This window comes from Mus musculus, chromosome 11 (genome assembly GCF_000001635.26).
Source record: "Mus musculus strain C57BL/6J chromosome 11, GRCm38.p6 C57BL/6J".
NCBI classification, from domain to species: domain Eukaryota; kingdom Metazoa; phylum Chordata; class Mammalia; order Rodentia; family Muridae; genus Mus; species Mus musculus.
Window position 1 is genome coordinate 102133328 of NC_000077.6, and position 134467 is coordinate 102267794.

A 134467-nucleotide genomic window follows, 5' to 3' on the forward strand; every position below is an offset into this window, starting at 1 on the left:
ACTCTGTAGACCAGGTTGGCCTTGAACTCAGAAATCTGCCTGCCTCTGCCTCCCAAGTGCTAGGATTAAAAACATGCGCCACCACCGCTTGGACAGTTTGAATTCTTATTCTATTGTCCACTGCTTAGAACCCCACCACAGGTCCCACAGGGCAGTCATTAATCAGGAAAGTGCCCCCACTGCTCTGCCTGTAAGTCAGGGAGGCATTTTCTTTATGAAGATTCTTTTTATGATTTATTTATTTTCATTCCATATACATTGGTGTTTTGCCTGCATGCTTGTCTGTGTGAGGGGGTTAGACAACCTGGAACTGGGATTGCAGACAGTTGTGAGCTGCCATGTGGGTGCTCGGAATCAAACCTGGGTCCTTTGGAAGAGTAGCCCTCTCTCCAGCCCCTAAGATTCCCTCTTAAAATATATGTCTGGCCGGGCAGTGGTGGCACACACCTTTGATCCCAGCACTTGGGAGGCAGAGGCAGGCAGATTTCTGAGTTTGAGGTCAGCCTGGTCTACAGAGTGAGTTCCAGGACAGCCAGGGCTACACAGAGAAACCCTGTCTCGAAAAAAAAATAAAATAAAATAAAAATAAAAATAAAGGGTTTGTGTGAAGTTGAACAAAAAACAAAAACAAAAACCAACCCAACAAACAAAAAACCCAATCCAAAACAACAAACAAATGAATAAACAAATCCAGCACACATCCTTAAGTGTTGAATTTACATCATCCTCTGCCTCCGACTGTTTTTTAATGCCAGCTCATCATGTGTTTGCTGCAAACTCAGCTCATTTCAATGCGTTTTGCATTTAATCCCAACACCAATCTTTCCAGGCCCATGCAGAATGGAGCTCAAAGAGGAGAAGCGACCAACCCAAGATCCCACAACACAGAGAAGGCAATACTAGCTCGGGCTAGTGTAACCCAGCCTTGCAAAGCCAGGCCACCAAGAGGAAACCAGATGCCAGCACATCCCGCAGCCTTTGTCAGTGTGGGTCCTCTGGTGGTCAGCACAGAAATGGGTGGTCTGGCTGGCCCAGAGCCAGATCTCCAATGGACAATATTCCTGGATGGTAAAGTATGCACGGCTCTCACCTTTATCTTTTAATCACACCCAGAGTCCCCTGAGAGGAGCTTCCCCACCCCACTCCTCCTTTAATTACTCCTGGCTGTAATGAATGCCTGAGCCCCTGAGACCCAAGCTTCATCCTGAGCCTGTCTCCAGTCCTCCCCTCTCTTCTCCTTCCCTCCCTTCTCTCCCCTCCCCTCTCCCCTCCCCAGACTGGTTTATTTGGGTCCCATGCCTGCCCCTGTTCCTAAACCAGCTGCAGATTTCTGCCACAATGAACACCCTTGGGGAAATGAGGGGTGGGGGCATGGGGGCGGGGCGTGGGAGGGATGCAGGCTGAGACCAGATCGGAGAAGGCTTGGCCCAGCCCCAAGTTGTGTATCCAAGTCTCTATCCACCCTGGGGGATTGAGCAGGTCACTCTCAAGGACAGCTGCTCCTGCCTCAAACTGACTGAAACTCTTTTCCTCTCCCTAGGTGACTCAGATATAGGCCGGATTAGACCAGATTGAAAGTAGATAAAGGCCGTTTTATTAGGAGGTGCCTCTGGGGTGGGTTTACTGATCTCACGGGTGGAAGTAGGCAAGGTCACCCATCCAGGGTAAAGCAGGAGGGTTTTACAGAGCTTGTGCCAGCTAGGAGCTCGGATTGTGTCCATACATTGTCAAAAACTGAGCCCCTGGGCGGGCACTCTTGGGTGGGTTGCTGGAAATGGGGAGATGAGGATGAGGGAGATGGGGCATGAGCAGTGATGACGTGTTAGCCGGGAGTTTTCCCTGAGAGGTGCGGGAGTTTCTTCTGTGGAGGAGGATTGAGAGGAAGGCAGTCCCCCTTCCCCAAGCTTGTGAGGAGTTGAGGAGTAAGCAGGAGTTCCAGCCTAACACTGGCCAGACTTAGGTTCATGAGAAATCAACACAGACCACCCCCTCCCCACTGACTGCACTCAGCAGTCCCCATCAACATAGGCCACCTGTGTGCCCATCCCTGCTCCAGGACCTGTCACAAGACACTGTGTGCCCCCAGAGCCCACACAAGCAAACAACGCAATTTGATTTTTGTTGTTATGTTTTCGGTTTTTTATTCTTCAATTTATTTTGCAACTGGATCTCACTAAGTAGCCCAGCTAGCCTTCAATGTCTGATTCCCCTGCCTCAGCCTCCTGAATCCTGGAATTCGTACTGAGTAGCACCACCTGTAGTTGGAATTTTATTCTTCTGTGGATGAGTGTTTTTGCCTGCACGTGTGTCTGTGTGCCACGTGCCTGTCTGGTCTCTGACGAGATCAGAAAAAGCATCAGATCCCCTGGAATTGGAGTTGCAGATGTTTGTGAGACACCTGGTGGGTGCAGGGGAACCAAACTCAGGTCCTCTGCAAGAGCAGTGAGCGGTAAATACTCTTAACTTCTGAGCCATCTCCCCATCCCCATCCCCCGCCCCTCTACCTCCACTCTCCCTTTTACACTGCTGCCCCTGCCCCACTGCACCCCAACCCTTACACACAGATGCCTGTAGTTTAAATGGAGAGAGTGGATCTGAGAGAGAGTAACAGCTGGAGCTGTGGGGCATGGAAAAGGGGAAATGATTCATCTTCCTCTATCCCATGCTACTAAGGTCTTACAGCCGTGTGGTGTGTGTGTGTGTGTGAGAGAGAGACAGAGAGACAGAGACAGAGACAGAGAGACAGAGAGAGAGGGAGACAGAGAGACAGAGAGAGAGGGAGGGAGAGAGACAGAGAGACACAAAGAGAGAGAGAGGGAGGGAGAGAGACAGAGAGAGAGAGAGACAGAGAGACAGAGAAGGACAGAGAGAGATAGAGACAGAGAGAGAAAGAGAGAGACAAAGTCAGAGAGAGACAGAGAAAGAGAGAGACAAAGTCAGAGAGAGAGAGACAGAGACAGAGAGAGACAGAGAGAGAGACAGAGACGGAGAGAGCTTACAGCTTGTAGGAGTCAGTTTACCTTCCACTAGGCAGGCCCTGGAGGTCACTCTCAGGCTGCCAGGCTCAGCAACAGTCTTTACCCACTGAGCCATGTCACTAGCTCCAAGTAGTCAACTTTGAATCCTTCATGCTTCAAAGCCAATGCATTATTATTGGATCATCCATGCAATGACCTGCCCATCACCTAAAACAGTCCCAGGAAAGAGACAGGGTAAGGAGTGGGTACCCTACACCCCGCTCCTACATCAGTCAGGAGAGATGGGGCAGGATGATGACGAGCAGGCACTGTCCAAAACGGCCAGCCCTACTAATTCAGGTAGATTAAACGCCAGCTTGGTACCCAGCATGCCTGGAGACCCAGGTAGATTAGAGTCAGATGTGGGGCAGGACGGCTCAGCTGGTAAACACACAAGATGCCATGCCTGAGGACCTGAGTTTGATCCGCAAGATCCACTTGGAGGAAAGAGAGAGCTGACAAGCAAAGTTGTCTTCTGACTGCACAAGTTCTGTGGCATGCACGTGTGTGTGTGTGTGTGTGTGTGTGTGTGTGTGTGTGTGTGTGTGTGTGTAGAGGAAATTAATAGATGTAACAAAGTCTACTTTAACAGTTAAATGGAAAAATAAGTCAAACCATGGAAAAATAATAAGAAAAAAAATCCAGCTGTTTTGGGAAGAGATCTTGACAAGAGTCACAGGAGAAACCACAGAGAGAGGCTGAGGGCCTGGTGCACTAGAGGAAGAGCTGGAATTTGCTGCTGTCAGCCAGGCACGCCGAGCCTCTACTGATTCAGTTGTTCATGACCCTGAAAAAAAAAAGATGAAGATAATATCTGTTCATTTGTAGACAGAATCTCATGTAGTCCAGGCTAGCTCAAATTCAATACATAGTAAAGGGTGACCTTGAACTCCTGACCCTTCAGGTTTTACCGCCAAAAGCTCAGATTACATGGTTAGACCATAAAGCCCACCTAGTAAGACTCTTTTTCCTCTCATCCTTTGTTTTCAAGTTGTTTTTTAATTTGTTTATTTTTTTTCCTTCTTTCTTTTTTTCTTTTTGATTTTTTGTTTGTTTGTTTGTTTTGTTTTCCAGACAGGGTTTCTCTGTGTAGCCCTGGCTGTCCTAGAACTCATTCTGTAGACCAGGCTGGCCTGGAACTCACAGAGATCTGCATGACTCTGCTGTGGGATTAAAGGTGTGTAACACCATGCCTGGCCCTTATTTTTACTTTTTTTTTTTAAGGATTTATTTATTATTATAAATAAGTACACTGTAGCTGTTTTCAGATGCACCAGAAGAGGGCGTCAGATCTCATTATGGGTGGTTGTGAACCACCCTGTGGTTGCTGGGATTTGAACTCAGGTCCTTTGGAAGAGCAGTCAGTGCTCTTACCCATTGAGCCATCTCACCATCCCCTTTATTTTTACTTTTAATTACATTATCTATTTGTGTGCATCAGTGTATGCGCACGTCACAGAGTCCCTGTGGAGGTCAGAGAACATTTTGAGGAAGTCGGCTCTTTGCTTCCACTGTGCGTATTCTGGTCAGCCATTTGGCAGCAAGGGCTTCTACCCACTGAGCCATCTCACTGGCTTGAGATGATGTGGGGATTTTTGTTGCTCGTTGCTTGCTTGGTTTTAAAGTGCAGAAGAAGAAACTGAAGAGCGTTGCCAGGATGTGGCCAGCCCAAGCTACAGAGCAAGACCCTGTTTCAATTTTTAAGAAATTTCATGAAATAAAAAGAAGAACGTCGAAGGAAACAGATCAAATGCAATACATTTGTAGACTGTAAGTTTTGTTTAACCAAGTTTCAAGTTTTCCAGGAATTTTCCTAAATTACTTTTATAACAAAAATGTATTTTATTTTTAAAAAGTAAGTAACCCTATTGTAACCACCCCAGCGGCCCACCTTGGGTTTCTACACCATCTGCTCTCAAGCGCCAACTTCCCAAACTCCTGCAGTGGTTCTCCAAGTTGCTTTCAGGGCGCCCCATCCCCTGGCCACCACACCATACCCCACCGCAGCCCACTCCACACAAGTCATCACTCAGGTCCCCTTCTGGGCTAAGATCTGACATGGTGCCCAGAAAAATAATAAGGAGGGCTCCATCTTCTAGGCTCTGACTCCTAATACAGGCGGGGTGGCAAGCTCGAGCACTAGTGGCCCGGGGTCCCGCCAGCCCCCCTTGAGGGTTCCCTCCGCGGATTCAGCACTGCGCTCCTGAACGAGAAAGCGCCACGTCCTCGGACGGAGCTGCGAGTCGGCGTCCCCCTCTGGTGGCCACTACTTGTAACTACATGTAATACATTTAGTGCGTTCTCAAGTAGCAGACACTGAATATTCATTTTAAGGACATGGTCATAAACCCTGACACTCCGCAGGCCTTCCCTTCACACGTTCATTTCCCACAGAAACTTCCGAAACACCCACTAATTGACCATCTGTAACATTGTAACACAGAGACATACATGAATTTACCCACAGGAGCTAACTGTGTTGAACAAGAGACATTGTCTCAAAAATAAGGTAGAAGGTGAGAACCAATATCCAAGGTTATCCTGACCCCACACAAATGCCACAGCACTAATGTGCCCAAACTCGTACATATAACACACACAGCCAAACACACCCCACATTTCAGCCATGACTTATAGCTTCTTTAGGAGTTCCAAGCCTACGGTTGTTCGAGGCCCTTCCCCTATCCTGGCTCTCTGGCTTCCCCGGCCCTCTGGAAGTCACTAGTGGGTGAATTCAAGGGCTCTTCTCAGTCACTGGGGTATTCACACTGTGGACTGTTCCTGCTTGAGATGTTCCAACCATGAATTCTGAGTGATCCTGGGGTAACTCTGGCATACTTCCAACTCCTGGTCTACCACGGGCTCATGTTTCTACAGTCCCTCGTGGCAGCTGATACCCACTCTAGGGACACATTAAATGTGTATCCTCTGTTACATGAAGTGAGCTTCAACTGTCAAACCCCAGGGACCTTTCCAGATAGATCCGCTCTCTTAAATGGCAGGCCTCATTTCCGACCACCTTCTAGAAAACACCTCACCAACATGTGTCTGAATCCAGCCTCCTAGGGACTCTTTAATGATAATGCCTGCTTCAAGGAATCAGTGGGAAGACTGGTATTGCACAGGACTGAATTGATACTGTGCTTGCCCAGCAAACCTGAAATACTGTGGCCCTCGTCCCTAGTACCCCATGCTGAAGCTAGGTGCAATACACTTTACAACCTTTTTTATTTTTTATTTTTTGGTAGGGCGTGTTCAAGACAGGGTTTCGGGGGGAAGGGGGTGCTGGAGAGATGGCTCAGCGGTTAAGACCACTGGCTGCTCTTCCAGAGGTCCTGAGTTCGATTCCCAGAAACCACATGGTGGCTCACAACCACCTGTAATGTGATCTAATGCCCACTTCTGGTGTGTCTGAAGACAGAGTTCTCATATAAATAAAATAAGTCTTTAATTAAACAGGGTTTCTCTGTGTAGCCCTGGCTATCTTGGAACTCACTGGGTAGACCAGGCTGGCCTCATACTCATTGAGAGCCGCCTGCCTCTGCCTCATAAGTTCGGGGATTAAAGGCTTGTGCCACCAATGCTCAGCACACCGAGTCTTAGCCTTTGGCAGGTGAAGGCAGGAGGTAAGAAGTAAGATGGTTCAGTGACTAAAGGCACTCACCACCAAGCTAAAGACCTGAGTTGGAGCCCCAGGATTAGCAGGGTAGAAGGAGCTGACTCCAGGCTGGGCTTGTGTGTGCACAACCTGACTGTGTGTGCTATGGTACTCATGGGCATGCATGCACAAACACATAACAAGTACAGAAATATAAAAGAAGCAAACATGGCTACACTGGATTCCATGAGACTCTGTCAAATAAAAGAAGCAAAGGGAATGCCGGGCGCGGTGGCGCACGCCTTTAATCCCAGCACTTGGGAGGCAGGGGCAGGTGGATTTCTGAGTTCGAGGCCAGCCTGGTCTACAGAGTGAGTTCCAGGACAGCCAGGGCTACACAGAGGAAAACAAAAAATAAAAAACAAAAAGCAAAACAAAACAGAAGCAAAGGGAAAAAGAAAGAAACAAAACAAATAAGAAACGAAAAGAAAGCAAACACCTGGCAAATGTTTCAAATAGTGCCCAGGGGAGTTCCCTACTGTTTTCCAGACAACAGATTTTTCTTAAGTTCCCAGATCCTCAGATTCTCTCCTTCCTCTTTCCACCCCCATCCTCATCTTTCTCATCTTCTTCTTCCCACCCTCCTTCTAACCATCAAAAAGTCTCAAAACTGAAGGTCAGTGCCACTTCTGATAATCTATCATTCCACAAAACCCCAGGGTAATAGGGGAAAACAACGCATTTAGCACCCCCTGCTGGAATACAGCGGTAGAACACTTGGAAGTGAAATTGATTAAACCGTTCTTTGCATGTGTGTATGAGAGGCCTTGAGGAAGTTTATGTGTGCCTTGGACATGCAGAAGCCTGCACAGTATGCGCTTTTAGCGGCTGTCCTGTCTCTCCAGTCCCCTGGCACTGGCATTCTTTTTTTTTTTTAGATTTATTTTTTATTTGTTTACTTTTGTGTATGAGTGCTCAGCTACATGCACAGAAGAGGGCATCAGATCCCATTACAGATGATTGTGAGCCACCATGTGGTTGCTGGGAATTGAACTCAGGACCTCTGGAAGAACAGCCAGTGCTCTTAACCACTGAGCCGTTTCTCCAACCCCCGAAACTGAAATTCTTAAGTCCAAAAGCTCATTTGGTTTTTCACTGCTCATGTGTTAGGTATTTGCGTTCAGAATTTACATGAATATTTTACCAGCACTTGTGAAGCTTAAGCAGGAGTATCAAACACCTCAAAACAAGCAAACAAACAAACAAGCAAACACTTCAAAACAGCCTGGGATACACATCAACACCCTGCCTCCAAAAAAATGTTTTTTATATATTTATGGCTTGGAGGAAAACTACACTTAGAAAAAAAATGAAACCTGTGTGTATCAGTGTCTCCATCCATAATATACACAAAAGCGTTTGTTTTGTTTTGTTTCGTTTTTTTCTAATTTGAAAGTATGCCAGGAGCTAGAGAGATGGCTCGCTGGTAAAGAGCACTGGCTGCTCTTCCAGAGGACCCGGGTTCAATTCAGCACCTACGTGGCAGCTCACAGCTGTCTGTGACTCCAGTTTCAGGGGATCTGACGCTCTCACACAGACATGCATGCAGGCAAAACACCAATGCACATTTAAAGATTTATTTATTTATTTATTTATTTATTTATTTAAGGTATATGAGTACACTGTAGCTGTACAGATGGTTGTAAGCCTTCATGCGGTTGTTGGGAATTGTATTTAAGACCTCTGCTCACTCTGGTTGGCCCCGCTCGCTCAAGCCCAAAGATTTACTTATTATTATAAATAAGCACACTGTTGCTGTCTTCAGAAAAACCAGAAGAGGGCATCAGATCTCATTATGGGTGGTTGTGAGCCACCATGTGGTTGCTGGGATTTGAACTCAGGACCTTCGGTAGAGTAGTCAGTGCTCTTATCAGTTGAGCCATCTAGCCAGTCCCCCAATGTACATTTAAAGATTTATTTATTTATTTATGTATTTATTTATTTATTTATTATATGTAAGTACACTGTAGCTGTCTTCAGACACTCCAGAAGAGGGCATCAGATCTTGTTACAGATGGTTGTGAGCCACCATGTGGTTGCTGGGATTTGAACTCTGGACCTTCAGAAGAGGAATCGGGTGCTCTTACCAACTGAGCCATCTCACCAGCCCCCCAATGTACATTTTAAAAAGAAATTAAGATACAGAAGCTCTTTAGAGATGGCTCAGTTAGCAAAATGCTTGTTGCAGTATTAAGGGAATCTGAGTTTGGAACACGGTGGAGGTGCATGCCTAAAATCCCAGCATGGGGGTAGGGGTGAAGACACTAAGATCCTAGGATGGGGGGGGTGGGGGGATGGGGGGAATGGCACTGAGACTGTGTCTCAGAAACAATCAAAATAATAGGAAAGGATAAGGAGTGGGGAGAGAAGGAGAGCCGCCACTCTTAGGGCTGAGGAGTCCGCCATGGGAGGCTTTTGCTTTGTTGGAAGGTCAAGTCGCTGTTCATATATATTGTATTCATGTAGAGGCTGGCCTTCCGTAAGTAGGAAGCAGCTGGGACCCAGTGGCCCCAGGTCCATGAGCTTGGTGTTAATCATTCACTCGGGTATACCTGGGTCCCATTGGCTGCCTGGGGACACAGCCCTCTAGGTGGGAGCCCAGCCAGTATCTGTCAGGGATAATGGGGTTACATTGATGACACTTCCTGAACTGAACGGGTAGGTGGACACTCAGGAATCCCCTAGTCCGAGGAAGGGGGCAGCAGCCCTGTCTCCAGGGACCTCCAGTCTGGGACAAAGATGAAGGGCACTAGATCAGGAAGAGGAAGAGATGTTTGGAAGGGAGAGCTCTCAGATGCAGAACAGCCAGGAGGGAAGGGCAGCTTATTGAAGGCTGGAGACCCTGAAGTCAGGGAGGAGTTTTAGGGTGAAAGTTATAGCTCAAGGGATAGGCCCAGCTCCTCCGGGGACCTTGAGAAGTGTATGTGACAGGGGCGCAGTGGCTGGGTGTACAGAGGAAAGAGAAAAACGGCTCTAGGGGGTCCACATCATGAATGTGTGCATGCATGCTGCATGCCTGTGTGTGTGTGTGTGTGTGTGTGTGTGTGTGTGTGTGTGTGTGTGTGTGTGAACACAGGTGCCAGTGCCACACACAGACCTGACCAGCCTTACAGCACTGCCTGTCTAGTTTTCTAAGTTGGAGAATGGAAATACCAATGAGGAAAGACCCAAAGGTCAGACTCTCCTCCCACTCCAGACTCCCGGGCCAGTATGTGTGGGTGTGTTGAAGGGACAGTTTCCAGGAAAGGGTCAACACACTCACCCAGCAGCCTCTGGATTTTTTTTTCCTTCATGGCTACGACCCAGAATCTCTCACATATACCACAGGACTGCACCCCCAGTCCAGCATCCTGGAAATAATACAGAATTCTCAGGTGGCCACTGTGCCTCTTTTAGGTGGTACCCTGGGGGGCCTGGCCTGAGGGGTCGGGGGGGGGGGATCCACACTAAGAGGTAGGTGTGGTGACACATGCCTGTACTCCCTGAACTCAAGATGCTGAGGTGAGTTCCAAGACAGCCTGGTCTATAAAGCAAGGCACCTTTTCAAAACAGGCAGAAGATCAGCGAGACAACAAAACCATTAGGGAAGATATGATACAATGGCTGGTGTCTGAGCTGTGTGACCTTGGCTGAGTCACCTTCCCGTTACAATGACAGAATCCCATTTCCTCCTCTATAACAACAGGGGCCTGGACTGGATAGAGGGTATCCAGGGCAGGACAGGATTAACAGGGAGCAGATGGGGGGAGGTTCACAGGCACACGCCGCCCTGAGCATCCCTGCTGATGAACCAAGGATCCTCTGCTCCTATCTAGTTCTGGGTCTCAAGATCCTGGGCTGCAAATGGGGTGATTGGTACAACACCTCCCCTGGGGTCACCTTGAGGATGACGGAAAGGGGTTTCACAGAGCCCAGCATTCTATCTGGGACATGTCACCTAGTATCCTCCATCTGGAATGTAATAGGTTTGTTTTTGTTCTCTTCTTATTCTTAAGCATTTTTTTTTTCTGTCTCTGGCAAGTAACAGAAGCCTTCAATCACAAGCCTCATAGGCATAGATTTTAGCTTTAAACAGCCTAAAGCATTAACAGGAACAGAGGAGCATTTGAGGCTGTGACAGTGCTTCCTCAGGGTGGCTCCAGTGTTCTGCAGGTGACAAACCCTGACTGACCTGATCATGAACTCAGACAAGATTTTCTTTTCTTCTTCTTCTTCTTTTTAAAAGATTTATTTATTTATTTTATGTATATAAACATCTACATACTGTAGCTGTACAGATGGTTGTGAGCCTTCATGTAGTTGTTGGGAATTGAATTTAGATGGCTCCGGTCAACTCTGCTTGCTCAGTCCCTGACTCACTCTGGCCCAAAGATTTATTTATTATTATAAATAAGTACACTGCAGCTGTATTTAGACACACCAGAATGATGGCATCAGATCTCACTATGGGTGGTTGTGAGCTACCATGTGGTTGCTGGGATTTGAACTCAGGACCTTCGGGAGAGCAGTCAGTACTCTTACCCGCTGAGCCATCTCACCAGCCCAAATGAGATTTTCTTAAGACAGGGTTTAGGCCAGGCAGTGGTGGCGCATGCCTTCAATCTCAGCACTTGGAGGCAAAGGCAGGCAGATCTCTGAGTTCAAGGCCAGCCCAGTCTACAGAGTGAGTTCTAAGACAGCCAGGGCTACACAGAGAAACCCTGTTCCTTAAAAGAAAAAGAGCAGGGTTCCTTAGCTTAGGCTGGCCTTGAATTGCTTATAAAGTCAAGGATGACCTTGAGCCTGATCCTTCTGATTCCTCCATGTGGAGGACATTCCCAAATGTGGCCATCACCGCCCCCCCCCCCGTTCATTTTGTTTTGTTTTGTGTTTTTGTCTATTTTTTTAGGTTTATTGTTGTTGTTGTTGTGTTTCTTGTTTTTTGAAGTGGGATCATCTCTCTATAATATGTAGCCCCTTGGCTGTCCTGGAACTCTCAAAGTAGACCAGACTGACCTTGAACTCGTGGATACAGGCCTGCCTCTGCCTCAGGAGTTCTGGGTTTTATCTTTTGAGACAAGGCTCCCCCGCTATGTAGCCTATGTTCTCCTCCTGCCCGGACCTCCAAGGAACTGAGAGTACAAATATGTCACACCAAGTCCTGCTTGACAACAGGACTTTGTATCCATATGCTGCAGTGAGGACCACACCCCCTGTGTTCAACTTTCCCAGACTCCTTCCAACTCAAATCACTTGCATGACCCTGCAAATTCGCACGCACACCTAGGACATCTGAGCGCTTTCTAAATCCAGCATTTTGGTAGCAGATCAAAGAGCTCCACCACTCTAAATCTGACCTTCGTGACCCTCACTAACGGTTCCGTACCCCCATACACAAGGGGCGGAGAAGTCTAGAGGCGCCACCCTCTGGTCTGTGACTTGCCACACCTCAAACGCACCCAGAAGCCACTCCGGGCCTCCTATCCCATCCCGCCCCGAGTCTGATCCAGCCCAGATCAGCGGCAAGTTAAGAACCCCTAGTGCTGTGCGCTCCAGAGCGACCGTCACCTGTGGGTGGGGGGGACGAGTGGGTTTGGTTGTCGTCATGGCGACGGCGTGGGTGGCCACAGCCCTGCGGTCTGCTGCAGCGGCCAGAAGGTTGCGCAGCCCGGGAGGTCCTGGGGGCTCACGGAGACTGAGTGGCAGCGCGCGGCGGCGCGGGGCAAAGAGCGCCAGCCCGGGACGCCGGCTCAGCACCGCCAGGGCTCACGCAGAGGACGCCGAGGGCGCTAAGGGTCGTGTCCAGTCTCCTGCGGTCGAGGAGCCGTCGTGGACACCGCTTCCAACGCCCCTCGAATCCCCTGCGCCTCCCGCCGGCAGATCACTGGTGCAGCGGGACATCCAGGCCTTCCTGAACCAGTGTGGTGCCAGCCCGGGGGAAGCACGCCACTGGCTCACGCAATTCCAGACCTGCTACCATTCGGTGGACAAGCCCTTCGCCGTCATGGAGGTAAGCCGATCCCGGTGTCGTCGTGTCACTGTCATGAGATGGTGACTGTTCAATAGTACGTCGTAGGTCTCAGCATGCCTAACTGTGAATCTGGAGAGCAGAGGCGTTGAGTTAGTGCTGGGGATGGAGAAAGCCATAAGGCTACGAAAACCGCCCTTGGCGCTAAGGAGAAGGCTGGGAAGCCCGGGCCTCCAGAAGTGATGTCTGACAAAGGCCTCTCACCGTGGAAGCAGTTAGGGGTTCAGTCGGCTGAGCTGTCGCACTACCCCTCCCCCCAAGGTGTCCCAGAGTCCAAGGCCGCTGGGAGGAGCTGAGGGAGGAACATTAGTGCTAGATAAGGGGGTGGCTAAGACCCAACGGGCAAAGGGCGGAGCAGTCGGCCAAAAGTGGGGCCCAATGGCTCCTAAGTAGAATGTGGTCACTGAGGGTCCTAAAGCCCGATTAGGAACAGGCGGCTTAGAGTCAGTGTCGCGTCCCTGAACGTCCACTTCTGTACAGGTCGATGAGGAGGTGATCCGGTGCCCGCAGGCGGTATCCCGCCTGGCTTTCGCCCTGGCCTTCTTGCAACGCATGGACATGAAGCCACTGGTGGTTCTGGGGCTGCCTACCCCCACGGCACCTTCTGGCTGTCTTTCCTTCTGGGAAGCTAAGGCGCAGCTTGCTCAGAGCTGCAAGGTGCTGGTGGATGAACTAAGGCACAACGCGGCTACTGCTGTGCCCTTTTTTGGCGGCGGATCAGTACTGAGCGCTGCGGAGCCAGCTCCCCATGCCAGGTTAGTGTCAACCCAACCTGCCCCGGCATCCTCAGAGAGGGCGGACCACTCTGCTGGCCCTGCCCTGGTCCCGCTCAAGCACCACATCTGGCCCACAGCTACGGTGGCATCGTCGCGGTGGAGACAGACCTGTTGCAGTGGTGTCTGGAATCCAACAGCATCCCCATCCTGTGCCCCATTGGGGAAACGGCTGCGCGCCGTTCCGTGCTCCTTGACTCGCTGGAGGTGACTGCATCTCTAGCCAAGGCTTTGCAGCCCACCAAAATCATCTTCCTCAATAATTCAGGCGGCCTGCGGAATAACAGTCAGAAGGTGCGCCCCTCTCCTGTGCCACGTCATAACACTAAGCAAGACTGAGTCCCCGGCCCTGTGACCCCTACGTAAACCCATAACAGGCTACAGTCACTCTCAAGCCAATAGAGTAGGAAGACCTAACAGAAGATCGGGGGGGGGGGGGGTGGTGTTCCTCGGTTCCCAGATCTGAGCGCTTCCCAGCAGAGAAGATAAAAGTTAAGTGGTCACGGAGAGGTCCACAGGGCTAGGCTCAGTTTGGTATGGGTGTGAATCTGCTAGAGGTTCATCTTCTTCCTGGGACTTAGATCCTGAGCAACGTGAACCTGCCCGCTGACCTTGACCTTGTTACCAACGCTGAGTGGCTGAGCATCAAAGAGCGGCAGCAGATTCGGCTCATCGTGGACGTGCTGAGCCGCCTGCCGCACTACTCCTCCGCAGTCATTACAGCCGCTAGCACGCTGCTCACGGAACTCTTTAGTAACAAGGGTGAGATATGTGAGAAGGTGGGCTGGGCTGAGTCCCAAAGGTGACCACTGGGCAGTGCCCAGCTGAGGGACAGCAGGAGTGCCCCGCCCACTCATCCCCCCGCCCCCACCTCGGCTGAAAGCTGTCGGGAGACCTGAGAGAGGCAAGAGAACTCAGACAGTGGAAACTGGAATAAAGAACTTGAGAACTAGGGAGATGGGCAGAAAGCGCACCTAGCGGTGGACCTGACTCTGGCCCAACCTACGCGCTCTTTCCAATCTCCCAGGCTGTGGCACCCTGTTTAAAAATGCTGAGCGGATGCTGCGAGTGCGCAACCTGGACAGCCTGGACCAGGGCCGCCTAGTGAACCTAGTCAACGCCAGCTTCGGCAAGAAGCTCCGAGAAGACTATCTGGAGTCACTGCGCCCTCGGTTGCACTCGATCTATGTCTCTGAGGGGTGAGCCTCCGGGGCCCCAGAGGGCAGGACCCAAGGTCCTGAGCCAGGGTGGGGAGGCAGCTTTAGGAGGACAGGAGAGGTCCTAACCTGCCGCTCTCCCGCTGTGCCAGGTACAACGCGGCAGCCATTCTGACAGTGGAACCTGTACTAGGGGGCACCCCATATCTGGACAAATTTGTGGTGAGCTCCAGCCGCCAGGGCCAAGGTTCTGGACAGATGCTGTGGGAATGCCTTCGGAGAGACCTGCAAACGTTGTTCTGGCGCTCAAGGGTCACCAATCCCATCAATCCCTGGTAAGCCCAACCAGCCATGCCCCGGGGTTCACCAGCAGCGTAGCTGGGCATTCCCTCCTTTCACTGTCAGAGAAAAGCGCTCAGGAGGCAGAGACAGGTGGATCTCTGTGAGATCAAGGCCGAGGCTCCTCTAGAGTCAAGGTCACCTAGTGACATTCTTCAACCCCACATTTCTGCAAAGCCAGTGGCACGCTATTAGGATTCTGATAAGCTTTGACCCAGCTCTTCTCAGGCTTTGTTGCCAAGCTCCTAACTCCTGGTCTGTGTCTCTAAGGAACACCCACCCCTTCCATTCAGCAACCACACCCTCAGCGTCCACTCACTAGAGGGTGACAAAGGACCACAGCTCCTTTGCTACACTAGGCAGGGAGTGGGGGGTGGGGGATAGGCAGGAATGTCCCTAATCTCACCTTCCTAGCTGTGAGATCCTGGCAAATTACCTAACTTGCCTGAACCTGGGCTGCTGTTTGGGGGAAATGGCAATATAGGCTTCATGAGCCACTCTTTCTGTTCCTGCTAAGATAAAAGAACAGGCATCTGGTCCTGGTGGGGCATCCTGGAGTAGGCAACTATCCTGAAAACCCAGAGTGAGCAGTGAGCACCAGCCTCATTCCAAAGCTGACCCCTTTGCCTCCACGCCCAGGTACTTCAAGCACAGTGACGGTAGCTTCTCCAACAAGCAGTGGATCTTCTTCTGGTTCGGCCTGGCCGACATCCGAGACTCCTACGAACTAGTCAATCATGCCAAGGGGCTGCCGGACTCTTTCTGCAAACCAGCTTCTGACCCAGGCAGCTGACCCACCATCGCGGGCCCTGTAAACCCTGGGACAGCCAGGATGGACCAAAAGCCATGCCTGCTGGGGGTGACCCCAGGCAGCTGAGGGGAAGAAGCTGCAGCAGCATAGCAGCATCGTCTGCTCAGGGGCCCCGGAGCAGAACAAACACGGAAGTGAAGCCAGCTAAGGACTCGGCTCCAAAGTCAAACCAGACGGCCTTCAATGTCCAGCCTGGGAAACGGGGCTGGGATTGCCTTCAGAGCTCTACCTAAGGTAACCTTAAGGGCAGGCCAGTTTCCATGGCCTCTGGGCTGTCTTGAGGCTCCATTGTCTTACATAGCATCTAAGCCTGCCTGGTCTGCCACTCATTTGGGTCTCAAAATTCTTCAGGAGGCCTTGATTAAACCGCAAATGCTTGTCTGAGTCACACTTGTCTCAAAAACCATCTAAGAAAAGTTTAATTACAGCAAGGACTTCAGGGCATGGGGTGATCTTTTTTCAATACCAGATATAGCACCTAGGGCCTGGGCCTTTCTAGGCAAGTGCTCTACTGCTGAGCTAAACCCCCAGTTGATGTTTTAAGACTCCTTTTAAAGATAGTAATCCTCTGGGAACAAGTGCTTAAGGACCAGGGACCAGAGGATTCCTGGATGGAAGGACCTGAGGGTAAGCACTCCTACTGCCTCCTCACGTGGGGATCAGCAACCCCTAGAGGGGCTCTTCTACTCCTAGGTCAGGAGTCCTCCTCTACAAAGTATATGGTTGCCTGTCACTGTACACACACACACACACACACACACACACACACACACACACACACTGCCCATAAGGATGAAAATCCCAGCTAACAGCAATGGCATATTTACCTGTTTACACAGAGAAGGGGCTGGAGAAATGGCTTAGCAGCTCTTCCACAGGACCTGAGCTCAATTCCCAGCCACCACATGGTGGCTCACAACCATCTGTAACGGGATCTGATGTGTCTGAAAACAGTGACAGTGTACTCACATACATAAAAATTTTAAAAAAGAAAAAGAAAAAAAGAACTCAAGAGAAATCACAGGATGACCTTGGCTTGTTAGCCCAGACTTAACCATTCTCCCACTATAGGATTCTATGTCATCTTTATGAGACTGATTCACCTCAGCAATGCCTTTTTGTTTGTTTGTTTTGTTTTTCGAGACAGGGTTTCTCTGTATAGCCTTGGCTGTCCTGGCTGTCACTTTGTAGACCAGGCTGTCCTCAAACTCAGAAATCCGCCTGCCTCTGCCTCCTGGGTGCTGGGATTAAAGGCATGCTTTTTGAGTAATTTTTTTTTTCAAATGATTTTTTTGTATGTGTGTGTGTGTGCATGGGTACCCACAAAGAACCTAAGATCCTCTGGAGCTGGAGTTACAGTGGTTGTGAGCCACCTGACATGGACATTGGGCACCAAACTATGGGTTGGTGTTGTTTTTTTAAAGATTTATTTCTTTATTTTATGTATATGAGTACACCATTGCTCTCTTCAGACACACCAAAAGAGGGCATCAGACCCCATTGCAGTTGGTTGTGAGCCGTCATGTGGTTGCTGGAAATTGAACTCAGAACCTCTGGAAGAGCAGTCAGTGCTGTTAACTGCTGAGCCATCTCTCCAGCCCCAAACCATGATTCTTTAAAGGACAGCCAGGACTAGCCTCTTGTGAGAGGATAGTCACTGAGCCCTAAACATTTTCTTGATTTTTTTATGGGAGATAGTCAAATGGTCCAGTGGTTAAAAGTATTGGTTACTCCGCCATAGCATCCAGATTTTAGTCCCGGTATCCACGTGGTGGCTCACAATTGTCCCTAACTCCTGCTCCATGGGATCTGATGCCCTTTCCTGACCTTAATGGGTACCAGGCATGAACATGGTGCAAAGATGTACATGCAGGCAAAATACCCTCACACATTTAAAAACATGTTATATGTGCGTGTGAGAGTCCATGCAAAAGCACGAATGAAAGGCAAAGGAGTATTCGATCTCTTGGAGCAGGAATTACAGGCATTCGTGAGTCACCTGCTGGGATTTGAACTCTAGTCCTCATGACTGAACAAGTGCCCTTCACCACTCATCTCTCCAGCTCCTCTCTCTCTCTCTCTCTCTCTCTCTCTCTCTCTCTCTCTCTCTCTCTCACACACACACACACACACACACACACACACACACATACCACACACACACATACAATCTTTGATGTAGTGTGGCCCAGGCTGGCTTGAAATTCACTAAATAGCTGATGACCTTGGATTTATCTTCCTTCCTTTGCTTCCCGAAGTGCTGAGATTACAAGCGTGTGCCTTCATGCCAGATTAATTCCCACTGGATGGGGACTGAACTCAGGGCTACCAACTAAGCTACATCTCCAGCCCTTCAACACTTTTCAAACAATGTTTGATATACTAGATGCCTTTATAAAACCATCATGGCACACTAGGGACTGTGACAGGCCCAGGAGCAACCTGACTTCCCTAGGGATTATGTGTATCAAGGATACATCTGGGTTTGGACATTCAATAGACCTGACTAGACAGCTAGTTCTAGCTAGGTTTGGTCTGTGGTTTGAGGCAAGTTGCTTACCTTCTCTGAGTCTCCCATTTCCTTATATGTAATATGACATCAGTTCTCGCTCCAGCTGCCCTTGCCAAAGATTTCTTCAAAAGACCTGCCCCCCAAACAGGCAGAGAGGGAAAAAATGGGCCATAAGAGGGATGGAGGGAGAAACCAAAAACATACACTAAGTGGGACATAGAGACATGCCTGTAACCTCGGCATCCAGGAAGTGGGGGCGGGGAAATGGGAGTTTAAGAGCAGGCTAGATTACAGTGAGATGCTGCCTCAAAAACCCGGGATGAATGCTGGGTGTGGTGGCACGCACCATTAATCTCAGCACTTGTAAACAGGCAGATGAATCTCCAAGTTCCAGGTCTCCAGAGTGAATTCCACAACAGCCAGGGCTACACAGAGAAACCCTGACTCAAAAAACAAAACAAACCCTAAGAAAACCTAACGTATAGTAAGGATTTGGGATGTGACAGATCTCTCTTCAATGCTATCAATGGAACCTAGGGCCTGGGGCTTCTAGGCCTGTGCTCAACCACGCCAACTCTAGCTGATGTTTTAAGATTTTTTTTTAAATTTAATTACTTATTATTTGGGAAAGAGGTTAAGACAGGGTTTCTCTATGTAGTCCTAGTTGTCCTGGATCTCACTCTGTAGTCCAGGCTGGCCTCAAACTCACAGAGATGTCTATCTCCCAAGTGCTGGGATTAATGACGTCTGACAGGAAGTGTGTGGGTTTTTTTTTTTTTTCTTTTAAGATAGTTGAAGAACTGTGGGAACTCTTAGAACTGGGGTGGTGGTGGAACCATAGGGGACCAGAATGGGGTATAACCCAAGATGATCTTTCAAGAGCCCCCAAATCAACCTCAGCCAATGGCCAAGTGCCCACGGGGAAGACAGAAGCAAAGACACAATGTCTGTATAAAATGTTTATTTTCGGAGGACAGTGTGGTCTGGTGTTTGGGTGGGTGCTCCACTCAGCCAGCCAACCAAGAAGCTGAGAACAGATGCAGCAGCAGGCTGACTGACAGGCCTGCTCCACCTTGCACATCCCAGAGCACACCAGGCCCTGCCTGTTCTCAACTCTAGAGCGAGAGTCAGAGAACTGGGATTATTCCTGCCCCAGCAGACAGACCCCCAAAGAGCCCATGTGACGTCTGTAGCACCAGCCACTCTGCCCCTCCTTACAGGGCTACTTCTATACATGTGAAGACACACATGTGTGAACACACACACACACACACACTAGTCTGAAAAGCACTGTTTAGTTTAGCTGCATCTGTCAGGTTCCAAAAGGAATTTTCACATTTGCTTACTTCCAGATCTTCCTCTGTCCCCAACTTCTACCTGCACCCCAGCTCTGCCTTACTCCTTTCTCAGGGACTCCTCCCTCCCTGGCCACTTGGGGGAGGGGCAGCTGGCCTCAGCTCTCCCCTAAAACAGGCAAGAAAACAACAACAAAACCCTATGAAGCTTTAGCGCAAGGGCTCCCATCTTCCCCCCCAAAAATGTAACTATTAAAATAAAAAAAAACAAGAAAGTAAACAAACAAACCAAGAAGCATAAATAAACAACAACTGGGCCAGCAAGGAGGAAGGTAAGGTGGCCTTCGGCGGTGGCCTCCTGTGCCCAAACCAGGCTCTCCCCGTGGAACTCAGCCATCAGTAGCCAAGATGACGGCAGCCCCAAAGATGCCCACACTCTCGCCGAGTAGCTTCATCTGGTTCCAGAACTCGACGCGTCGTGTGTTGTGCCAATAGGAGACGTTGCCGTCGATAAGCAGCATGACAGGAGGTAACAACACGGCCAGGATCTGGGCGGCCAGCGTCACATAGTAACCCGACAAGAAGGCCAGGGCCAGGACCCCATAAAGCACGAAGAACAGCTGGACCATCAGCTCCCCTCCTGGAAGATGGTTCAGGTACGCCAGCCGGTCCTCCTTGCTGTGCTGCAGCGAGTAGGCCTAGAGACACACAGCATCCTTTTAAGACTGTAGCAGATAGGGCTGGAGAGATGGCTCAGTGGTTAAGAACACTGACTGCTCTTCCAGAGGTCCTGAGTTCAAGTCCCAGCAACCACATGGTGGCTCACAACCATCTTTAATGAAATCTGATGCCCTGCTCTGGTGTGTGAAGATGAAGACAGTGACAGTGTACTTACATAAAACAAATAAATAAATCTTACAAATAAATAAATCTTAAAAAGACTGCAGCAGATGAGTGTCTACCTAAGGTGGTACCCACAAGGTAGCCCCTGTCAAATGGGCTTCCAAGTCCTTTCTCTGGATGGGGACTCTCGGCCCTGAGAGATAAGGCTGACCCCTACCCTCCTGGAAGCCTCTGAAGAAAGGACGTGCGTCTCCATAGTCAGATGGAGACTCAGACTTGTGAATATGCACACCACGGAAGCCTACACAGAACTCTGCACATAGGATGTCATTCCTGGTTCCTAGGAGGAGGTCAAGAGCCTGAAGCCTATCTTTGCCCTCATCTACAGCGGCCTTCTAAAGCACCAGGAAGATCTCCCTGACTATCCTACATAACCCCCATCAACTCTAGGTGGCAGAACTACAACTAGAGCTGATCTGCACCATGCCTCTTTTTTGTCCCCTCTCTCAGTCCTCTCGAGGCTGAAGCAATGAGAAAATCACCTAATCTTTGCTGGGTTCTCAACATTGGGACTGAATGGTCAGTTCAACTTCTTATCTAGCTGGTAGCAATAATGTTGAAATGAGGGACCCTCAGCCAGGTATTGAGTACTTGAAGCACCCTTCAGAAGGAACCAGCAGCTGTCCAGGGCAATCTCTTGGAGTCACCTTGTGAAATTACTCACAAGGCCTTGCTCTGCCCAGTGGCCAGGATTCTGCCAGGCCTAAGCTCATGCCACTCCCATACAGTGCCTCCAATCAAGAGAACCCCAACGTACCACACAAATGAGGTAGATGCCCAGGAACACTTGGCCAGTGGACTGCAGGGAACGGCTTCGGGGCTTTCGACGGTACAGCTCTCCAGCCCCACTGGCCAGCACCAGAAAGCCGCCAATGATGGCAACTGTGCGAGAATACATACGGACCTAAGGCCAGGGAGAAAGGAACCCCAGTCAAGAACTGCCATCATGTCTCTTGGTTGTCAAGAACATAGAACTGCCCACTTCTACACGTCCTGTTCTATCTGATGAACCCTCTTGCCTATTCCAAGTGTAGTCTGCAGAGAGAGCGAATTCTCTACACAAGGCAGAAACTGAGGGCTGAGAGGGGTAAAGAAACTGTCCATGGTCCTACAGAAAGTGGCAGAACCCAGCTGCCACAGATCGCCATCTCCTCCACCCCTAGCCTGAAACATAATGGCAGGGTTCTTCCCACTATGTAGTATAGACTCTATAGCAACTAAAACAAGAACAGCCAGCCAGGCAGTGGTGGTGGTGGTGGCGGCGGTGAATGCCTTTAATACCAGCACTTGGGAGACAGAGGCAGATGTATGTGTGTGTTTGAGCCATCCTGGTCTACAGAGAAACCCTGTCTAGAAACAAAACAATGCAAAACAAATAGGCCCACTATCCCATAGCTGTTCACACCTGCCTCCCCTACTAGACTGACAGTCTGATCCTTTCGGACCCTGCCTCCAAGCTACCTCACCTCTAGGCTACCAGTAGCCGGTATAAGCATCTGCATTTGAAGGCACAAATTCTGCACTAGTATTAATCACATTTCATAAAACCTGATGGGTAGACCAGATATTCTCCAAGGCCTCTTTTGTTTTACAAGTCTGACACCAATAAAGTAATGGTTTAAAAGATTCTGAGAATCAGATAACTCTGGGTTACCGATCCCTTCCATACACTGTGGCATGATTTTGGGAGAGTCCATTTTCCATCTCTGGACCTCCCTTTTCACAGTCTACAAGGGAGGTCGGTGTGGTCTCTATGGGTCTGACACGTCTGTGGTCTGTAATGATTGCCACAAAACTGCTGCAAACCTAGTACCTCAGTTTTCCCGGGCTTCAAGTTCAGGAGTACCATACATGCCCACCACATACATCAGGAACCTTCAGCTCCTTCCCATAGCTAAATCTCGTCTAGAGTCCCCGTGCTCACCTTTAGCCAGTCCCCGTAGTGGACATAGCCCCCGATGTAAGCGGTGTAGGTGCTGATGGCTAGCTGCAGCGCGGCGCCCAACGCAAACCAACGCCGCTTCACTCCGAAGGACATGAAGCTAGCACACAACACAGCTGCCCCCATGTCGAAATATAGATAAGGCACTGGGATGTCGGGCTTCCTGTGGATCGAGTGTAGGGAACAAGGAGGACAGAATGAATAGAGAGTAAGTATCTGGGGACCTCTGTAAGTTCCTGCAATCGCCACTGCCCCCCAAAAACCCGAGATCCTTCTCACTGCCGGAGCCGCCGCCACATCAGTAATGGCCGTACAATCGAAAGAGAGCATCTTCCAACCTGTTTGAGTACCAATTCCTCCCAGTCTAAGTATCCCGACTTCTGGGCCCCAACATCACCGCACCCCAGTTCCTGGGACAGGTCGGACCGCCCCCCACCGCATTCGACGACTTCGTGGGCGCGCTCACCGGCGCGCCTCGGCCCTTTCAGCGTACAACATAAGTTGGCTGAAGCAGCCCCAAAAGGGGCAGCGCGTGAGCAGCACGGAACCCAGCTGCATGATCAGCTGCAGCATCCAGCGTCTCGATCCAATCTTCGAAGCCATCTTGGGAAAGGGCAGTCCGCTACGGCCTCAGCCGGGTCCGGGAGACCAGCAGCGGGGAATGATACAGGCAACTTCCGGTCCCTGACTGTTTTTCTTTTCGTCGGGAAACAAAGCTCTTGCTCCCTAGTTCCGGGTGGGAAAAATGTGTTCTAGAAGGAGGAGTCAGCCTTTCTGAACGCTCCCCATGAAGAGAACTCAGAGCTTCAATTTGCCCTTTCTTTCCCTTTAAAAAGAAAAGATTTGTTTAGGGGCTGGTGAGATGTTTCAGCGGTTAAGGACACTGCTGCTCTTCCAGAGCTCCTGAGTTCAATTCCCAGCAACCACAAGGTGGTTTACAACCGTCTTTAAAGGGATCTGATGCCCTCTTCTGGCATACCGGTGTACGTGAAAACAGAACACTCATACATTAAAAACAAAATATAGACCACTTGTTTATTTTTTTAAGAATTTTTATTTATTTTATTTATGAGTGTACTGTCGCTGTCTTCTGACACACCATCAGGGCATCAGATCTCATTACAGTTGGTTGTATACCATCATGTGGTTGCTGAGAATTCAACTCAGGACCTCTGGAAGTCAGTGCTCTTAAGTGCTGAGCCATCTCTCCAGCTCTGATTTGTTTATTTATGTATATGAATATTCTATTTACATGTATGCCTGCATGACAGAAAGGGGCATCAGATCCTATCATAGATGGTTGTGAGCCACTAAGGTTGCTGGGGACTGAAGTCAGGATCTCTGAAACAAAAGCCGGTGTTCTTTGTACTCTCAAAATGGGACAGGAGCAAGGAGCATGGGGTTGAAACATCAGAAATCCTGGAACACAGCTTGATGTATGGAAGCAACCGACTCTGGACATAACCAGACCTGGACTCCAAGCTGAAAACCGATCCTGTGTCATCTAAATGGAGACTCAAGTGTGAGATGGGGATAATGGCTTTCCACCTCATCACTGCTGGGAGACTTAAATGTAGCAAAGGTGGTTTGGCAGATAATAAGGGTCCCATAAAAGGGTGTGATACAGACCCCAGAGAGAATTCTCTGTCTTTGCTGTCTTTGGCCGAACTTTTAAAGTAAGGAGTCCTCTTGTCTCTAAGTCACCTCTCTTTTGGTCTTGCTGCTTTTGTCTCCTAAGAAAAGAGGAGAGACCTACGTATCCATACAACACAGATGGGAGTTGCTCCCAAGAACCTTTCTAAACATGTCCACCTCCCCCATATCCTTTCTTTCCCTAACTCTGGTGGGTGGTTGGCTAAAAGGGAGGTTAAAGCATTTAAGAACCATCATTAAATATTAAACCTACAGCTCTGCCTGCCTGTGCCTCCTGAGTGCTAGAATTAAAGTCACCATGCTCATCTCACATTCCTCCTCCTCCTCCTCCTCCTCCTCCTCCTCCTCCTCTTTCTTTAAACAAAGACTAAGTATATCAAAGAACTGGGAAATAGGACTGTGTAGATACAAATTGGGCATGGATAATAGACAAGGGGAATGAAAAAAGGCCCGGGTTAGAGGCTATTTTGTCTGCCTCTATCTATCCGTCCTATGCCATAAGACAAGTCCACAGAACAGAATCACTTTCCAAGGAGTTATACTTTATCAGTCTCTTCAGCTACCACGGACTCATGCAGTGCTCTGATGCCTAGCGCTGAGGGGCTAGAAGGAACCAAACTTTGATTATTTTTCTCCTTTCTTTCTTTCTTTCTTTCTTTCTTTCTTTCTTTCTTTCTTTCTTTCTTTCTTTCTCTTTCTTTCTTTCTTTCTTTCTCTCTCTCTCTCTCTTTCTTTCTTTCTTTCTTTCTTTTCTTTCAGTTTTTTTAAAAAAGATTTATTTATGTATGTTATGTATATCAGTACACTTTTGATGTCTTCAGACACACCACAAGAGGGCATCGAATCTCATTACAGATGGTCCTGAGCCACCATGTGGTTGCTGGGAATTGAACTCAGGACTTTTGCAAGAGCAGCCAGTGCTCTTAGCCACTGAGCCATCTCTCCAGCCCCTTCTTTCAGTTTTTCAAGACAGGGTTTCTCTGTGTAGTTGGGGTTGTTCTAGAATTCCCTCTGTGGATCAGGCTCGCCTGGAACTCAAGAGATTTGCCTGCCTCTGCCTCCTAAACACTGGGATTAAAGACTTGCACCATTCACTACCACATGGCTGGATTTTATTTATTTATTTATTTATTTATTTTGGTTTTGTTTTGTTTTGTTTTGTTTTGTTTTGTTTTTTGAGACAGTGTTTCTCTGTGTAGCCCTGGCTGTCCTGGAACTCACTCTGTAGACCAGGTTGACCTCAAATTCATAGAGATCCACCTGCCCCTGCCTCCCAAATGCTGGGATTATTTGTGTCCATAAGAGTCCCTACAATGGGGCTGGTGAGGTGGCTCAGTGGGTAAGAGCACCCGACTGCTCTTCCGAAGGTCCGAAGTTCAAATCCCAGCAACCACATGGTGGCTCACAACCACCCGTAATGAGATCTGATGCCCTCTTCTGGTGTGTCTGAAGACAGCTACAGTGTACTTACATATAATAATAAATAAATCTTAAAAAAAAAAAAAAGAGTCCCTACAAGCCTACTTGGCAGTTGTCTACCTTCCCATCATAACCTTAGCAATCAATTTCAACAGTCTCCCTCAGCCATCAATATGTGTGAGGGGAAAATTCTGGGAACCCAGAAGCTTTTCTGATACACATTCCACTCTGCCCTTTTTCCCTATAGACTAACCCTAGTCTGGGGCTGGGGGCAGGTGTTATCATACTACTAGGTCAAGGGAAGGGGATAAATGGATTTCGAGTGTCTTGAGAAATCAGCACAGCATCGACCCATTTTTTAGCTCCATCCTGACAGTAGAGCCTCACGGACATCCAAAGAACTTCTTTTTTTTTCTCCCACATCTCCCTTAAACTTCCACAGGCTCCCTCACCTCACCAGAGGCTCTCCAGCTCTTCCCTGGCTCCACCAAGGAAAAAAACTGTATTTAACCAGGACCTTAACCATTGTCACAGAGGCCAGTGTGGTACCTTTGATGGCCAGCATAGTCTCTGTCTTAGTCAGGCAGAGCAATGCCTCCACACTGCTTGGCACACCCTGAAGGCCCAGTGCACGTCAAATTGCCCAGGACGGACAGGTGCAAGCACCTCAGCTTTCCAAAGACCCACTGCAGGTGACAGTAGAGGGGAACTGGCCAGCAGAAAGCATGTATCTGTCCCTTTTATATTTGAGGTGTTGTAGCCAATTAACCACAAGAGACAAATTACTGCTCACAAGGCCACAAAGGCCTTGGCTTCCAGTATGCTGTTGTTACTCCTCCCAGCCAGAGACTACTTTCAGGCCTGATGTTACAGCCAGGGTAGTTCCTCTGAGAACCAGCAGAGTCCAATTTGGGCAACTGGTTGTGACTCTGGCTAAGCTGCCTAAGCTCTCCCAGTGCTACTGGCTGCAAAGGTCCAGGTGGTGAGCAGTTGTGGAAAAGATCCATAGTAGAAATCCCAGAGCAGCTGAAAAAAATCTAAGGCAGGAGACCCAGTCGGTTGTTTAGAGAGATCTAGCAGCTCCAGGAAACTTGGGTTGCGCAAAACCCCATTAGCCAGACTCCACAGGATACTGTAAAAAGGTGGCAGCCCTCAGAGCCCCCAGGGTCACTGGAAATGCCAAGTGGCAGGTGGCTAAGATTACTGTGGCTTGGCTCCAGGACCCAGACTCACAGCACGGAAGGGAAGCAGAACAGGTTGAGGCTCCCACAGTCCACGCTACTGCTTGGCAAGTGCACGCTGCTGTCAAACTCCAAAGAAAGGTTAATCCCACTATTATGGTGTGGTCATTGTGAACAAGGAGTGGCTGCACCTTGGCCCATTCCTGTCCAGTGAGAGATTCATCTGAAGATGGCATTGGAGAATTGAGGATAGGGAGACCGTCAGGCTTCAATTTCTCCTGGCAAGACTAATTTTATTTATTTATTTATTTATTTAGAGACAGGGTTTCTCTGTGTAGCTCTGACTGTCCTGGAACTCACTTTGTAGACCAGGCTGGCCTCGAACTCAGAAATCAGGCTTCAATTTCTCCTGGCAAGACTAATTTTTTATTTATTTATTTATTTATTTATTTAGAGACAGGGTTTCTCTGTGTAGCTCTGACTGTCCTGGAACTCTGTAGACCAGGCTGGCCTCGAACTCAGAAATCCGCCTGCCTCTGCCTCCCAAGTGCTGGGATTAAAGGCACACACCACCATGCCCGGCTTGGCAAAACTAATTTTAAGCAGAATACAGTGGGCCACGCCTATCATCATCCTAGCACCGGGAGCCTGAAAGACAATCTCCATGAGTTCAAAGCTAGTCTAGGCTATAGATCGTGACCCTTTCACACAACCAGTTGCGAAGATGACTGCCTAGCAGGCACAAGACCCTGAGTTCAAACCCCAGTACCACATAAATGAGGCATGGCTGCACAGGCCTGTAATCCTGGCCCTGGAGATGTAGAGGCAAGGAAAAGATCAGAGGGTCAAGGTTATTCTCCCATACATGGTGAGTTTAAGACCATGCACAAACCTGAGACATATGAGGTCCTGCATTTAAAAAAGTCCATCTCCAATGGGGGTGCTGCTGTCCTGATCCCCACAGCTGTTTACCTTTCCCTTAGCAACATCAGGGTGAAAGGCAGTGCAGAGGAGGGAGGGCACTGAAAAGACAGCTCAGTGGTTAAGAGCACTTGTTGCTCTTACAGAGACTTTGGTTCCCAGAATCACATTAGGTAGGTCAAAATGCCTCTGAGTGCACCTGTATGGAATATCACATGGGTTCTGTGTTCTGGATGTCCAAACTCAGCTCCACCTCACACTTGAACAACATGCACTTTAGAGATGGCTAAATCTCCAAAGCCCCAATTTTCTTTTATGATAAGGTCACTAAATTATTAAAGAGTTTGTCAGCTGGGCAGTGGTGGCTCACGCCTGTAATCCCAGCTCTTGGGAGGCAGAGGCAGGTGGATTTCTGAGTTCAAGGCCAGCCTGGTCTACAAAGTGAGTTCCAGGACAGCCAGGGCTACAAAAAGAAACCCTGTCTTGAAAAACCAAAAAAGAACATCTAGACATTTATGCCAATTCTAGATGAGTATTTTCCATGTTCAGAGTTGGCAAAAGTCTTGGGTAGGTGATATGTCTCTCCAATTACAAAGAACAGAAGAGTAAGGAGTTGATTCTAACTGCACACTTCTAAATCTTTCTCCTATGCCTCCCTAGCCATATGATGCCCACTCTGGGATGGGGGCTTAAAAGTTCTCTCCTTTTAGAAACTAAGGAGCACCAGTTGACACTTCTTTCAGGCACAAACCTATAGGCTAAAGAAGACCAAGACATGGTCAAGCCTCTACTAATCCCTTTTTGGGTCGGTTTTCTATTTTGAGAGACAGGACTCCCTATATAGCCCAGGCTAGCCTGTAACTCACTATACATACAACCTGAGTGGCCTTGAGCTTTCAATCCTGCTTTCTCAGCCACGTGAGCGCTGAAATTACAGGTTTCACGCAACCATGTCCAAATACCTTTAACTGTGTTTCTTGGGCTCTCTGGATCTAACATGGTCTCTTCCCTAAGGTCTAAGTTTCTGTGCGAATGAAATCAAAGGCTGTCCTGTGAATATGGCCAACAGCAAGTGAGGCATAGGTTCTCTTTTCAGCTGCTCAATAAATCGACCTACCGTGGAGCTCTATGAAATCAATCTCTCTCTCTCTCTCTCTCTCTCTCTCTCTCTCTCTCTCTCTCTCTCTCTATCACACACACACACACACACACACACACACACACACACACACACACACACACAGAGAAACCCTGGGTCCTTCCCCCTTTAAAACTTATGTGTTCATAATCATGCACATTGCAGTCTGTATGTGGAGTTGGGTCTCCTCCCTTATGTGTGTCCCAAGATTCACACCGGGGTAAGCAGGCTTGTGCACCCATCGCTCTGACCCTAGCTGCTCTTTATAACACACCTTACCCAGCACCTCTGAATGACTTCTTGGGGGTAAGAAGAGTGGGGAAAAAGAAAAGCAGGCAATATACAGACAAAGGCTGAGCTCAGCAGACACACCCCATCCCTCTACATTTCAGACCCCTCATTTGGGGTGCTAAAGTACGCACCGCACAAACCTGAGACATCAGTGATGGTTAAAAAAATTTGGGTTTTATTGTTTTTGCTAAACAATACTTAAAAAAAAAGTTTTTTTCCATTTTGAAGGCAGGGCTTGAATTATTTAATTTTGATCCATTTATTTAATTAAAAAAAAAAAAAGGAAGGGAAAAGAGATCATGGCCAAAAAAAAAAAAAAAAAAAAGAAAAAAAAAAGAAAAAAAAATTAGCCCCACCCTACTCCCAAAGCTCTAGCCAGTCACATGAGCATCACCCATGTCCCACTCAGTGCCTGATACTCAGGTGGTGGCACTCTGCCCCAGGAGACTACCCTGGAGGTGCAGGGGCAACAAGTACCAGTTTCGGCTCTCAGCAGGTTAGTCAAACCAGACAAACTGGTGGGCTAAAGTCCAGAAATTCTTTCCAGGTTTTCTGCCCATTGGCTGAGCACATACAAACTGTCATCAGCTTGTAAGATTTCAGGGGTAGGGGGGGCAGAAGAGCAGGAGGACGGCAGAAGAGAAACTAGAAGTTATTCAAGCTTTTTCCTGGGCTAGAGGCTCTGGACATAGACTTAAGAAAGACTGGGGTAGATGGAGTCCAGGTTCTTAGAAGAGAAAATCAGCCCGGAGGAGGAGGAGCTGAGATGTGCCATGCAAGCAAGTTCTTCCTGCAGAGGCACAGGGGAGGGGCGGCTGACTCCCGGGTGGAGAGTGCTGAGAGTTCGTCTAGTACCGTGAAGACAAAGGCAGAGGGAGTCCTGAGGCTGGGACTGAATGGGAGACAGGTACATATAGTTAAAGACCAGAAAGCCATCAGGACCCTCAAGGCCAAATCCCGTCTGCACACTGGCTCTGCAGGGCTGCAGGAGATCCTCGCTGTGAACTAAGTCAAGTTAATCGTCGGGTTCTGGGTGGTAGAAAGGACAACACATTTTTGTTTTCAGAGGAATGAGGTGGGAAGAGTGGCCATGATCTAGTAAAAAGAGACCTGCAAGAAGCAGAAAATACTTAGAGAACATTTTAATATATATTTCCATATATATATTTAAAGTTAAGAAAAATAAAACTAATTCAAGCCATGCCCTGTGCAAAAAAAAAGAAAGAAAAAAAAAAGAAAAAAAATGAAAAATTCAAAGTGAGACCTCTTTCTTCTGCTCTGGTCTCAACATCAGAATCACAGTCAGCTTGTTACTTTTATTTTGGAAGAAAAGATGTAAAAGTTTCTTTCAATCATTCAGAAGGCAAGTATATCCACTTATAAAATCAGGATGGCAGACACAGACTAGGGAAGGAAAGTCACAGGTGGAGGAGGGCAGAGTGAAAAGGAATTTGCAAAAATAAAACTAACAAGATGACTGTTCAGAGGACTGAGAAGGGCATGGTGGGCCGAAGTCTGTTAGTCAAGTAATGATTCAACTTTTAAATTATTCTCTTGCTCTTTTTTTGTTGGGTGTTTGTTCAAGTCTAGGTTTTTTTTTTTGAAACACTGACCCTAATAAGAGTCAGCAGGAAATATAGGATCCCTTCCCTCCCCCGGCCGGCCTCCACTGAAGCCACCACCACCATCGCTGTGGCTGGATGCTGGAAGAGTCCTCCCTGTTTGTGGACTCAGGATGACAGAGCAGCCTCCTTCTGTGGTTGTTGGGCTTGTGAACGCTGCAGTATCTTTTGGCTTTCCACGTCTCTAAAATGTTTTTCAACCTGCAAGAGACCAAGCAGCCAAGTCAGAAATGGAGACAAGGTCTCCTCTCCTCTACAATATGAGCCAAGCTTCCCAGGCCTGGCTGCCTGGCTTGCTGCTCTCCAATGCTCCCTGCACCCACCCCAACTGCAAGAAAGGCAGGAGAAACCTCTTATTTCAGCCACATGTGTGGCAGCTAAGCTAAGACTGGCTTAATAGGGTAGCTACAAACTACAACGTAATAAAATGGAGTAATTATTACCACCAAAATTCCTCCCTCCTTTATAACAATGAATTGCATTATCTTATTTTTACTTATGCATAGTTATGTATGTGCAGGTGTCAGAAGCCTTGGGTCCACTGGAGTTTAGAATGCAGAGTTGTGAGCTGCCTTACATAAATTCGGAGGACAGAATTCAGGTCTTCTTGATGAGCAGCAAGTGCTCTTAACTGCTGAGCCATCTATCTCTTCAAGCCCCTTCTTCCTATCTGACATGAATACAGAAGGAAAAGCTAATGGGTAGGAAGATCAGCCCTTCTGTACTTCCTAAATCCACAACAGTGCAGGCCTGAGAGGTGGGCTTGGCGCTTAGGAGCACTCGTTCTTGTAGAGGGCCTGACTCCATTCCCAGCACCCAAGTGATAGCTCACAGCCAGCTAAAGCTCCAGTGTCCTAGAATCCCAATGCCCGCTTCTGACCTCCCTGGGCAGCAGACACATACACGGTGTACAGACTCCCATGCACGGGTGGGTGGTTGGATGGATACATATACAAAACACACCCAGGAAGTAAACTGAAAAACATAAAACAAAACCTACCAAAGAGCTGTAACAGTGGCCTTTAAACCATCAGATATTAAAAGTTGGTTTTCTACAACTGTTACACTCTAAAGCAGAACCTACGGTTCTTGACCTACAGTTAAGAAACCACCTGGTTCAGAGCCTATATTATTAAATGTGCTGTAATTCTGCAATTATGTGGTGTAAGACACAGGGCTGACTGCTCATCCTATCCCATACCACCAAGGTTTCTACTCCCAAATTTCCAAGACATAGCTGCAGAGCCTAGTGAGCAGGGGCATCAAGCAGCACTGCTAGGAGACATCACGACTGCAGGAGCACAGTGTCCTGCTCTGACAAGGGAGGACCAAGGCCAAGGGATACACACACACCCACACACACCCACCCAAACTCCACGGCTGCTTTACTTACTATTTTGCGTACATGGCTCAGTGCACTCCCCTCTTTGCCTTTACAATTTTCCACTTGATATGGGGGTGTAATAACAACTTCTTCCATGACTACAATGTTTTTTTCTTGCCATTTACAGTCTTTAATGCTGAAAGGAGAAGAACGCAGGTAATTGTGACATCCTGGGGACACCCCATTAGTTCATCTAATGAAGAACTAACTTCAGAGGCAGGCGCTGTGGCCCACAACTTTAATCCCAGCACTTGGGAGGCAGAAGCAGGTGGACATGAATTTAAAGCTAGACCAGGCTACAGACAAAGTTCTAGTTCAGCCAGGGCTACACAGAGAAACCCTGTCTAGAAAAGAAGAGAAAGTCAGAGATGGGTAGATTTCTGAGTTTGAGGCCAGCCTGGTCTACAGGGTAGGCTACACAGAGAAACCCTGTCTCGAAAAAAAAGGAGAAGAAGAAGAGGAGGAGGAAGAAGAGGAGGAGGAGGGGGAGGAGGAAACAATACCACTAGACTAGTAGGCTGACCCCAAGTTCTCAGCTCACTACTGAGCCAGAGCAGAGGAGACAACAAACATTCCCCAGGCATCTGTGGACAGGACAGCAACATCACTAATGCACATTATCTTAGGGAGAGGCCAGAACCGATAGTGTGAAGCACCAGGGCCTGGAGAATCATAAAACATTTGGTGGCTGGTGGCAGTCTCAGAAGCTCAAACCAAGTTACAAATGAACAACCAGACCTAACCCACTAGAACCGACAACTTAAAGGTCTAGAGCAGAGGCTGCCAACTGCTTTCTAGATGGTGTCAGGTCACAAGCAGCTACAGAAACCTGCCAACAGATGACACATATACAAGGGGCAGATCTGTCTTGCCGGCATAATCTGTTCACCCTTGACCTAGGGAAAAAAATAGCACTTCTAGAAATAATGATCTGTACTTTGCTTCCACCCAGCCTCTGCCCTCAGCCATGTAAGCTGCACTCCAACTGGCCCCACTCAATTACCATAGGTAAACACCTGCCAGACCAGGAAGATCCATTTGAGTTCACACATGGGGAATCCCAGGGCAGCTGATGCTACTGTGAGAATTCCTTCACATACCTGGAAATGCTCAGATACACCCGGCCCCAGACAGTTTTACAGCCAGCTGCCATCTGTGCATCAGACCCTGGGTGGTTAAACAGGGTAACAGAAGGCAGTGTGTGGGGGAAGGGGGGTTGAGGAGGGTGTCAAATGTTCCAGCTTTTCAGCACGTAGGAAGCTAGTAGAGAGTCAATGACTTCTGCTGTGACAACATGTGTTTTAGAAGGAGGTAAGACGGTTGCCTTCTGTTCTTCCCAACTCCCTGTGTTTGTCCCAAGGCAAAGTAGGGAAAGTGATAGAACTTCCCTTAATAAAACCACAAGCTATCTTAGAGGCAAGGATGGCAGTAACAACAACAAGAAGCTAATCGTGAGCTCTAAATTATGGATTACTATTACCAGAGAGCCTTACAAAATAATGCAATCCCAAATACGTTTTCACAAACAGAAAGATTGCAATGACTGATTTAGGATCACAGTATTCTGTGCAAAGGGAGCTCCAAGCACCACATCTCTGGATGCCAATAAGCTGCCAACAGCTACCCTCGCTGCCCTGGTACACTTTCAGCAAGACAACCACCCAGAAGCCTTTTGTCCAACAGCCAACCTGACAGTATCAGCTCTAGAAATAGGAACCCATGCTCCCCCAACTCACGTCTTGTGAATGGTCTGGAAGAGCTGTTGGCCCTCCAGGGAGACACCAGCGCTGATTGCATAGGCCTGGCTCAGCTTCTCCTCCTTCTCCGTCCGTGCTTTGCTGGCAAGCTAGGGTGAGGGAGAGAAAAAAAGACTCAGAAAAGTGTTTTCCTTCATTCTTTCCAAGTCAGAGGAAGCAGGTCAGCAAAGATTGGTCTAGAGTCAGCATGACTAGAGAGCCAATGAAACAAACAACACCCCCCCCCCCCAACGAATACAGCATCTAGTTACTGCATGCAGTTCCTGGCCATCACCCCTCTTTTCTATTCTTCCCGGGGGGGGGGGGGCTTCCTATGTGCCAAACATGTACTGTGCTACGTTAGAGATTCATCCCAAAGAGAGCGTGAAAACACAAGGCAACTCCAGTGAAAAAGAACAGGAAAATGAGCATGGGGACATGCAGTGTGATAGGGTCGGGGTGGCTCTGGGAAGTGATAGCCATGGAGAAATACTATCACACACTTCTACTTAAAGAAGAGAGAGTACAGGTCACCCACTACTCCGCTAAACTCAGGTTTAGAAACCAATGTGCACTTTAACAGACAAGAGCTGAGACCCAGCTCTTGGCAATCAACGCTCAGCTTCTCCAGCACCATATGCTCATCTAATAGCCCGGGACTGAGCAACCCTAACCCACTTTCACCTGAGCTGGGGGCAGCTATGCCCCATTCTGCTCTGCACAAAAAAGAATGGTGTGAATTCTACCTTGTGCCTGCTGCTTCACTACCCCCGGTGGATCAATCTCAAACTGAACAAAGGAAATTCTAGTAAAATCTGGTAGTCTACTAAAATGTCAGACTCCTTCTGGCAAGGGTGGGTACCCTGTCAACCTATATTGTCCCACCTTACACTATTACTTGCTAGAAAAACTTTCAGTGTAAGACAAAACAAACGTGTTATACAAGGCAGTTAAGAAAAACAGGCACAGCCAGGCGTGGTGGCGCACACCTTTAATCCCAGTACTCAGGAGGCAGAGGCAGGTGGATCTCTGAGTTTGAGACCAGCCTGGTCTACAGAGCAAGTTCCAGGTCAGCCAGGACTAGAGAAACCCTGTCTCAAAAAAACCACAAAACAAAAACCAAACCAACAACAAAAGAAAAACAGCAAATAATGCACCTGAAAGCCAGGAGCGTGATCTACAGATGCTTCAGTCATCAACACAGCCCATACGTACAATATAAACGTAAGAAAGCTGCAGCACACCACGTACACACAGTAACGGTAAACACTTATGTCATCACAGAGGGCTCGCTCACACATGCTCTCATTTTTAGCCTCTCCAGGTAAAAGCAGAAACATGACAAACCTCTCCTGTGATTTGAAGCCAGAGATCACCTGGTCTCCAGATATAGACAGATACAAATATGAAGCAGTGTAGTAATTAATTTTCAGGCTTGGCTGCTGTTCTGACCCATCAGACTACAACTTCACAGAGGAATCAATGTACTCTGAGCAAGTCAATTCCAACTGAAGTGAGAAAGCCTGGAGCTTGGAAACAGAGTTTCTATGGAAAGAGAACTGCTGGTGTGTATTTTAAGCAACAATCAACGGCTTTTCAGGAACCAAGAAAACCCTGGTAACAAACCACGAGGGGTTTCCTTGAGTCTCACTTTTCAAACAATGTCTCAGAAAATGAAGTCTCCAAGGAAAGGAGAATAAACCAGAGGGCAGTGGCCCCTTCCTGAGCCCCTGAGGGCCACAGCTCCTTCCCTGAGCTATGCTTCGCCTCCTGGACAATGGACTCAACTACTCTATGATGCAATACCTGCAATTAGGCTGCCGAGCCCTCCACTTACTGCAGAGCCTGTCACCTTCAGCCAGCAGTTTACCTGCGTTTCCTGGCAATGTGAAAAGGCCTTTAACTCTCATCTTCACTGGAGAGTTGTACAATGAGGTCAGCTTCTCTCAAGATGCCCCAACAAGGCTGAGGCTGCATCTTAGTTGATACAGCAATGGCCCGGTAAGTTGAAGCACTAGGTTTGATCCCTAGCACTGAAGAAACCAGGGTAAGGTGACAAAGGCTAGGATCAGAAGTTCCAGGTCATTCTCAGCTATATAGCAACTTCCAGGGGCTGGGATCTATCTGTGAGATCCTGTCTCAAAAAGACCCAATCAGGCATAGAGATTATTCCTACAAGAAACAATCAACCTTCGTGTCCTCTCCTCAAAATTATGAGTCGGGGGTGGGGTTGGAGGAAGACATCATCACGATCTTGCTCCTCAAACATCAGGAAGGAACTCACAGAGATTACAGAGGAGTCCTCTGTAGAGAAAATGGACACCATCCTTTTACCTTTGTTTACAAATAAATCTATACATGCCTACACTGTTATAAACCGATATGTTCCAGGTATTCCAAATTAGCAAACTTATGGCTCATGACTAAAGAGAGTCCTAATCTTCAGTAGCAACGGTGCCCAGTGACAATCTGGAGCTAGATAAGGTTTTTAGTACATTTTTAAATGTTCATTTGAGTACCACCTACCCTATGCTTATTATTATCAGTGCTAGCTGCTGGCTTTGCTACCAACCAAAACAAGAGCCGGTCAGCACCTCAAAAAAATAAGAAAGCACCATGTTTAAGAGCACACCAGGCTCAGGCAAATCCAAAGCATAAACCACAAGTACTTGTCACTAGTAGTGTGTGGCTTAATTGAAGTGATGTACCTGTCAACCTCAATGTGCCCCCCACCTCACTGTGTATTAGTCCCACGGAAAACAAAGTAACTTCTATAAACCAGAGCTTCCTTCTGATGCCACTTCATAATAAATAGCATCTTGATGTGGGCAAAGGAAAAAAACCACATGAACGTGATGCCAAAACAAAGAACATCAGTATTAAGTGGCTCTGGCCTGGTGAGACGGTTCAGTGGGTAAAAGCGTTTGCTGCTAACCCCACTGACCTGAGTCCAATAACCAGAATCCATAGGGTGGAAGGAGAACCAGCTCCTGCAAACTGTCCTGACTGCCACATCATGCATATGTACCCACACACATACAAAACATGTAAAAGATTAAAATACATACTAAGTAGCTCCTAACGTGGGATTTTAATGAACACCAGGATGCTCACAGAACCTTCTGTATACCCTGTGGTGATATGTAGGGGAAAAGGAAGACTCACAACAAGAAAATCCAAGCAATGTGTACTTCATATTGCTGCTAGCTGAGCTTTCTTTACTCGTGCACCCAACAAAGCACAGGCGCTGTGGAGACCCCAGAGGGCTTCTTACTGTAATCATGAACAGACTGAGACAGCTGGCAGGACAAGAGAAGCAGAGGCCAGGGAGAAACCTGCTGCTGTGACCTCCTGACTTCACTGCACAGTGGTCAGGCACCTGCAATGGCTGGTGCTGCCTGCAAGCCTGGGAGGAAGAAGGGCAGACCAGAGTAGCTAAAAACCTCACTCCTGGATGCTTCAGATGGGAGTCAGTCATAGGACCCCCTCCTCCTTTCAATGACTTTTTATGTGTATGGATGTTTTGCATGCACGTATATTTTGTGCACAAGAAGCATGCCTAGTGTTCAGAGGCCAGAAGAGGGTGTCAGATCATTTGAGATTTAAGTTAGAAGCCGGGCGGTGGTGGCGCACACCTTTAATCCCAGCACTCGGTAGGCAGAAGAAGCAGGTGGATTTCTGAGTTCAAGGCCAGCCTGGTCTACAAAGTGAGTTCCAGGACAGCCAAGGCTACACAGAGAAACCTTGTTTGGAAAAAAAAAAAGAGAGAGAGAGAGACTGAAGTTAGAGACAGGTGTAAGCTGCCATGTAGGTGCTAGGAATTGAACCTGGGTCCTCTGGAAGACCAGCCAATGTTCTTAACAGCTGAGCCATCTTTTCTCCACCCTAGCCCCACCCCCCCAAACCCTTTTGATGCAGGGTTTCACTACTTGTAGCTCAGGGTGGCCCAGAGCTTGCAATCCTCTTGCTTGCTTCTGCTTCCAAGTGGTGGGATTACAGACTTGTGCTACTACAGCTGCTGGAAAATCCTCATTCTTCGCTAGCAACAAACATGCTCTCAAAATCACTATTCCCAGGCCTCACTTTCCTAGCTGAGAGCTCCAGTAAACCAGTGCTCTGGGCCAGGTACCTGTGGACCCAGCTTCTTGGGAGGAAGGCTCAAGTGGCATCACTAAGCAATATGGCAAGGCCCAGTCTATTTAAACATTGCAAGCTAAAGACAGACAAACAGACAAAGGGGGAGGGGAAAGAGAGGGAGGAAGGGGGGAGAGAGGGAGGGAGGGAGGGAGGGAGGGAGGGAGGGAGGGAGAGAGAGAGAGAGAGAGAGAGAGAGAGAGAGAGAGCGCTCTTTACAATCTTGGACAGCTGGAAAATAAAAGCTGCAGCCCTCCACGTGAAGCCGTGTCCTAGAATATAATATAATGCTGAATTAGAGGGCGCTGACCCCACAGCAAGTGTTCTTGACCACTAGACTCTATCTCCCAGTTTCACCAACAAGAGTTAACTCTATGCCTAGTGAGACAAATGGCTGCATGGGTAAAATAAAAAGTCCTTGTCACCAAGCCTGATGACCTGAGTGGAAGAAGGGAGGGACTCCCTTGAGTTGTCCTCCGACTTCCATAAGTACTGTGGCACGTGGATGCCCCAATACAAATAAATAAACACAATTACATTTATCTTTAACAAGAAAAGTGAAATCTAGCCTAATTTTAAAACAGAAAAAGGAAAACAAAGAAAAAAAGTTAAATCTAACCACACTTGCAATCCCAGCACTTGGGAGCTAAAGCAGGAGTGTTCTGCATTCCAAGCCGGCTTGGCTACAGAGTAAAATCCTGTCTCAAAAACAAACGAAACAAGAGAGTGAAGTCTAAGGCTGGCTAGAGTTTCAATCTGTAGGACTAACATGGTGGGAACAAAAAACCAACTCCGTTCACCTCCACAAAGAGTACTCACACATCCTGAAAATAAATTCTTAAAATGTATTATTTTTTTCCTTAAGTCTAAATCACTGTTGGAAATGGTTATAAATTTGGATACATAAGATATCTGGAATCCAGCAAGATGGCTGAGAGAGCAACAGTGCTTGCTCTAAAAGCCTGATGACCCGAGGCTGATCCCTGGAACCCACAATGGAAAAAAATGCCCCCAAAACTGTGCTCTGATCTCTACACCTACAATCTCACACGCAAGTATCATGCACACAACAGTAGTAAAATAAAAAGTCCATATACTGCTATTCATCCCAGGGAACCAGAGCCCAGTCGGTCAATATATATTACAGGCAAAATTCTATCTTTAATCGGTTTAAAACACAAACATGTGACAGCAAAGCCACAGGTTCTGCCAACATCATTGGCAGTTACAGAAACCACTTCAGCTCTTAAGTACTAATGACAATGATTTCCCAGTCTTTGGGGGGTTTTTTTTGTTTGGTTGGTTTTGGTTTTGGTTTTTCAAGACAGGGTTTCTCTGTGTAGCCCTGGCTGTCTTGGAACTCACTCTATAGACCAGCCTGGCCTTGGAACTCAGAAATCCACCTGCCTCTGCCTCCCGAGTGCTGGGATTAAAGGCCTGAGTCACCACTCCCAGCTTTGATTTCCCAGTCTTAAGGTTCTGAAATCAAGGTTTGTTGTCAAACTTACCCTGTCTCTTGTCAGAGAGAAACCCAAGTGGAAAGCACGCTGAAAGTGACCTCAACAACTTCTCGCAGAGAATAGATGCTCAACACAGAGCCATTAAAGCTCTGTGAGGAAGCTGAGATAGCTCCAGGTGAACTATAACGCACTCACAGATATTAGATATTGTTTTAACATTATGGGTACAGAAAAGGCAGCTTATGGGTTGTTTTAAAAACAACAATAACAAAAATATAATCCAATCCTTCCTGGAGCCAATGAGCTCACTGCTTCTTCCCCCTTTTCATATAAATTTTATTATATGTTTGAGGTATACAATATGTTTTAAAAAACAGATAGTAAAAAAGGATCACTATTAGTGGTTAACTAAGTTCCCATATCCAAACCAGACTTACTAGTACACAGCTATAATCTTGGCCCTTAGAAGGTGAAAGCAGGGTAATTATGAGTTCCAAGCCAGCCTGGGCTAAACAGCAAAATCATCCCAAAACATTACCCACCATGTGGCCATCACTCTATTAGAAACCCGTCTTATACTTGCTAAAAGAACTGCTAAAGAGGACTCAAGCCTATAATCCCAGCACTCAGGAAGTAGAGGCAGGAGGATCAAGAGTTCAAGGCCAGTGTTGGCTCCAAAGTGACTGGGGCATGTGTGAAGGAGGGTATGACCCATAGCTGCCCATGCTGACCTTGAACTCTTAAGTCTTCCTGCCTTAGCCTGAGTAGCTGGAATCACAGATCTACACCAGGCTGGATTTTAATAAAATTTTATCCCTATTTTTGTTCACTAATGTATCTTCTAAAAAAAAAAAAAAACCCTAAATATTGTATAGTAAACAGAAGATGACCAAAATTATCTGAGTTAAAAAACAAATAAGGCACCAGGCGTGGTGGCCCACGCCATTAATCCCAGCACTCAGGTGGCAAAGGCAGGCAGATTTCTGAGTTTGAGGCCAGCCTGGTCTACAAAGTGAGTTCCAGGACAGCCAGGGCTATACAGAGAAACCATGTCTCGAAAAACCAAAGCAAACAAACAAACAAAAAGTTCTATCTCTGGGACCCACATGGTAGAGAGAACTGACTCCCCTAAGTTGCTCTCTGAATTCCACAGGCATGCAAGGGAACATAATGTTACATTATTACTTATTGTGTATGTGTTATATACCCAATAAATAATAATGTAACAACAAAAAGCTACCAGGTGAGGTAGCATACACATGTAATCTCAGTGACCCGGATGAAGGATGCACAAGAATCTTGAGTTCAAGGCCAGCCTTAGCTACACAATGGAACATCTCACTAACAATACCAACAGCACCACCAAGTCAGGAAACTGGCAACAAGTAAAGGCCACCAAGCCTGATGACCTGAGTGTAGGTTCCAGGACTCCATGGCAGAATGAGAACTGTCCATCATAGCTGTCATCTTCACACACACACACACATGCTCACATAGCTTGTACCCACAGAAATGCACACAAATTACAAGTAAGCAAGCACACGATGCACACTCTAAGAGTGCACTGACTCTTGTCCAGTGTGGCAGTGCTGGGTTGCAGACAGAGCTCAGCAGTACAGCACTTGCGTAGCATGCATGAAGCCCTACATCCCCTCCAGTACCACAGTGTTCTGTGCTTCTTCCCAAAGCTTTTACCAGTTTCTTCTCCAACACTTCCAATTTAGCTCAGTGACAGAAAAGACAGACAAGCGAAGTAATGCCACTGACTTTCCAAGGTCACACATGGAAAGCCTTCACTTAAGCTCGGTATGCCAAGGGTCGATGAACCACAACTAGGAGCCAAATCCAGCCAACTACCCGCTTGAGATAGACTTTACTGGAGCACAATCATAGCTTTTTGGCTATACATAGTCTACAAAGGCAACACTGACTAGTTTTGTCTATTACAGGATGGTTACAAGGCCTGCCTGACTCTTTACAGGAAAAGGATCATTGCCTCCTTTCCTATGCTGTTATAACCATAGATCTGTACCTACAAGGGACAGTGCACTTAGCATGCACAAAAGTCTGGATTCAATTACCAGAATACATCTCGAAAATGCTGCCATCCCTCAATACTCCCAACCAATGTGAGATTCCTTGGGGAAAGGACATTTCCCAGTACCTAGAAAGGAGGGAGAACAAAAGAGAAGGTAGACACAACCAATCAAAGCTAATAGTTCCCAGCAGTTACATGACTTATATGGTCACACAATTCCTTACAAGTCCTTCCAGAGCATGGTGCACACATCTGAGCCCAGCACTAGGAGACTGAGGAAGCAAGACAAGTTGGAAGATGGCTTGGGCTTTATATTCATATTTGAGACTCATATTCCTCATTCTACCACACCATACTTTTGGTACAGTGTGTAGATCCTTCACTGTTCATCTCCAAGGCAATGGTCAGCATTTCCCTAAGCTAGCCTACAGCTCCCACTGCTAGTTGTCCTTAGCCAGAAAACTAAGCCAATTAGACCATCCTCTTAACACTGAAAGCAATACCACCACTGGACCCACCATAAAACCCATACTGTCAACTGTCACCTCTGGGTCAAAGAGGTGACATAAAATTTTATGGCCCAATTCTGTCAATTACACTGGCTTGCAATCTTCTACCAGGGCTCTGTCAGGTTGACCCTCAAGTCTCAATGATAGGGAAACTGACCTTCAAAGAACCAGTCCTTCTTAAATACCAGCCCATCGCTGCCTGTCTGGCACTATTCACTTGGCATAACCCTTGCCATCCAGCAGCTTGGAGCTCTTCCTCTCCACTCCTCAACTGCATCTCACAACTCGTGCATGACAGCGTCTGCCCACAGCCAGGTACCCACCCTACTGGCAGACTAAATTACAGCCTAAGATTAGGAGCCAGAAAAGTTATAGCCAACAGAAAACTTTTCCTTAGTTAGGGGAAAGCAAATGCTAGGCATATATGAAAGACCCTAGCTCAATGCCCAGCACTCAAAGCAGGGAAAACGATTTATTGCTCAAAACCTGTGGCTTTTTCACATCCTTCATTTATATACCTTCCCCCATTTACCAAATACACATACCAAAGAGATGAGGGTGCAGTGAGTGCATAGTATATGTAAGGCCCATGGTTTTGATCCCTAATACTGTGGAATAAAATTATAAACTCATAACTAACTGGAAGGTGATCAGGGATGCTTCTGATCCTACTTGATATTGACTCCATACCTTAAAATATCACTGTCAAAACGTTGTGGGGGAGGGGTGGCTCAGTGATTAAGAGCATCAGCTGCTCTTCCAGAGGACCCGGGCCCAATTCCCAGCACCCTAGGTGGCAGCTCACAACTGTTTGCAACTCTAGTTCCAGGGCTTGAGACACCCTCACACAGACATACATGCAGACAAACACCAATGAACATAAAATAAAAACAAATTATATGTTTAAAAAAAAGATACAATAAAGGGAACTGCTTGCTAATGGGTTAGGCTCACAAACAGACCACAATCTAATAATCATCAACTACCCAGTAATGTATTCAAATTTGCGAGTTTAATCATCAAATCACCAGAAAATTACAAGGTTATGTTGATTCTTAGCTATGTAGCTAGTAAAATTCAAATAACAATTAAGTCAGTATGTCCTTCACTGTTATACCACACTTAAAAAGTGAACATAGGGCCGGGTGTGGTGGTGGTACGCCTTTAATCCCAGCACTTGGGAGGCAGAGGCAGGCGGATTTCTGAGTTTGAGGCCAGCCTGGTCTACACAGTGAGTTCCAGGACAGCCAGGGCTACACAGAGAAACCCTGTCTCGAAAAACAAAAACAAAACAAAACAAAAAAAGTGAACATAGTTTTTTTATATATATATAAAAAGAAATCTGGGCTGAGCAGAAGCAGGGGGATCTAAGTTTGATACCAGCCTTGTCTTCAAGTTTTAGAACAGCCAAGACAATAAAGAAAAACTGTCTCAAAACAAAACAGAAATAAGAAAGAAAGAAAGAAAGAAAGAAAGAAAGAAAGAAAGAAGAGAAGAGAAGAGAAGAGAAGAGAAGAGAAGAGAAGAGAAACGAAACCAACCAATCTGACTTTCACTGACTTCTCTAGATTTATTCCTTCACCATTACTGCCAGGGGCCAATATGCAATCTGCATGGCTCTGTTCCGATTTGGTCACTAACTGATTACTAGTTATGGAAAATAGGTCAGAAATAGATCTGAAAAAGCTAACAAAACAGTCAAGGGTTTGGGAAGGGAAGTGAATCCGTAACTTCTTTATTAGCCGTGCATTTCCATTTTCTCTCTAACACACAAAGATGGTTAAGAGATTTATATCACACATATGCCCTCATTTTCCAGGCATGTTCAGTGTTCAGCGCATGGGCTACATGTCTTCCAGAACAACTATGAATTGGGCCCAATACATAGGGAGATAATGTCATATCACATTGTCAAAAGGTTGGACACCTGACAAAATGTGTGTTGGCTTTGGCTGGGTCAAGTCTCTTAGGAACCCCACAGGCTTTTGGAAAAGCATAGCCACCCAGGTTCTGTGATCTCACTCTGTTCTTCAGTACTCAGGCAGATGTTTGATAAATCTCGCCAAGGAAGAACATTGTCCTAGAAATCCCAGTTAGTTCTAGTTACCAAAGACAAATGTCTCCATCATTTATACGCTATTTGTGGTAGCTAGTACAGACTTGTTACTCATCAATCTTGAACTGGCAAACCCCAGTTTCCAGCTGAATGACAAAGACACCATTGCTCTCAGCTGTCGTCCCTTTGCTACTCTGTTCCCTTTCCAAGCTTGGTCCCAAAAATTAATCCAAGAAATAATCAAGGGTGGAAGATGAGACTAGGAATGGAAGCATGCTCAAAGCTCTAGATTTGATTCTCCATTATTCCTAAATCAGGCATTTTGGCACATACCTGAAATCCCTGGAAAGCAGAGACAAGAGGATCAAAAGTTTTAGAGTCATCCTCAACAATATAGTGAGTTGGAGACCAGTCAAGATTTACCTAAGACCCTGACTCAAAAAAAAAAAAAAAAAAAAAAAAAAAAAAAAAAAAAAGAGCCAGGCATGGTGGCGCACGCCTTTAATCCCAGCACTGGGGAGGCAAAGGCAGGCGAATTTCTGAGATCGAGGCCAGCCTGGTCTACAGAGTGAGTTCCAGGACAGCCAGGGCTATACAGAGAAACCCTGTCTTGAAAAACCAAAAAAAAAAGAAAAGAAAAAAAAAAGAGAGAGAATGCGCTATAGTCCAAATAATGATTAGCTTGTATATGTTCTTGTTCTTTTCCTTGAAAGAGTCTATCAGGAAACGCTGAACACTGTAACAGGGTTCGTTACCATAGAGAAGATAACAAGGAGGACTCACTCAGCAGTTCAGCACTTGCCCAGCATTCTCTGGGCCCTAAATTCAAACTCCATCCAGCCTGGCGCCCAAAGACATTCAAGACTTCTTTCTACAATTCCACTGTCACCTCCATACTACTGCTAGGGTTGGACGTAAGACTTCTTCGTCTAGAAACCTGTTGATCTAAAGCAAATTGGCTCATTTCCAGGTCACTAGTTAATACCTTCTCTAGGTGAGCTATTATGTCCTTTCAAAGCTCATCTCTTCCATTTCTTGCCAGACTGATGCTAACAGCTATCTGGTTTGTATCAACAGGCTTACTTAAGTAGAGAGCACTTACTTAGGTAGAGTGCTATGTCAGGAAGATGAACCAGCATACATGTATCTCCCACTAAAGTCGTTAAATGTAAAATAGCACCTGCTTCCCAGACTATAAATCCCTGACCCCCTGCACTGTATCAGCTTTCTTCCAGGCCCCCCAGAGAATATTACTTCCCTCCCACATGCTTAAACACCCTTTAACATTGGGAAACTCCAAACCTGTGTTCTTAGACATGAGACAAGCTGGGCAGTAGTGGCACACACATCTTTAATCCCAGTAAATGGGAGGCAGAGGCAAGAGGATGAGTTCAAGGCCAGCTTCGTCTGTTTAGCAAGCTCCAACACAGCCACACAATAGAGTAAGAGACCCTGTCTTAAAAACAAACGAATAGCAGCGCCTTGTACATGGTAGGTAAGCACACTACCACTGAGCTCCATGCTCAGTCTCACAGCTTTTCATGTTACTCAAGCAATGTGTAACAGCCACTCAGATCATGTTCAGTAAGAGCCCAGCAGGCAATCCATCTGAATCCGTTTCCAAGGAAGAATGGGAAAGTATCCTGAAAGGCCGGTCTGGAAGGAGAGCAGACAGCTTACTCATAAACACCTCTGCATATGAAGAATGACATGAAGCCAGAGACAACCAAACCCCTCAACCCAACTTTTGGTTCCTCACTTCTCGTCCCAGTAAATCTTTTCCAGAATAGGCAAATGAGCTGTACAGGTATAAGAAAAAATAGAGTTCTGGTGTTCCCCAAAGCTAGTAAGTGCTTTTGCTGCTTTTTAAAAATAAAAGTCGGTAATCAACCAGTTTACAACAACGTTAATAAATAATTAAGAGTAATCAGCAAAGCCAAGTAGTGGTGCGTGCCTTTGGAGGTTAAAGCTCAGAAGTTCAAGGTCACCTGAGCTAGAGTGGGTTTGAGGCCAACCTGGGATCCATGAAAACTTGCCTCAAAAAATCAAAATAACTTAAAACAAAAACAAACCAACAACACTAAATAGCACCAAGCCTGCACTGAAAGCAAAGGTGATCCACAAACAAACCTGAGTGAGAGCTGCTACGCTCTGAGGTTAAATATCAAGACTTCCTCTGTAATGATGCATGTGTTTACGAGCTCGAAGACTTACTTCTCGGTATCCACAGAACAGCACCACACACACACCATCCAACCCTTCTAAATGGTGGTACTTGGTCTTAAGGACAGGAATCTCTTATTATTTTTCATTATCTTTTGAGAAAATCATCCTCTTTCCGATAATCATTACTATTCAGTAAGGTCCAGGGAAGAGACTTTTCATACAGAGGGTAACAGCCTGCAGTTCTAACACCCTGGGAATAAATCACTTCATTCAAATCATTTAAAATTTCATGAGCTGTAACGGAGGCCACCCAAAGAGCTCCAATATCCTAGTAGGAGGCATCTAACTGAGCCAAGGCTTTAAACATCTACAAGCATAAAAATCTGGGACAGCCAGAATATAACTACCCTTGAGATGAAACCAAAGACCCTTCCAAATCTATCCTTAGCCATGACTAAAAAAAGAATGAAAGAAGGAAAGAAAGACAGAAAGAAAGACAGCAAGCAAAGCAAAGCCAAGCATGTGGCACCTCCCTGGAATCTCTACTCCCTGGCCTCTATCTACTGCTGCAGCTCCCTAAGTGTTCCCTTGCTTTGCTCAACTGCAGCAAACACACCACATTCCCCAGAGAGGCCAGAGAGCATACATTATTACAAGACTCCTCTACAGGGAACAACTTCAGGCAGGCCAAGCTAATCCCAGACAGCTGCTACTAAACTGAAGGCCTAACACACAATCCAACAAGTTGTCCATTAAGCACCTACTCTGTGCAATATACTCAAAAGTGAACCTAGGGGTGTGCTCAATGCTGGAGTGCTTGCCGAACATACACAAGGCCCCAGTACTAAAATAAACACCAGTATTGTATCAGGAGGGAAAAAAAGTGAGCCTAACAGTTATGATTGCATTAAGTTTGACAAGACAGACATTAGACAGATAAACGAACAACATGTAATTACAAAAAGCTATACAGAAGTTAACTATGGGACACAGTTTAGCCAGGACACATTACTCTACTGTTGTCCACATATAAAATAAAAGCATGTCCTTAACTCTCAAAACCTGCCCCAATTGTGCTAAAAGTTATCAGATAGGAAAGACACCCCTATCCCAAGAATAATCATGGCTACAGATTACTTTAGGCCAATTGAGCAGAGTTCTTCCAAGAAGTGCTGTTTATTGAGTCCTGGTAGTTAAAATTTCCAGCTATTTTAGAAGATCATTCCTAGCAGGAGACAGGTCAGGCTCTGGCAAGGCTAGGTTGTGGGTATCACTACTGATCAACATTTTGTTTGACTAATTGAACTGAAGAGTCAAAAGATGTGACTTGGAGTTCCCATAAACCAACTTGGACGTGCAAGATGAAAATGATTAAAATATCCCAAATATTTGATACAAAATTTCTCCTTGTAGCCTTGGCTGCCCTGAAACTTACTATGTAGACCAAGCTGACCTTGAACTCAAAAGAGATCTACCTGACTGGCTCCTGAATACTGGGACTAAAGGCATGAGCCATCACATATGGGTTATAGCTTTCAAAGGTTTTATATCACAAATCTCCTAATGTATGAAACACTCTGAATTTTCACCCATTATATACAAATACCCACATCACATAACTACAGGTCAACAGGCAACACCCCTTACTAGCCATGCCACCAAAAATTAACAGAGTCTGGGTTTAAAAGGGGGGTGAATTGGTTGAAGTGCTCGCCACACAAACAGGAGGCCACAACTCCTAGGACCTATGTAAAAGGCTGGGTGTGGTGGTTGCTCTGAGGAAGAGACAAACAGAACTCTGGAGTTTTCTGGCCAGCCAGTCTAGTGATCACCAGGTTCAATAAGCTGTCTCAAAAACTAAAATGAAAGTAAAAAAGGAAGACATTCTATGTCAACCTCTAGCCTCCAAATGTATCTACACAGGTGTTCTTTATAAAGGACAAAAGCTAGCTCTACACTTTGAGAATAGATTAGGCTGGGTAGAGGCTGGTGGTGAGATGGTTTAGTGGCTAAGAGCATTTGATGCTCTTCAGAGGATCTGAGCATCAGGTGGCTCACAGCTGCCTATCAGTCCAACTCCAAAGGATCTGACGCCCTCTTCTGGCCTCCGGCACTTGAACACATACACATAGGGTATACACAGGTTGGGTATGATGACACATGCCTTTAATCCAAACACTTGAGAGGCAGGTCACTCTCCATGAGTTCAGGGACAGGTTGGTCTATATTAGCAAGTTTTGAGCCAATAAGCAATACACAGTAAGACCCTGTCTCAAAATAATGACTTAAAAAAAATCACACACAAATGAATAAGTTATTATTATTATTACTAGTACTATTATTTGTATACTGTACCAATCTAGAGTCTGCTACGTAAACCAGACTAGCCTTGAATTTTCAGCAATCCTCTTACCTCTGCATCCTGCATGCTGGGACTACAAACATGTACCACTATGCCCAACTTTCAAGATACTTGTATTTTTCCCCCTTTGTCAGGTCTCACATATTCCAAACTGGCCTCAAACTCATTCTGCAGCTGAGGATTACTAACTAAACCTCTGAACTTCCTGTGTCTGTCAAGGGCTGAGACTGCAGGCTTGTACCACCATTTTTCTCTTCTCTTTTCTTTCCTTTCCTATTCTTTTCTCTTCTTTCTTCCTTCCTTTTTTTCAAGTTCTTTTCAAGACAGGGTTTCTCTGTGTAACAGAGCCCAGGCTGTCCTTGAACTGCATTTCTCAGCCTCCCAAGTGCTGGGATTAAAGGTGTGTACCACCACGCCTGGTTCGAAGGTATCTCTTAAGGTGCAACAAAAATGTTCAGAAATAAAGGGGTGTGAAGGAGTTACACAAATATACTTTAGAAAAGATACCAAACCAGGTATAGTAGCACTCACTTGTAATTTTACCATTTAGGAGATGTAGTCAGGGAGATCTCAGTTCAAAGTAACTATTACAAAGTTTACATAGCAAAGTTCAAGGCCAGCCTAGGCTGCATGAGACCCTGTCTCATACAAACCAAAAAAAGGCTGGGGAAGAAGTAAGTTGGTAGAGTGCCTGCCTAGCGTGAAGGAAAAAGGGTTTGTGTTTGATCCTATCATTCCAGAAACTGTGTGGTAGCATGCCTGTAATCCTAGCACTTGGGAGGAAGAGTCAGGAAAATCTCAAGTTCAAAGTCACCCTTAAGCTATATATTAAGTTCAAGGTTAGCATAAAATACACAAGAACCTGACTCAAAAGGGAAGAGAGTAGTCCCTGCCTTATCCCGAGGGAAAAAAACCAGAATACCACAATGGTAAATCAATTTAAAAAAAAAAAAGCAGAAAAGAACACTGTCCATCACCACAAACCGGAGAGCACCCCCCCTCCTTCCCGACATTTCAGACAGCAACAGCTGCCCTGGAGTCCTTACCTTACTAACATTGAGTGAAGCTAGGGGAGGAGGGGTTTCTGTTCGATCATTAATTATTTCCACTTCTGAAACATACTGTAAGTTTATAAGCAAGATGTCTGCATGGTTGGGTTTTCCACTGGAAGAGGGACATTCTGGTGAGAAAATAAAGTTAAGGACAACAGGACAAAGGTACATTGCATAAATATCATACACAGCAATCCAAGTTGGGGGGGGGGGGTCGAGCACCTTTAATTCCAGTACTCAGGGGAGGCAAAGGCAATTGGATCTCTGTGAGTTTGAGGCTAGCAGATCTATAGAGGGAGTTAAAGGACAGCCAGGGCTACACAGAGAAACCCTGTCTCCAAAAACCACACATTCACACACACACACACACACACACACACACACACACACACACAGGAAAAAACGATACCAACCTACAGGAAAAGCATCCCCAAGCAAGCCTCATAGGAATCTTAGCTCTCAATAAACCTCCATCAGCTTGCTCCTGCCTAAATGCATAAGCAAAGGGTGTCAAATTTGTCAATGCCGTACGTATATAGCTAGAAATAGCCTTAACAGAGTTCCTATCACTTTCTCCATGCGTTGTATGGGAAGAAATGCAGTCTTGATGCCAGGTGCACTGTTTGTCTTAAACTTAAGAACCACACAGAAGCGCCAGTGCTGCCAGGTTTGGGTAGCACTAGAGTCTCCCTGAGTCTCAAGAGTGCTTCTCACTTATTCAGGTTTCACGTTCTTTCTTTTTTCAGTTTCTTTTTCACACTTTAAGTTTCCCATTTTTTTAGAGGCAAAAATACACCTTTGGGATGGAAACTACCCAAGATGAGACCTTATTCATTCATTCATCCATCCATCCATTCATTCATTTTCCAACCACTTACTAAGACCCTGCTGTTTGTCACATAAAAAGAGTAAGTCTTCCTTAAGACTCTTCCAGCCGGGCAGTGCACGCCTTTAATCCCAGCACTCGGGAGGCAGAGGCAGGCTGATTTCTGAGTTCGAGGCCAGCCTGGTCTACAAAGTGAGTTCCAGGATAGCCAGAGCTATACAAAGAAACACTATCTCGAAAAACCATAAAAAAAAAAAAACAAGAAAAGACTCTTCCAAGTAAGTCACCAAAGGAAGAGGTTTTAGGCCAAAGTATGTTCTCCTCTTTTTAAAATAACACACACACACAAAGAAATCGTTCTTGTTGTATGCCGTTTATGAAGAAATCTTTCTGAGCTGGAAATCAACAACTCACAATTAAAAGGCAGCAGAAGTTTCCATAAGAAACTTCATTTTAAAGACAGAGGCTACCTTCTAAAAATAATTCTAGTAAACCCACCTGTAGCTCAAATAAAGGGGGAGGCAGAGGTTCATTTATTTCAACCAGGAAGCGTTTTGTTTTCCAACAGTGAGTTGGTGAAGTAATTCATAAACCATTAGGGAACAGGGCCACTTCTTCCATGCAGTTTAACACTGGTACTTTGAAAAAGAGGGACGTTTCTATGGAATGTGTTGAACTGAACCGAAGGCCACACTGTCTGTCATACATAAACCCCTGAAAAACGTGGCAAGTCCTCTCTAGACCAGGCTTCTAATTCCAACACCTCCTAAGTAGCAGTTTTCAAATGCCTGAGAACCTTCAAAGTCAGCACACACAGTGACACCAAGCATACACCACCCCAGCAAAATTCGCCACCAGTTCAGATACAAACTCTGTTCCGCACTTCCCATCTCTAAACCGGCAAGGCCCATTAGACCACCATCCCACCACCGCCCTTTCTTGAATCAAATCTCATCAGCAGACAGTCCACTCGTAAAGTCCATACCCTTACCCTACTAGCAGTTCCTGACCCTACACACCCCTCCCGACTCCATCCGGGCTCCAATCTCCAGCCCTCTCCCCACCACGACCCCCTCCCCTCAATCACGGAGTCCCCTTAAGACATCGTCCCCTCCCGAAAAGACACCCGCGTGTCAAGCCCCGCTCCACCCACCAACCCTCAGTTGGGGCCCAGCTCCCACAAGGGGTGGGAGACAAGGGTCCCCAAAGTGGACCGAAAAGGCCCGCGGGAGGGGGATGGGAATCTCACGGCCATGCGCATGCGCCCGGGGCACCGCGGTAGCCGGTCGCCCCTAGGCCGGGAGAGGGCCCTAGCTGCCGCCGCCGTCCCCCGCCCCCCCACCACCGCACCTACACGCCGGCCCGGCCTCGGGGTCCACGCAGAGAAGGATACTTAGAGCCAGCATTTTGGACTGGTAGTCGAAGGCTACCACCTCGCCCTGCAGCCGCTGCTCCTGGCACGTCCGGCACGACACCTGGCTCCCAACGCTGAAGTACTCGCCCGGAGGTGCCGCCATCTTGGGAGAGCAGCCGCGGCCGGCGGCGGCGGCGGCAGCAGCGGGCGAAAGCCGGGCCCCCAGCAAGCGCCGCGACGCGACGCGCGAGGCGTGCTGACGTCATGCGCAGGGGCGTGGCCTGGCGCTGGGTGGGGCGGGAGCCTTAGGTAGAAGAGGAAATAAAAGAGGAATCTTGAATACAGTAAAAAATGTGCCGCTGCCGGTCTGCTCGGCCAAGTTCCTGCAAAGCTCTGTTGGAAGCTAAGGAAATAGATACATATAAAGGCTAAATGATTTACGTAGGACAAGATGGAGAAAGGGAAAGCAACTGGAGTCTCGCTGAAGCCCACACCTTACACAAAAACGTTTAATGAATGAACTCTATAAAATATTATCCTCATTTGCATACGAAGAACCAGAAGCTCACAAGAATTACCAGGACTCACTCAAAATGATTATAACCAATTATAAAGTAGTCGAACAAAATACATTAGCTGTAGGGCTAAGCAAATTAGAATCTGAGGCCATTTACCAAATACCGTAAGCAAATTAGCAAACTTATGTTTCTTCGGTGGGATCTAAATACTACTTAGTACTACTTAGTGAGCATCTGGCATCCCCTCAAGGAAGGAATCAATATCCTCATTTTACAGACAAAGAAAGGAAGTCTTAAAATTGTCAGGGTCACAAAACTGGCAAAGCCATGGTTTTGATTGTAACAAAGGTACTACTTACTGGTCTTTATCAGATAATAACGTTTGCCTCCTAAGGCAGTAAGGAGGCTTAAGTGAGGTAATGCATACATGCATGACATATAGGATCTAAGTAAATAATAGTAACCCTGTGATCTCAGAAAGCTCAGTAAAAGGAAGAACAGCTCTGGAATGTTGCTCAGTAACAGAGCACATATCCATTCTTACGGACATAGGGTTCAAATCTCAGCACTAGTAGAAACATACATACATACATACATGCATGCATACATACATACATATATACATACTTGGGAAAGGTGGGAAGTCCGGAACAGGGAATGGTAATAATGGCAAAGTCCAGTCCCAATGATATCCATTTGATATTACAATACTCACTAACCTTACAAAAGGAACTGTGCAGATGCACTTATAAACCTCCCAGCCCCAGCTGCCATCCTTCACCCACCCCTCCCCACAATATAAAAATCATCGGAGAAATGGATTGACCTTTCTCTAGTTTACAGAGAGGCATAGGGCCAGCTCTGGCACTGAGTGAGCCTGAACAAAGTTCAAAAATGTTTCCTTGTGCTCCAACAGGCAAAAACTTCCTTGTGTTGGAGGCATTGGTGCAATTGTTATAATGGGAATAAAAATTCTTCTCCATGCTTTTGTCTGTTTCAGAGGAATGTTGTGTCATTCTGGACCCCATAACAAGTCATATATACATAATTCTCCTTCTCCAGGCAGGAAGGAGGGAATGCTGGGATTAAACCCAGGACCTTGCACCTCTGCTAACCTATATATTCTCATCCCTGACTTCACTTCTTTATGACACTGTAATTAGTCTCCCTTTTTTTGTTTTTTTGTTTTTTTGTTTTTTGTTTTGTTTTTTTGTTTTTTTCGAGACAGGGTTTCTCTGTACTGCCTGGCTGTCTTGGAACTCACTTTGTAGACCAGGCTGGCCTTGAACTCAGAAATCCACCTGCCTCTGCCTCCCAAGTGCTGAGATTAAAGGCGCCTCCCCTTTTCTAAAGTACGTACCTGAAACTCTAAAAATAGGAATCTCTACATAGAATTTTTTTTCCCCCTACACATACAAAGAGAAGACAGAGTTTATGTTAGGCCCAGTAAGAACTTAACACCTTCTAATTAAAATAGAGTGAGTTTTGTTTTGTTTTGTTTTGTGTTTTGGAGACAGAGTTTCTCTGTGTAACCTCAGCTGTCCTGAAACTGGCTCTGTAGACCAGGCTGGCTTTGAACTCACAGGGATCCATCTGCCTCTGCTTCCCAAGTGCAGGGATCAAAGTCCTGTGTCACCACAACCCAGCTAAAATAGAATGCTCTTAATAATAAATATCACAATAAAATTTTCATGAGTAGGCTCTCTGTTTCAAAGTGTCTGATTTGACACATCACTTATTGGATCCTCATTACATAAAATAAGAATTACTTGAACATAAATACTACAACACCAAAGGAGCTGATCTAATTATTGACTGTCTAGTTAGGGGCTGGAGAGATGGCTCAGCGGTTAAGAGCACTGACTGCTCTTCCAGAGGGCCTGAGTTCAAGTCCCAACAACCACATGGTGGCTTACAACCATGGGATCTGATGCCCTCTTCTGGTGTGTCTAAAGACAGCTACAGTGTAATAAATAAATGTATTTTTTAAACTATCAAATCAAGCCAGCAGTGGAGGCAGAAGCAGAGTGATCTCTGTGAGCCCGAGGCCAGTCTGGTCAACAAAGTGAGTTCCAGGACAGCAAGGACTGTTACACAGAGAAACTCTGTCTCAAAAAACAACTAACTAAAGCCGGGCGTGGTAGCCCATGCCTTTAATCCCAGCACTCGGGAGGCAGAGGCAGGCGGATTTCTGAGTCCGAGACCAGCCTGGTCTACAAACTTGAGTTCCAGGACAGCCAGGGCTACACAGAGAAACCGTCTCTCAAAAAAGAAAAAGAAAAAAAACTAACTAATTAAATAAATAAGTAAATAAAAGTCTAATTGACTAATGGATTAAATAGCAAATGCAGCACGGGTTTTAGACAAAGGGATGATCCTAGATCCAGATCTCATGACATTACTCAGAACTACACACATTTAAACTTTTTAAAAAAAGTTTATTAAGTTTATTTATTTAATTTCTATACGTATCTTGCATGCATGGATGTATGTGGGCCACGTGTGTGCTTGGTGCCTGTGAAGGTCAAAAGATGGTATCAAACAATTTTAAATCAGGATGCTGATATAGATTGGTAAAGTTGTGAAGGTAAAGACTGGAGCCAGAGCAGATCTCAGAGTCCTTAAGAAGTAGGTATTGTGGCAGGGTGTGCTGTTACATACCTTTGATTCCAGCACGAGGGAGGGAGACGCTGGCAGATCTTTTGAGTTCAAGGCCAGCCTAGTCTACAAAGTAAGTCCAGGACAACCAGGACTCTGTTATACAGAAGAAACCCTGTCTCAAAAAACCTAAAACAAACAAACAAACAAATCTAAACAACACAATAAATAGGTAAATAGTGGATAGTCCATACCTATAATCTCAGCAATCCTAAGGTATTGGGAGTTTGAGGCCAGCCTGGGCCAGATCTACCTCAAAAATAAATAAACTAGAGCTTAATCCCAGCAGAGGGAGAGGGGCAGGTGGATCTCTGAACTTAATTAAGTCCCGCCTGGTCTCCATAGTGACAGGACAGCCAGGGATATGTCTAAACAAACAAACAAACAAAAAACATCTGTGTGAAATTTTGGCTTCTTGAAGCAATTAAAAAACACTTTCTTTATTTCATATCTTCATTTTCAACCACCCTTCAGACTTCAAGAACAAAGTTGCTTGAGACACTAAGAAATCCAAGGGTGTGGTCTCATGCCCTTGGGAGTCTCAGCACTTGGGAGACAGAGGCAGGCTGATCTCTGGATATGAGAGCTAGGCCTGGTCTATAAAGTGAGTTCCAAGATTGCCAGAGGTACACATAGAAACCATGTCTTGAAAAACAAAACAAAACTAACCAAACAAAAAGCCGGGCATGGGGCATGGTAGTGCATGCTTTTAGCCTTAAATTCCAGCACTCCGGAGGCAAAGGCAGGAGGATCTCTTGAGTTTAAGAGCAATCCCTGTCTAGAAACACTCCCCACTCCCACCTCGCCACGGACGTGCAAAGAAAGGAGGGAAAAAGAAATCAAAGAAGTATATCAACAGGCTCCTTCCTTTGCTCTAAGCAGATCTCCCCTAGGACTGTGTCCCTCCTAATAATGCAAAAACTGTAGGCGTGTGCCCTTCCTCTTTTCATGGAAATACTATCTCTTTCTTGATTTAGCTGCCCAATAAGAATTTTAAATGGCAGGAGGGTGGTAGGGGTGAGAGCAAGGCAAGTTTCTCGCACATAACATACACACACATGTTAAGCTCTGGATTCTTGAAGGAAGACGTGGATGAAATAGAATGGGAGAATCCTGAGCTAGAGACAGGTAGATGTCAACTAAGACTGTGTGCAACTGGAGGTCGGGCTTTGACTCCCTTCTCTCCAAATGGTCCAGATTTGAGAAAAATGGGTAGTGATGTTGGAAAACAGAGATCAGATCCAGAAGAAACCCTCGCCCTGGAGATTAGACATCGACTTCGCAGCAGCAGAACAAGGAACCGGGACACAGAGCTGGTTCCCAGGTTCATCGGTCCCCTGACCCGGAACAGCAGCGGGTTTCTGCACTACGCTGGCAGCCCACGTGCTAGCAACAGCGGCCACGTGGGGCCTTGAGGAAACGCCTTCGCAAAGGTTTGTCCCCTCCGCTGTCCAGTAGAGAGGAAGGCCGAGGAAGAAAGCCGGAGGAAACAGTACCAGCTACGGCTCCAACTCGCGCGTGTCAGGGACTGCGGGGGCGGGGCGGGGCGGGGGTGGGGCTTGGTTTAGACCCCCGGCGGGTAGGGCGGGGCCGGGGGCTAGAAAGGGTGGGCTCTAGAGGGCCAGCAGGTAGCCGCTTCATTTCTGCTAAGGTTCCTCGACTTGCACCCTACAACGGGCTCCAGGCTAGAGGACTCCTGATTCACCATGGAGTCCACGCTGAGCGCGGGCATCATAATGGCTGAAGCACTACAGAACCGGCTTCCCGGGCTAGAGAATATGTGGCTCTGGGTCACCTTTCTGGGCGATCCTAAGAATCTTTTTCAGTTCTGCTTCCCCGCGGCCTACTACGCCTCCCGCCGCCTGGGCATCTCCGTGCTCTGGATCACCTTCATTGCTGAGTGGCTCAACCTTGTCTTCAAGTGGTGAGACAGAGAGAAGCCTTCGGGCATCCTGGTCCCCTTATCCCTTTGGGGCCCTGATCTCCCTCAAGTAGTTACCTCAAAGGCAAACACTTTTCTACCTATTCTTATCCCCTTAGGCCCTAGTCTTCACCTCAGATCTCACAGTTCACCCATCCTCAACTATCCGGATCAGAGAAACGACTTAAGGGGCGTGTTCAACTGCAAATACAGTCTCCGCCTCAGACCTACTGATTTCGTAACTCCAAATTTAGTTGTAGTTGGAAATCTGCGTTTTAGCAGTTATTACTAGAAATGTAGGTAGCCGAAAATCTTCTTTCTTAGCTGAACATCTTATTCATCTATCCATTTGTTTGACATTAAACTAGGCACCAGTTTCATTAAGATGTGGTCCCTGGTTTAAGCTCAAAAGCAGAGTCAATGCTTGAAGACTTACTAGAAATACAGACTCTAAAGCTCCAGGCCAGATCTGCACTTTAACAAGCCCCCCACCCCCACCCCCGATTATAATGTGCCCAATGAAATTTAGAAGCCACTCAATGCCAGTCACTAAAGGGAATCCTTACCCTACCTGCAAGGAACACTTTTCTTCTCTCCCCAGTACTTAGTCTAGCTTTCTCATTCTAAGAAGCCAGTGGCCCCACACTGCTGGGCCTCCTGCAGCCCTTGGGGTTTATCTGGGCCACCGTGTTTGTTTGCTTGTTTGTTTTTCTGTCTTTTCGGAGTACAGAAGGGAGTTACTCAACACTGCTGTTGCCCAGGCTCCCCAGCCTTGAAGGAGGAAGCAAGGATCATAAAGAGACATAGAATAAGCTAACATGACAAGCTGGAAAGCAGACAATTTGTCCCTCTCCCTCCCGCCCTTCTCCACAAGGGCTTGTAAAGCTAAAAGCGGTTGTCTAATCATTTCCTCCTGGCCTAACTGCCCCTATCTTACCTCCCTCAGAGCCTGTGCTTAACATCCAGGTAACAAAGCCTCTAATTGTTCTCCTCCTCCTTCATTGAAAGTCTCTCCATCCAACCGAGAATGGTGGTCCTCCTGCCTGTCTCCCCAGTGCCAGGATGACAAGTGTACTCCAGCATCCCTGACCCCATCCATATTCATTTAATAGCTCTGTGGTCAGCACTGGCTTCCTGCTCTCCCGTCTTGTCTCTTTCTGGCCACAGCGGCCTCCTCTACGTGGGGTTGTCCAGAGGCTAGCCAAGCACCTGCTAGGCCAGGGGTGTTGGATTTTTTTTTTCCCCTTAGTTTTTCTCAGGCTTCTCTGTACATTCCCTCAATACCCCACCCCACCCCCAGTTTCACACTCAAGGCTCCCCCTCTATAATTCAGGCTGGAAGCAGGAAACTGAGAGCGGGAACAGGGATAGGCAAAGAAATCAGGGAACCAGGGCCTGAGAAGAGCCAGTTGGGCAGTGGGAGGGATAAGAGTAGGACCCTTGTCTCAAAATACATGTATACTCCTACACAGTGTGTCTGTCTGTCTGTCTGTCTGTCTGTCTGTCTCTTTCTCCCTCTCTCCAACCTCAGGCCTCCATATCACTTTTTTTTTTTTTTTTTTTTTTAGTTTTATGAGACAGGGTTTCTCTGTTTCTCTATGTAGCCCTGGCTGTTCTGGAACTCACTCTGTAGAAGACCAAGTTGGTCTCGAACTCAGAAATGTGCCTGCCTCTGCCTCCCAAGTGCTGGGATTAAAGGCGTGGGCCACCACTGCCGGGCTCCATATCACTTTAAAAGGAAAAAAATGTGTGCTTCATTGCGTTCCAGAGATTTAAAAAAAAAAATCACGGTAAAGTAATAGCTAGAATCAGAGTGCCCGTCTGAGGCCACCAAGCAGGCCCTCTAGATCCCATCAAAGTGTGTGTTGTATGGTCTTGTATCTTGTCTCTTCCAGGTTTCTGTTTGGAGACAGGCCCTTTTGGTGGGTGCATGAATCCGGGTACTCCACCCAGACTCCAATCCAGATTCACCAGTTCCCTTCTTCTTGTGAGACTGGTCCAGGTGGGAAAAGTTCCAGCTTCCTCCCATCCCTGGTGCGGTTAGGGTCCCGGTAAACATTTGCATATACTCCAGCTAGGGTGGTCCAAACAGGCCCAGCCTCTCAGTTCCTGGTCCAGCAAACAAATTCTGGGGAGATCAGGTTGAGTGACGTGGCTCATGTCAACTGTTCACCTCATAAAGCCAGAGACATGGCATCGGGCAAGAGGGAATGATGAGCCAGTACTAGGGAAAGCTGCCTTTACATCTGAGTGGGGATGTCTTGAGGGGTCACCATGGGCTTCTGGGTTTCCACTCATGTTTTTTCACCATGAACTTCTGGATCTCCCGGCAGGCAGCCCCTCCGGCCACTGCATGATCACAGGCGCAGCTCTTTGGCCTGTAATGACGGCCATTTCTTCTCAGGTGGCTTCTCGGTCCCGCAGGTATGACCTTAGTATGGCCCACTAGTAGGAGCATTCTAGATTCCGCAATCTCCACAGCATGTTAGTTTGGAAGCTGGAGTTGTGGTGACCTGGGGGTGTTGGCTCAAACTTTTGAGGATTTGGATGCTGAGGAAAGTCAAGCCGTGTTGGACATCCCTTGAGCCACTCGTCTCTCTTCTTTCCAGCCCCTGGGTGAGGGTGATTCCTGGCCTGGCTTATTGTACCTTCCTATTGGCAGTCGGCCTATCTCGGGTCTTCCTCTTAGCACATTTCCCTCACCAAGTGTTGGGCGGCCTTATTGTTGGTAAGCAACTGGGGCAAAAGGGTGGCCCAAGAGGGTGTCTTTGGCAATGGGAGGACCAGTCTAGGAACTTCTCAGCAGTCCCAGCGTCTGTAGAGCCAACCTTAAGGTCCCCACTTCTGTCTTAGTTTGTTCTCCTGCTGAGATGAATTGCAGGCGAGGGGGTGGGTCATTTCCCCAAACATCTTGAAACTGATTTTTTTTTGTCCCGTTCCCTTAGGTGCTGCCCTTGGCTGGCTAATGAGCCCCCGGGTACCCATGGAGCGGGAGCTTAGCTTTTATGGGTTGACTGCTCTGGCCCTCATGCTGGGTGCCAGCCTCATGTATTGGACTCTCTTTACACTGGGCCTAGATCTTTCCTGGTAAGTCCTACTTTAGAGTCTGGGCAGCCAGGTCCTGTCCTGTTTCACTTGTACCTAGGTAGTGGATTTCAGTTGACTATAGAAGCATGCATTAACTGTTTCTAGACAAGAGATATGGGGTCATAACACATGGGCGCAGCCCCCTTGTGAGATGGCTACAAGCCAGTGGCTCTCTGGATCCCAGGCTCTCCTGGCAAAGACTCATCTTCCCCACAGGTCCATCAACCTGGCTTCCAAGTGGTGTGAACGGCCCGAGTGGGTGCACATGGACAGTCGGCCTTTTGCCTCACTGAGCCGTGACTCAGGATCTGCCCTGGGTCTGGGCATTGCCCTCCACACTCCCTGCTATGCCCAGATACGGCGGGCGCACCTAGGGAATGGCCAGAAAATAGCTTGCTTTGTGCTGGCCATGGGGCTGCTGGTCTTCCTGGAATGGCTGGGCTACCCACCTCAGATCAGCCTCTTCTACATCTTCAACTTCCTCAAGTATACCCTCTGGCCGTGCCTGGTCTTGGCCCTTGTGCCCTGGGTGGTGCACACATTGAGTGACCAGGAAGCACCGCCCATTCGCTCCTCTTGATGTGTTTTGCCTCCCTTGCCCCAAAGACAACACTCCTCGACCAACCACCACACTCTAAGAGACAGCCCTTTTCCTGGGCTCCGGAGCAGGCCCGCTCACCTTGAACTTCATTTCTGTCTCATGCTTTGCAGTCTTAGCTCCCTTTTAAAGAAGGACCTCTGTTTCCAGGAGGCTAAGCCATCCCCCAGGTCCCCACAAAGCAAAAGCAACAGGAGGCCTGGTGGGGAGGGGGAGCTGCTCAGGAAGACCCCAATAAAGCCCTTGGAACTTGTGAATTCTTTTCTTGTCTGTGCTCTCATCTCTACCGACCTCTATAAGTACCAACAGAGCCTCCACCCCATTCCTGACTCTACAAAGACAAAAGTAAAAGGGGGTTGGAAATTCTGCTGGGACCTACCCCCCACCTCCCCGCCAAGGCCATGGCAGACAAGATGAGATATGGCAGTGACAGTTCACTGGAACCCAGCCTTCCACAGTAGGACAGATCTCCTGCCCTGGCCTTCAGCTTCTCAGACTGAATTCTGGGCCAAGAGTGAAGAAAAGGCAGCATTTTGGCTAGGAAAGGAGTGAGAACTTTTACTCCCATTTGCGAGCCCACAGATCAGACATTATTCCCAGAAAGCACTGCCACAAATAAGTTTATTTACACGAAGACAAAAACCATGTGTTGGGATACAAACTACTGAACTAAAATCCATGTCCAGGGAGACAAAGCAGGAGTGGGTTGGCACAGGATAAGATCAGCCTACGGGGAGAGAGTGGGAGGTGAGCAGCCTCTGGTTCAGTGCAAGGATGATACAGACAGCACGCAAACACACAGAAAACTAATAGTGGTGGGACTCCCCAGCTCCCTCAGCCCTGCTCAGGCCCCATACGGACAATATGGAAACAGATAGCTGAGCCCTGGGGATGTGGTATAGGGGAAGAAAAATTGGCCCCTTAGGAGCCATTTCCCATCTTTGGTTTCCTACAGGCTAGACCACATTCACTGGAAGTCTGTGGGCTCCAGCCTCTGGACACAAGGCTACTGGAAAAGATGGATAGCTCCTAACAACCTCCTGCTGAGAGCTGGACTCCCCCCCCCCCAACACCTCTGGGGGACAGGGGTGGCTTCTAGACAGGGTTCTGGCCCTGTCTATTCTAGAACTATATCTACCCTGTCTTTCACGATCCCCAGGTTTCAAAGCAAAAAGGCTCCAGAAGGGAGCTGGATCTTGACCCTTCTGCTTGCAGCAGGCTGATGGATGGAGAAAATCTGGCCCAGAACATCAGAGGGGCTTGCATGAACCTGAAGCCCCCATGCAGGGTCTACCTTCTCCCCTCCTTATACTGGTCCAGCACAAGACGGAGAGTTTAATAGAAAAAAAGTGGAGAACCTGCCTGCATACGCAGGTCCTCCTGGCCCCTTCTAACCCCGCTGCACACCACCCGGTACCCTTTGAGCTCCTGGGATACTCAGGAGTAAGAGACAAGAAGCCTGGCCACAAGTCTAAGGCCTACATCCTGGGCACGAGTCTTCAGTGCTGAGGCCAAAGAGGAGAGTCTGCAGAATGGTGAGGGAGATAGAGAGGAAGGGAAAGTTTGGGGTGGACGCCTACCTTCCCTCGATTCTGCATCTTAAATGGTAGTACATCATCCTGAGGGTGGAGAGGGGCAGATTTCAAATTAAGGCATTCCCCAAAAGCCAACTGAAGTCCAGGCACCAATCACTGTTCCCATCTCAGGCAGCTCCAGAGTTGGCAGTACTGCCTGGAGCACTGTCCACGGTAGAAGAGTACGGGGAATTGGGTATGGGATACAACATGGGCAAAGTGGGTACTGCACCCAATGCCCCATAGAAGGAATGGATTCGAAAGCTGACCCAGGGCCCTTGTAGTGGGAGGGGGTTCTGAAACAGCTTGGAGGCGGGCGAGGCTGAGAGACCCACACGGCACACGTTGTTGAATGTGTGACTTTTTGTTTTTAATAGAAAAAATAAACAAAATCACAATGATGAAGCCCAGAGGGATGGGGGCCAGGGTGTCACAGGGCAGGCTCCTGCTCCATGGGCTCCTCTGCTGGCCTGTGGGGACAAACACAGAGAGAGCACTGAGTAGAGAATGTGACCATAGGCCAGGGCAGAGGGATGGGACGTGAGCTGCTTACCTGGGGCTGTGCTCTTGAGTGGCAACAGCCTGGGCCTGCTCAGCCCCCACGGAAAGCAGGGCCATGGCGCTCACAGTCTCGGCCTCCTCTTTCTCACCTGTCTGAGCCTCCCGCAGCGAGCAGCCCAGACCAGCGGCAAACCTCTGTACACAGCTCCAGTGTTTGCCTATGGCAAGAAGGACAGACAGGTTCAGGGAGAGCAGACTGATCCAGAGGTAGCCCGCTCCCAGAAGCCCCGCCTCCCGGGCAGGCTGAGATAAGAGCCCCTCTGCCTGCGCCCACGCACTCTGGATCTCGATGACTTTCTCTAGTGTGGCAACCGCATTGACGCTGGGCTTTTGCTGCAAGACTGCTTCATCCAAGGGCTGCAGCTGGCAGAGAAAGAAGAGCAGGCTTAGAGTGGGATGAGGAGCGATGCCTGATGCTTACTTAGCTCTCTGACTATCCCCATCCAGCCCTGGCAAGCACAGGCTTTTGGGAGGAAGCCCTTCCCTGACCAAGTGTTTTCAGACCTAGGCAAACCCCAAAGACCCCAGGGAAGTGGATGTCCCTACTGACCCGTCAGTCCCCACCTGTCCCACACTCACCTCCACGCTGAGCAGAGCCGAGACACAGGCCTCAGAGGCATCACAGATGGCGGTCAAGTCATGGCCTCCCTCCAGGGCCAGCACCACCCGGCCCCCAGCCAGTGTCATGAGCTGCCTGGTCAAGTGGCCAAAACCTTTACACAGGAGTAAAGAGAGAAGGATACATGGTAAATTGTATCGAAGAGAAAGAAAGAAGAAACAAACAAACATCAAGAGATGAGACAAATAGCACAAAATGAGACAGCAACGAAGTGAAATGTCAGTGAACTTAATGGAGAACAGGCTAACATGGAATGTATCTGGATCATCTAAGAGCATCTCGGGAAGATCAAGGCCAGAGAGCTTCAGTGAAAGATACTTTGTTGCTACTCCACTTCTACCTGGGGCCCACACCAAGGCCAGCAGAGGAGTGGGTTGAACTAGCAAGATGGCTCTAAGTCTTGCTCCCTGTAATGCTAACTTCTTCTCTGTCTCCTGTACTTCAGTGTTCCACACCCTCCCAGACCCCTAGTAGGCTCACATCTGGCGGTGACAGAATAGCCACCCAGTGGAGACAGATGTCCTTCAACAGCATCAAACCCAGCGGAGACTAGGACGACGTCAGGTGAGAACTCCTGGGCAATGGGCATCACCACTGTCCTGTAAAGGGATGGCCCAAGCTGATGCCAGCAGAGGCCAGGCTGCACCTCGCCATGCTCTGTTCTCCATCGAGGCCATACCCCTCCACCACCCCAACTGAGTGCTTGCTGCCCCTGCCAGCTCTGGGCCCCACCCCTCCTTTGGCCCTTCTCAGTCCCCACCTGAAGGCTGTCAGGTATTCCACATCTCCAATGGGGGGATCCACACCTCCTGTCCACGCCACATTTACGTTGTACCCCACACCTGGCCCTCCACCAACCTGGCAATAAGGTAGGAGAGGTTGCTATCACTGCCTGGCCACCCCAAACACTGCCCCAACCCTTGCCTCCTTTGACCTCTGCTTTGCTCAACTGGCAGTCAGACCTGTGTGATCCTCCCACTAGGAGCCCTCAGATGTCACGGGGACCAGCATCACGAACTGTGATTTCCTGGCAGGTCCTGGCCTGTTACCTCCCTGAAGGACTCCAAAGGGGGCCTAGGAACTGTACCTCTTCAGGAGCCCCAGAGCCTGGAAAGAAGTTCCCGTTGTCGTAGCGATGCAGGGAGATGTAGAGCACAGAGGGATCGTTGTAGAATGCTTGCTGGGTGCCGTTGCCATGGTGAATATCCTGATGAGGGACATGGGAGGGTGCTTTGGGCAACAGTCTAAGCTCTAATCCAAAGCTCAGCATGCCAGCTCTTCCACACCCACCCTACCATTAGCTCTGAAGATGAGCCCACCAGTGGCTCCGGGTCTGTGACACTGAATTCTGGCTCTACAGCCATGGGATGAATATGGTTTATCTCCCTGCAGAACCCATTCCACTGAAGTGCAAGGGAAACTCAGGCTGGTAAGAAATTTAACACAGGCAAATAAATTCTAAAGCAGGATCCAACATTTATATGAATTCCCTTTATTTCCAGGCAGGATCTCACTAGATAGAGCAGGCTAGCCTTGAACTCTCCATTCTCCTGCCTCAGCCTCCCTAGTGCGGCGATGATAACTGTGCATCACATCTGAACACAGCAGTTTCTAAACCAAAAGTGGGTCTCAAAAATTCTACCCTCGCTGACCAACTGCCTAGTGATGCCTGGAGCTGAGAGAGCAATGTGTGTGCTTTTCCCACCATGGCGGTGGCACAAGGTTAAGGAGCACCCACAGCCTTAGGAGTGGGGGAGGTGTGGCATCCCAGCTAGCTAACCCAAGCAGTGTCCTCGCTAAGGAAGAGAAAGGGGTGACTACTTTGCACTGCTAGGGGTGGCTGTGAGCAGCGCAGTGTCAGGTTCCTGGTACACAGCGGCCCCTATGGGAAGGGCAGGGAGGAAAACGGGTTCTGGTAGTAGTGGTAGCATCTCTGTCCCCACTGCTCAAGGTAAGACATCTGGCTGTTGGGAGGCTGCTAGTGGGAGGATAGACTAAAAAATTGGGGTCTCACGGGCAGGAGCCACCCTACCAGAATAAAGGGCCCTCCTGATGCTGAAGCAGGAAGGATATTATCAATCTATGAGGCCAAGGACTGGGTCCTAGTGCCACCCGGAAGTGCAGCGGGCTGCCCAAAGGCAGGGCACTTCTGAAGTCCTTCGCTGCTGACAGCTAGCTCTGCCCTGCCCTGCCCAGGCACCCCAGCCCCACTGCCTACCCAGTCCACGATGAGGACCTTGCCCACGCTCAGCTTCTGCTGCAGGAGTTTAGCTGTGATGGCTACGGAGTTGAAGAAGCAGAATCCCCTGAGGGGTGTGGGGAGGAGAAGAGAGCGCGGAGTTCAGCTTGAGCGATGGATGGGAGATTTGCTTCAAGTGAAAGGTGGGAAGGATGGCAGAAGGATGTCAGGTCAGAGGGGTACTCACATGGCTGTGGACTCCTCAGCATGGTGTCCTGGGGGCCGGATGATAGCAAATCCATTCTGAAGTACAAGCAGAAGGACACCAGTCAGGAAAGGCAGGGTAGACAGACTCAGGAGAGAAGCACAAGCCAGACAGTGATGGGAAAAGAAACACTTTTATAAATGCCAGCTGCAGGCCCCTCGGGCAAACAGCTGTCTCTCTCCTGCAGATAAACACAAGAGTCTCAGGCCTTAGTGCCTACTTGGTCCCTCACGACCCTCACACCACGGCTGTCTCTGCAGCTCCTGCCCATCTTAGTACTCAAGACTGAGTGCTTTGCCATGCTGCAAAGGACAGCGTGGCCTATGTCCTTATACATCCTTACCTTGAGCTCTCCTGCAGCCACCTTGAAGGCCAGCTCCACCAGGCAGCCCACTGCCATTCGCACGGCACTTGAGGAGTGCATCTCATTCCACACCGTGTCACTGTCCACCTGCAGGGGCAGGAGATCGGGCTTCAGTGTGCCCTCTGCGGGGGGGAGGGGAGGAATGGGAGTGGGCACCAGAGAGCAGGCCAGCAGCCACGGGGATGGGGGAGGAAGGGGCCAAGCTGGGAAAGCCACTTGCCCACTCCCACTCCCACAGACCCAACTCACCCCAATGCCCCCACAGGGCAGCATGGCGTACATCTTCTGGCTGATGGGGCCTGCAGGGCAGAGAGACAGAAACGCTCTGAAAGGTGTCCCAGTTGCCAGTTGGCACGGACTGCATGGTCCATGCCAGTTTAGAGCCTCCAGCTCCTGTTCTGGGGACCTACCTCTAGAAGAGGTCCACCCTTAATGCCTGACGCCCACCCCAAAGTATGTTCAATCAGTATCCATGCTGGTGACACCCACTCGGACCACTGCCTACTCTGGCTTGGTGGTCTCTAAGACAGCACTCTCACACTCGGACGCAGGGCACATGTGGGACCGTGTCTTGCAGCTTACCAAGCAGCTTCTTGCTGTCCAGCTTCTGCCGGTTAAGGGGGCTGGTCCCATAGAGCAGGGTGTGGTACTCAGAGTGCACGGTCTGGATTTCATCCAGTGTGGCTTTACGACCCCGGATCCGCTGCCAGAGGAGGTCAAGAGAGGCCAGAGACTGTTGACAAGGCTCAGCTCTCTTGACAACTATAGTCCAATGCTCACAGAGCCAACTTCCTGGAGAACTAAGGGATTTGGGGTAACTATGCCCCTACCCTGAAGAGACACCCCCCCTCCCTTACTCCAGAACTCCTCCCCAGGTTAGCTGGGGACCACGAGAGAAGCAGACACAGGGATGGAACTGAGGAGGTCTCAGAACTGGCTGGAGGGCTAGGGCATGGGAGGGGCTTTGCTAGCAGGGAACCACTGAGAAGGCTGAAGGCAGGGCGCTCTCTCACCTCACACTTGCCGAGCAGACCAGTTTCCTGCAGCCGGGACCAGATGCTCTGGATGCGGCCGGCGTGCTCTGGGTGCACGTGTGTGTTTCCGCACATACACTGGTGCTTCAGCATGAACGTGTCATAGACCACACCTGAGCCACAGACCCTGGTGTCAGCCACAACTGTTCTGAACCCTAACCTTATCACTGGCTATCCCAGCTCTCCACCAACACCCACCTAGACACCCTCTTTCCTCTCCTGAAATTCCGCTTGTTTAACACAGCCTGGTCCCAATCCCCGTCCTCTGCATCCCCTCTAGGGTATGTTCCTCCTTCCCCCAACGTGTTGGCCCAGGGCACCGTTCCCCACTGGCGAGATAATGTCATCTGCTGCAAGTCTGTGTCCTGACAGAGCCCAGCATGTGGCAACCTCTTGGGATGCTCCTGAGGCCTACTGTCAACCTTACAGGGAGGAAGGTGGACAGGAGGCTAAAAGAGCAAAAACTAAAAGAGACAGTGGATTCCACCCAAGGCTCCAGGACTTGTGGGAAGATGGTGCAGAAGCAAACACCCTAGGCGGGGAGTGTGGGGCACAGAGAAGACAGTGCTGCCCCAGGGAGTAGGATCAAGGCTGCCCACCCTCCTGCTGGCAAAGAAGCTACCGCTGCTCCCATGAAGAACTGTGGTGCGCAGGGAGAAGTGAAGACCCCTTTCCCCTCCGTGCAGTTTTGCTAAGGATCTGGGAGAAGAAAGCACAGCATGTGGGGGAGCTAGGGGAGGGGGTGGCTGTGGCATCTCTTAGCCCAAGTAGGTGCACGGGGAAAGGATGGGAGGAGTAGTGTTAGGGCTTGCCTGTGGTGAAGAGGTGCTTCACCACAGTGGGTTGGTCTGTGGGGCTCTTCATGCTCCCAGGAGCAGCAGGTGAGGACTGGGTGCGGCCCAGGGCCTGATGAGGCACAGTGGCCAGGCTGAGGGGTGCCTGGTACACCTGGAGGGGCTGTAACTGCTGGGCATCTGCGAACAACTGGAAAGGAGTAGGAAGAGGCCTGCGTAAGGCTCAGTCTGAATGGGGCTGAGTACAGGGCCCATTCAGCCTCCAGAGGGCCCCCAAGTCTCCTTCCACCACCTCCTCCCACCTGCTCCCTCCAGGGACAGGAGATGCTCCAGGCTTGCCATCTCTTACACGATGATGGGAAAGATGGGGGATGTGATGAGTCACCCCAAATAGTAGCATTGAGGTAAGAGGCTGCGAGGGGCGGGGGTGGGTGGGGGCGGGATGAGTCAGGCCTGAGGGCTTGGGGCTGTGTCCGCAATGAATGGAGCGCACTAGGCTCAAGGCACACTGTAGTAACAGTGGGGGCGTGTGTGTACACATGCATGCAGAGACCAACGCACAACCAGCAACGCAGGCACAAACGCAGATACACACAGGCCATGTGCGTGCACGCACACACAAACACAGTCACACAGTTAATAGACAAGGGCAGTCACCAAGGGACAGGCACAGCTCAGAGACAACACAGGAGCCCCCCACCCCCCACTCCCTCCTAGTCTCTCCGCCCCTCTTTTCTTTAGAAAGCTTGCTCAAGGCCTGGCAACTACACCACTGGGAACCAGCAACCAAGAGTGGAAGGAAATCAGAGACTGAGGAAAGATGGTAGGTGGGAAGTACCTTTTTGTAACCAGCACTGGACTCTTCTAAGTCAGGGCCTTCATCAGGACCACTCTCGCCATCCTCATCCTTGACCTGAATGCAGTCCTCCTCTTCCTCCTCCTCCTCCTCCTCCTCCTCTTCTAGGTCTTCCTGGGTGCTCTCACTTTCTGTAGAGCCTTCCCGGGGAATGGTCAGGGCCCCCTCTCCCAGCAAGGCCTCCTGCTGCTCCGTCAGCTCCTCTTCTGTCTCCTCCGGGTGAGTGGTGGGCTGCCTTGACAGCTCCCCAGTTTTGGTAAGGATCTGAGAGAGGAAAGCAACACCGTCTGGGGATGGGGGTGGCCATGGCAACCTTCAGCCCAGGTAGGTCTGCTCCCCTCCTCTCCCTCCCCCAGCCTGGCACCCGCCCGCACGATTCTACGTGCCGTGGAAACCTCGAAGCTCGGCCCCCACGTGTCTCGCCAGCCTGGGTCACTCCTGGGAAGCCCAGGACGTCGCCTCTCTGCTCGTACCTTGCCCAGCTGCATCTGCTGCTGCTTCTGCTTCTCCAGGAACTGCTGGTGCTGCTGCTGCATGACCAGCTGCTGCAGGGCCTGGGGACTCTGCGGCAGCGGGGAGGACTGAGTGCGGCTCAGAGGTCGGTGCCTCGGGAGCTTACCCACCGTCCTCATGCTGGTGGCCACACGTTCACCCGTCACCAGTGGGGACTGCCCATGGAGCGGCACTGTGGAGGCAGAGAAGGGGAGTAAGCACTATTTGGGAGGGGGGGCACCCTGCCCCTGAGGCTGAGCCCCATGCTCTCTCCTCCTTATAACCTTAACAGTGAGCTCAGAGCCCCTGGCACCAGCAAGCCTTCCTAGGGTCCCCTTCCCATCCCTTTGGTTTGCCAGAGTGCACAGGTAGTCCTGGGCTCGCCACACATGGGAACAAAGACTAGCCCTCTCCAGCTGCAACAGGATATCCCTGCCAACAGACTTTGCAGATCCTACCAGGCTGAGGAGTTCTAGGCCAAGGAACCCCTAAGTACCTTGGCCGGTACGAAGGGCTGACTGCCTAATGCTGTCCGCCGTCAGTGCCTTGGACCATATGTGGCTGAGCCCTGGAAGCACAGCCTAAATTGACATGTGCTACCCATATGAAACACACATGGGATTCCGAAGCTCAGCATGAAACAAAACCAGAAATAATAACTGTGTTCTAGATAGAAGTCAAGTAGATATTAATTCCACCCATTTCTTTAAGAAAAAAAATGTTGCTGGGCTCAGGGGCACCCACTTTTATTTGTTTTGTTTTGTTTTTTTGGTTTTTCGAGACAAGAGTTTTTCTGTGTAGCCCTGGTTGTCCTGGAACTCACTCTGTAGACCAGGATGGCCTCGAACTCAGAAATCTGCCTGCCTCTGCCTCCCGAGTGCTGGGATTAAAGGTGTGCGCCACCAGGCCCAGCTTGGCATCCACTTTTAATCCCAGCAAAGTACAGGTAGATCTCTGAGTTAGAGGCTAGCCTGGTCTATGCAGTGAGTTTGAGGCCTGCCAGGGCTATATAATGAGACTATGTCTCAAAAAAAACCAAACAAACAAAAAAAAGGAAAATAGTGTGTGTACGACATACATGTGATGCGTATACATATGTGTTCATGTGAGTGGGTACAGCAGGGCATGTGGAAGTCAGAGGACAGCCTAGGATGACAGTCCTGGCCTTCCATCTTGTTTAACCCAGCGTTCTTACTGTTTACTGTCATGTGTACCAGGCCAGTTGGCCTGGGAGCGCCTAAGGATTCCCCTATTTCTGCCTCCGTCTCACCGTGGAAGTCCTAGGGTGTACAAACTTGTGCAGCTGTATCTAGCTTTACTTGAGTACTGGGGACCTGAACTTGGGTCCCCACAACTGGCGTGGCAATCACCTGACCCAGTAAGCTGCCTTCTAAGGCCTCTATAAATTTTTTTTAATGTGGCTACGAGAGAGTTTTAGGTTACAGGTATGGTTTGTACCCGGGTGCCTATTTTGTGTCTGTAATCCCAGCCTGGATTACTGGAGGCTGGGGAAAGGAAATTAACCATGAGTTTGAGGCCAACCTGGGCTACGCAGTGACACAATAACTCAAAACAAAGCAAACCAAAACCCTAACTAAATAAACCAAGTATGGTTTGCACTATTCCTTCTGGCCAGCTCTGCTCTGGGGTATGAATGAACTCGGTAACAGTGGCAAGTTGTGTCGACTGCCTGGCATACCAAACATTGGTACCTGATGCTTTCAGAATGTGGAAGAAATCACTGATATGGTTGATGGTGTGGCAGGGCTGGAGAGTATCCCTGGCTCCTTTTCCCTAAGAGATAGGCCTGACTTGAGGCCCCATGAGAGCCAAACAACCCTTCCCAGGCACTCCATGCGCCTACTCACCTGCTATGAGCGTGCTCTGTTGCCGGGCCTGCTCCAGGAGCAAAACGTGCTGCAGCAGGGAAGCGTGCCCGTGGGGGCTTGTGTCACCCTCCAGTGCCACTCCCAACAGGCAGCCAGGGATGGAGGATGTGCTCATGAACTTGCCGGTCAGTGTGCCGCCCTGCCGCAGGGACTGAAGGGCCTGCCTCTCAGCCTCCTGCTGTGTTGACAGCTTCGGGGAGGCCTGGTGAAGTTGGAGGGTGATGACAGATAAGGCACAGACTGATACTGCCCCTGTCTTGCCAACTCCGGACCAGCATCCCTCAGGTACTCTCTGCCCTCCCAACCAGATCAGGTCGAGCCGTCTTGGCTCCCTTAGGGCAAGGTCAACATACTAACTAGGATACGTGCCCTGTACTTACGGTGAGGTGCGAGTTGGTGACAGTGACAGTGGCCTGCAGCCCTAGGGAGATGTTGGGCAGAGAAGGAGACGTATAGAGGCTGAACTGGTTTGGGGAACTGTCCAGAGGGAGGGCCCGGTGCTGGGGGATCATCTAGAGGAGCAGTCGGGAGAGAAGAACATGAAGGGAGAGACAGCCAAGGAGAGCAACCTAGACCAAGGCCAAGGACTCTGATTGGTCTCTCACTCCTGGACCTGAGCCCCAAGCGAGGGTGACAGAGATCAGAGCCCTTCAGGAGCCTGTGGGACAAATCTCTTTTCAAGGCAACACATCCAGGCAAGAACCCTCCAAATGTACACAGAGGCATCTTGGCTGAGCACTCAAGTCCAGAGAGAGCCAAACTCCTCCTTCCAAAAGAAAGCAAGCACCTCTGTGCCCCCTACCCCACCCCCGGGCCTCGGTCAATCCTGTACCTCAGTGGGGATGTTGGGGACTGAGCCAGTAAAGCCGTTCTCAGCGATGGTGCTGTGGGAACTGTTGGGAGAGCTGGGGCCAGAGCCGGGCGCACTGTTACACACGGACGACACTACAGGAGAAGCAGCTGTCACCTGGGCCTGCTTTGAGCCACCCCTCCTCCCAGCCCTTCACCATTAGGACAGGAGAGGTGATCTTACCCCCAGGCCCCGTGCCGGTGATCTCAACTGCTCTCTTCTTAAAAGTACTAATAACAGTGCCATCCTTTCGACGCAGGAGGGGACTGCTTCTCCTCTCGGCTACCTTCTGTTTTAGCCTCGAACGTACTTTTAAGTTGGGTTCCGAGGCTAGAGAGAGAGTGGTGGGGCTCAGGATTTATCTACACAGAAACCTGAAGCCCAGCCCAGCCTGGTCCAGGGCAACCCTGAGCAGCAGCAGCGCTGCCCTTTGCACATGCCCACCTCTACCCTAGACGCCTTATTCCTGGGAGCCAAGACTCACGTACCCGTTTTACGGAGGGGAAAGTCATCACGGCTGTCATAGGGCCCAAGCAAAGGCAATTTGTAGGAGGGAGGCGTCCCAGGAGGGCCGCTCTGGGGAGGGGAACTCTGGTCCAAAGAAGCGTGGTGGGCTCCCCTGGGGTGGGGTGGAAGCAGGTCTAGGTTACTATGGACCCCCTGACCACTTACCCGCCCCCCACCCCGACCTGCCACCTGATAGCTAGTTGTTTGGCTTGGGAGGTTTTGTTTTTATATTTTGGATTTTTTGAAACAAGGTCTCATGTAGTCCAGGCTGGCCTCAGACTTGCTATGTAACCCAGGCTAGTACTTGAACCTGTATCCATTCTGCCTCTACCTCCTGAGTTCTACAACTATAGACATATGCTACCACACCCAGCACAGCACAGTAGAGCTATGGAAGGGCCACATGAGTGGAAACCCCTCAGGGAGCTAAGGTTGGACATTACAGAGAGAAACATGGACCCTGAGAAGGCGAAGAAGAGAAGTGGGGTGGGGAGCTCCCCCCTAGAATAGACTGCAGAACTGTGGTTGCAAGGCAGGGTTCCCCAAGCTGTTCCCATAACCAGGCAACCTGAGCAGGACCCTTCTGTCCACCCTTGTCCCCCAGAGCCATTACCAGCATTTGGGGTGCTGTGGGAGGGAATGGTTGAGGCCGCCTGGCGTGGGCTCCTTTGACTTGGACAACAGGAATTCCTGGAGCCTCAGCTTTACCTCGGTGCTGGCGATGGCACCTACGGGACAGGGCACAGCTGAGCCGGGTGCCTGGAGCCGGGGCTGCGGCGGCGCGGGTGCGGCGGGGCCGAGGAGCCGCCCACGGGCCTTACTCTCTTTGCTCTTCTCCTTGTTGCGCAGGATGAGCAGCTGCTGCTCCAGCCGCTGTTTCTCCAGCTCCTCCTGCCGCTGCTGCTCCCGCTGCCGCTGCTGCTCCAGCTCCTGCTGCCTCTTAGCCGCCAGCATCTCCTGCTGCTGCTGCGGTGGGTGCGGGCGGGCGGAAGGGAGGGCAGAGGCGGTGGTGAGCCGGGCCCGGGCAGAGGCGGTGGTGAGCCGGGCCCGGGCAGGGCTGCTTGGGCCTCTCGCGGCCCCTGAGCCCCCCTGGCTCACCTTGAGGTGCTTCTGCAGCTGGACCTCGTGCTGCCGCGTCAAGTGGTCGTGCTGCTTCTGGAACTCGGCGAACAGGAGCTGCTTCTGGAGCTGCTGCTGCTGCTTGAGGACCAGGAGCTCCTGCTGCAGTTGCTGCTCCCGTAGCGCAGGGTCCATGGGGCCCGCCAGAGCCCCCCGAAGCTCCACGGGGCTGGGGCTACCTCCACCTCCACCCCCCATGGAGCTGGGCATGGCTCCTGGCAGCACCGGCTTCACCTCCACTGTGGGCACAAAACACACAAGGTTTCAGTGGGTCCAGCCCCAGACTGCTCTAGGCCACGACAGCCTGGTCCCAGGGCCCAGGAGACTACCAGACAGGTCTACTAGACCCTGGATTCTACATTCCACTTTCTTTAGGCGAAACTGAAGCTAGGAACTTCAATAAGAAACTCTGCAACAGGGCTGCAGGTAGGGCCAGCCCAGCATGCACAAGGCCTTGGATTCGAGGGAAAAAAAAACAAAAAACAAAAAACAAACATATGTATGCATGAGTGTGAAGAGAGACTGCCGACAAGTGTCAGGACTCAACGCCGGATACTGTCACTGACAAGTCAGTACCAGGTATTGTATATGTACGGCCCACTCATTAAACTGCACAGGAACACACCAGTTTGATTCTATTATTATTACCCATTTCACAGATAAGGAAACCGAGGCAGAGAGTGTTTTGAATAACTTGACCAGACACAGCCAGGTGACTGAAGAACCACAATATGAATCTAATACACTTTCATTCACTGTCCCCTGCCTTGTCTCCACCTTGTCCCAGAGGAGCAGAGATCAGATCTGTGGGGACTTTACAGACAGCTTGCCCTCTGTGGGTCTGTCAGTTTCATCTCAGCTAGGGGAAAAGAGGCTGGTTTGCGAGGGGGGAAATGCGACAGGCATGAGGGGCACAATGGGAACAGGAGGCCTCAGGGAAAGGGGGTGCAGGGCCGCACCAAGCCAGGGACAAGATGGGACTGGGAGTCAGCCTGGCTTCCTCTGGTGGATTATCTCCTTTCAACAGTTTTATTGTAATTACCCTGAAAATGCCGCTATATATAGAGTAAGCCAAACAGCAGCTGTTGGGGGGAGGGGGAGAGAATGGGCGTGCAGGGAGGAGGGAGGAGGAGGAGACAGGAAAGGAAAGGGAATCAGACAGGAAGAAGAGTGATGGGGGGGCATTTTGGGGCCTGGAGCTGTAGCAAGGACCTCAGTCTCCCAACCAGGGGGGCACCCCTGAAAAGAGAAGCGTGGTCGAGGGTGGTTCTGAGGTCCGCATGGACACTGGACCGCAGAATGGGAAAGGTTCCAACTGGCTTATGGGAAGGTTGGGTCTTGACCTGTTGATCTCCATGCACTGCCCTCTGGCCACTGAATGTCATTCCACATCACTGCCCACTAGTTGCCAGGGCAACCAGGCAAACACCATACCAGCAGGGAGACCCAAGCCCAACCCATACCCCACAAAGCCACCCGCAGCTAACAGGAAGGGGAAGGCAGGGTACCACTGCCTGGGAAGGAGGAAGTGAGAGAGGCTGTACCACCAGCTCATCTTCTTTCTCCTCCACTTCTCCAAAGAAAAAGCCTACATTCCCTAACTCTAGCCTGGGAAGCTACACAGGGACAGGAAGATGGTCCCCCAGCAAAGTGGCCCAGGCAGTGCATCCCAGGCAGTGAGAAGACAGAACCCTGATATCCTGACGGTTGCCAGTGCTCAGGGCTCTTCCCATCCCCACTCCCCTACACCTGAGCCTACATCAAGAGTGGGAAGGGTATGCAACGGTGGCGACTAAAACAGAGACTCAGACTGCCCCCTCCCCTTAAGTGAGTCCTCAGGAAGACAGCACTGAAGGGCATCACCAGACTGGGTAAGCCACACCAGCTCTATGCCTAATATGGCTGGGAGACCCACTAGAGAGGGGTGTGTGTGTGTGTGTGTGTGTGTGTGTGTGTGTGTGCACGAGAGAGAGAGAGAGAGAGAGAGAGAGAGAGAGAGAGAGAGAGTGTGTGTGTGTGTGTGTGTGTGCAGAGCCCGAGCAAGATGCCTCTCGGTACCCACTCCTATCCCAGCAGAGGCTGAGCACATTCCTCTGTGGTTTCTCTGTCAGCCACACTGACGACTCTGTGGCCACCAGGCCAGAGCCACATCTGCAGGAGTGGCCAGATGTGGCCAAAAGGGTGGAGTCAAGCACACAGACATACACAATGCTTCCCCCACCCCCACCCCTACTCCCAGGCACACAGTCTCTCACTTTCCCTCTATCCCATGCCCTGTCCCAGCATCCACATGAAGGGTGCTCTGCACCAGAGTGAAAAGCAGGGTAGTAGTGACAGAGCTGGTGGCCTGCCTCTAGCCTCCCCAGCCCTGGAAGCATTCAGCAAAGCCCTATGCTGTCTGGAGGACTATCGGTTCCTAGCCAAAGCTGACTTGGTCCTGAAACTGAGCACTCCAGCAAAAAGTGGACTGGCTTCTAACTAGTGCTCTTTGCAGTGCTAGATGCTAGCCCATCGGTCCAGGAAAGGCAAGAGTCTAAAAGATCCTGGACCCCAGCAGATAACTCTGCCCCAAATTGGAACGGTGATGGGCAAGGCTATCTTCTCTGGCAGGAGCCTTACAGAAAAACTAGGGGCTCATGTAAAAGACTCTCCCACTGCTAGCACTGCTGAGATGCCTGGCTATGTGCTGCAGTGGGTGCCACAGCCCCATTGGTATGCACGTGGCAGGAGAGCCAGAGGGCTCTGCCACACAGCCTTGTTCCCATACAAACAGGAATCGGGAGGAGAATGTTAATTTGGGCCAGCATGCAGTTTGCCAGGCTCTGCCAGGTAGCAACCTGGCTCCTTTCAGGATGGAAGCCAGGGAAGAAAGGAAATGGGGTCCCCAAAATGCAGTCTGCCTGGCACAGAACCTAGAGCATGACTGTCCTGGCATCCCCTTAAGGATCAGTGCCCTCTGCCAGCTTGGCAAGAACAGAGCAGGTGACAGCAGCTGCCATTCAAACGAAGCATTAGGAAGGGGAAGTGGGTGTGTCAGGACAGGAAGAGGCTCTTGGCTGCCTCCTGGTGGACTTAGGAAGGTTGGAGAACCTTGGGAAAGACGAAAGGGTGGGCAGAAGGGCATGTGCCATTCACTAAGATGACTGAGAGCTCAGGTTAGCAAAGACCCCTGAAAGGCCAAGATCACATGAGACAGCAAGGCCCTGGGTCCTTATTTCACCTGTCCCCCACCCCCACCCCAGGTCTCCTGGTGACCTGCACAGAACAGACAGAGCCAATGCCAGGAACTTCCTGTGGAGAGGCTACCAAAGTTCTAGGGACAGGCACTGGTCACCTACCCTGGGGACTCAGACCCTTGCTCCCTCCAGGGACTGGCAGCCTTAGGAGTGAACTGACCCATGCTGTCTCCACGCAGAAGGCCCAGCCCAAGCATCCGGATGGGCAGTGCTATCTGCCCAGCCATCAGAGTGGCCCTGCCCATACAAAGCTCTGGCTCAGAAGGAACAGATCTGCCTATCTCGTGGGTATAACTAGGCAGAGCCCACACCTTCCTGACACTCCCTTCTTACCCAGTGGGTCCCTTCTTTCCATGAAGCCCATCAGCCCAGGAGGTTCTACAGCACAAGAGATGCCCAGGTCCCTCAGAAGTTGGGACAAATGGAAAAACTATACCCACTGCCAGTCTGGACTTAGTCTAAGACTAAAGGGGTGAACTAGAGATTGTACACTATAATCCTAGATACCTAGGAGTTGGAAGCCAGAATGAGTAACTCAGTGAGAGCCTGCTTCAGAAAGAAAATAATACTTTAATCCCAGCACCCAGGAGGCAGAGACAGGTGGAGCTCTGTGAGTTCAAGGCTAGCCTGGTCTACAGAGTTAGTTCCACGATAGCCAGGGCTACACAGAGAAACCTTGTCTCAAAACAACAACAACAACAATGATAAAACCCACAAGCAGCCATGGTAGCTTATGCCAGCAATCAGAAAGCTGAGGCAAGAAAACTACAGTAGATTCTAGGCCAGCCTTGGGTACAGAGCAAAAATCATAGTGAGCTTCAGTCTAGCCTGGGCTACAGAATAAAACCCTTTCAACAAACAACAAGATCATGAAATTCAGTTAAAACAGAAGATCCCAGACAAAGGGATGTGGTCTCTAGGCAGATAAGAGGCTATGGGTCACAAGGAACAGGTTTTGACAGTACGTTTGGGAACCAGGGCTCAAAGTAAACAGATCTAGCTCTAGCCCCAGAACAGCAGGGAGGGGTTGCTCCTGCTCCAAACAGTCTACAAGGCTACAAGCCACACTCCTCCCTCTCTCAGAGACGTCACAAATCAGAAGTCTGGGAAAACAAACCCTGACCGGCCGCAAATGTGTGTCTTTTACTCTACCAGGGAACCCTGGAGCAGTCCAGGGTTTGATCACACCTAGAAGGCCCGAGATGCTTTCTATCTCTGAAAGACCCTCCTCCAGGAGCCACAAAGGTAGGAAGGAATCTAAGACAAGGGAGAGCACTAAACACTCAGGACTGAAACAAGACCTATGCAGACAGCATCGGCCTCTGTGGAGCTGCTTTGCCTGGAGGGCAAGGGGTGAAAGGGTCCTCTGAGACCATCTGTTTCAGCCCTCAGTGACAGGCTTTAGAAACCACCCTCCACAGAGAGAGGGCTGTGCACAAGACCCCACAGGGTAAGGAGCAGCAGAGCTGGGATCTGAACCCAGGTGACCCGGCTCCCAGCACGGGTAGGATGTTCCTAAGCACAAGCATTCTCAGTCTGGCTCCATGGTGGGATGTCATTCCAGACAGCACACGTGGAGGAGAGCCCACCCAAGAAGACAGCACACCGCACCAGTGTCCCAGGTAGCCTAGACCTGCCTCGCTAACAATCAGCAGCTTCTTTAAATGTCTAATTACCTTGTCTGTCCCTTGGAGGATGGAAAAAAAGGCTCCCGACCCTGTCTTGGCCTTGAGTGAATTTGGAAGGAGGCGGGGAACACACTTCACACTCCTCTGCCCATGACGCCTCCCCACCGAGGACGGTTTCCCATGATCTATTTCTGTGCTCTTACGTGACTAGGGAGGCCAATTGAGGCTCAACAGGTTCTACCGCAATTCAGACGGCATTTCCACATGTGCAGGCTCGGCATGACTCTCACCTAGCAATTTGCACGACTCGTCGAGCAAGCGAACACCATCATGTAATGGTTACGAGTGAGGGCTTTGGGAGAGATGGCACAGGCTCAAGGCAGCACCACTTGTCAGTCAAGGCTCCAGGCGCCTCCCCAGGCTTCGTGCAAGCATCTGCAAAATGGAAGCGGAGCACCTACCTCCCAGGTTGCCAAGCCCGAGAAAATGCGTGCTGGGGAGCTTGGCACGGGGCCTGGGGAGATGGCAGAAGAGCTTGTCAGGGCTACTATTAATGGCTCCTGGAGAGAGAGAGAGTGTGTGTGTATGTGTGTGTATGTGTGTGTGTGTTCTGGTTTTGGCAACCTAGCAAAATCTATAGACTACTACTTAGAATGTTTCTATGGGCTCAGAATATACCACAGTGGCAAAACGCTTGCTTAATGCATGAGGCTCTGTGTATGATCACCAGCACCAAAATAATAACAACAACAACAGTCACAACAATAATAATATGTCTCAAGTTGACAAAACGGCCAGCTGTGGTGGTATATGCCTATAACCCTAGGACTCAGTGTAGGGCTGAGGTCAGTCTGAGCTTACTGCTAGACCCTGTCTCAACAGATCAAAAAACACCTCTGCCGTGTTCAAAGCCAGCCTTATCTACATAGCAAGTTTCAGGCTAGACAGAACTACATAGTCAGACCTTGTCCAAGAAATAAAATGATAAAACAAAACAAAACAAACACAGTCAAATAGGATGACAGATGCTAACATTAGGAAGGCTGAGGCATGATAATCCCCCAGTTTAAGTAAGGTTGGTAAATTCAAGGTCAGCTTGGACTACATAGAGACAGTCTCTCTCTCTCTCTCTCTCTCTCTCTCTCTCTCTCTCTCACACACACACACACACACACAAACACACTTGAACTGGAGAGATTGCTCATTAGTTATAATCACTGTCTACTTTTCTAGAGGACCCAGGTTCACTAGCAGTTTACAACCATCTGTAACTCCAGTCCTGGGATATCCAATGCTCTTCTGGCCTCCTCAGGCACCGAGGCAGGCACACGGTCCACAGACTTATGCAGGCAAACCAGGCATAAACATAAATGAGAAGAAAGGAAGGAAGGAAGGAAGGAAGGAAGGAAGGAAGGAAGGAAGGAAGAAAGAAGAAAAGAAAAGAGAGAAAGAAGGAAAGAAGGAAAGAAAAGAGAAAGAGAAAAAGAGGAAGAGAGAGAGAGAGAGAGAGAGAGAGAGAGAGAGAGAGAAAGAAAGAAAGAAAGAAAGAAAGAAAGAAAGAAAGAAAGAAAGAAGCAAGCGAGCTTGTTGGTTTAACCAAAAGTAAAAGCACACAAAATCAAATGTTTAGGATTATGTAAGGCCAACTTCACAGATTGCTTAAGCTCTGTGGATGCTAGGCTCAGACTCCTGCCACAGTGAGGCCTTAACTGTCATTCATGTTGTCTGAAGGTCACTCTGTGCACCTGTACCATCAGAGCCTTTCCTGCAGAGTGTACCGTGACCAGCAGCTAGGTTCCACTGAAAGAGAGAGGTTCTGGGAGTGGCGTCCTCTCAGCTCTATGCTCGAAGGCCAGCTCCCTGGCTTCACTGCCTGCTTTTTGCAGCTCAAATCTCAGCAGTGGGGTCCCTTTCATCCCTCCCCCAAATCACCTGGAACAAATAAGCACAAGCCCTGGTCCCTGCTCTCCAGGCCCCCAGCTCTGAGCGGTCTGATACTTTCCCATCCCTGACCTCACTGTCCCCCACTCTAGGTAACACCTCTGCCCAAAGCTAGTCTCTATCCTCCTGGGGCAAGGTGCTGGGAGACCCTCAGCCCTTCCTCCAGCAAGACAGAAGCAATGTGAGACTGACCTCAGAGACCCTCAGAATGTCAGTAAGGAAAAGGCCCAGGAGCTCAGCAACTCAACGGCCCCAGCTGCAGGAGGAGAAAGTGAGGCCACAGAGGGAGCTTGTCCAAGGTCACCTGAAAAGGAGGCAGAGGAGCCAGTGCTTAATCTAAACTCTCCTGGCTCTCTCTGCCCCGCTCCCTACAAAGCAAAAGGGGAAACCCTGGAGGCTGGCACCAAATATAGAGAGAGAGATGCGACAAGGAGCCCTGAGGGTCCGACAACCTAAATGAAGGCACCTGGGTGGTACCAGCATACCAGAGCCCGAAGGTGGAAGGGAGAGGGGGACAAGTGGCAGGGAGGAGCTTGGAAAGCTAGAGGTGGGCTGAGACTGAAAGACAGGGACGCAGAATCCAGGTAGGGGCCACAAGGTGTCCCTGGAATCAGTGCTGATCCAAGGTGGCTATCTAGAAGATTCCCACCTCCCCACCATCCCAAGAATGCCTGGGCACAAAAGCTGCAGGCAATTAAAGGGCACAGTAACCATGCAAAACCTGCAGTTATTGCTCCTACCTGGGGGTGGGGGTGGGAGTGGGGGTGGCAAGGGCCCCAGGGCCGATCTTGCTTCCATTCTCCAAGCACAGCCCGGGCTTCACTGTCCAGCAAGGCACCCTGTCCGCCTGGCTGCTTGCCATTATCCCCCTATGAGTTTAGACACCTGCTCCTGGCATCTCAAAACATCCTCTCTCCAGACTGCCAGGCTGCCAGGAGTTGTATTTATTTGCCTGTCTAAGATAACAGCCGCCCGCCTGCCCTCTGCATAGACCCTTCTCCCACCAGGGCCTTCCACGAAACACGAGAGGCAGCCCAGACTCTAACAGGCTGTACATCAGAACTGCCAAAGGAGGAGTTTAAATGTTGCTTCCCCCAGAGGTCCTGCAGACTCGGAACCTGCCTTAGACCACATCTCCTTGGCAATTCTGTTGCCATTTCAAAGCCAGAGAACCACTGTCTCCCAGTCCCTGGACTGCCTGCACTCATTCCTGTTGACAATCTGACAGCTGTTACAGCTGTGTGTGGACACGGTTAATCTGACTTCCTGTCTGGCAGCTGTGCAGAGGGGAAGGGACAGCTGAGGGTCTCAAAAACAAGATGAGGTAGCAGGCCATGGGGGCAGGAGAGGCTGTCTGCCTCTGTTCTTAGGCTCATCTTCTTTTGAGCCAAATCGCCTTCAGGGAGAGAGATAATTGGCCAAGTAGTTTCAAGTATTTGTGGGGGAAGACTACTCCTAGACACCCCAGGAGTGGGGCAAGAATGAGCCCTATTCTCTAGGAGTACAGATTTTGGAGGTATAGGTGGGCCTCCCACATAAGGTTGTACAAGTTGGGTACTGCAGATGGGTACCCAACTGAAGGGACAAACTGGAGTTTGACCAGCCCATGCTCTGGTTGCTAAGCCATAGACACTAGCTCTGAGGACACACCCACCCAGACAAAGGACTGTTTTTAAAGAAATGTGAGAGAAAGCTTTTGTGTAGGTTAACAATGGCCCCACACAGACAGACCTGAGTTCAAATCTAAGCGTCTACTTATTCTGTGCTCTGGGTAAATTCTTTCACATCTCTAACCCTTCTCCACTATGGGACGAGGGTAGTAACATCCCTTCCTAAAAGATACCAGTAAGGAAAGTCCCGGGTATCCCTGTCGCCTCGTGGATTACAATATTAGTTCCACTCAAGTCCTGCCCTTCCTATCTTCCTGGCATCCCCACACCTACACATTCCTGACGCACAGCCATGCTCGGAATGGCCTCAGGAGCCTAAATAGGAACAGGCAGGGAAAGCCCCGGCTGCAAACCTGAACCCCGTGGGACTTCCCAACATCCAGAGCATCCTTCCTGGCACAAACCAGACTTGGCCTCCCTCGGCTGGGAGAGAAGCCTCCTCAGCCATTCTTTCCCCCAGGATCCAAGGCCTCGGCTCAACCAGAAATGTACAAGGGGACATCGGAGCCCCACTCTGCAACCACTGGGAACCCCACAGTGGAAAGATCACAGGATCCTCAAGCTAGGGCCGAGCCTAGTATATGGAGGTGCCCGCTGCACACTGGGCAGTCACAGGGTAACTAGACAGAGACACCACGAGCCATCCACAGTGGAAGGGGAAATCGGCCCCTTTCCCCTTCCTTGAGCAAGAAGAGCCGAGTGAGTGTCTCTCTCTCCCTCTCCGGCTCACTCACCCTTAGGTGCTCACTGTAGCTGTCTCTATCCAGCCACCAGGTCAAGCCCTAGAATAGCACCCAGGCATCCTGCCAGAAGGCGGGCCCTCCACCTCCTCATCCAACACTCATTCATCTAAGTACCACCCACAGTGCTAGGTGTGTGTGTGGTGGTGGTGGGGGGGGGGTATTAGCAGCCAACAAGACAGACAGCAGAGGAAGCAAAAGCTGTCCCTAAGTAAGAGTTCCCAGGACCTGCTGCTACAAGGGACAGAGAGGCAGGATCTTGGAAGGCCCCTTGGGCTGGGACACCAGCAACACCATCCGAGAAAGCACCCCTGGAAACCGGCTTTGTCAGCTGTAGGCTTCTGTCTCTCGTCTGGAGACTGCTCAAGAAATTGGAGGGAGAGGGTGTGTGGTGAAGGGAAAAGGGACTGCAGGGAAACACCAGGCTTCTGGGCCCTCATGGCCATGTTTATCTAGGGAGGATTTTTTTTTTAACCCAAAGGTTAAAGTGTTTCTATTTGAAACGACTATTTACATTCCAGAGTCCAAAAAAAAAAAAAAAAAAAAAAAGGCAGCCAAGCTCCAGGCCTATATCTGTCCCCAGCCGCGTCACAGACACGGCATCAGAACTGTTCAGGGGAACATTCTTAGCCCTCTCCCTGAGCTGCTAGGGTGACTCACACCTCCCTCCTGCCAGCAGGGACTGCGCCACACTCAGAAGGCCAGGTTGGAAGGGGGGGGGGGGGGGAGTTGGAGATCTAGAGAGAAGGATTGGCTGGGGTATATCCAGGGATAGAAGAACACGGTCCCAAACTTTCAGGGTTTCTAGGGTCTGAACCAAAGAAGAGTAAACAAGAGGGAACTTGGGGCCAACTGGCAGCTCAGTGCAGAGTGGGTGACCAGCTAGAAGCCACCCTAGGCGATGCTCCTCAGACATTCCTTAACCTCCCAGGAGACCACGTGAATATGCAGAAGCCACTGAGGGTTGAGGACAGGGGCTATAGCTCCATTAGTCCTGAGCAAGCAGCAGCCTTTTGGGCTCCATCCCAGGGATTTGGTAAGCACACTGCAGGGCTGGTCTCCACGACTATGCCCTATCCTAGGATATTGAACGGACATCCCTATCCACGTCCGAGCTGACAGCAAATCACGTTCCAAGGATTTTCCAAACCTTCCCAAAACATTCTTCTGACTCGGCGCAATCCTACTCAAGTCTTAGCCCTGGACAGCAGAGAGCCAAATCACAGGTACCCACCAGAGAGAGATACAGCTTCCACCTTCTAATTGAAACCTTCAGATCCACACCCATGTATCCAGAGTCAAGAACTCTAGCGCGCGCGCACACACACACACACACACACACACACACACACACACACACACACATATTCTCTCTCTCGAAAGTACCAAGCCAGCCACTGCCAGGAGGGACCAAGCAGGCATGGGTCCAGCAGGCCCCTCCCTGGAGGAAGCATCTTGTGGTGCCAGCCTGGTGGCAACAGGTTCCTGGGAGTGACAGAAGGAGTGGCCAGCTCTGGGGGGACCCCACCCCCTACCAAGGATCAATAAAAAGCTCCCCCAGGGAAGGTGGGCAGGTCTAGGAATCCTCGAGCTGAGGTTAGGGGGGGAGGTCTTTAAGCCCACCTGTGGTCAAAATAACACATCCCTTATCCTCAGAAAGTGGGAAGAAACCACAGCCCAGGGAAGGAAGAGCTAGGAGGTAACTAGGAACTAAGCCAAAATCCTTAAACACCCCAGCTGCTAGTCTCTGCTCAACCCTATCCCAACAAGGCTCTTCCTAAGAGTCCATTCTCAGAAGCCTCCTGACCAAAAACTTGCCAAAGTCACTACCAGGTCAAAGCAAGCCACAGAGGCTCGGATTCTGACTCCTGCAGGTACTCCAGGCACAACTTCTTCCTCTGCTCAATTGTGGGGAGAGCAGGCAGCCTGAGACAGGTCACTGACCCACTTCCTCCCCCTCTGACCATGGTCCAACTAGGCCAGAATCCTCTAGGAAGCCCTAGCCCCTAGCAGCTGAGGCTGACCCTGCTGAAGGCAGAGGCACTGGAGGGATGAGGCGGAGGGTGGCTAGGAGGCACCGTGAAAGGACAGCCCTGGGCAAGGAAGGAAGGGAGGCTGCCTTAGAAGCACAGCTCTTCCAGTCCACGGATGTTCAACAAAACCCTCAAAGGCTGAAGCAGGACCCCGATGGAGGAAGACTCACAGTGAGGTGCTCAAACCAGGCGCCAGGATGCCCAAGAGCTGAGGGCAGGTGGGGACACGCAGCCACTTACCTGCCACAGGGATGCTGTGCAGAGGAGTCCGTGGCAGGATTTCCAAGGATGGTTCCCGGCCTGACATGCCATCTGCTGAGAAACAGGACTCGGTCTCATAGATGGTCTGCAGCATCTCCACAAGCCCCTGTGCCTTGGGCACCAGCAGCATGCCAGGGAGGGGCCGCCCGAGGCGGAAGCCGGTGAGGGAAAAGGTGGTCAGCGGGGCCAGCTGGCTGCTCAAGGACTCCCTCAGGCCACTGCCGCTGGGACCCACGAGGCAAGGAGGCACCTCATCCGGCCTGGGCGCGCTCCGGAGGCAGCAGACGCAGGGAGGCTAATGAGGCTGAAGGGCCTGCTCTCCGCTCCAGGAGCGTGGACCAAAGTCTGTCCAAAGGTTCCAGGAGTTGGGCTATGGCTGGGTGCTCAGGGGACAGGAAGGGGAGCTCAGTGGGCAGGCAGGCTCTCTCTGTGTTCCCTCCCAGAGCCACCGGTGACAGCTCTGGGCTTGGCTCCCTGCTCCTCCTCCCCGAATGAGCCGCCGGCAGCTGGCAGGAGACTGAAATAGCAGTTGGGGGAGGGCCCTGTCTATAAATAGGTGGAGCATGCTCAGGGAGCCGCCGGCTGGCTGCCAGGAGCCCAGGCCTGGCGGAGGCCCCATGGGGGGAGGCGCGTTCCACCCCAGGAGGAAGCGCCAGTCAAGGGGGAGGGGGGCAAGGGAGGCCTGCACTCAGGGCCAAGGCCACAGACCTGGGTGGCCAGTGGCTGGACTAGAGAAGGGTGCAGGCAGAGGACCCATGCATCTGGGGTCAGCTTTGGCCACTGCTGGGGGCAAACAACGGACTGGACACCAAGCAGCCAGCCTGGATCTTCTCTCTTCCCCCTTTCTGTGCAGAGCGAGGACAGGAATCAGAAAGACTAGGGAGAGGTGACAGACACCCAACCACCTGGTCTAACCTCGCACCTCCTCCTTACAGCCTGTGGAGTTTGTGTAACTTCTGCCTTCCCACAGAGCTGGGAGATGCCTTTTACTATCAGGGAGACCCTAAATAGCAGTGGGGTGGCAGCTCTCCCACCCATTCTGCAGTGCTCCCTCTGGCACTCGGCCTCTTCCCAGGGACCAGAGAGATTTTTCTGGGTTGGCTCTGCCCAGCCCAGGCAGGGGACTGGACAGCACCTGCCCATTCTCGGCTCAATCAATGCTTTCCTGGCAGCGTCCCCAGCTGAGGGCACCACAAGCCGCAAACATTGCCTTCGTGCTAACAACGACCACCAGCAAGAGGCCAAGATGGGGAAACCGAGGTACAGTACAGCGAGACGGAAGTCACTCTCCTCACAGAGCTGCTCACGTGATAGGGACCAGAGGTCTGAAGCACTGACCACCATAACTCATGGGCAGACTATGCACATCTGCCCCAGGTACAGGACCTCCAGCGCCCAAACAGGAAGACTTGGGGTTGGAGGCCCTCCAGCAGCTGTTAGCACCCTGGCCTGGCAGAGTAGCCTCAGCTCTCCACCTTCCTGGGCCATGGGGGTCACTGTACCATCAAAACTGGTGCCACTGCCAGTGTCACCTACTGTTGACCCCCCTTCTTCCCGAGTTGTGCCTCCCACTGATAGAGAGATCCCACTTGGCCCCCTGACCTCACTGCAGCCTTTTAATAGACCGGTTATTCCTGGGTCTGTAGGCTCCTCCCCCTTTCGTGACGTCACAGTTACTATTTTGGACCCCTCCTGGCCCCTCCTTGCCCCCCACTCCAGGCACAGAGCCAGGGACACCTGTCCTCTCTCTGGACTGGATGACCTCACCCTCCTGTCAGGAGCCTGGGAGAAGCAGTCCAACCAAGGACATGGTGGCTGTGACTCCAGAAACTCATCTTCCAAGTTTCTGCCAGGACTCCACCGGGGCCTCCTCCCTCAGGTTGGAAAACACACACAAGGGTGGTGGTGGTAGAGGCAAGCTTTCCCAAGCATGGTGAGATGCAGCCGATGCTGGGGTTCGGGGATTTGTTCCCCAGTGGTAGACCAGGAACTAAAGTGGGAGGAGGCTAAAGCTACAGCCAAGACAGATTCTAGATGGAAAGGCAGAAGACCTGTGCAATCTAGGAGCTTGGTACTGGAAACCATTGCCTGTCTACCGTCCCTCCTCCAGCTGCATCCAGATCAACTAGGTCTCTCAAGAAGAGAAGGGAAGACCAGAGGCTCTACCAGTGACAGTCCCAGCCAGACACAAGGGAGCCCAGAAGGCCGTGGGCAGCGGCCCCTCCCAGACGAGGCTCCACCCACCCACGCTGGGAACAACCAGAAGGGCTGGCTAGCCCTGTCCTGGCACACTCTTACCTGCCCCAGGCCCAGAAGAGAGTCAAGGAAGACCTGCTCAGGGGAGAAGAGCAGCTAGGACAAATTGAAAGCAAAGCGCCTGAGACCCTAGATTAGCCTGATGTCAAAAGAGGTCTCCCTTTTTTGTTGTTGTTGTTTTGAGACAGAGTCCTATTCTGTAGCCAAGGCTAGCCTTGAACACACAACTATTCTCCTGACTCAGCCTTTCCGCTGCTGAGACTACAGGTTTAAGCTATTAAACTTGGTAAAGAGGATTCCTCACAATTCTTTTGAGGACACAGGCACTCAAAGGCCAGGGCTCAGTGAGAACAACTGGCGCTATCATGACTTCTACTCTTTCCCAAGACAAGTCTCCATCTTCAACGCAATTCCCAAAAAGCTCTGAGGAAACGTGCTGGGATAGGTCTAGGGGGAGCAAGGACAAGCCTCTCTCTTCTTCCAAGATGCAAATGATGTAATGAGGTCTTCCTAATGTCTAGCCTCAGGCTTTCCTACTATAGCGCCCCCTTCTCCTGCCTACTTTCCCATCCCTTCCCATCCCTGGCTCCCGAGTCCCACCCTATAAATCTCCCAGAGTGCTCACTGAGGGTGTAGTCCACGAGACACATCCAGAACCAGCACCAGCAAGTTGAAGCCCAGCTTGGGCTACAGAACCAGCTCTGTTCTCCCAGCAGTGCCTCTGCTCCCGACTCTAAGGCTACACCCCGGCCTCCAAATCCTCTGAAGCTGGAGCAGAAGGAAGAGCCCAATGGTGCCTCCTCCAGCTCTGCCCAATCTCATTTCCTGGGCCCAAAGGCTGGCTTGGAGCCCTTACCAAAAGGGAAGAGAAGTCTTCTGCCCAAGGTCCAGAGACCCTGGACTAGGAGGTGCCCAGCAAGCATCAACCCTACTCCCCTGCAGTTCTTTCCTTTGAGCCTGATCACACTGGGACCTGTCAGTATGGCCGAGACACCACCACGACCCAGGTCCACAGTTAGCTACTGGCTGAATCTTCTCATTTAAACCCAACTGTAGGAAGACTATAGACACCCACTTTGTCATCTTCTACTTCCTCTCTGGGTTGATACTGCCTCTCCTCACCAGCCAGTCCTGAGCCTCCAATCCCTCTGGAAGGAAGCTGAGCAGAGGAAGAGAAAGCAGACTCCAATCAGCCAAGGCACCTATAGACAAAGGAGACCAAGGGTCTTCCCCCCCAGACCCCTGCCCGGGCCAGCGCTGACCCACTTTCTCCTCCGCTGGCTGGCTGCCTGCCCTCCCAGGGGCTCGGTAGCAGAGCCTGAGGCAGGGAGACAGGACGCCAAGGTTCCTGGCTCCACCCCACACCCATGCCCCAGTTTCTCTGGTCACCCCAAAGGGAGGGGGCAGTCGCCCTCCCTCCTGGGAAAGGAAAGGAGAGAAAGTATAGAGGGCGCTAGGAGGTGCTGGGCAGACAGGTGCTATCATGCGGTTCATCTTCCTCCCACGCAGGGCAGAAGGAACCTAGATGCCTTCTCCAGGGCCCCACCAACAAACATCTAGATGGGATCACGTGGCAGGCCACATTCCTGTCCTTCTCTAAGCCATGGCCCTGAGAACAGGGTACAACCAGGGCAGTTGAGGTCCTAGGTCCCAGGGAGGCTCTTCCAAGTCAAAGCTGCTACAAATCCTAGCCATCATTAACCCCATGCTGGGGAACGTACACACAGGACTGGCTCCAGAAAAAATAAAGAACCCCTCACCCCATTTGCACCCCACCCCACCCCCACCCCGCCTAAAGAAAAAGGTAGAGGGAAACAGACTGGCCTCTTCCAGGGAGCAGAGTTCCTCAGATGGCCAGAGAGGTAGACAGGTCAAGTACTAGCATGTAGCCCAGCCCAGAGATATAAAGAGAGAATGCCCACTGGCCAAAGTGGTGGGCCCAGAAGCTAACTGCTCCGTCTCCACCTGCCACACCTTAGCAGGAACTTGCATGCTGACTTTTTGGCTACGACTGAAGGGATGGACCATTTCCTGTCTTTTGGTCCACCACAGGCCAGCCTCAAAAAAAAAAAAAAAAGAAAAAGTTGTTCTTATGCTGAGAGGAACCAGGGAAGAGAGAGAAAGTGCCCTGCTGTGCTTGCCCTGCGGCTGTATGCCCTAAGAAGGGAGGACCGAATGAGCCAGGATGTGGGGAGAGATCGGTCATACTCGTCACCCCCTCCTGTCTGTAACCTGTCCTGGGGCTCCCAATCTTTCTTAGGGCCTTCTGCAAGGTGTCCACTTTGCTGTGGACACCTATGTGCTCTGAAAACAAAGTCACTTTATTATTGTGGAATTCCAGCTTCTTCCAGGCTTCAGGGCATCGGAGGAAGCCCCAACCCAGATGCCAGCTGAACTTGGAGAACAGATGCTGAGCCCCTTCAAAGAGTAAAAGCTGTGTGCAGACCGGTTGTCTCCATGCCACAGGGCAGCTGGACCCCACTAGAATAACCAGCCCCGGAGCTGTAGAAAAAAACTAAGGGAAGATCCACAGCAGGTCACCTCTCGGCACAAGACTCAACAGTCTTAAAATATAGTTCTATATCCTGTGCCCCTCTCTCTTTCTCCCTCCCATACACGGAAAAGACAGCATCTCCCCCTGCTGGGGGCAGCTGGAAAGCCAGCCAAGAGACAGGTCACCAAGAATACCTATCCTACCAGAGCTCAGAAGCTGCCAAGCTAGCAGAGATCTCCAGCTACAGCCCGCTCCCACCCAGCTCAGGCAGGATGGTTACGAGGAGAACCTGGACCATCAGTGACTAGAACACAGCCCTAGAAACTCGCTGCAAGAGCAAGAACCCCTATAGCTGGGAAATGTCCTCCCCAAGCTACCAACAGATGTCCCTGGGCAGCCTCTGCCTGTCTGATAGAAGAGCAGAGCTGAGGGACCGATGGATAGTCATCAGGCCTCTTCCTGTCCCTTTGATGACCAGAGGATGAGACAGGAAGCCAGAGCTCCAGAGCCCACCTGGTGCGACCCTTAGGGGTTTGAATGAAGGCGAGGGCAGGAAGACCCCAGTGGGAAATACAAAAGCAGTGAGAAGACAGCTGGGGAACGGCTCTCCCCAGTGTGGGGCTGGGTCCCTCCCTGCTTCTTGCAGCTCAGTTCTTATCCAATCCCCTCATCCTTCTTTTCTCTAGAAAATATCCATCTAACCATGCTTGCAGAAAAAGATACAGGACCAGGCAGTGCTGGGAAGGGCTAGGGTTGGGCGGGATACAGCAGGAGAGGCACTGACCATCTCAGACTGTTTACAAGGAGACAGCTAGGGGCAAGAGACAGCGATTACTCCGACCATGCTAACTTGCGACCTTCTGGGGAACTCCTGAGGGTCCGGCTCAAGTCATTTGGACACACCCTCATAGGCACACTCGTCGGGACACACCCAAACAGAGCTACCTTGTGTCCCACCCACAGACTATTCCTGGCAGCACCCAGCAAGGTCCTAGCAGAAAGGAATGGGAAATGGGAGTCAAAGACCCCCAACACAAGAATCCACCAAGAGGAAGAAGGTCATCTCCTTACACTCAGCAAAGAGCCAAGACTCTTCTACAAACACATAACCCCACTCCTATCCCTACACTGTATAGCCTAAGGCATTGGGCTCTTTAAAGCTCCACCAGGAAAAAGGTACAGCACAGGAAAAAGCCATCACCACGAGAAGTAGCACGAGCTGTCTCCAGGAAAACGCTTCCAACACTGTCCCAGGCTACCCAGGGAAAGTCACACCTCCATCTCAGGTACCCAAGGGCAGGCATGGGGCTGAGGGAGACCCAGGCTCTCCCAGAGCCGTGGATTCCCAGGTCTGTCTCACAGTTGGCCTCTGTTTTTTCATTTGTTTTTCCGGGAAGATTTTTGATGCTGTGACATTCTCCACTCCTGACCCCTTCAATCCCGACATCTCAGACACTGGCAGTCAGCTGGCCTGGGCGGGAAACCCACACAGCCCACTGCATTCAAAACTGCCCCAAGAGGCTCCTCTCCAACATCCCAGCTCTTACCCGACTCGTTGGGAGAGTTCATGCCGGCTCTGGGCCTGCAGGAAGCTGACGTTGGGGGCTGGGACGGGAGGGGGCGGAGCTGCTGTGATGTCAAGAGAGACAGACGATAACAGACAGACGGACGGGACAGGAGCCCGAGCCCAGGGCCGCAGTGCCTCTAATGCCCATCCAAGGCCATCCTTCGGGGCGGGGCGAGGCAGTCAGGCACTCAGAACGGCATCCCTGGGGAGAGACGGAGCAGGGTTAGCGGTCCCGGTCTGAAACTCGGGACTCTGAGAGACAATTTTGGAGCGATCGAGCATCTCGTACCAGGGAAGAGAGGGAGGGCCACCTGCCAAGGGCACAGAGGAAACAGCATTGGACCAGACTCTTATTTCTTCTTGTCCTAATTGGTGGTGCCCCAGGGACAGGAAATGGCTATCGTGGTCTCTGCAGATATCAGTGCCCGGTGCCAGGTGCACCTACAGGCTGGCCACATTTGTGGCATTGGGAAAAGGCTGAACTGACCTGGGGTCCCTGGCTGAAGTTCAGACTGACAGCCAGCCCAGTGTCCCTGGGACTCACAGGCCTGGCATCTTCTCTCTGTGTCGCGAGCCCTTTCCACCTATCACTGGAAACATATGCTTTGTCTTTCCAGCACCACAGTGAGTCAGGGCACAGGAGTGCGTTTCATGAATTAGGAAAGTCAAACAGATCCAGCACTCTCTAGAAGTGTGCTGGAGTTTTCTGGGCCCTGACCCAAGGCTTTGTGTGTTGTTCAGATTGGGCTCTGTGGAAGGAACTGTGAAATCCAGCCAGTCAAGCAATGGCCGACACATCCTAAGTCTACCAAAATAAGGAACACCTTTCCCTCGTTTACACAAAGGCAACAAAAGGCCCAATACTAACCAAAGTCAGTGGAGTAAAAGAATGTGGGTTGGCCAGAGTCCCCACCCTAGCCCTACAGTTCATCTTCAAGCCTTAAGGCACTAGGCAGCACCCACCTGGACCCTAAAGAGCCCCTGATCCACCCAGACATAATCTCATTCATTTGCTTCCAAAAGAAGCCAGGCTCTCCAGAGCCCTATGAGAGCAAGTGTCAGGAAGTGACCAGAACTGCCAACATCAAAGCCCTAACTCTGTTCTCCAGCTCCAAGCAGCCAGTCCTGTATCATAGCATCTACCTCCCTTTACTTTGATAACAAACTTTCTCCCAGAGAGCCCTACCTCCTGGTAGTATTCAATCTCTGCAAACCCTCCATTCTTATCAAAGACTCCGAGGGGTGAGGTCCAGTTGAAGCCCAGAAGTCTCCCAAGTCTTCCTTGGCAGGGCCACAGGAACACACACAAAGACCCAAGAGCCCCAAGCCTGCGGCTCCCTGCCGCTCTGGACTCTGGGGCTATAGAAAGGCATATTATATTCAGATCAGGGTTCAGGACTGAGAGACAGAGACTAGAGACAAAAGAACCTGTACAGGTCTGGGACCAAGTTCAGGAATGCAGCAGGTGGGGCTGCTGGTGTCCTGGCAGGGCCCGCGTGGGCAGGCCAGCTCAGCCCAGGCCCACACCAGAGCTGGCGCCCAGTCCAGCTCACACCCTTTCCCGTGGGTTGAGGAACACAGGTTCAGAAATTCCCACGACTGCCAGCAAGTCTAAGTAGCCCAGCCCATCTACTTAATGAGAAAAACCTCCAAAGCAGGCCACTCAAGAGGACTAGATCCTGAGGGGTCCCAAACTGATGAAGCTCCTCCCTTAGCCCCCACCCCCCTTACCCTCACCTAGTATCTCTCTGGGTCTTCTCCACTGGGGAGAAGAGAAACAGCTCCGCAAACTCACACAGTGGGCTCAGGATGTACTTATGGGCCACTGCTCCCCAAAGAGTGGGACTCAGCAGCCCCATCCACCTGCAAAAGGCATCTACAAAGTCCCGAGGCCCAGGTCATAGGTCATCCAAGTAACCGAGACCCACCATCAGGGCTTCCTGGGAAACAAAAAGGCCCTTCGTAGCCCGATCAGAACAGACTTAACTTCTTGTCTAGGGCAGGGCAGGGAAAGAGCAGGCAGTCTGAGGTGTTTGCACCCTCTTCAGCAGAAGTGGCCTGCTATTGTTACATGGGTGGGTAGCTGGGAACCAGGAGCTGTACAGCTGCTACACTAGCCACCACTTGGATGACAACTCAGTGTGCCAATGTCAGCACCCCCAAAAGTCCTGTTCCCCTCCCCTTGATAGTCAACTCCATCCTTTTTCCAGACTACTCCAGGGTCTGAACCTACCTTCTACCTCCATGCAAGGCATCCCAGCAAGGAAGAGTGGGGGGAAGGGCAGAGCCTCCACCTACAAGCTCTGCTAAGGTAAAGGAGGCAGGACAGCAGCCTTATACCACTCACCGGCAATAAAAACTCCAGAAGAGGGTGGGAGGAAAGGGAGACAGGAAAAGGTGACCAGAGCCATACCATGGCCTGAGGGCCACATCACTACGCCTTCCTACACAGATCTTGTCCCTCCGACAGCTCCCTTCAAATTCCCCTCTAGATCTACCATGCTTCCCACTGCCAACATACCAATGGAGCCTGAGAGAGGCAAGCCCAAGTTTTGAGCTCCTAGCCCAGGGTCACTCTCAGGTCAGGGGCTACTCCCCAGATCATAGAGAACAAGGACTAGCAGTTTGTACCAAATCCTATGCATCCAAGATGGGCTTCGCTAGCCGCAACACTCACTGCCTGGCAAAGCTCAAAGCCCAGACATCCCATCGGAAGGCAGCAGCAGTTTCTCATCTCCACCCCTCCCAGCTACAGCCATAGCAGGCGACTGTTCCCAGCCTCCTCTTGGAGCCTCCACTGCCTTGTGCCTCCCTCCAAGCTGAACCAACATAAGTCCAGGAGGATAGAAGCTGTGCGGGCCCCAAACTAGGGAAAGGGGGAAGACAACAGGGGAGGGGGGAAAAAGGCACCAGGCTGACAAATTCATTTTTGCAACCGGCCCATTTCTGTCTGCTCAGACGCAGCTCCAGGCATCTGCACAAGCCAGATGGAGGAGGCTGCTATTTCTAGAAAAAAAAAAAAAAGAGGGGGGAGGGAGGAGGTGGAGACAGAGGGCATTAGACAGGGTCTGTTTGCCCTCAAACTTCAGTGTGATGATACCCCCTCCCCAGCACTACCAGGCAGGCTCTCATTCAAGAAAGGGCTGAGGTTGGGGCTGGGGTGAGGTGGGTAGGGGAAAAGAAAGGGAGAGAAAGTTTAATTAGCCAAAGTCAGCTACAATAGGCCCCCTCACTGGCTGCATCGGGTTTTCATTCATGAGCAAGAGACAATGCTCCAAAGCGCCAAGAATTGCCCCCCCCCACTGTCTCTTTCTCACACACACCCCCCAACAGGGGTGAGTCCTCTAGCAGGCTGGCTGAGCCCGATGCTGTGTTCCAGACATCCCTCCTCGGAGGGACGTGAGTAGGAAGAATTAATTATTGAAGAGCAGCTGGTTCTTCGGCACTGACTGCATTACCCCCAGCTCCTAAGGCTGCCCCCCCTCCTCCGCCATACAAAAACAACAATGACCCCCATTCCCAAGTCCCGTGTCTAAGCACACAGCTAAGCTACCAGCCCCAAGAAACGGAAAGCAAAGCTCTTATCTCTGCAGCTACTTGGGGTGGGTGGTGCATGTGACACTGTTACCCCCCCCCCTCACTCCAGATTACACCATCCTTGGGGGATGCACCGAGGAAGAGGGCGAACATTTTCTACACGTGCCACCTGGGACCTGTCTCTCCTGGCAGTAGTGTGTCAGGAGGTGCCGGGAGCCTGCGCCTTTAATTTGGGCTCCCAGTCTTTAACAAGATCTAGTCCAGATCCAAGTCTAAGAGGAAAGAGAGAAAAGGGAAGACTTCAGAAGGAAGAGGCAGACCAAGTTCTCCTCAAGCTTTGTTGTTTAGGAAGGGAAAGAGAAGGGAAGACTGGAATGAGGAGCCCACAACATGGTTCATCCGTAGCCCATCTCCACAGCCAGCATGGGCTCTTGGGTCCCAGTGTGGAGGGCATAAGAGCCTGGGAGACCCTCCCTGCCTGCAACCTTAGGACCTAAGTGGAGGGCCAACAGGTTCCAATGTAAGGATTAGCCAGAGGTCTTCTGGCCCAAACCAATCTCCCATCCCTGCCTCCTTTTGTTCCTAGGATCTAACTCTATCTTCCCCTCCCACTGATCCCTAAACCCCTCTCTCCATTCCCATTCCCAAGATCCAAAGCTAATTCCAGGACCCAGAAGCATAGTGGTCACTACCAGAGTGATGGGTACACACACACACTACACACACTACACACACACACACCACACACACCCCAAAAGCAACTGCAGCTGCTATCCTTCCTCTTCAGGGACAAAGCTCATCTCAGAAGGCCAAACGCAGGGACATGAAGTGGTCACCTTCTCCCCGAAATGAAACACACTCCCCGCGCCCCCCCCCAGCTCTTAGATTAATTACTTATCGTCCAGCCAGTTCTCATCTTCCTGAGGGCCCCAGGGATGGGTGGGGAGGGGGGAAGCCGACTCCCCCAAGTTAACAAGGCACTATTAGAACCTCTGCCCCATGAGAAACAAACCCAAGATGAAAACTGGGCGCGGGAGTGGGGTGGGGAGATCTGCCCTAGCCAAGAAAGATCACCAATTCATCTCCCAGCTCTTTCCCGAGCTCCAGGGTGTCAGACAGAAGAGGGTGGTAATAAACGCAGTAACGCCTCACAGGCGAGGGGGTGAATAGCACAGACAAGTAAGATGGGCCCCGCAGTCCTCTTCCACCTGCAGGGACGTCAAGGACATAAAATCAAGGGTATGTTCTTCGCCACTTGGAGAAGCACTGTGGGTGGGCTGCGCCCCTCACCTCAGAGTAACAAGAAAGGGGTGTCTAGTGAAGAGAGGGTCTGCCCAGAATGCGGGTTGCAAGGCTCAAATCGCAGTTGCAACGGATTATGAGCCGCCGGGGAGGAGACAAATCAGACATCCCCGGCCGGTCTGCGGGACATTTGGGGGCGCGGGGTGCGGGGTGCGGGAAAATCGGCCCCTCCCTTACCTGCAGAGAAGGAGCCCTGCAAGGGAGGGATGAGGAGGGGCGCGCGCGGCGAGCCAAAGGCGACACTCCCCGGGCCCAGCGACGCTCCCTGGGGGTGCGGGCTGGCTCGGCGCGCGCGCCGGGAGGAAGGACAGGGTCGCGGGGAGCCCGCGGGCAGCGACGGCGGGAGGACGGGACGCTGCGGGGCGTCCCGGGGCCGTGGGAGGTGGGGTCCTGGCGGGTGCGGCGCGCTCACCCGCTGCGGCTCGAGCTCCGGCTTCGCGGGCGGCGGCGGCAGCAGCGGCGGCAACAGCAGCGGCAGCGCCTCCTCGACGGCTCCTCCATCTTTGCGGCGGCTCCTCCGGCTCCGCTCGCCGCCGCCACCAACAACAACATTCGGAGACGTCACTCTCGTCACGTGACCCGACCCCGAGCTAAAAATAGGCTCAGACCCCCCCTTTTTCGGGCTTCAACCGAGAACCCTCCCCTCCCATTCGGCCCTCCCCTCAGATGGGCGGGACCAATAGCGCCACCGTGACAGCTTCTTAAAGGGCCAATGCCCAGCCCAAGGTTAGGCTGGGGTGGAGGTGGCAGAGAAGGGATCCCGATCTCTTCGCCAAGTAATGAACTGAGTAGAACCCGGACCCCGGCTGCTGCAGGGGCTGGATGTGTGGGATTTACGATTTTGTTCTCTGTGCTTTTTCGACTTCCTTTTCAAACGGCGGATGGTGCAATCTTTGCCCGCCTGAGCTGTTCCCTAACACGCCCTTCCCTCGTTAGGGGGAGGGTAGAGGGGGGTGGAATCCTAGGGGCTGCCTTGGAAGTGGAAGCCCCTGCAGGCGCGTCAAAGCTGAAAGATTAGCTTGGACAAGTCTCTAACCCACCGTGCTAATATGGCACAGCGCTGCATCTTGTTAAAAGAAACTCCTTGGAGAAAGCCAGCATAGGTTGTAACTGTCCCTGGCCTTCAAAGGAACAGACCAAGAACCTAAAAGTCCGCTGGTCCCCAACTTTGATACCACACATACTACTACCACGTCAGTGGAACTGAACATGACTGTATCATTAAACCTACATTGTTTTGTCAATGACCTAGCAATTTTCCTAGCAAAAAATGTATTCTAAGAAAATATTGTGCTCCAAAATGAGTATAGGAAGAGATTGTTTGTTATATGAGATGTCAGAAACAACCTAAATAAATATCCATCAGGTAGGTATCTGCAAATAAACTAGGAGACATCTATTTAGTAAGTTATCATACAGATGCTCAAAATTATACATATGTGGGGGGTGTAAAAGCGGCTTTTGGGGCGTTTGACAGGAATCTGACATTGGTCAAGGACAAGAAAATGAGATTCAGGCAGGAATCTGACATTGGGCCATGACAAGGGAGTAAGTTCAGGTAGGAATCTAATTTTAGGGTGGAACAAAGAAGTAGATTTCAGGCAAGAATGTGATTTTGGGCTAGGACAGGGAAGTAGGCTCAGGTATCTTGGTCATCCTGACAAGCTCTTAGACTTTGTTTATTGCCTTGACATACGGCTTTAATCCCAGCACTTGGGAGGCAGAGGCAGGCAGATCTCTGAGTTTAAGACCAGCCTGGTCTACAGAGTGAGTTCCAGGACAGCCATACTGAGAAACCCTGTCTGGAAAAAACAAACAAACAAACAAAACAAAATATCCATTAGTTCCAATACTTTATACAAACGTTCATGAGTCTGACTCTGTATGCCTGAAAAATCTAGGTTATATAAACCAAACGTTTTCTTTCTTTTTTCTTTTCTTCTCCTTCTCCTTCTTCCTTCTTTTCTTCTTCTCCTCTCCTTCTTCCTCCTCCTCCTCCCTCCTCTTCTTCCTCTTCCTTCTCCTCCCCCTCCCCCTCCTTCTTGTTTTGTTGTTTTGTTTACTTATTTTCAAGACAGAGTTTCTCAGTGTAGCCAGCCCTAGCTGTCCTGAACTCAATTTGTAGACCAGGCTGGCCTCATAGAGATCCACCTGCCTCTGCCTCCCAATTGCTAGGATTAAAGGCGTGTGACACCATGCCCAGCAATGTTTACTCTCTTTGTTGTCTTCTTCTATACCCCCTGAAATCTGAAACAACCTCGTTTATTTTATTTTTTAATATTTATTTATTATATGTAAGTACACTGTAGCTGTCTTCAGATACCCCAGAAGAGGGCATCAGATCTCATTACGGATGGTTATGAGCCATCATGTGGTTGCTGGGATTTGAACTCACGACCTTCAGAAGAGCAGTCGGCGCTCTTAACCGCTGAGCCATCTCTCCAGCCCACAACCTCGTTTAAAATAAAACACATGCATAAATGGTGCTGAAGTAGACGGTAAAGGTTTTTCCTATAAAGTACCTCATGACTCGGTCCCACACCCACTGTCTCCATCTTCACACCTCCATCCTAGCCAAATTCACACCTTACCTGAAATACTGTAGCTGTATCCTGGCAACTGATACCCTCCCCGAATCCCTCTCAGTCTCCTCCAAAATCTGGAGTGATCATTTAGGATGCAAGTCTGCTAAAGAACGGTTATGAAAACAATTCTGATTTTTGTGACTAAAACCTGTCAACGGTTGAGAAGAGTGTAGAACAACTCACCAGAGAATCTCGTTCGGAAACGTTCATACTTGGACCCCACCCCCGAAGCTTGTTGTTCAGGGTAGAAAAGAGGCCCAGAAATCTTTATTTTTTTAATACACACCCCGGAGATTTTGCTGCAGCTGGTCCTCTACTGGATCTTGGGAAAATATCAGCCTGAAGTTTGAGCATGGCGTGATCTAAGCTTCCCCTTCTAAGCTTAGCTTTTGGAAGTCCAGCCCTGTACCTTTCTCTCTCTTTTCTATGTTCCATTTCCGAAATGCTTCTCCTCCCTTTTCTTCGCCTCCAACTCATTTGCCAGAGTCCAGTTAAATATTACTTCCCGAAGGAGGCCTTTCGTTGTCTTTTAATTAAATGAGATTCCCCGTGTTCTATATGCTTTCGCTGACCCCGACAATAACTTGTAAGCATGTGTCTCTTTAGAGCACTATTGGCTCAGTATCTCTCTCCTGCCCTAATAGAAGCTCTTTGTGGGGAGGGTGCTAGGTATTCCACTAGGACCTTGTACATACTAAGCACAAGTTCTAAGCACTGAGGTACACCCTGTAAGCACTAAGGGTCTTGAACATGGAATCTGCACTTCTACTAGAATGTGCTTGGAAGGCTTGGTGAACTCTGTTGGAGATGGTTGAGTGTTATAAGGACAAACCAAGGTAGCATCCTCAGACTGGACAGTAGACTCTGGAAAGAAGGGACACTCAACACAGGCATCCCACATCACTCTGAATCAGGGGTCCTCCTGTCTTCTTCCTGTAACACAAACCCATCATGCCAGCTAGTATTGTGTCAACTTGACATAAGCTAGAGTCATCGGAGAGGAGGAAGCTTTCATTGAAAATATGCCTCGGGAAGATCAGGCTACAAGCAAGCCTGTAGGACATTTTCTTAATTAGTGATTCACGGGGAAGGGCCCAGAGCCTTGTGGATGGTACTACTCCTGGGCTGGTGGTCCTGGGTTCCTGTCCTGATTTCCTTCCATGATGAACAATGATGTGGAAGCAGAAGTCAAATAAACCCTTTTCTCTCTCCCCAAGCTGCTTTAGTCATGGTTTTCATCATAACCATAATAACCACCCTAAGACACCCATATTATTCTCTCTCTCTCTCTCTCTCTCTCTCTCTCTCTCTCTCTCCTCGGCTGGCCAAGACTTCATAATCTTCCTGCCTCAGCCTGAAGCATGCTAGAATTATAAGTGTTTACTGTCATGACCATCCTGTTTTCACTATTACACGATGTTTGGTTTGGTTTTTTTCCTGAGACAGGGTTTCTCTGTGGAGCTCTAGCTCTCCTGGAACTAACTCACTTTGTAGGCCAGGCTGGCCTCGAACTCAGAGATCCACCTGCTAGTGTCTACCACCACTCGGCTCTATTACATAATTTTTAAGATACCTCTTTTTAAACTTTTTTTAATTTATTTTATTCTGTTTTTGTATTTGAATGTTTTACTTGCATGCAGGTAAGAGTACCATGTATGTGTCTGGCACCCTTGGAGGTCAGTAGAGGGTCCTGGTAGAACTGGAGCTACGGGTGGTTGTGATCTGCCATGTGTGCTAGGAATTTAACCTGGGTCCTCTGCAAGAGCCATAAGCGTTCTAAGCCACTGAGCCAGCTCTCTGTCACCCGTAAGATGTCTTGTGGCAGTGGATTGAAATTTCTCAGTTGCTTATTTTTTTTTTACATTTTTTTAAGATTTATTTATTTACTATATGTGTGTACACTGTAGCTGTCTTCAGATACTCCAGAAGAGGGCTATCAGATTTTTGTTACAGATGTTTGTGAGCCACCATGTGGTTGCTGGGATTTGAACTCAGGACCTTTGGAAGAGCAGTCAGTGCTCTTAACCGCTGAGCCATCTCTCCAGCCCCACGTTGCTTATGTTTTGCTTCCCTAAGTTGATCCTGAGCTATTTTGGAGAAAGGGAGATGACAAGATTGTACATCTCTTCGACTTTTGAGCACCTAGCATCGTGCTTCATACACTCCTAGGTACTCAGTAGAGGTTGCGGACACTGTATGGCAGATGTCAGCTAATCACTATCTCAAGGAGCACCTTAGCCAGTCACACCTCCTCATTCTATACATGAAAGAACAAAGACTGAAAGAGGTTAAGTAGATGCCAAAGGTTCATAAAAGCAATCCTGGGAGTCAAATCCAGATCTCGATTCTCTACACACAGGGAGGCGGGACTACCGGAAAGCAGGACTCTTAAACCCAAAACTCTAGGCTTCTCTTTTGGAGGTCTTTGAGATCATCACCTCTGGCTCCCAGCAGCCAGATAACCCAGAAGTCACAAGGATGGTAAGTCAAAGGGCCACTCGGTGATCGTACATGTCAGTACAAGGCCCTACTTTCAATCTTCAACGCCATTATATGTATATCTATATATTTACATATCTATATATCTATATATAAAATCGTGATGGTGGTGGGCTATACTCCCATAACAAGAAGGTCATAACAAGAAGATCAGAAGTTCAAAATCAGTCTCTGTCTCTCGCCTGGTCAAGGCTGCCTGTGCTCCATGAAACTGTCTTAAAAGAAGAATGTAAGCTGGGTATGGTTATATACAGCTTCAATTCCAGCACTCTGGAGGCAGAGGCAGGTAGAGTCCTGTGAGTTAGAGGCCAGCTTGGTCTGCATGACAAGAGTCCATCTAAAATGATAACCATAATAATAACCTTTAAAAAAAGCATTTCCCATACCGGAGAGCAGTTTTCAGATCTCCCCTTCTCAGGAAGCTCAATACTGAATAACTCGTCACCCCTTCTGCACATGCTCCATTCTGGGGAGACAGAACACTTCTTTTCCTGTTCTTACAGAGGATATGTCTGTCTGTTGTCACGAGTCCCCTAGGGTAGGCAGGAACTCTTCCTAGGACCGTTTACCATAGACCCCAGAACTAAGTGAGCACCCCTTTAACCACTCAGTCAGTTTCTCCAGGTAGAGTTAGCCTACAAATGGAACCCAGCAGCTGCCTGGGGAACTTCCAATCCCGTGAACCAATGGTGGATTTGGCTTCTTGGTAGAAAAAAATATGTCTCTGTGGAGAGCCACACACTTTTTAATCACAGAGCCTGATAGGTGGTGGCACAAAGGGACTTTGGACACGGGCTGGGAGAGGGATGGGGAGCAGTTAAATGTCACGGCTGGGGACTCTAGTTGCTGACTCTCCTGTTTGGAATCATGAAGATGTTCTGGCCATGACTTGGAGGCAAGAATAAAGCCATCTTATTCCTGATTGCAGGCTAGCAGCACCCACCTCCTTCGTACCCTTCAGACCCCTGGGTCTGTGCCCTGGAGGTCAGCAGTGGAAGCAAACCCAGTTTGATGTACCCTCAACTTTAAACTCTCACCCAGTACTTTTTTTTTCTTGAGTGAAAAATCTTTCTAGCTCCCTCAGCAGGATTTCAGAGGACAGAGAGCTCTAGCCCCTGCTTCTGGTCTATGGAGGGGCCATCTTTAAGTGATCCCCTGTGCCTCTCCAGAGAATAATTGTATTCTGGGTGACTGCCATCGAAACAGTATGGTTCCGTTCACTACAGCCACAGGCCGAAAATAATACAGACCGAGGAAGAACCGAGCTGACTGACCCAAGCAAAGATCACATAGGAGACATTTATCAAAGACAATCCAAAGCTTCCGTCAACCACCAAAAGCAGCTTGCCCCCAAAGGCATCTTGTACATTATCCTGTCCAGCAAGACTTCACTGAGCATACTGGAAAGTCCCAAGCCCAGCATGCTGCTAAACCCTAGAGAAGCTGTAGAGGAGACCAGACGACAGTTCAGGAGGTAAGAGAGCCTAGGTCCTTAGAATCACACTGAGATAAGATGTTAGAACTTGCTCTCCCTCAGGGGTTTGGTCTCCTTATCTGGGAAACAGGACTTCTGTTTTCTGAGGTCTCTTTTGGTCCCAACACTCAGAAAGTACAAACTTAGATATGTTGACAGATATGACAATGTCCAGCACGGTCACAGGCTTTGAAATTTATGACATATCTTCATCTCAGGTTGCTTAAGGCCAGTCTTGCTCCAGGACTATTTACAAAATAAGCTCTAGAGAGGGAAGAAGGTTTATGTCACGGGCCAGGCTGTGGCTCAGTTGGTGACGTGTTTGCCTAACATGCACAAAGCCCTGAGTTTGATCCTCAGCATGGGAGGTGGAAGCAGGGCGATCAGAAATTCTAGGTCATTCTCCTGGCTTTATATGGCCATTTTGGGAGCCTGGCCTATATGAGACCCTATTCAAAGGAAAAGGAAAGGAAAGTTTAAAGAATAACACTGTATATAGATTCAGCGTTATTCATGACTGAGAGCTACATGTAAACTCTATAATGAAAACTGTCCCCAGGAAGCCTAGGTTTGGCATAGGTCTCATGTGTGACCTTCTCTGAGCCTGTCCTCCCTCCCCCCTTCCAACCCTCCTCCCCTCCCTCTTTCCCTCCCTCCCTCCCTCCCTCCTCCTCTTCCCCTTGGTTTCTTTCTTGGGGAGTTTAGTATTGTGTAATAGTTTCCTAGGAGATCAAAGAACTCCCAGAAACTGACCAGATTCAGAAGGTGCCTCCCGGGCAGAGTAAGCAGAGCCCAGCGCAGAGGAGACTCAGATGAGAAGAGCTGCCTGGAAGAGGGTTAGAGCACCAGAGGCCTGGGAAGGAAGAATGCTCTCCAGCCTGGTGAGATGCTTGAAGGCTGCACAGTGGGCTCCGGGTTCCCAGCTTTGTGAGCTGTCGTCCATGCTGGGGTGGGCTTTGGAGATGCAGCTGCCTTTGAGTTGTTTCTGCTCCTGTAAGTGACCCCTCACCCACATCCCTGTAAGGAAGCCCATTGGCTCACCATGTTGGACTTTGGTAGTATCCATACTTTAACCTGTTCCAGGTTCCCTATTCGGGAGTAGGCGCATGTGTTGCATCTCCCCGGGAAACGTTCAGCCACATGACAGGGTGGAAGTTCCCTTTCTCCTCCTTTTCTCTCTCTTTTCATTTCTTCTCTTTTGGTGGCAGCAATGGGGTATGAATGAGACTGTCTATTCACCCAGCTCTCTAGTTGATTAAAAAAAAAAAAAGACTACAGTATGTGTGGGGTTGGGGGCATGCCTGTGCATGCACACATATGAGCAGGTGCCTATGTGTAATAGTTTATTACCTATGTGCCACAGTGCCTGTTTGGTGATCATCAGACAATTTCTGGGAGTTGGTTTTTGCTTTTCATCCTGTTTTATTCTTATTTATTCATTTATTTATTTATTTATTTATTTATTTATTTCGAGACAGGGTTTCTCTGTGTAGCCCTGGCTGTCCTGGAACTCACTCTGTAGACCAGGCTGGCCTCGAACTCAGAAATCTGCCTGCCTCTGCCTCCCAAGTGCTGGGACTAAAGGCGTGCATCACCACACCCGGCTTAACTCTTTCTGATGTTTTGCCCTGTACTCCAAGCTAGTTAGCCCACGAAGTTCCAGGTGATTCGCCTCTCTTTCTCCCGTTTGCTAGCGATATGTCTCATCTATCCCAGGTGGGTCTTGAACTTGTGATATAGCCAGGAATGACCTTGAACTTCTGATCCTCCGGCTTCTGCTCCCTAATGCTGGGATTATAGAAACGCGGCACCAGTTTATATGGCACCGAGATGGAACTCAGGGCCTCTCCCTTCCCTCCCCATCCCTAGGGGTTTTATCTCTGGATTTGAGGCAGAACGAAGCTCGGCATCCAACACACAGTCATGCTTGACTCTGAAACGTTCAGAAGAACAGTAACAGACCAGAGCCAGTTAACAGCCCCCTGGGCCTCAGTCTTTTTGTCTATAAAAGGGCATGGTCCCAGCCGAGGCAGGAGTGTCATGAGTTTGAGTCTAACCTGGACTAAAGAGGAGGGGAGTGCTGGTTGGGTAGATGATGGTGGTGTCTAAGGACGTTCCCAGCTCTTCCAGCTAGCTCTTGTCTGGAGCTGTATTTGAAAACAAGCAACAGCAACAAAATAAGAAAGACTGACTCAAGGTATGTGCCTGAGTCACTCTTTGCTGACAGTGTTAGCAGGCTCTTCACACCTGTGAACTTCCCCAGGCCTCCTGCCTCCTACCTTACTGATCTGGAGACTGGGGGCAGGTAGGTCACCGTTGCTACACTCAAGTAATGACAACGCCTAGGGAAAGCCAGCACTGCACGGTGACTCCTACAACAAGCTGGAAATTTGTTTAAAAATAAAGATTACTCCAGGCTCACTGGCCACCGTTTGTCATAGCACTCAGAAACATAATGTTTTGTTTTGTTTTGTTTTCTTAAACATATCTATGGAAAGAGAGCAAAGAAAGGCTGACAGTGCCCTCCTCTGCAGGCATCGCTTGGGTGGAGACTCTTTCTCGGCTGCCAGCTTTTGGATAGGGACTAAAGGAGAACAAGTGATCAGAAGCCTGGGGCATGTGCAGGACCTTAGGATGTGGCTTAAGCATCCAGTGCTCTCTAGGGACATGGGGTGGTCCTCAGGAGCACTTTCTTACTGCTCCAGCAGGAAGGAGAGCAGAAGAGCAGTTGGCTGGGAAGAGAGCCTGTCTGTCCTCATCCCCCCCAGTATCTGGAGCTGGGACCAAGCAGTTCCTGGAGTACCTAGTGTTCCTCCCTAACTGCTTGGGAGTCCAGGCCACATGGATTCAACAGTGCAAGTATCAGCTCTTGTCAGATGTGTGCCACATGTCTGTAGTCCCATACAGACTATCGTCTCTGGGCAGAGCATGCCCCAAGCATGCTGGGAGAGGACAGAGGATGTAAAAGTACCTGCCCTAGAGAAACCTGCCATCATTTGGGGGGGTGGTTTTTTAAAGATTTATTTATTACATTTATATGAGTATGCTGTAGCTGTCTTCAGACACACACCAGAAGAGGTCATCAGATCCCATTACAGATGGTTGTGAGCCACCACATGGTTGCTGGGAATTGAACTCAGGACCTCTTGAAGAGCAGTCAGTGCTCTCAACTGCTGAGCCATCTCTCTCCAGCCCTGAAACCTTGCCACCTTACGGAAACAAGATGACATGTCCCCTGCGTGACAGAGCTCACCTCTGACTATAGAAGTTCAGGCAAATCGCTTTCCCTCTCTGAGCAGCAGTTTCCCCCTCATGATTAGAGTCAGACTCCAAAATTTTGGAATTTTGACATCATAAAACAATGGAAAATTAGACCCAATGGATTGAACACCCTTCGTGGAGATGTATGGACTATTTGTGTATGTGTGTGTGTGTGTGGGGGGGGGGTTGACAACATAGTCTCTCTATGTAGTCCTGGCCCAAAGTCAGGTGTAGTAGTCTTCAACTATAATCTTAGAAGTTGGGGATCTGAGGCAAGAGGATGGTAAAATCAAGGGTACCTTGGGTTATTATTTGGAATGCAGGCTCAAAACAATGAAAGAAAAAACTTGCCCAATGCTCTCTCCAATAAGTAACCTTGACACACATTTTTCAACCCCCCTTTAATAAATCTCTACTGAGATTTTTTTTTTCTTTACGGGAAGTGGATCTCAGGGCTTCCGACCTGCTGGCCAATTGCTTTGCTGTATGCCCACATCTTTTTATTGGAGAAAGGGCATTGCTGAGTTGCCCAGGTTAGTCTTACATTGAAGTCCCCTGAGACTGGAGAGACGGCTCAATGGTTAGAGCACCAGCTGCTCTTCCATAGGACACAGGTTTGATTCCCAGCATCCTCCATGTGGCAGCTCGTAGCCACCTATCTAACTCTAACCCTAGGCTATTCAATGCTCTCTTCTGGCTTCCCTGGCAAAACATCCACGCACATAAGACAAAAATAAATAAATAAATAAAAATAAAAATAGTTTATTTAAAATAAAAACAGAAAACCCATACACATAAAAATTTTTGAAAGGGTCGGGTGGTGGTGGTGCACACCTTTAATCCCAGCACTGGGGAAGCAGAGGCAGGTGGATTTCTGTGAGGTTGAGGCCAGCCTGGATTACCTAGGAAGTTTCAGGATAGCCAGGACTACAGAGACACCCTGTTTTAAAAAACAAACAAACAAAAGAGCCAAGCATGGTGGCGCATGCCTTTAATCTGAGTACTCCAGAGGGAGTGGCAAGTAGATCTTCATGTGTTCTAGGCCAGCCTGGTCTATGAGTTCCAGGACAGCCAGAGCTGGTACGGAGAGAAACCTTGTCTCTAAAATCAAAAACAAAAGCAATTTTTTTTTTCTTTAAACAGTTCAAGTGAGATCAGGAGTCAGAGACAAGGAAATATCTGAATTCAAGGCCACCCTGGTCTCCAGAGTGAGTTACAGGGTGGGCGGCTAGGGCTACACAGAGAAACCCTGTCTTGGAAAACAAAACAAAACAACGCAGTTCTAGTGGGATGGCCTATTGGGTAAAGGGACTCACCACCAAGTTCGATGACCTCAGGACCCACAGGATGAAAGGAGAGAACGAAGGCCTGCCCCCCCCCTGCACTCTGGCACGAAGATTCACACAAATAAACAAATGATTTTTAAAAAATTTTAAACTCAAAACAAAAGTGATTTGCCAACTCTGTTGCAACTTGAGCATTGCAGAGACTGAGGCAAGAGAATCGAAAGTTCAAGTCCAGTCTATGCCACATAGTGAGACCCTGTCTTAAAAATGAAAACAAACACTCTAACAACAAAAAGACATTTGCCAGGCTGTCTGCCACAGAGATCAGTCTTCCAACCTGATGGGCTGCTAGGTTCCCAAATCAAGCCTAAGGTCTAGAGATAAGGTGTCGAAATAAATAAATTAATTTAATTAAATAAATCCTAATCCTATTAAGCCTGGGGTCCTTATTCCTGCAGGATCCTTGGATCACGGACACAGACTTGCAGATGACTGTTCTTGCAACCTAACCTCTCTCCCAGGTTGATTCTACAAAGCAGGGAGCGTGGATGGGGAACCCAGGTGCTGCAAACACCTTGGAGGCAAAGATCATTTCCAGGGCAGTAGGTAAACGCCGGGTCAGTGTGGTTAAACCAGGTCAGTGAGTGAGTGTGACTAAAACCAGAGATCCAGCCAGGAGAAGAGGGCTAGGGCTTACCTTTGACCTTCTCCAAAGCCAGCTCTCCACTCAGACACTGCATGCCAAGCTCAACAGCCCAACCAGGAAGGTATCAGGGTCCACTTTCACAGATAAGGAAAATGGTGTTTAAAGGTCTAATATAGCTGCAAAGTGCCAGAGCTCAGACTATGCTAGGTCTTGTTCGTTCATGACAGTCTTATGTAACCCGGTCTAACCTCACAAGCACTGTCTATCAGAGGCTGACCTCCGGTGTCTGATTCTCCTGCCTGCACCTTCCAAGCGCTCACAGCTAGTGCTGAGACCACTGTCTTCTTGTACGGGTGTTTTCCACAGAGGGGATGGAGTTCACCAACTAAACCAGTGCTTAAGCTCGGTTCTGGACTCCAATAACTAGGAATCAAACCCTACATCTTTACACCCTGGGTTTAGGGTTTCTGGAAAGTTCCTGAAATCTCCATAGCTTTAAGTCCATTCTAAAGGTAAGGATGAGCCTAAAGATGTCACTCAGAGGTAGAACCTAATCTTTGGAAAGGGCCTGGGTTCAATCCTTGCCATTATTTAAAAAGGGGAGGATGGGGCTAGAGAGATGACTCCGTGGCTAAGATCACTTGCTGTTCTTCCAGAGGAACTTGACTCTATTCCCAGCGCATACATCGCAGCTCACAACACTCTGTAATTCCAGTTCTATGGGAATTAGCGCCCTCTTCTGGCCCCCATCCACACTGCATGTATATAGTGCGCATACAAGCAGGGAAAACACTCAAACACATTTAATATAAAAAATTTTAAAGTAGTTTTGGGGTTTTTGTTTTGTTTTGTTTTGTTTTGTTTTGTTTTGGGTGGGACAGGGTTTCTCTGTGTAGCCATGGCTGTCCTGAAACTTGTTCTGTAGACAAGGCTGGCCTCAAACTCATTGAGATCTGCTTCTGCCTCTGTTTCCTGAGTGCTGGGATTAAAGAAGTATGCAGTCACCCCCAGACTTATTTAAATGGTTTTAAATTGGAAAACTAGGCATGATAGCACACGCTTGAATCCCAGGATGTGGAAAGGAAGATCGAGAGTTTGAGGCTAGCCTAAGTTGCATGAGACCTTGTCTCAAAAAACAAAATGGCAATAATAACTGTAGCCACCCCAAGGGCCACTGGGAAGATTAAACACCAGGGTGCAGGTAAAGTGGACATGTTAACTGTTGTTCTGTCTCTCTGCTGCTGGGCACATGTGTGTTCATGCGTGTGCCATGGCCCTGTTGCTTGAAGGCGAAGGAACGTGTTCCAGATTTTATGAGTGAAGGACTTTTGTTTGGGGAACCCTAGGTCCTTGTGAATTGCTGGAAGAAACAGATGTGGTAACCTCTGCTCTTGAGAGAAGCCCCTTTAGTGTTGGGGAAGACGTGATGTGGTGTTGGGTGGCGCCTTGAACTGTCCCTCACTTACTAAACGTCTCCGAACCACCAGTGCCATATCTGTAAAATGGAGTATATGTTCTCTACCTTCTAGAGGTGCCAGGAGAATCATCGCATATGCAACGAAGCCTTTCAAAGCCAAGTGTGGCTCTCCACCTGTTTGTTGCCAGTTCCCAAGGCCCATGTTTGGTGGCTCACAACTGCCCACAGTTCCAGATGCAAAGCGGCCAATGCTCCAGCCTCCAGGCAAACCTCTGCGCCCATTCTCACACGCATGCGTAACTGTAGCCACCCCAAGGCTACACAGCCAGGGCTACACAGAGAAACCCTGTCTCGAAAAACCAAAAAGAAAAGAAAAAAAAAAGTCATGAACTCTGATTGTAGAGAACTCCTGGGAAAGGGAACCAAGAAAGAAACAGAGGGACACAAACAAGTTCTTAAACCCATAATGTAAAAGGATAATTGTTAATAATTAGATAATGTGCACACAACTAAAGAAAAACCCCAAGAGGTATTTATTAAAAATAAAATAGTTAAACTTTATGTATAATGGACATACAATTACCAAACTTCAAGCATGAGATTTATCAGTTTGAAGTGTGCAATTTAATAGTTTTTAGTAAGTTTACCAAATTGCTACAATCCAGTTTTAGAGCAGACTTATCACCACAAAGAACATCCTTTTCAGTTAATCTTCGTTACCATCCCCACAGATGGCTTTTTAAATGTTTAATAAGTTAATTTTTTTTCTATAAAAAGTCATGGGGCTGGGGTGATGGCTCAGCAGTTAAGAGCACTGGCTGCTTGCTCTTCCAGAGGTCCTGAGTTCAATTCCCAGCAACCACATGGTGGCTCACAACCATCTGTAATGAGATCTGATGCCCTCAACAGTGTACTAATAAAATAAATAAATAAACATTTACAAAAAAAAAAAAAAAGTCGCCAGGCGTGATGGCACACGCCTTTAATCCCAGCACTCAGGAGGCAGAGGCAGGCAGATTTCTGAGTTCGAGGCCAGCCTGGTCTACCGGCTTAGATATTTTTACTTTGTATGTGTGTTTTGTATGCATGTATGTGCACCATATGAAAGCCTGGTACCAAAAAAAAAAAAAAAAAAAAAAAAGCCGGGCGTGGTGGTGCACACCTTTAATTCCAACACTCGGGAGGCAAAGGCAGGCAGATTTCTGAGTTTGAGGCCAGCCTGGTCTACAAAGTGAGCACCAGGACAGTCAGGGCTGTACAGAGAAACCGTCTTGAAAAACAAAAACAAAACAAAAATCGGCTGGGCGAGGTGGCGCACGCCTTTAATCCCAGCACTCGGGAGGCAGAGGCAGGCGGATTTCTGAGTTCGAGGCCAGCCTGGTCTACAAAGTGAGTTCCAGGACAGCCAGGACTACACAGAGAAACCCTGTCTCAAAAACACCAAAAAACAAAAACAAAAACAAAAACAAAAAAAAACAAAAAAAAAAAACAACAAAAAAAGAAAGCCTGGTACCCCACAGAGGTCAGAAGAGGATCCCACAGAAGAGTTAGGAGCCAATATGTGGGTGATCAGACCCACCCTCCTCTTTCTCTTCCTCCCTCCTCTCCCTCCCCCTCCTCCTTCTTTCCCCCCCCTCCCCCTCCTCCTCTCCCTCCTCTTCTTCTTTTATAACTGAGCTACATGTCCCTGCTTAATTCTGGTTTGGTTTGGTTTAGTGATGGGATCATATCCCTAGGCTTCCTATGTATCAGGAAAACATGCTATCACTGCATTGCTCTTTTAAGGGTGGCTCAGTCAGCTTCATGGAACCCAATAGTCCCAGGAACCTCAGGGATTATCCAGTCCAAGAGGGGAAGGCTGAAAGATGCCAGGAAAAGGATGTGCAAAGGAGAGAGGCCATTAGATCCTGAAGATGGTCAGGCAATGGGATGACACTGTGTGGGACTACCTAGGAAAATAGAGGAACGCGCCTGTTCTGCCCCTATGCCCTACTCCCCACCAGCCATAGATGCTCCGGCCAACACTCTTCAAGCAACTCCTTTCTTCTGGCCATGTTTGTCTTGATCCTCTTAAGCAAGCTAGATGCCAGTCCTTGGGACCAGCCAGCTGCAATTCCCCCAAGCCCTGTCTCACCTGCACACCCCTGACTGGGTTGGCTTCGCTGCCAAAGGGAGAAAAAAAAAAAAACCTTACCCAAGCGGCCAGCTTCCCTACCCCCACCCCCGCTAACCCCGGCCTTAATGAATCCACTGAATTCGTTTTGGAGAGGTGGGTGTTGGATGCATCTGTCCTCGAGAGATCCTGTGATGACTCACACGCCACCAGAAGAGAGAGGGAAAGGGGGGCTAAGGGATGAATGGATTGCAAGTCAAAAGGAAAGGGAGGAGGAGAGGCGCTCGGGTGCCTCGATTGGTCCGCGTCAATTTCTTCCCAACATCTGCAGTGCGTGGGGCTGAGTGATCCCACCGCAGGGTGGGGGTAGCCGCTGCGAAGCTGGCTGACGTTCGCTTCCCGCCTGCTGGGCCGGCTGCGAGCAGTTCCTCAATGACTCACCGCATTGTCAGGCTGATTCACTGCTCCGCTGGGGCCTTGAAAGAGGGGGGCACAACCCTCTCTGTACGTCTTACACGCGCGCACTCACACGCGCACACACGCATATACGCGCAAGTGGGGCTACGGCAGGGCTTCTTATATGCTAGGGTCAGCACCCCATCAATAAATTCCCGTGGTAGAGAGAAGATAGTCTTTATCACCTGGTGCATTGGAGAATGAGCTTGGAATTTCTGTCTACTAATATCCCCGTCGCTATTTCCATGAAAATTAAACACCATTAAATCTTCAGCTCCTTAGTGGAACTAGCCACGTTGCACGTGTCTGAGATCCAGGAGGGGCTAGTGGCCATCCCAACGGACAGTGAGTTTATACAGAATACATTTCCATAGGCATCCAGTTCTATTGAACAGCTGGTTTACATATAGGGAGAGCTCACTAACTGAATCTTTTTGTACACAGCCACCCAGACAGCGCAGCCCTTCCCCCGGGCTCCCATATGTGGCCCACAACGCACATCGAATTACACACACACACTCAACATGCAACACCCACCCACCAACACGACACAAAACCCTGCGTGTGTACACACTGTCTCTTTTGTCTGCCACTGTCCGTAACAAGGCATTATAAATACAGGCATCAAACTGGTTTGCATACAATTGTTCATATGATAAAAAAAACAAACACAACCATGAATTAGGGGAAAATGCGTTTGCAAACACGCCAAAATAGATACAAACCCAAGCCATGTGGTTCCCATAACAATTCCCCCACACAAGTTTGCAAACTAAAGTAGAGGGGGAGGGAATCCACGTTTGCTGAGACCCTGCCAACATGCCAGACACGGAGTTAGCCATTTCAATGCAATTCATCTCATCTCACAGAAAAAACCTACAAAGAGGCAGAATTCTGTTTTCATAGATAAAGCACTAAAGAAAGGCTCTGAGAGTAAAGTAACTTACTCAAGATTGTATGCAGTTAGCGGGAGACTCGAACGTATTTTTTTCTAACTCCATAGCAAACGCAGCAAGCTGTTTTCAACCCCCCCTCCCTCCATGGCATGTGTATGCTCATGAGTTTCCTTTGTACTTAAGAAAACTCCTTCATCAGCCAATGGCAACTTCTTGTGGAAGTGGGCCTAAAGTTGCCCAATTCTTTCCTGACAAAGGCGTTGAAGTCATTAAACAAATGCTTGCACCACGGTGTCTGCCTCATACTAAGTGTTTAGTCACAAAAGCTGCAAGAGCCAGGCAAGGTGATACACACACATAATCCCAACACTTGGGGAAGCTGAGGCAGGTGGATTGCTGCAAATTCAAGGTCATTCTGTGACACATTTGGGACCCTGTTTCAACTCTCCCCTCCTACAAGAGGAAAGCCAAATGACCTGACCCTAAATAAAAGTAAACAGTCCATCAGGGGGTGTGTGGAGGAGACCCTGAAGAGAATACAGGACACTCAGTAGACACCAGTTATGACATAGGTAGGTCCTGAATACAGAGACTAGAGAACAAAGAAAACGTTTTGAAAACTGGGTGTAGTGAAACATGCCTTTAATCCTAGCACTTTGGAAGCAGAAGCCCTGTCCAAGAAAAAAAAAAGAGGAAGAAAGAAAAAAGAAAAAGAAAGAAAAGAAAGAGGACTGAGAGATGGCTTAGCAGCTCAGAGCAATGTCTGCTCTTCCAGAGGTCCTGAGTTCAATTCCCAGCACCTACATGGCAGTTCACAGCCATCTATGAGGGGATCTGATGCCCTCTTCTGGCATGCAGGTGTACATGCAGCTGAGCACTCAGACATAAAATCAACAAAAATAATTTTTTTTTAAAAAAGGGAAAAAAACGTAAAAAGAAAAGGGCATTAGCTGAGCACAGAGGCGCACACATGTAATCCCAGGAGGATGTGTCAGAAGGGAATGTTCTAGGCCACCCTTAGCGATGAGACCTTTTCGAGGAAGGGAGGGTGGAGAGGGAGAAGCAAGAAGTATGCTAAACTCTTTAATGACTGGGTTTGAGAGCAGTGGAAACTCAGACCGACTAGGAATAAGTTCAGAAATGGAAAACCTGGGTTCTGGGATGTAGGCTGGAAGCAGATCAGAGGACTCAGACAGAGCAGGATGACAAGCTCAGTATAGGGGGAGGGTCCCAGCACTGTTAATTTTGTTTAACCTGGAATGATAACAGCCAAGAGTCCTGGAGTACTATGTGATTCCAGGTATGACCCTGACCAAGCTCACATGCTCACATAGCAAAGAGGAGGTAGAGTTGAGAGCCTATGACCCAGCTATCGAGACTTCAGCATCTACAGTTTAACTGCTATACCATTTTGCTTCCTAGAATTCCAGGGGACTGAGGGTTTTTTTTTTGTTTTGTTTTTTGTTTTTTTTTTGGTTTTTTTTTTTTTTTTTTTGACAGGGTTTCTCTGTGTACCCCTGGCTCTCCTGGAACTAACTCTGTAGACCAGGCTGGCCTTGAACTCAGAAATCCGCCTCCTTCTGTGCTGGGATTAAAGGCGTGGGCCACCACCACCTGTCTGGGACTGAGTTCTTGACTAGAGGCTTCAGGAAGACAACCCCCCTATAATTATGTGCAAAGCATCATGTGTTTGTACACATGTGCCTTGTTCTGAGGAAGAATCCACCAATTTAGTCATATTTCTATGGCTCAGACGGCTACTGTGCTCTGAGGAAAAGACACACCCTGTCTTTCCCGGATCTCTTCATTCAGTCTTACTTGCCTTATATGCTTGAGCCAGGCCTTACCTTCCAGTCCCTGCATGGCCTCCAAAGTAATTTTGTTTATGTTTTTGTTTGTTCGTTTTTTCTGCAGTGTATGTATGTATGGTAGCTGGGACCAGAGTCTTGAAGACGCTTAGTACAATGTTGACCATTGGAATGCACTCCCAGCTTTCAGGCCTATTTTTCTAACATGCAAAGAAGGCACACATTTTTCTGTCGTAGAAACTCTTTAGGGCTGGGCGTATTATTAGCTTAGTGTTGAACATTTGCTTAGCACGTGCAAGGCCCAAAATCGTTCAATCCCTCCTCATTCACCAGAGGATGATGGCGCATGAGGCTCTCTACCTTTTCCTGTCTCTACCAATCAGCTTGGCCTACAAAGTGTGAACCCCCCCCCCCCCCCCGCCGCCCTCCCCGGTTCCATCCCTAGCACCACATAAAACCAGCCACCCCAGCGTTTGGGAGGTAGAGGAAGAACAATATGGAGTTAAGGTTATTTTCGGCTACAAAGTGAGTTAGAGGGCAGCCTGGGCTACACGATCGGCTGCGTTCTGGTGAGGATGAAGTCACTCTCAAATCACCAGTGTGCTCAACAAAAAAAAAAAAAAAAAAAAAAAAAAAAGAAGGGAGAATAAAGTGTATAAGATTTCTCCAAGCTCCCTTTCAACCAGAACGTGGCAGCCGGCTGGACTAGAGGGACCGCTTGGGGGCGACCGAGAGACCTTTGATTTTCCCTTTAAGGCTGCGGCGGAAGGCCCGAGGAAGAAGGACTTTGTGTCGGCAGGATAAAAATTGGTGCCTTCCCTTTAAGGGGGCGGAGCTATTGTTTTGGCGGCGGCTTTGAAAGCCGCTCTGGGTGCACGTTCTTAGGCGCCCCTCTCTCAGTTTCCGCTGCGGTCTTAAAGACGCTTCTCTTGGACCTTGCTCTGGGAATGCGACCGGACATAGTTCCCTACTCTACGTCTGGGTCGAGTTGGAGGTGAACCCTTGAGTCTGACACGGCCGGGCCGACCCGCCGGCCCGAGCCCACGGCCTGTCGTTATGGTAATGCCGCGTCTAAGCCGCCCGGGCTCTGGGGAGGAGGCGTTCCAGCCCCGGGGAAGCCGGACTCCGGGTTGGGCTCCGGGCTCGCTAGTCTGCTAGGACGGGATCTGCCTGGTAGAGACTGAGTGTAGTCTGCAGACCTGGGGGCTAGGTAGGAAGGGCGCGCAACGCGCAGGAGACCTTGTGAAAGGTACCTCCCCCGGACATACAGACCTACAGACAGACAGAAAAATAGTCATCAATCCCTGCGAGCCCAAACGTCACTGGCTTTTGGAATCTTTGCCCCCAACCTCGTGATCTTGGGGTGACTAACATTCAACTCTCCTCTCCCTCCTTCCCTTCCTCTCCTCCTCCGCCTCCTCCTCTGTTTTTATTTTTTTGGGAGGAGGGTGGGTCCTTGAAACAGGCTTTCTGCCCCTGGCTATCCTGTAACTCAGTATGTAGATTAGGCTGGCCTCGAACTCAAAGTTCTGCCTTAGGCGTTCTGGGAATTAAAGGCAGCAGCTACCATGCCACACGCCCTCAATCCCCCACCAAAAACCCAGGCTGTGGGTGTGACACTCGTCTGAGTCTGCTGTCCAGGAAGAAGAACCGTAGACTGGGGCAGTCCACACTCTTGGCAACTTTGCCTTTGGCTTTGGTCCTCTGTAGAAAGAAATCACTGGCTTGATCCTCAGAAACAAGGGTTTCAGGCAGGGTCCTTTCTTGTGTTGGACCAACCTTTGAGATTCTGTTGCAGAATACTCAGGCCTGTTTCCAGAGGTGGTGTAGGCAAGTAATCCCATCCTTTGGGAAAGGAAAGGGTCAGGAGTTCAAGGTCAGGGGCTGGGGAAGTGGCTGAGCAGGTAAAAGGTGGTTGTCTCTGATGCCTCAGTTACATCCCTAGGACCCATAGGGTGGAAGAAGCCGACTCCCTCAAGTTCTTTTCACCTTCACACCCATGCAGTAGTGTACCCCACCCCCACTAAATCAATCATTTTTTTTATATAAGATTTGAAAATTACCTTTATCAACATAATAATGACTTGAGGCCAACTTGGGCTACTTGAGACCCTTATGCTGACCCTGCCTTTGTCTCCCTTAGCAGTCGCCTCTCTTTTACTATCTCCCCTTTCTAGGAGTAGTTCAGATAAACTGTGTGTGTGCATTATATGTATATATGTGTATATATATATATTTTTTTTTTGGTTTTTTTTTTTAAAGAAAGTATTTTTTTGGTTTTTTTTTTTTAAAGAAAGTTTTTTTTTTTTTTTTTTTTGGTTTTTCGAGGCAGGGTTTCTCTGTGTAGCCCTGGCTATCCTGGAACTCACTCTGTAGACCAGGTTGGCCTCGAACTCAGAAATCCGCCTGCCTCTGCGTGCTGGGATTAAAGGCATGCGCCACCACGCCCGGCTCGAGTATTTTTAAGTCTTTAGCTAAATCGAATTTCTTCTCTTTTCCCTCTTCCAGTACTAGCCAGACACACCAGAAACCCAGTATACTTGAGATGGTCACATTAGAGCTGGGGAAAAGGTTGTAGTGAATACAGGATGATGCTGCGGGCGGTGGTTTCCCTCCGGTCTCAAGTGCTTTGTTTTCTTTTTCAGACGTGTGGTTTTCAGAAGTTGTTTTCTGTGGAAGAGGACTTTGAAGATGAGGTAGGGAACTGTTGGTGACCTGGACTAGCAAAAGATGCCCTGAGATGGAGACACAGCCAAGTTCAGGACCTTTGAAGCAGTCCCAGCAGGCAGCTTTCAATGGACATATCTTTCATCTTTTCTTTTTTTTTTTTTAATCTATCTCAGGCTAAAAGTGTAAATAATTGTAAGCAAGGACCAACTTGGTGCTACTTGCTTGTATTGTAGTTCCAGTACGTAAGAGGCTGAAGCAGGAAGGTAGGAACCCAAGGCTGGCGTGGGGCTACATAGAGAGACTCTGTCTCAGCAACAACAGCATATTCATCTGTCTTTGTTTGCAGTATGTTTCCGGCACACGGTTTCTCTGTGTAGCCCTTGCTGTTCTGGAACTCGCTCTGTAGACTTGACTAGCCTGGAGCTCACAGATGTTTACCAGTCTCTGCCTCCCAGAGTCCTGCGATTGAAGGCCTGCATTGCCGCTGCTGGCTGTATTCAACTGTCTTAAAAATAAAACAGGCTAGATGTGGTGGTGGTGTATGCCTTTAATGTAGGCAGCACTCGGGAGTTAGAGGCAGGCAAATCTCTTGAGTTCTAGGACAGCCAGGGCTATGTAGAGAGACCCTGTCTCAAACAAAAGAAAAAAAAAGTCCAGAGTGTGAGTAAGTGGGTCCAGGTCCCTGCTTATCTTAGAGCCCTGACCTAAATGCTCACGCTCTCAATAAAACCAGGTACCTGAGGTCACCTGTGATTCCAGCATTTGCTAGATGGAGGCAGAGGCATCATAAGTTCAAGGTCCTCGGCCGCATAGAGAATTCAGAGCTGTTCTGGGCATCATGAGATCCTGTCTCAAAAGAAAAGAAGAAAAAGAAAGAAAACAAACAAAAACCAAACTAACTCCCTAATTCTAACTGTCATGTCTTTAATTATAAAGGCCTTCCTGGGAGCTGTCTGGAGGGTGATTTCATTCACTTTTATAATAGCATGCCTGAAGGGGGAGGAACGTTTATAGAGAGCCGCCTCAGGGAGGAGGCCGCACAGTTAGCAGGATGATGTGAGACCCGAGGGCACCAACTGGCCTGTGACCCGGGCAGATAGATCACTTCATACTCCGGCCTCCCACTTTGTCTTCTCTAGAATGAAGGGCATTGTTGTGTTCCTCTCTTCCTTCTCAGAAGAAAAGAAATTAAATGAGACACACAGTCAACATTTTGGAATCACCCTCATGTAAGGCCTACCCCATGCCACTTACGTGAGAATTTCTGGCAGAGAAACTTCTTCAATAAGTCACCTACCGCTGGGAGGTGGTGGCACACGACTTTAATCCCAGCACTTGGGAGGCAGAGGCAGGTGGATTTCTGAGTTCAAGGCCAGCCTGGTCTACAGAGTGAGTTCCAAGACAGCCAGGGCTACACAGAGAAACCCTGTCTCATAAATAAATAAATAAATAAATAAATAAATAAATAAATAAGTCACTTACCGGCCAAGGGAACCAGGGCAAATCCCTCTGTTCTGTGGCCTCCCTGGGCGATTTCCAGCCGGAGTTTGGTTTTCAAACCATTGAGCCACATCCCGAGCTCCCCCCAAAGAGGAGTTACTGGGTGTGTTGTGTTGCCGCTTGTTTCTAGACAGGTTCTCTCTGGGGAGAAAAGGCTCCCCTTGAGTTGGAAACCATCCTGCCTCAGCCTCCAGAGTCCTGGGATTACAGGCCTGTGACAGTGAGCCTGCCTACAGAGGTGTTCAAGTGCCGTCAGAGACACCAAACCAGTGTCTGCAGTGGTCTTCGTATCCAGATCCAGTGGTGTAGTTTCATCTAGGACACTGGACATCTCTACCTTGATTTGCCGGCCTCTGCTTCCTGAGTGCTGCATGCTGGGATTAAAAGCTCACTCTTCACATGCAGCAGAACCCACTTGTTGCTTCTAAGTCTCTCTCTCTTCTCTCTTTCTTCTCTCTCTTCTCTCTCTTTCTCTCTTCTCCCTCTCTCTCATTTTCTTTTTTTGTAATTTGATTTATGTGATATTCTTTTTTTCTTAAGAAGTGTTTTATGTATATGAGTACACTGTAGCTATCATTAGAAACACTATTATAGATGGCTGTGAGCCACCTTCTGGGTACTGGAAATTAAACCCAGGACCTCTGGAAGAGCAGTCAGCTTTTAACTGCTGAGCCATCTCTCCAGCCTCCTCAGTTCCTCTCTTAAGCAAATGGTGTAGGGATGGGGGCTCAAGTGGGGTCTAACCTTATTTTTTGACCAGTCCAAATCTCCCGTTCTTTTCTTTCTTTTTTTTTTTTTTTCCTAGACAGGGTTTCTCTGTGTAACCTTGGCTGTCCTGGAACTCACTTTGTACACCAGGCTGGCCTCGAACTCAGAAATCCACCTACCTCTGCCTGGTTCTTTCCTTTTTTAATTTTTAGTTTATGTATACATTATGTGTATATCTGAGTGTGTACATGTTCATGTGGAAATTTCTAGAAGCCAGAAGAGAGCATCAGATCATCTGGCTCGGAAGTGACAGACAGTTGTGGGTCACTGGACATGAGTACTGGGATCAGAACTCAGGTACTCTGGAAGAGTAGTGATTGCTCTTAACCACCGAGGCATCTCTTCAGCCTCAGCAAGTCTCAGACTCTGCATTCATTCTGTACCTATACAGAGAGCCATTGTAAGAATTCTCTGAGGGTTCTAGTAAAATACCTGAGTGCACCTGACACCCAGGGAAGTTACAGGTGTCTGTTTTTGTCATATAGCAACTTGATCTTTGTGGTCACAGACTATTCAACTACCAACTTTTTCTGTCTGTTGTTGTAGTATGTTTGTTTGTTTTTGTGGTTTAGGGTTTTTGTTGTGGTGGTGGTGGTGGTTTTGTTTTATTTTTTTCTTTTTCTTCAAGATGGTTTCTCTGTGTAGCCCTCGCTGACCTGGAACTACTTTGTAGACTGGACTGGCCTCAAACTCATAGAGATTCTGTTTTGTTTTTAACAAGACAGAGTCTCTCAGTGAGATTGAGCTGACCCCAAAATGTGTGGAGGAGGACACTAACTCCGAATCCTCCTGCCCCCAGGGTTCACTGCAGGGGTGACGATGTGCTACCACCTGGTCTTCACTGGATGTTTGCACTGCCAGCTTTGTCAAGACATGTCCCTGCCTTTAACTTTCAGTTTGGCAGATGTGTCATTAGAGGCTGAGAAGGAACTAGGGTCCTAGCAGGTGACAGAAGACGCCAGGGTAATAATGGAATCCGACTGAGTGATTCTGATTCTTCACACTTTTGTTCCTTAAAAATGGCAGACCAGTCTCTTTCTTTGGCTAAGTGTCAGCTCTCTGGAGGGAAGGGGACCAGCAAGCCTCAGGGTGAGGAGGAGGGACTTCTGGTCCTGTTGTTGTTGTAGCCCTGGGGTTTGCTGGAGGGTGGCCTGACAATGGGGAGCAGTGGTGGGGGGTGGGGGGGGTGGCTAGTCCCTTCTTGTCACTTAATCAGCAGTTCTGACTCAAAATACGCTCAGAACAGGTCTGCTGCACTTGAAGGTGTCAGTCTCACCTTGCCTCCCAAATGCACTCAGGACTTAATTTAACTTGCCCGAGAAGCTATATTTAACTTGTGTCTATTTGGCTGGATCCAGGGGCCCTCTGTCTTCCCGAAGACTATGGGTGAGCATGCACATGGCTAGAGGTAGGGCCTGTACCAAGGGTGTGTGGCCAACAGAGTAGCTGCCACGGTCCTGGGTCCTGACTGAACCTAGCTGGTCTCCTTCAGAGGTGTGTGACCTTGTGGGGTGCCTTTGGCTCTCGGTGCCCTGGAATGCTTTTCCCTTGCCTTCCTCTTGGAGACTGAAGACCCCAGTGACTACCTGAAAACAGAGCCTTGGAATGCTCCTGACAAAGTCTGCTGGCCCCCTGGCTCACAGGAATAGTAAGTGATGAGAGATGTCATTGTTACCTCTCATGCCATGGCTTCTTACATGTGTATCTGCACACAGACATACTACACGCTTAAACAGTAAAGGTAGAAGGTTTTGTTCTTATTTATTTCTTGGAAGCAGTTTTAAATTCCCAGATGCAGAGACCCTGCCAAGCCCGATGGTGATAGTCCTGGCCTATAATCCCAGCACTCGGGAGGCACAGGGCTCAGGAGTTAGAGCTCAGCCTCAGAGCGACTTGAGCACGGCCAGTCTGAGCTGAGTGAGATGCTGTCCCAGGAGCAGGCAGAGTCCTGACGCAGAGGTCCACTTTCTGTCTCTTTGTAGGATTTCTTATCTGCTTTGGAGAATGCAGAGAACCACGTTGTTAGTGCACTGCCCAGGGATGCTGGGTGCCTGAGACCTGTCTCTTCCAGACCACAGGAGACTGTGCAGACACAATCCTCAAGACCAGTGCCATCATACCCCACCTCCAACCAGTCAGTCCCAAGACTGTGTCTCCCTCCCTCCAGCATGCGGGAGAACGCCAAGGCTCCACTCAGCACAGGAGTGATGTCCCTGAGACCTGCCTCCATTTCTAGCAGCAGCTTGAGTAGTCAGCAAAGAATGACGGGAGCAAAGGTGTTCCAAGAGTCGTCAGGCCCCCAGCCCTCAGCCGCACACTCTGGATATATTTTTGAGAGCCATCAACAGGGCATTGGTGACTTTGAAGCACCTGATCAAGATGACCTTGACAAGGCCCTGGCAAGCATGGAGTTCGAGGGAGCTGGCTTGGAGCTAGAAGCCGACAGTGGAGCCACCCAGATCCTGCCTGCCAAGCACTGTGAGGATCCTGTGTTGGCAAAAAAGGCCCGAGTAGCTGATCTGAGTGGATCGTTACGGAAGGAGCCTATGGTCCACTGTAGAAATCCATGGCCTTCCTTGAGACCTACGTCAGCCACAGGCAGCCTTCCTGTCCCAGCTACATCATGTGTCTCCACTTCCCAACAAAGGGGCTCCCCTGCTCCTGCACCTCAGTATCTGCCAGTGGCTGGAAGGACCATCCGAAGCAGCCCACAGAATTATGGGCCGGGCCAGCCACTTCAGTCTCCCAGAGCGTGGTCAAGTGGCAAACCCCGTTTTTCTGGACCTCAACGTCCCCACGGCAGCTCTGCAGCATTTTGTCAGGGGCCCTTGTCATCCCGAGCCCCAGTGTCTTCTGTTGAATCTCCTGTCAGCACCCCCAGAAATACTTCCACCCCAGTTACTCAGCCAGCTCTTCAGACACCTGTAGTTACCAACCACCTGGTACAGCTTGTCACTGCTACCAACCGGACACCCCAGCAGCCCTCCCGCCCCTCCATTCGAGCTAAAACCCGCCGCTTTCCTGGCCCAGCAGGACTTCTGCCTCACCAAGTGAGTGACTGGTTTTCCTGGGCTCTAAGATCCGGGGAAAGAAGCAGTAGTCTAGTCTTAGAATATCTTCACTGTCAGGAGACAGGCAAGAAGAGTGGAGAGAAAGGACTTACGAGGCCAGGAGAGATGGCTCAGGGACGGTGACACATGCTTTAATCCTAACTCTGGTGAGGAGATGAAAGCTTCCTGGGACTTGGTGACTACCAGTCTAGCATATGGGGGGTGGGGGTTGGGGGGGTTGGGAGGGTCAGCTCCAAGATAGAGACCCTGTCTCACAAAACAAAGGAGGAGCTGGAGAGATGGCTTAGCAGTTAGAGCACTTGTAGCTCTTACAGAGGACCTGGGTTCAATTCCCAGCCGCTACGTGATGATTCTCACAACCCAGGGGAGTGGACATACTGTTCTGCCCTCTGTGAGCACAGGCACATACATACATGCAGGCAAAACAGCCACACAATAAAGTCATACGTAGTTCCAAAAAGTAAAAAAACAAGGTGCCTCAGGCCTGCATAGGAGTACTGCGTCTAAGGTTGTCCTCTGGCCTCCTCGTGTGCACATACACACACACATGTATATACTGCAAAAAATAAGGCAAAACTATGGAAGTCAGAAGTCGGAAGGAAAGAAGGGGTGGCTCAGAGGTAGCACTTAGCTAGCAGATGCCAGGCTCTGAGACCCAGTCCCAACACTGATCGGGTGGAGAGGGGCATGCCCACAGGGGTTTCCTGTATTAGGTTAATCGACATGGGAAGGCCCACGTTAGTTGTGGGAGGCAGCTTTCCCTGGGCTGGGCCCTGGACTGAATGGAAAAGGGTAAAGTAGCTGAGCTGTTAGCGAGCCCTCAGCCTCTGCTTCCCCACCATGCAGACCACGGGACTGGCTGCCTCAGGCTGTTGTCACTGCCCCTGCCATGACCGAGCATACTCTGTTAGCCAAGGTAAACCTTTAAAAAAAAATGTAAAAAGTGGGCAGGAAGAGTACGTGACAATCCACCTGTGAAATCGTGCTTGAGAAACACGATTTCCGACTTTTATGTGTTTGCTGAATGTCTGTTGTTTGCTAGCCCTGGACAGGAATATTTTCTCACTCCTATTAGCCAGAGGTAGATACTGGGCAAGTTGTTTGGAAGGAGAGCAAGCTTGAAGTGCAGTGGAAGAAGCAGGGGAGAAGTTATATAGACGGTGCAGTGCTGGAAGGGGTCTTTCCCCGGCTCCCGGAGACACACAGCTCTGCCTGGCCCTTGCTTCTGGCTTTGGGTGGATGACCAGGAGGATAAAGAGGTGTATGGAGGCTCTGCAACGGGGAGAGCAGGAGCTCTTGGAGATCCCAGAACACATCAGTGTGGCTGGGGGTTGGGGGACATGAGGAAGCCGGGGTTGGAAGTGAGACAGTCCTGAGGAGTTTAGATGTAGACGGTGGTGGAGGGATGCCGTCCCTCAGACCAGTTTTGGTCTCGCTGCGGTAGGACTCTTCCTTTCTGGTGAGGGGATTAACGACCCCTGCTGTTGCATGCTCTTCCCTGGCCCTTCAAGAGAAAACCAAAGGGTGGTCTGCTCTTTGCTGCGAAGGGCCTCTGGGAAAGTGCTCAGTAACTGATCACAGATGGCTCTATTTGGGTCGCCGCCCCCTTCAGGTGGCACTGGGTCTTGCTCCTGGGGCAGCTCCAGTTTCCTTACATTCTCAAACTGATCCCCAAAGTGTCTCTTTAAAGCTGAGTGAGGCTCTTGAGACTGCGTTAGAGGCAGTGTGAGATGTGCTAATTGTCCCTGATAGTTTCCTGAACTCATTATGCAATCCAGACAAGACGCCGCACTGCACTTGTAAATACCAGCTGCTGAGCTTGCTCTCGCCTTCTCACCCCTCAGCACAGCGGGGAGAATCTGGAGGAGATCATGGTTTCCACACCCCAGACTCCGACTCACGGGGCCCTGGCTAAATTCCAGACTGAGGTAACTTCTTCTGTGTAAATCTTCACCTCCTGGGCAGCATTTGAAATCAGGGGTGTCCTGGTCTTGATGCTACTAGGCCTGGACCAAGGGGCAGGTGGAGAAGGCCTTTGGGGGAGGCAGCAGTTTATAGATGGAGAATGAGGCATGTCCTGACGTCATGCCTCAGCCTTCTCTTGCATCTGAGAACTCTGGGCCCGGCTCGCTGCATCTTTCCTTAGGGAAGAAGGGTAATAAGTCTTATGATATCTTGAGGACCCTCTCAAGTCTCTGGGAACCCTGCTGGGAAGACTCTGCCCTCATCTTATCTCTAGGAGGTTCCCTCTCCGTGGGTGGGGCCAGCTTCCCTCTTCTCTCCTGGTGCTCTAATTGACTTACTCTGTCTTCAGAGCCACCATTGGTTTTGGTTTTCACCTTATTTTTTGCTGCAGCTCCCCAGGGCTGCCCGTGCACTGCAGGTCCAAACCTGGCAGTAACCATCTGGATTCAAAGTCGTTGCTGATAGAAGGCAGCTGCTGGTTAAAACCAGGGCATCAAATACAACATCACTGCGTTCAAAACAGCTAGGACGCTTTGTGAGCCTATAAACACAAATATAAATATGTACTGGGAGCCCTTATCCCTAAGACTTCCAGACAGTTAGATGCATAGATTAAGAGCCCTTGTTGCTTTTGCAGTGAACCCTTATTGGGTTCCCAGCATCCACGATGGGTGGCTCACATCTGCCTTGTCACACCAGCTGTAGGCAATCTATCGCCCTCTTCTGGCCTTTGAGAGTACCTGCTTGCTTGGGCCCTCATACATACCCATAAAATAAATAAATAAATCTTTAAAATAAAAGGATGGATAGCTTTTTGCTCTATTATAAGTAAAGTCAGGACCTGATTAGAAAAAGAAAGGAGGGGCTGGAAAGATGACTCTGTGGTTAAGAGCATCAGCTGCCCTTCCAGAGGTCTGGAGTTCAATTCCCAGCAATCATGTGGTGACTCACAACCGTCTGTAATGGAATCTCATGGCCTCTTCTGGTGTGTCTGAAGACGGCTACAGTGTACTCACGTACATAAAATAAAGAAAAATTATAAAAAAAAAAAAAAAAAAGAAAAGGAAAGGAAAGAAAGGGGAAAAAAAAAGGAGACCCTTTATTCTGGCTGCTTAGTGAAAGATGCAGAATGTAGCCAGGTTTCCAATGCCACTTTCTGTTCGTAACAGTGATTGAGAGGCAGCCATTCCCCCGCCCATCCCCCACCCCGGGGATCCACTGTTTCTCTCCCAGCTGTCTGCCTTGCCCCAGTTACGTATCCTTCCCAAGGTAGATCCACTAATGCAGCCTCCCTTGTGCTCTGTGGTACCAGATTGCTACCAGTTCCCAGGGATCTGTGGAAGAGGATTTCGGGCAGGGGCCCTGGCTCACCATGAAATCTGCTCTGGGCCTGGACGAGGGAGACCCCACCTGCTTTCTCTATACCTACAGTATTGTCATGGTGCTACGCAAGGTAAGGGTCCTGAGAAGGGAGACTCTACTGCCTGGTCCACCACTGGAAGAGACTGTGTGCCACCTCCTACCCCAGCCCTGTCCCCGGAGGGCAGCCTGAAGTCCCTTGGGTCGGATGTACAGATACAGATTGACACTGTTGATCTGTCTATCAGGAACTCCTTGCCTGTGGCCTGCCATGGTGGAGTCGGCCACAAAAGCAGATACAAAAGGAAAGAAAGCTAAGAGAGAAAAAAGGTTCTTCCAGCTTTGGGAGCAGTGTGTCCCACCAGCTGCCTTCCTCTGTCAAAAGGAAGACTGTTAGCGCCCCTGGTCGCCATGGGGAGTTACGCTGAGGCATGGCTAGCTCAGTGAGTGCCTCTCCTTGTAAGCAGGCGGCCCTCAAGCAGCTCCCCAGGAACAAGGTCCCCAATATGGCGGTGATGATCAAGTCCCTGACTCGGAGCACAATGGATGCCAGTGTGGTGTTTAAGGACCCCACGGGTAAGGAGCCGGTCCTGGGTGTTTCTTCGGCGTGACCTCCATTGAGGTCTAGAGACGAGCAGCCTGCTTCCCAGCCAGGGGCTCAGACCCTTGCAGTGCCCTTGACCCTGAGACGGAGACCTTACGGCTTTTGCAGGAGAGATGCTTGGAACGGTGCACAGAGTGCTTCTAGAGACACACCAGAGTGAGCTGAGGCCTGGCTCGGTGCTGTTGCTGAAGCAGGTAGGGAAGCCCCCTCCACCCCGGTTTGTCTTTGCTTGGCGGACTGCCCTCCCTCCATCGCCCGCCAACCAAAGAGAGAAGATAAGTTCGAGGTTGCTGGAGCTGAGAGCAGTCCTCTGGCCAGTGAACCGTTCCACTCTTGATGGGGAAATGGGAATGGAGAGTTGTATTTGGGGTGGCAAGTGGTTCTGTTATGGCAGCAAGGCTAAGGCAGCTTGGTGACTGCTGAGCTTGGTGCTGAGGGCACGAAGTGAAAGGAAAGTTGGTACCCTAAGTTCGACTGTACCGTGTTCCCTCCAGACACTGACTCCCCTTCCTAACTCCAGATTGGAGTGTTTTCTCCTTCCCTCAGAAACCACTACCTGAATGTGACACCCAACAACCTAGTCCACATTTACAGTCTAGATTCTGGAGATGGGGACTTCCTCGAGCCACCTCAGCCCTTGCCCAAGGTAAGTGGGGCGGGAGAGATGGTGACAGGCAGAGCTCCCCTGCCTGGTTTCTCTCACTTCATCTTTTCCTTGTCCCTGGAGGCAAAGGTGTGAAGGGGACGTAAAGAGATGCCTTTGGGAACAGGAGTCTCTCTGCTGCCCCTGCTCCAGCCACCTGCCAGACGCTGAGTAACAGGACCTAGAGGAGCAGCTGGTTTCCTGGTGATGCCCGAATGCCTGATCACACAGGCTTGATCATCTGAGAAGTTAGGAGTCATTTGAGAACCAGGGCGAGGGCTCCCTGGGGGTGGTAGCAGAAAATGATAGAGGGTCACATCTGCGCCAGGTGGCAATGAAGAGAACAGGGAATACAAATGGCTCGTCTGGCGAGCTGGCCCTTGCTCTGAGACTCTGCCTCCTGACCTCTGCCTCTACTAGCAATGCCCTGGAGCGTTAGTGTCTGTTTGAGCTGAAGATCACTCTAGGTAGTCCACAGGGGCAAGTGCAGAGCCCAGGCCTGATCCTGCTCACTCCATCCTTAGGAGCCTGACCTAGAGGAAGATAGGAGACCTGGGTCTTGTCCAAGCTCTTAATAATGTTTACTATGACCTTGAGCAAGCCCCATCCCTTCCCCTGTTCTTTTTTAGGGGATTGTTTTGTTTTTGTTTTCGGAGACAGGGTTTCTCTGTATAGCCCTGGCTGTTCTGGAACTCACTCTGTAGACCAGGCTGGCCTCGAACTCAGAAATCCGCCTGCCTCTGCCTCCCAAGTGCTGGGATTAAAGGCATGTGCCACCACTGCCTGGCCCTTCCCCTTTTCTTGTACCATCTGTAGAACAAGTGTTTGACTTGATGACCTCCAGGCCCTGTAGAGCTCTGATTACCTCTGATTACCTACTAACACTTCTTCCTTCTCCATGGACGCTGTGGAACCTTCACAGTCACCCACCTCTGTAACCTTCATTTTTCTTTACATTTTTTTCTTCCTTTTTTTTTTTTAAATGGAGGGTTTTGTTGGTGTCTTTGTTTAAAGGTTTATTAATTTTCTTTTATGTGTGACTGTTGCAAGTATTTTGCCTACATATATTCACATGCGTCATGTGTGTGCTTGGTGCCCATGAAGGTGAGAAGACAGCATCAGATCTGGACCTGGGGTTATAGATGGTTCTATAGCACCATGTGGCTGCTGGGAATTGAGCCTGCATCCTCAGAAAGAACAACATGTGCTCTTAACTGCTGAGCCACCTCTCCAGCCATCATAAGAGCTGATTTTAATCCCGGGCCAGCTCCTCAACACACTGGTGGATGGCCTCTTAACCTTCTACAATCGTTATACAGAGTCCCTAAAACATTAGACACTGATAGAATTTGGAAAGTCTGTTCTAGTTTAGTTGTTTGCTGTTTTGGGTAGTTGGTGTTTCAGCTTTCTCTGTCAGCTTGGGTCTGGGTGACCCTGACCCCTGCCCTATTTATTCCCTTTGTTTTTGTCCTGGGAATCCCTACCTTTGAGGTCATTTTGGTAGAGGCACCCCCACCCCCAGGGATTTCAGGATCGTTAAGCGCTGGTAACCAGATCCACTGTCCTCAGGATCTGGGAAACTCCCATGGAAGCCTCCAGCCTGATGTGGCTGCAGAGCCCACACGGGGCCTCAGAACAGCACAGAACCCAGCGGTGGCATTTCCAGAAGAGGAGCTCTCAGAGGCAGGTAAGGCTCATCCCCTCGCTCAACATCCTCTGGCCTCGCCCAGCAAGGCTGCTTCCACTCAGCTCCACCTCCTGCCTCCGGCATGTTTCCAAAACCAGAGGCAGGCTCCTTCAGCAAGGCTGCAGACCTAGTTGAGAGCTGTACCTTCAGCTACAGGAGGGAGCATCACCAACCCCTGGGTGCTTGGCACAGTCTCTGTCCCATTTCAAGTCCACCCTGCCGGTACCCAAGGAGCCATATAGCCATGTGGCCAGGGAGACTGGGACACAAACCTGGGAGGCCCAAGAGCCACTCTCAGGTGGAGCCTCCATAATCCCAAACCACTTTCTTAGCTTTTGACTTGAGAAATTCAATCCTGCCTGGCCTGGAGGCAGAAGGACCGTGGGCATGGACCTCACACCAAGCACATTCACAGTACACCAAGGTGTAAACCACAAAGCTGGTTTGTTTAGATCCTACATAGGACCCCTGTGCTAGAAGTGTCTTGTGTTGTCTGGAATCCTGCACACTCTCCGTACAACTGAGCCTGCTGCTGCTGACCCCATAGCTGTCAGAAGTTGCTGGTGGTCACAGAGCAAGTGTGGAGAGTTGGTTGCTCGCTCACACTGCCGCCCTACAGGGCGGAAGACAAATACAATTCCTGCAGTCTCCTGAGGGGCTAACCTTCACCTGTCCCTCCTCTTCATCTCAAATGGTTTTCTCAGCTGGCTCATATAGCCCAGCTCCCACAAAGCAACCTCTGGTTTTTTGAGGTAGTCTCTTCCTTTTTTTTTTTTTTTTTTTTTTGGTTTTTCAAGACAGGGTTTCTCTGTATAGCCCTGGCTGTCCTGGAACTCACTCTGTAGACCAGGCTGGCCTCGAACTCAGAAATCCGCCTGCCTCTGCCTCCCAAGTGCTGGGATTAAAGGCGTGCGCCACCACTGCCCGGCATGGAAGAGTCGTCTATGCAGTGGAAGCCAGCCTGGTCCTCACTGTCCAGCCCAAGCTTGTGTCACATTCCTGGCAAACCCTTTGCCTTAGCCTCCAAGCGCCAGCCTTATAGGCAAGCACTGCCATGCCCAGCCCACTGGGCAACTTTTTCCTTGTAAGCAAATAACAGCTCCACCTGCCCTGAGCACAGTGCTCATCACCTTAATTAAATTGTGAATCCTGCCCAGTTGGCCGGCTCCTTTCCCTCCTTTGTGGCGTTCTTGCCAGGCCTGGAGCTGGGCTCTCGGGTGTAGTTTACAGTTTGCCTTCCAGGCCCCCCATCCTGGGCTGGAAGTGGCACTGTGTACTTGGCAGCAGGTAGCACCTAAGCATGCCCACCTGGTGCAAGCTGCTGCACCTCTTTAAAGTTGGCTCACCCAGTAAAGTGGGTTTGAGTGCAGCAGCCACCTTGAGCTGCCTTGGGAAGGGCTGTTGAGGCAAAATGAGCACACAGTAAATAATCGCCGCTGCTCACAGACAGTGTAACAGTCGGTAAAGTATTACCAGGGCTGGCTGCATCGCCAGCTTCCCGTAGCACCACATCTGACAGCTCCGGGCTGGTCAGAAGCTTGCTCTCTCTCTCTCCTCCCTTCTCCTCATCCCCCTCCCCCTCCCCCTCCTCCTCCTCCTCTTCTTCATTTTATCTGTTAGGAGGCAGACCTGCCATGACACCTGTGTGAAGGTCAAAGGATGACTTGTGGGACTCAAGCCCTCTACAAGATAGGTCTGGAGTCACCCACTTGGCCATCTGGCCAGCTCTGGAACGGCCCTGTTCAGTTCCCTTTTCTTTTCCTTTTCTTTTTGTATCCGGGAGGGGTTTGTTTGTAAACAGGGTTTCTCTGTAGCCTTGGCTGTCCTGAAACTCGCTCTGTAGACCAAGCTGACCTCAGACTCAGAGACCTGCATGCTGGTCAAAGGTGTGTGGCACTCTGCCTGGCTCCTTTCATTTTTCATTCTGAGTGTCTGCCCAGGCTCTCTCTCCCACTGTCAGCCCAGGTGGGTGAACTGTCACTCCTAAGACCTGTCCCGGGCTCCCCACCCCTTCAATGAGAAAGTCACAGTGGGGAGCCTCCAGAGTCCTTCCTGCCCAACACTGCCTCTGAGCAGGAGGGAAAGGAGCCACGGAAGCATAGGGCATTCCCCATTCCTACTGGAAGGGCCCAGGGGTTGTATCCTGCCTGTTGTTGTGCGTAGTGTCATAGGGAGCCAGGGAAAGGTAGACCAGGCCACCCTCAGACCCATTGGCATGGGCAGACTGCCCCAGGGGAGCCACCTTTCTGTCCTAAATGGCAGAGGCTTCAGAGCTGAGTTTTGTGGGATCCTGTGGTTGCCACTGAATTGACCCCTGTCCACCTCCCTCTGCAGATGACCTGGATGGACTCCTGAGTGAGCTCCCTGAGGACTTCTTCTGTGAGCCCAGCAGCTAGGGCTGCCTCAAGACAGGGCATCCACCATGAGCTGGCAGCCTCTCTGCTCCCAGACAAGCTAGGTGCATCTGGGAGAGAACGCCAGTGCACTGGAGACAGCTCAAGCCCATGGTCTGATGCCTCCCATAACCACCTTGAAATGCCTAGTGATGGGCCAGACAGTGGGCTGCCTGGCTTAACGACTCGACGACTTCTTTTGGCATGGGCATCCTGGAAATCTGGCCAGGGCTTGCTCCCCTACATCCTTATCCCTCTGGCACATTGTCCTCCAGCCAATAAGAAAAGTGGGATCCTCCCACCCCATCCTAACTTTCAAGAGGCTGGACTTGATTTCCTTGTTCCTTTATTCCTCAATCCCCTGCCAGCTGAGGAGCCCAAAGGAGCCACAACCACAGCAGAGGTGACCTAAGGCCTGTTGTCCACCAGGGTGACTGTGAGGTGCAGGCTGCTGTACCTGGTTCTGAAATAAAGCGTCCCTTCCTCATTTGCCAGCCTCCGTCCCACACCTCCTTCTCCACCCTCTCATCCTCTCCTGGCCAGGGCAGCCAAGCTCTAAGGCAGAGCAAACGGCACGGAGAGAGAGAGAGAGAGAACACGTCTCCCTCTGCCTCCGCCTCTCTAGTTTTGGTTTGTGTGTTTGCTTTTTGGTTTTTTATGTGTATGGGTCTTTTGCCTGCATGTATGTCTCTGTGCCAGCTCTGTGCCTGGTGCCCTTGGAGGCCAGAAGAGGGCTTTAGATCCCTTGGGACTAAAGTTACAAATAGTTGTGAGCCACCATATGGACTTGAACCCGGGACCTCTGGAAAAGCAAGTGCTCTTAACAACTGAGCCATCTCTCCAGCCACTCATTCTTTTATTCGTATGATGCAGACATGCACGTGTGTGGACCTGTGTGTGTGCGTGTGCACCAGAGGAATACAACAAAAGAACAAAAACAGAAACGAGGCTGGGGAATGACCCCTTGGGTAAAATGAGAGCCCGAATAAGAGCTCAGTGTGACGTCACCCAACGTCGTCACCCCAGGCAGCAGGGCAGAGCCAGAGCCCTGGAGCATAAGTTCTGGGAGGTTGAGAACCACCTGATGTGTGGGTGCCGGACTCGCCTGAGCCATGTCTGTAAGCTATCTCTGAGAATCTGTTGGTCAGCTGCCATCTCACTTGGTTCTCAGTTGGCAGTGCTGGGACCTGAACCGTTCGTCGGCCTTGTGCTTTTCGGGCCCTCAGCCGTTGCTCCATCTCAGGGTAGCAGGTTGAAGAGGCCTGTTTGGCTGTCAGCCTCCCCAGCCTCAGCTGCTACTGACGGCTGCCAGGGGAAACCTCCATGCACTGCTGAGAGACCAGTCGGTCCATGCGTCTGCTGGTGAGCAGCAGGCAGCGTGAGAGCTGTGGGTTGTAGGGGCCTCAGGCCAAAAGGCCTTGTGCTGTGGTCTAGGGCGGCACAGGATTCCCCGGCTCCTTGCACTTTCCCGTGCTCCCCTCCCTCCTCTGCCTGCTGCTATGCCGAGCTCTGCCTCTAGCGTAGGCCTGGGCCAGGCCCATCTAGGTGGTCCTGTCAACCAAACCACCTTGTGTTTGCAATCGGTCACCTTGAGCCCTGGTCCCTCCTGCCCAGTCTCAACTAAGGCCAAACTGTTTGCTATCCTAGTTTGTCGGTGCTTCACTGCACCTCGGACTGAGCTAGGAGGCCGACTGAGCTCCAGATCCCCTGGCACTGGTCCCTCCAGATCAACTTCTGCCCCCAGCCCCCCACCCCCACCCCCGTCCTTTCCCTGCCGTCCAAGCCTACACAGTGGTATCTCTGAGGGACAAAGCTGTAGTGAGTACTTTTCAGGCTGCTGAGGCAAGAAAGCAGGGCAGAGGTTAGGCTCTGACTGTTAGATGCCTGGGGAGCGAAGGGACACCCACCACTTTGGCCCTCCTCGACCCCACCCAGCTTTGCCACACTCCCAACCCTGGGAACTCAGCTGTGGGTGCTCCGCTAGGCAGTCAGCGGGGCAATTAAAACATGGTATGGCTTCCAGTGGGGTTAATCATAGCTGCGTCCATAGAGGTGCCTTTCTCTGAGGATCTTCAAACCCTCACTAGGCATGATCTCACTCTTCATCTGGGACCCCCTCCCTGGAACACCACCAAGAAGCTGGGGCCAAGCACAGACTGACTGAACAGAGGGTGAGGGACGTGCCGGAAAAGGCCCAGGTCACTGCCACCCACTCTGGGTGGTGGGTGAGTGTTTGTTCTGGCAGAGAATAGGGACCTTCATTCAATGTTCAGAGAGGCCAGCCTGCCATGAGCCAAGGGCTCCTAAACATTGTGTCAAGACCGACCATGCCAGGGCCTGCCCCAGAACCCACATTTAGCATGGTAGAATGATGTCTCTGGCATGGGTACTTTGCCAAACCCATCCGATGGCCTTCTAGTTGAGTAGCTACTGCAGGCACACCTCCACACAGCAGAGTGCCTTGAATGGGTGAGTTAGGAGACCCCAAGCCACTGGGACAGCAGGGAAGGGTAAAGGACCTGGTGAGAATGCTGTGTGGCATGGGGCCAGACCAGGGATTCGGGATTTCTCTGGAAGAGCCTGAGCCAAACTGCAGACATTTTTAAGGAAAAGTGACCTTCTTGGATAGGTGATTGTGACAGGGCTGAGTGTGGTCAGAGGAAGGAGACACAGGCTAGACCCATCCAGGCTGGAGGCTAGGAACTGAAGCTGAGGACAAAACTGTAGGAGAGACATTCTGTGTGGGAGCCTGCGGCCAGGGGGAAGTGAGAGATACAGAGGAGGAGAAGGTTGCTGGAGAGTGGGTGGGAGCAAGCACCGGGAGCAAGGAGGGACCCACATGGCATTGCCAAGACACTGCAGAGCCTGCAGTCTTGAAGACAGAAGCCCGCTGACATCCCTCCACCCTCCCCTGCCAGCTAATCGACCAGCTGTTGTTGTTTCCGCGGCCTCATTCCTCCCCCTAGAGGCTCCTGGAAGTACAGCCATTTCCTCCTAAAGCGAATGGGGCGTAGTTTCCCAAAAGTCTCATCCCTTCAGTCTCCACTTCCAAGGTCAAATCCCTGGACACATCCGCAGTCAGGCACGTGATTCCCCTAGAA

At 49.7% G+C, this 134467-nt stretch overlaps 6 protein-coding genes, 2 long non-coding RNA genes and 1 other non-coding gene across 31 annotated transcripts in view; 4 read left to right on the forward strand and 5 right to left on the reverse strand.

Moving 5' to 3' along the window:
• Window positions 1–1266, forward strand: part of Gm39394 — an 11386-nt gene extending 10120 nt beyond the window's left edge. The window contains exon 3 of the long non-coding RNA XR_880225.3: window positions 830–1266. This is a non-coding gene — a long non-coding RNA (predicted gene, 39394). The remainder of the gene's footprint in view (window positions 1–829) is intronic.
• Window positions 1267–8791: 7525 nt separating this feature from the next.
• Gm11586 lies at window positions 8792–12980 on the reverse strand. The gene is made up of 3 exons (XR_880227.3): window positions 12887–12980; window positions 12223–12754; window positions 8792–10025 (listed from the first exon to the last, which is right to left on the reverse strand). It is a non-coding gene; the product is annotated as a predicted gene 11586 (long non-coding RNA).
• On the forward strand, window positions 12186–16201 carry Nags (N-acetylglutamate synthase). Its single transcript, NM_145829.2, has 7 exons — window positions 12186–12664; window positions 13163–13437; window positions 13536–13749; window positions 14037–14217; window positions 14483–14654; window positions 14765–14947; window positions 15591–16201. Exons 1-7 carry the CDS (start codon window positions 12260–12262, stop codon window positions 15742–15744), a joined length of 1584 nt encoding a protein of 527 aa, NP_665828.1. The 5' UTR covers window positions 12186–12259; the 3' UTR covers window positions 15745–16201.
• A 3017-nt stretch (window positions 16202–19218) lies between these two features.
• On the reverse strand, window positions 19219–23095 carry Tmem101 (transmembrane protein 101). 2 transcript variants are annotated; one of them, XM_017314829.2, is made up of 4 exons: window positions 22817–23095; window positions 22397–22577; window positions 21230–21376; window positions 19219–20267 (listed from the first exon to the last, which is right to left on the reverse strand). In XM_017314829.2, exons 2-4 carry the CDS (start codon window positions 22538–22540, stop codon window positions 19959–19961), a joined length of 600 nt encoding a protein of 199 aa, XP_017170318.1. In that variant the 5' UTR covers window positions 22541–22577; window positions 22817–23095; the 3' UTR covers window positions 19219–19958. The 2 variants fall into 2 exon arrangements, with proteins under 2 accessions (XP_017170318.1, NP_083925.2); NM_029649.2 differs by having other exon boundaries at window positions 19220–20267; window positions 22881–23080.
• A 6074-nt stretch (window positions 23096–29169) lies between these two features.
• Lsm12 (LSM12 homolog) lies at window positions 29170–52941 on the reverse strand. 2 transcript variants are annotated; one of them, XM_006533414.4, is made up of 6 exons: window positions 52862–52941; window positions 51756–52020; window positions 49531–49664; window positions 33760–33869; window positions 32033–32159; window positions 29170–30840 (listed from the first exon to the last, which is right to left on the reverse strand). In XM_006533414.4, the coding sequence occupies exons 2-6, from the start codon at window positions 51877–51879 to the stop codon at window positions 30748–30750; spliced, it is 588 nt and encodes a 195-aa protein (XP_006533477.1). In that variant the 5' UTR covers window positions 51880–52020; window positions 52862–52941; the 3' UTR covers window positions 29170–30747. The 2 variants fall into 2 exon arrangements, with proteins under 2 accessions (XP_006533477.1, NP_766535.1); NM_172947.3 differs by lacking the exon at window positions 52862–52941 and having other exon boundaries at window positions 30162–30840; window positions 51756–51929.
• A 3430-nt stretch (window positions 52942–56371) lies between these two features.
• Window positions 56372–60754, forward strand: G6pc3 (glucose 6 phosphatase, catalytic, 3). The gene is made up of 6 exons (NM_175935.3): window positions 56372–56816; window positions 58708–58814; window positions 59146–59236; window positions 59422–59540; window positions 59758–59899; window positions 60116–60754. The coding sequence occupies exons 1-6, from the start codon at window positions 56599–56601 to the stop codon at window positions 60477–60479; spliced, it is 1041 nt and encodes a 346-aa protein (NP_787949.2). The 5' UTR covers window positions 56372–56598; the 3' UTR covers window positions 60480–60754.
• A 1665-nt stretch (window positions 60755–62419) lies between these two features.
• Hdac5 (histone deacetylase 5) lies at window positions 62420–96845 on the reverse strand. 17 transcript variants are annotated; one of them, NM_001284248.1, is made up of 29 exons: window positions 96678–96845; window positions 91407–91628; window positions 88441–88524; window positions 85818–85954; window positions 85089–85454; window positions 73580–73839; window positions 73303–73447; window positions 73095–73209; window positions 72463–72593; window positions 72158–72304; window positions 71957–72069; window positions 71505–71636; window positions 71104–71326; window positions 69217–69428; window positions 68726–69007; window positions 67906–68077; window positions 67073–67206; window positions 66642–66762; window positions 66309–66358; window positions 66039–66146; window positions 65678–65733; window positions 65470–65557; window positions 64339–64458; window positions 64012–64109; window positions 63732–63850; window positions 63212–63345; window positions 62911–62995; window positions 62621–62790; window positions 62420–62541 (listed from the first exon to the last, which is right to left on the reverse strand). In NM_001284248.1, the coding sequence occupies exons 5-28, from the start codon at window positions 85237–85239 to the stop codon at window positions 62621–62623; spliced, it is 3366 nt and encodes a 1121-aa protein (NP_001271177.1). In that variant the 5' UTR covers window positions 85240–85454; window positions 85818–85954; window positions 88441–88524; window positions 91407–91628; window positions 96678–96845; the 3' UTR covers window positions 62420–62541. The 17 variants fall into 17 exon arrangements, 16 of the variants coding, with proteins under 16 accessions (NP_001271177.1, NP_001271178.1, NP_001348525.1 ...); NM_001284249.1 differs by lacking the exons at window positions 85818–85954; window positions 88441–88524 and adding an exon at window positions 80598–80709 and having other exon boundaries at window positions 62625–62790; window positions 85089–85160; NM_001361596.1 differs by lacking the exons at window positions 85818–85954; window positions 88441–88524 and adding an exon at window positions 80598–80709 and having other exon boundaries at window positions 62625–62790; window positions 85089–85163.
• Mir8101 (microRNA 8101) lies at window positions 96713–96823 on the reverse strand. The gene has a single exon (NR_106179.1). It is a non-coding gene; the product is annotated as a microRNA 8101 (primary transcript).
• An 18684-nt stretch (window positions 96846–115529) lies between the features above and the next one.
• Window positions 115530–131856, forward strand: Hrob (homologous recombination factor with OB-fold). Of its 5 annotated transcripts, XM_030245876.1 has the most exons (11): window positions 115538–115765; window positions 117352–117402; window positions 121137–121292; window positions 121627–122694; window positions 124560–124643; window positions 125993–126133; window positions 126504–126615; window positions 126752–126837; window positions 127164–127289; window positions 128856–128973; window positions 131308–131856. In XM_030245876.1, the coding sequence occupies exons 4-11, from the start codon at window positions 121813–121815 to the stop codon at window positions 131367–131369; spliced, it is 1611 nt and encodes a 536-aa protein (XP_030101736.1). In that variant the 5' UTR covers window positions 115538–115765; window positions 117352–117402; window positions 121137–121292; window positions 121627–121812; the 3' UTR covers window positions 131370–131856. The 5 variants fall into 5 exon arrangements, with proteins under 5 accessions (XP_006533103.1, XP_030101736.1, NP_705772.3 ...); XM_006533040.2 differs by lacking the exon at window positions 121137–121292 and having other exon boundaries at window positions 115530–115765; NM_153544.3 differs by lacking the exon at window positions 121137–121292 and having other exon boundaries at window positions 115555–115765; window positions 126507–126615.
• Window positions 131857–134467: the final 2611 nt, after the last annotated feature.

Bases quoted from the DNA above. Each gene is read 5' to 3' on its own strand.
- G6pc3 (NM_175935.3), top strand. From the start codon at position 56,599: ATGGAGTCCACGCTGAGCGCGGGCATCATAATGGCTGAAGCACTACAG. The intron at 56,817-58,707 runs GTGAGACAGAGA...TGTCTCTTCCAG, and splicing joins CTCAACCTTGTCTTCAAGTG to GTTTCTGTTTGGAGACAGGC. The intron at 59,900-60,115 runs GTAAGTCCTACT...TCTTCCCCACAG, and splicing joins CTGGGCCTAGATCTTTCCTG to GTCCATCAACCTGGCTTCCA.
- Nags (NM_145829.2), top strand. From the start codon at position 12,260: ATGGCGACGGCGTGGGTGGCCACAGCCCTGCGGTCTGCTGCAGCGGCC. The intron at 12,665-13,162 runs GTAAGCCGATCC...ACTTCTGTACAG, and splicing joins AGCCCTTCGCCGTCATGGAG to GTCGATGAGGAGGTGATCCG. The intron at 14,218-14,482 runs GTGAGATATGTG...CCAATCTCCCAG, and splicing joins GGAACTCTTTAGTAACAAGG to GCTGTGGCACCCTGTTTAAA.
- Tmem101 (NM_029649.2), bottom strand. From the start codon at position 23,017: ATGGCTTCGAAGATTGGATCGAGACGCTGGATGCTGCAGCTGATCATG. The intron at 21,377-22,396 runs GTGAGCACGGGG...CCCTGGCCTTAG, and splicing joins ACTACGGGGACTGGCTAAAG to GTCCGTATGTATTCTCGCAC. The intron at 20,268-21,229 runs GTACGTTGGGGT...GTGTGTCTCTAG, and splicing joins GCATCTACCTCATTTGTGTG to GCCTACTCGCTGCAGCACAG.
- Hdac5 (XM_030245582.1), bottom strand. From the start codon at position 85,239: ATGCTGCTGGTGCCCAAGGCACAGGGGCTTGTGGAGATGCTGCAGACC. The intron at 72,594-73,094 runs GTAATGGCTCTG...ACCCCACCCCAG, and splicing joins CCACAGCACCCCAAATGCTG to GGGAGCCCACCACGCTTCTT. The intron at 62,791-62,910 runs GTGCGTGGGCGC...TTCTTGCCATAG, and splicing joins GAAAGTCATCGAGATCCAGA to GCAAACACTGGAGCTGTGTA.
- Hrob (XM_006533040.2), top strand. The intron at 126,838-127,163 runs GTAGGGAAGCCC...TCCTAACTCCAG, and splicing joins CGGTGCTGTTGCTGAAGCAG to ATTGGAGTGTTTTCTCCTTC. The intron at 127,290-128,855 runs GTAAGTGGGGCG...CACTGTCCTCAG, and splicing joins CACCTCAGCCCTTGCCCAAG to GATCTGGGAAACTCCCATGG.
- Lsm12 (XM_006533414.4), bottom strand. From the start codon at position 51,879: ATGGCGGCACCTCCGGGCGAGTACTTCAGCGTTGGGAGCCAGGTGTCG. The intron at 33,870-49,530 runs GTAAGGACTCCA...CCCTCACCCTAG, and splicing joins CTTCACTCAATGTTAGTAAG to CTTGCCAGCAAAGCACGGAC. The intron at 32,160-33,759 runs GTGAGTTGGGGG...TTCTCCTTTCAG, and splicing joins TTCCAGACCATTCACAAGAC to CATTAAAGACTGTAAATGGC.